The sequence below is a fragment of the Rhea americana genome, unplaced genomic scaffold (genome assembly GCF_003343005.1).
Source record: "Rhea americana isolate MKP2758 unplaced genomic scaffold, rheAme1 scaffold_81, whole genome shotgun sequence".
Lineage (NCBI taxonomy): Eukaryota > Metazoa > Chordata > Aves > Rheiformes > Rheidae > Rhea > Rhea americana.
In genome coordinates, this window is record NW_028186990.1 from 2,837,084 (window position 1) to 2,960,274 (window position 123,191).

Sequence of the window (123,191 nt, forward strand, 5' to 3'; positions counted from 1 at the left end):
TTATCACAAAGATTTTTACCTTTTGTTTTTTAGAAATTAGAAGTATTTCACATAATATAAGAATATGAAGTGTGTTTATCTCAGTGAGTAGTTTGTGTATGATCACTGAGCTATTGTAAAGAATTGAATGCGTATCAAAATTGCTGAAGACTTCAGATTTCTTCTGTCACAAGATCATGTTCATTTTATCTTCTGCCAAACTGAAATCTGTGGCAAGAACAATGCAGAAGATTTTACTGTGGGCTCTGTAGGTGGGGACAGGAGAGCTGTCAGAATATGGTGTACTTGAGAATGAAATCCACTTAGTACTTGCCAGTATAACACGCTCGCCTGCAGTCTATTATAAATGCCATTTCCAAGTTGGGTAGTTGTAGTTTATACAAAATGCTTGTTGCTGTGTATAACTTAAAAATTATATTAATGTAATTTGATTTTATGAATCAAGWATCTTTCAAGCATAAAACATGCTAAATATCAAATAGCAATTAAAAAAGTTGTCTGTGATCATTTACTTCAGTTTAAGGCTCAAGTACTTGTAGCCTAATCAGTAATAGATCTCAAGGGACATTTATATTCAGAAATGGACAGTTTTAGAATCTAAAATACGCTTGAAAATTGATTACAGACACTACTACTAATGCAAACAAATCTTATTTGTGCTATTAGTGATATTAATATGCAGACTGAGTAGAAGAAAATCTTAYGTGAAATTCTTTTCCAAAATGTTTATTAATTATCCTAAAATGTATAATATCACCAAGCTAAATATATTGACTTCAGGGTATTTTTTTCTTTGTTTCTTTTGAGATCAAATTCTGTGCCAGAATACACATCAGGAGATGTTGCAGGCTTGCTGGATTGTAATTATAGGCATAGTGTCTGATGTTGTATAGTTTTTTGTCTTAGTGTTCATATGTAAAAGTTCTATGTCTCTTAATACATGAAGCTTTTTCTGAGATATATCTTGGACTTTGAGTGTAAGTTTGATTAATACCAAATCGTCTGTTGTTGGGTGTTTAATAATAAAGTTCTTAGATATTAAAATGTCAAGTAGTCTCTTTGTAGCAATAAAATACTTTGTTTTCTGTGTAGTATTCAATATTCCTTTGTAGGTTTGATAAAGTATCATGAAAAGGAGAGAAGAGGTTGAGTTAAGAGTTTTAAACTTAAATCGTAGTGCAGCAGTTGTCCTTAGTAACTTGGAAGGTAATCTTTTCACATTAATAAAATCAAGAATTATGATACAGTATCAGTGTTTTGGTAGTGTACAGAGTAATAAAAAACAATAAGGAAATATAATGGAGGGCTTTGATCAAAAGCCTGGAGGTCACACTAATAGGTTTTATTTGCTGATTCACTGTATGTCTTTTGATAAATTGCTTCACTTCACTGTGCCACAATTTCAGTGTTTATAAAAAGAAGGAGGGGCACTGTTGATCTGTGTAGCTAACAAATGTTTTTAAAAATTTTAATTAATGCTTGAGAATTTGAACATCGCTTGATGAAAGTTAATTAAGTACGTATTGTATGGAGTCTTGTTTACTACATGGTATGTGGAGATTTCTGTTTGCTGTATTGAATATTCAAAAATCTTTTGCTAAGGAAAAACAGTGTGTTGAGTCATGAATCACTTTGCAGAGTTGGAAAGAGTAAATCCAGCACAAATAACCTGTGTACAAATGAATTGGACTGGTCACCTTTTCATAAAAATGTGCTTCAGAAGAATGAACTCAACCCTGAAAAATTAAAAATATTGTTAAAATGCTTTTAGAGTGGAAGATGACATGTGCTCTGCATTGGAAACAGATTCTGGCTCTGTTTCAGTTTTAAACTAGGGCATTCCAAATGTCACAGCAAGCTAGCACTGAGGGACTTGGCCTTGGAAAGAGCCAGCTTGACATAAATGAGTGTTCGTTTGACGAACAGGATCTATTACTGCTTTTCAGAATAAGGCCTATCTTTTCATTTCTCATACTGTGATAGTACAGCTTTTATTCAAAGTTTGATTGTATTTCTGTACAGCACAGATGTAYTTTCAAGTTTAGACCTTGTTCATGAAGCTGTACATTTCAGTGGAAAACTGTGGCGTACACTTTTTAAAATACAAGGTTTTAAGTGCTTGAAGCATTAAACTCTTCATGTTTTGTTGCTGTCATCTGTTCTGAAGTAGTATTAACTGAGTCACTTACCAGAGAGATATACGTGTACCTCTGCCAAAATGTCTGCGTAGAAAGCACCTGACTAGCAATTTTTGAACTAAGAATTGAGACTTAAATGATGTCGTAATTGCTCTTGGTGGGGAATATGAGATATATTATGGTATTTGCTTTCGTGTTTGATAGAAGTAGATGAGAATTCTATATATATGTCCAAACACCGAATTTGAATAAATCCCCAGAGAGGAGTGGCAAGGCATAGGTGGGTTTGAAGTTATGTGCTGAGGAACATTTTGAAGAACCACAGAATTCAAATAAGTGGCCTCYGTTTCTCTTTTGCATAGTTTCCATATTTAAATTCACATTATGGATGCCTCAGAGTGGTGCTCCTTTCCTARGAATAGACTGGGAAATAGTTCTAGCATAATACAAATTAAAAATTTTATTGATCATTGTACTGAGAGTGACACTGTATCTTGAGGCTTCAGTAGTGCACAGTGTTCAGTGAAAATAGATAAGTGGAGTGCTAGCTTGATTGCTTTCCAAATTTCAGATATGTAAACAGTTCACAGGAAGGTTGTTTCTGTTGTTTGAACTCTAACTCAATGATTCTTGATCATTGTTGATGTGTTTAGCTTACAAGGTTCAGAGCAAACCTTGAGTATTTTCCATTATCTAGTTAGATGGTCTTTGTTTTGACAGCTTGATTACTTGATCCCTGTCATAAACAGACCTTCTTTTAATATAAGAAATGACATGTTCAAGCATTCTCTCAGCATCTGATTATTCAATTTCTGGTGGCACATAGTTAGGAGGAAAAAGAAACAGTTTAATTTATGGCTCTTAATGGAGCCTGTACAGAGCATTAGTGAAAAAATTTGATAAAAGTCCTGACACTAATCCTGTAAGGAAAAACATAATATATGAGGTTTTGTCAGACCTGGAACTCCCCCGTTGTATTAGTTGGAGTGAAGGCCAAGAGGGCCACCTTCATTCGAACATGGAGGGAACAGGAAGGCATTTGGTTACATGGATGAGAATTAAGGATTTGTCAAGATTCTTTTCACCTTGAAGAGCAGATGAGGTTTTATTTGACTTTTACAAAGTCTAACAATGAGAGTTGTGATGCAATTGGAGGGTATAAAGAGGAACAGTCTCTGAGTATTCTTGTAGCTTTCACATTTTCATCATATTAAACTGACCTAGATACCACCCCCCCCAACTACGTATTTATTGCTGCACTTTTTTATCAAACCAATGAGCTGGTGGAAGTCACTACTGAAATACTGGGAGCCCAGATTTGCTGACTGCTAACTCAGCTTTTGACAGCCACAAATGCAGAGACAATATTTTCTTCAGATCATTCAAGTAGTTCTTTTCTTATTTTAACTTATTCAAATATGAGAAATTAAGATTTAGAAGAAGGCAGAAAACTTTTCTTTTTAATGGAGTTGGTAAGGAAAAAAACATTCAGGATCTACTGGTTCCAGATTTGAATGGTAGGATAAATTAGAAACAATCCATTCAGTTCTCTTTATTATTTTTAGTGCTGTATTTATCAAATAGGAGGGGTTTTGGAAGAAAAGGTTTCAAATGTTTGTCCCCCTTGTCCGTTGTTTACTAAAGGAGGTTTTGTTCATAAGGAAACAGTTGAAGTACTGTGCTTCTGCTTGTATTTAATTCTTACCCAGATTAATATTTATATAAATGGTGATACATGCTAAAGAAGTAATCACATATATAACAAATCACATATAACTAACCACATGACAGCATGTACAAAACTAACAGAAAAGCTTTGTATTTTTTAGTAGTAAAGTGTAAATATGTGAGACATCATACATGTATATCAAGGAAAATGTTTACTGAAATACATATGGCTAGTGTGTTCTGGTTAGCATCAAAAAATCTTAATCCAGCAACAACAAAAAGTCAATTCATGCACTAGTTGTATCAGCAGCTTTCTTTAAGAAAATAAAAATGGCAATGGAAGACATGATTAAAATACATTTACTGCTTCTTGTTTGGTGATTTAAATAATTTGAATTAAAGTCAGTCTAYAGGAGACTGAAAATAACTTGTTTTTTCTGCTTGTTTTTAAGATGCATTAAAGCAATCTCCTTCAGTGCTTCTGTATAGAAGATTCCCAACAAAGGTCTATATGTTTGTCTGCACACATCACCTCACTTCCAGATCTTTTATGTATAGCCCAGTGCACCAGAATTGTCCTCTGCTGTTGAACTTTTTCATTCTGGAACTGAAAATATGATGAGACTGAAACACTTGTTTCAACATGCTAAGTATAGCTTTCTTAATGGAGTAAACCTATTGGAGTCCCATGTTACCGTGTCATGTTTGCATTGTGATAGCACTGTAGAAGGAAACTATACTGGACTGCTATTACGCAAAGTGGTATGCAAGCATTCAGACCTCTTGTATGTGTATCACTGTGATAGTTCCCACTACAGAGCTCACATTTAATTAAGAGCAAGTGTTATTGAAGTCAAGCTGATCTGAAAATAGGAATCATCATTGAAAATGCATGCATCATTTGGAGATTTGGGGGGAAAAGAAAGAGGATTTAACTCAAAAGTGCAATAAGGAAATTAACCATTAAGGACAGAGCTCAAAGCCTGTCCCTCTATGCTGGAAACAGTGGGTATTGGACATTGGTGAAGAAAAAATAGTGAGGAAGGTAAATGTATTCCTGTTTGGTAATATGTGTGTTTTCACTAATAGTGCCTGGTGTGTAAGATTAARTTTATGTAATTTTAACCTCTCTCCAGTGATGGCTCTTCACGGTTAACTGGAATGGTATGGAAATTGTAGCACTTCTGAGACATAGGCTTATTCTACTACTATTTTAATACTACTGTTTAGTAAACTGAGCTGTTCCAGTTACTTCTGGCATTTGCTTTACTTGATACACTTAGAACTGCAGTGACCTGTCTGCAACAAGTTTCTATGACTACGTCATTATTTTTTTATTTAYTGTTAATTTCTGTTCTGGTGTTTACACATAGCTGTAACTAAATTGGGCAACCTGCTTTTTAAGTAATCATTTTTGACATATTAATTGTTTGAGTCACTCCAGAGATCTTTCACTCTTAAATCACAGATTGGCAGTTTCAGTACTGCAGTTCCTAAGCTTGTTTTAAGTTGATCCTAAATCTTTAAAAGATGGGTTTTCTTCAATTGCATTTGAGACATGAGAATTCATGTTTTAAAGATTTTCTCTGCAGTTGTGAGAGCTAGAAACTTTAGTATTAAATGTAAATGAAAGCTAATATTCTCATTAAGCAAAACTACTGAGATCCTGTGATTAAAATGTCAAATACTGAAAAATGACAAAAGAATGTGGTAGGTGCACTGGCTACCTTTTTAGTGTCTCTTCCTCATATGTTTTGTTTCTGTACTACTCTGTTGAATACTCAGTGCACCAGTTGATTTATCTCTAGATATAAAAAGAAATAATAGGCCACAAACAATATAGAGGGAGTATTGGAAACAGCTTTAAATTTACCATGAAATCTGAAGAATGTGGATTTTTTTTTAATTCTAGCTGTGTGTACAGCTATAACAATGAAATATGACAATTTCTTTCCAGGAGTATTGAAAGCTCGTATACTAAATAAGTAAGGGAGCTTTTTTTTTTTTTTTAATTAAACTTGTTTATTAAAGCTGGTGTAGATGTACTTTAAAGCAAGCRTTGTATGACCATTTCACTTGGTCAGTACCTCTTCTCCAAAAAGCTACTTTGCCAAAATAATAATCTTTATCCAATGTGGCACTACAGCTGTGTTAACAAGTATCTGGTTGCAGTCCCTGATCGTACTTTTTACGCCTTTGTGAGTGATTTTGAATTTTAGACGTGACTATTAATAGTTTCAGCAAAAGCTGAGCATCAGAACATACATTTTCATGGCAAGAAAGCTGCATGAGCGTCTAGTGAGGTACTGTTGTACCTGCAGAAGTTTGTAATGCTTCCTGGTTTTTGACAGAAAGTGGCACTGATGGTGTGCCTGCTTCTCAGATGTTTGTTCTGTGCCAGTCTGATTGTAAGGGACTGGGTTGGGTATCCAGTGATCTTTTTCAGTGCTGAGCTAGGTACATGAGACAGACAAAAGATACTAAGAGGAAACAAGTAAAGAGAGGAAATTGCTTCCTCTGATTTGTGCTAGGGTGTCAGAGGCAACTCTGGGCTCTGAAATGGTTTCTTCCTTGTGCTAGACCAAAACAAGTTCTAAAATCTAGGATGTTCAGATGTGGAGAGGGTTAATCTTTCATTGCATTTTTTTCTCCTCACCTCCTTAATTTCCTATAAGGAAGTTGAATCTGAAGTGAATTTAGTAGGTTTGGTATTAGAAAAGAATGCAACCTAACATAGCCTTGCGATCTAATGCTGTTTCCTAGAGTTCTGTTCCGAGTTGTACAAACACAAGGTGAAAAAGATAATGGTCCTTGAGTTTAAACACTTTTATGATTTAAGCAAAAGGATTTGGCTATTAGTGTTTGCCTTCTCTGAAAGTGCTTTTCCTGGTATTATTAGGTTCATTCATACCGGTTTATATAGCATGTGGACACTCTAAATGAAAGTTGAAGCTATTTAAGTACTCGGTTCAGTAGTCACTTTTTTATACATCTTATTTTTTGCTCTTAGTGTATATAGCGTGGTAGTTTTTTTTTAAGTGCAGTTGCACATCAGCTCCCTTAGGCGAAACAAGGACGTAAAATTCATGAGACCTTGGTATTATTTAGTATATGTTTATGGATCTCTCTTTCTTTTTTCTTTTTTTCTCCCTTCTCTTTCTTCTCCTTCTTCTTCTCCTGCTTTTATGTCATCTTTCCAAAAGCTTCCTTTATGTTTTATCATATAAATATGTATCAAGTGGAATGGTACTGGACTTMTGTCTAGTTGCTTTTGTTGCATTTCAAAATGCAAATATTAATAACAAAATTGAAGCTGGTGGCTTCTCTAGGTTAAGTGGAAATGAAGGACTGTAAACAGTACTTGGAAGATCAGTTTCTACTTCTTTGCTGATAGTGTGGGACCATGTTTCACTTTCTGTTTGAATCCAAACACACTTTCTTCCCCTGTACTCCTATGCAAAATGTTATATTCGTGAACTATGTTATACTTGTTGTCTTTAGCTAAGTTGATCAAATAACTCTAGGGTTATTTTCTGCTGTATGGCTATTAGTTTCAGAAGAAATACCAGCTGTGAAATGTTAATTTCATTATTTCTACGGTCTTTTTAAAGGTGGTGGAACAGCTAACAAATGTGATACTTGCCTTAGCATCTGAAAAATTAGGACGCTATATTCTGGTTCTGTATTGTTTAGGTTTTTACCTATTAGTACCTAACATATGCTCTTAAGTGCTGCTTCAGTTTTATCTTTCTGAAAGAGTAAATAATTAATATTCTTCTTTATAGGGAGAAGAGAATTTATCCAAAGATTAAAACTTGAAGCAACCTTGAACGTGCATGATGGCTGTGTAAGTAACCCGTTGCATTTTTGTTCGTTAAAGGATGTGAAATTTGGTTTTGTTGCCACAGTGAGAGTTTCTTTATAAAAATGCAAATACCACATATCAAAACTGAGCTGGAAACTTGTTGAGACCTACATCTGAATCCTGTAGGCATTTGTTTCTTCTTAAGCGGCTGACGCTTTACCTTTGAGAAAAAACAAAGGACTTCATCCATTCCAATACTTTAATACTACGTCCTAATACCAAATGAATTAATCTCTTACATCAGAAAAACACCTACTTATTTTTTCAATTACAACTATTATATTAAGCTTTTAAATTGAATTTTTAGTAGTATTGTGCATGTTTCGTTGACTTAAATCTGTTAGTGCTGAATGATTTGTTACTTATTTAAAGAGACAATAATGACGACAAAAACAAGCCATTCCCTGAAAGTCAATAACATAACTTAAAATATTCATTATTTAACTGCTTAGTTTTTGAAAGTGGTCCAAATATTATAAACTATATTCTTTTAAAGAAAAGATTTTACAGGTTGAAGAGTGTGTGTGTGTACGTTTGTTCTTTATGTCCAGTGCTCCCATTCTATAGCAGRCACACTGTTTTTGATTCATTGATGTTAAAAAAACAAGTTAAAATACAAGCTGGGGGTATTTGTCAGCAGAGGATTACTGGAGTAGTGGATATCTTTAAATCTCTGCTCCGATCTTAAGAGATTACAGCTGTTGTGACAGGACTCTGCTATACTGTCTTTGACAAATAGAGTAGGTGATCATCACGGTTTTTAGAGAGTTCTTTGTCATACAAAATACCAGAAAAGTGATGGAATATTAGATACTTCATAAAAAGTAAAAATACAAAGGTAAATTTTGGATTTTAATACCTTTAATTAAAAAACTGTTCAGATGCAAGCAGCTCAAGATAAAGATCTTTACACTTGTAGTTTTAATTAAGAAATGTTACCAATTTTAACTTAATGGAAGTCATGCTGCTAGTTTTAAAGAGTGTTTGAATAAAATGTCACTTTCTGGCTTGAGATCATAAGTATAATTTTGACTTGGTTGTATTTTTAAGAGTCTCAGATGTCTGAAAAAGGTGAAGTTTAGAACTACAATATCTAMAAAGCAGGCTACTTCTGCTATACTGGCTACAAATACAGTTTCAACATTCAAGTACACATGGTGCTGATTTTCTAAGAATCTGAAGATTCTGTTTTCGTAGCGCTTCATCTTCTCAAGTGTACTTGGGGTGAAAATTTTCAGATTTTTTTTCCTCTGAAATTGTTTTTTATTCTTTTGTTTGCTTTCTTGTAAAAATAGTCGTTCTCATCTATGAAAAAGAGAGATAGGAGAAGASTAATATGTAGCTAGTTGTATAAAATGTATGTATTTAGTTAAGTACCTCTGTATGATGTGACAAAAATTTCAGATTTGGTATTGGCTATTGCTTGAACCTATCTGGTAAGTATGTAGTTGAAAATATGTTTTAAAATGACTGTGATAGTTTTTAAGATGTGGCCCAGCTTCATTGGTTTGTTGTGTGGAAAATATTTTAATGATGGACTTTTAATATGCAGATGTTTAAGAACTTGGGTACAATTTGAAAGCCATCTTGAGAAATCAAATTTGCTCAGAACTACTCATCTTTAAAAGAGTGGGATATTAAGTGTTCTTACTTCATTTACTGTAATTTTTTGCAGGGAATGATCTTCTATGGCTAATAACCATTCAATTAATTCTTTACTCTTTAGTTAAGAAATATGAGAAATGAAGTAAATTAAGTTGTAAATGAAATTGTGATGTATTTGCAGAATAAAATGCTTGTATCAGAAAATGCTAAATGAGCATATTAGGATTTTTTGCACAATTGCTTTATCAGCATGCATTTCTTCTGTGAGGAATGAATGTCATAATTGTCTTAAATTTTTTTGTTTGTTTGTTTAACAGTATTTTCTAAGTAAAGAAGCTGTGTTTTTGGACATAGTAGATAACATACTTAAGCAAGACTTTGTTTTTCCTTAATTGAGGAGAAAAGTAAATTCTAAAGTCAAACTCCCTACCTAGCATTTGATCTATATGTAGCATAAGAGATGCATCTTGTGGGAGATGAGACTGTATGTGTAATCACACTGATAAAATCTTTTTGAACCTGGAGCAGACTGATAGTTCACTGAATTACTTTAACTGTACATATTCTCATAGTATTAATGTTACCATAGCACCTTTCTGTTTGGGATATGAGTATTTTTAACTCATGATTTTGATACCACTGTCTCTGAAGTAGTGCAATATTCCATTTTTCTTGTATCTCTTACCTTTGTTCTATAACTTCATTTAAAGATACAGTTTCTGGCAATAAAACAGAATCACTGAATAAGTCTACCTCATTGATGATGTCTGCTTTATGTAACATTACCCTCCTTCTAGGGCACAGTTTGCCTCTTTCAGCAAGATTCACATTGTCCAATTGAAAATGAGGTGGTATCTAACCTAGTAGAAGTTTTTTTTTTGTTTGTTTTCTCCTATTAACTATAAATGGAGCTTGAGAGGATGAGGAGTTCAGCTGTAGGTGCCTAAAACTAGGTGAGATGCTTTCTGTTTGAAGTGACTATACCCAAAGGAGAAAACACTTTGAAAGAGAATTTATTTGGATGAGCAGTAATGAAATGGGAGAGAAGGAAGAAGAAGGGAAGGAAAAAGCATTTCTAAAACATGTTGAATTGGAATAAAATATCATTTATTTTTTCTTCCAGTTCTGGTGCTATGAAATTTTTTTTGAAGAACTGTAGAATATATAGGTAAATGGAGCCTTTGACATGAGGAAATACTACATTTTAAATTAGAGGAAAGAGGATCACCTGGAGGGATAATTTCTCATTTCTATCTATAGACATTCAGTTCAGTAACAAATCAGTGGCATACCTCTCCCTCAGGATAGTACTTGTGAGCAAGTCATTTTTAGATGTTGTCCTCAAAGCTATGCTTAAATTAGTGTAGAAAGGATGTTTAGCATTTGTTAGAATTTGCATTTTTATCTTTTCTTTCAAAAAAAGAAAAGTAATTCTTTTTTCGTCCTTTTCCTTGCTTGGGACATCTTTCTGATACTCTGATTATCTCAAGTCATTTCTGTTTCCTTTTTTCTTGTATGCTGCTAATCTATCCTGTTCACAAAAAGAGTTAATTCTGCTGTTAGGTTGCGTAGGAGTGATGGGCTTGCGTTTTCAGTCTTTTAAGGATTGGCTGTACTGCTTCCTGCATTTCCTTTTAGGAGAAGACAGATATAGTAAATATGTTTTTAACTATTCAATTAATTCATTAGAAGTGCCTGCTGCTTCCTTTCAAGGCCAGAAGAAGAAGGAAAGAAAAAAGAAGAAGGAAAAAAAAAAAGATACATAAGATAACATATGGAACACTTAATAGAAAAAGCTAATTACAGACCCTTTGACAGTTTTTGTCTTGTTGGTAATCCTCTGTCAGTTCTGTTTAGTGTATCATTTCTTCTGTCTCAAACACCTCTTTCCAAGAATTGCAGACCCTTTTTGTAAACATTGTTACATTATGCTTTTRGCTGAGCATTGTAGTTATTGGCTGTGAAGGTAGGTAGTAGATCTGTGGTTTTTTCTCCATAGAGTGGAAATACAAACCCATTTTCTAGCTGGTCTCTGTTTTAATAATGGATTTGCTATCTGGGAATGGGACATCAGCTTTGAGCTGATGGTCCTTAGTGATTGATATATTCATTTGGGTTGTACACTGCTCATTAAGTTGTACTGAACATTGAGTAATGCACTTTATTAAGTGATCACTTGCTGGAAGATCAATTTTCTCTAGAAAAAAAAATCTAAAATAGCTTATTCCACTGAAAGACTGTGGTACTCTGTTAAAAGAGTAATACTCAGAAGGTGGTCTGGCAAGAAATAGAAAGTGTGTKTAGCTGTAGACTTCTAAAACACATTTGGTGAAGTCATCTTCATTTTTGTTGTGGAACAAATTCAGCCTGTGTAGAGTATGTTATAACTGGTCAACCCTGAGAAAACCAGAATTTGAAAGGAGAATGATATATTGTGTAGGCTTGTTACAGAAAATCATTGTGCTTCCCCTTTGCACCTTTCTATACTTTCTCTCTGCATTCCTGTCRGTCAGTTTTTTGGGGGGACCACTCGCTTTGTTTCATTTTTGTACTASCTCTTCTTCTTCACATTGTTTCTTAATTTTTATAGCTTCCTTGTTTTTTCTGCTGTTTGTTCTTGTTTCTGTTCTTGTATCTTGGTACTAGCATTTTGGTTGCCYTAAGGCAATCATAGAATTTTTCTGCCTGAAAGGAAACATAAGTGAAAATTAACTTTCTTGGTTTTTGTGTTTTCACTAGCTGTAATACTCTGCTGTRTTTGACTACATTTTTAGCTACTGTGGTTGTCAGGTTAATTCAATGTTTGATGGATCTGGGAGCAAGTTGAATGCTCCATTCTTGGTGATTGAGAGCCAGGGTTATAAAATCCTAAGGGCCGCCATACTAGGTCATACCAAGGCTCAGCTGAGCCTGATTGATAACTTGGCTCTGACAGTGGCAAGTACAGATTGTTGAGAAACTAGAGASACAGTGTGTGACATGCCTCTCGAGGGGCGGCTGGCTTTCTTCTGGGTTCTTGGGTCAGTTGTGCTGAGCTCGAGAGAGCATCCTTTGTCAAGTGTGAGAATTTAGTAGAGCTAAGAGGTTATAACAAAGCTAACAATATAGCAAAGTTAGAAATATAACAGCACCAAAAATGTATATACTTAGCAGAGTGCAACAGTTTAATCACAGGTGCACAGTACGACGACTGGTCTTACCCTTTCCTTGAGGGCCAGCYTTCCAAGGTGTTTCAAGCAACAGGTGCACAGTACAGCGACTGCTTTTGCCCTTACAGACCACCCCTCCCGTCTAATTTTCCCCACTTTCTCCTTGCCACCTGGTTGACATCAGGGACACCTCCACTGACAGGTGGGTCCTTGGGTCTGCAGGCCAGCTGACCAGGGGTCTCAGTCCACACCATGTGTATGTGGCTTACTCCCATTTATACCCAGTCAGAACAACAMCAGCCCACAGCCCTACCAAGGCTGCAGGGCTCCAGGCAATACATCAGCAGGTGACCTGGTGCTCAGCCCCGAGCCCTGCTCAGTGGGTCGCAAAGGTGCCCATTACCAGGCCATTCTGAGGGAAATGGCTCCACCTCACCAAGGTGCCTGTGGTATGGGTCTGCTGTGTCACTTCTTTGTCTGGACTCATCAGTCATGTGTGGTGACTCCAGCCATGGTGCACCCAGGGTTGTTGACTCCTGGGGAGCGCCCCAGAGCAAACCCCTTTCCTATGGGGCTGCACTGTCCAGAGTCCTGCGCTCGCATGTGTGGCACCAGCCACTGGGCAAGCATACAATGCTTGATGGATGTGATAGAGAACATACCAGAGTTTAATGGACAGAGAGAGGTGAAAGTTATATTTTTTAGTTTTTTTTTTTGTTTTGTTTTTCTTTGAATACATTTGTTCTCTTCCACTTCTGGTGATGAGGACATGATCTGTCAGTAAATTCTGCAGTTGTGATTAAATGTTGTAGGAAAACCATTTTTTATTTTGGATCTGTCATGATGGTTGCATTGATGGCCTCCAATTGCCTTTATTGTAAAGAATCATGAAAAGTTGTTTCTTTCTTTTTCCATGTTGTTTGTGATTTTTTACAAGATTCTGAAATACCCTCTGTCTTTTATTTTTGAATGGACTGAAAAACCCCAGTACAAATTAATTGCTTCTTTCAGTAAAAAGTGTTAGGTACATATCATCACTCTAGTCATCCTTTTCCATACTTTCTCATTCTGAATGGGCTGTAATAAGGAGAATATGGGAAGGCAATAGGAACCAAAACTGCATGGTGTAGAAGATGTGGATCTGCCACACATGGATTTATGCACTGACAGAATAGTGTTTGCTTTTGTGTTCATTTCTAATGATTCTTTATACTGTTTGAATGCTCATAAGCATTGAGCTCGCTCTGCCATAGGCATGTAACACTAAGATTTCTCTCTCCTTGCCTTCCCTCCCATGCCCTCAGTGTGGTAATACTTGATTCAAAACTCCCCAGTTAGTATGGTCCAGTTGTGGTAATTCCTTCCTCTTGCCCTTGTGATCCATCTGAAACAACTAATCCTGATTTTGCAGCTCTGCCTAATTAAGCACCCCAGGCAACTTATGATTAAAATTATAACTAAAATTGATGCTTTTATTTTAAACAAAACAATGTTTTGGGCTCAGAATGAGACTTTTCAATCAAAAAAGAGAGCACAAGTCTACACTGGTATAACACACTAAGGCAGTTATTCTGCCAACAGAAAATATTAATAGCTTCAGTTCAACAGTTAAAATAATATTAAAGAATACATGAAATAATAATGGTCATGGATAATAATAATAATAATGGTCATCTTTGTGCATGAGTTAATGCTTGTAGGTGTGTTACTGTAAGGATACTTTCTGAGCTTCCCGGACTTAAGTGCTTTTACACTTKTATTTAGTATTGTATTAATAAAATAAAGCTTTGTGAAAAGAAAAATTGAAAGGTAAATGTATTGTGAAGTTCTTCCAATATCATTCTGTACCTCACTTTAGGATTCTTCTTTCCAAGCATACTCACCTTTCTCAGAAAGGGTTCTGGGATGGATTCTACAGTGCTTCTCACAAGTGGGCTTTCACAAGATCCCTGAGAAGGTGTGGTAATTGAAAAGTGTATAGAGCAATGGATGTTCAGAATTTGGATAACCTGAAGATATAATAATGAAAGCACTGTGATGCCTTCCAATTAAAATTCAGAGAACTCTTTGGAGTATATGTGGGACGTTAATGTACTAATTATGTACAATTCTGGGTACTGAAGCCTTTGTTGGAAGGCTTAATTTTCCTGATGGGCTATTTTCACATCATCTTCAGGAGCAAATGGAGCAATTGAGGTGCAAATGGAGGGCCATAGGTGAAGCAGGTGATTACCTTATCAATTTGTTTTAAAAGCACCTTTTTTTTTTTTTTTTTTTTTTTCTATTTTTTTGTGCTAGCTTCTTAGAAATGACTTAATTTCAATTAGTTTAACTCCTATTTCTGTAGTGTTGGATGAGTATATTATATTGATATTTTAATATTCTATATGTTCAGAAGAAATTTTAAATAGTTTAGGTCTAAACTGATTTTTATTAAATAATTCACACAGGTGAACACAATTTGCTGGAATGATACAGGGGAATATATTTTATCTGGTTCGGATGATACCAATCTGGTAATTAGTAATCCTTACAGCAGAAAGGTAAGTTTGTTTCTGGATACTCAGCATGTTTCAAGTAAGACTTGTTATTATTATTTTCCAAGAGCAACTAATTATTATCTGACTAAGATAATATCAGGCACTTTATAGGATTTTTGAGATGGGAATAAAATCTCACAGTGCTTTAAAACCCTAGTATTGTTATCCCTTGTGACATAGGTATTATCCCATTTTATGGTAGGTGGTCTGACACAAAAGCAACAAGGCCTCGCAACAGATTAGTGTCAGAATGAGTAATATGATTCATTAGTTCTTGTGAAAGCTTTTAGTGAGATAGATTGTTCTCTGTTTTGTTTTAGCTTTAAAATATTGTCTAGCTTTTGCTGAGGGTAATATAGAGTTGTTTTTATATGTAAAAATTATTGAAATGATGTGTCAATTTGAATTAAAATACCTTATTACCATTTGAAATTACATTACCTTGTGAGTGCACCTATGTAAGTGGAGAGGAGTTTGTACTAAAATAGGGGAAGCAGGTTTGTGGAGAAAAGTGTTGTAGAGATCTGTGCTTTTCTATTTCTGCACTAAACTGGATTATGTTGCAAAGGACTTCTACTATTGTCAGCTAGCAACTATCCTGTAGTAGGAGGAYTTCCATAGTTTGCTCTTTAAGGAACTGCTGATAGTTTGTTAGAAGATACACTCTGAACTATGTCCTTCAGTTTTGGGGATCTTGTGCACTGATGTTCCAGTGAAGTCCTCTTTCCCGCACCTTCTCGGAGAAGTTGAAGACCAAACCCTGAAGAGGTGCTGAAAAGTTAAATATGGAAGGGGGTTCCAAAATGTGTGTTTGGTATCGTGTAGGAGTTTGGATAGGAAGTGGCAGAGACAGAAATACTTTTGCGTGAAGAGCTGTGCTGGGAAAGTAATAGCAATCTGGAGTGTTGCCTGTGCTGGTAGGTTGTCTCTTTTCTCCGCTCCCTCAAATGAGCTGTAGCTTCTAAATGCCGTGTATTCCTTTCTTTTATTGATGCCAGTCTGACAAAGCTCTGATCAATGTCATCAGGCTGGGGTTTCTGTTGTACTGGGACTTCTTCTGAGGAGGAAGAGGTATCCAAGACAGCTGGGGAGTGGAGGAAGGCAATATTCCAAAGTGAATATATGTGAACATATTTTAATAGATGAAGTAACTTAAATTCATGCTTCTAAGCAAAGAGTTTGGATTTTTTCCCCCTTGTGTACTGTTGTTGCAATTAAGTGAGACTCTAGGGGGATATTTTGTTTTTTAAGTCAGCTGAGTTATTCTTGTTTTCTGCATTTATGTAACAGAAGAGCAGATAAATCTTTTTCAACATGTACAAATGCAATTATAAAACAGCAGGCACTTGACAGAAGACTTAGTAGTATGTCTGTTGTTCATGAAATGTGCAAGAGGTGTGGGTTTTTTTGTCTTTTTAATGCCTGTTATTCAGAATTGTTAGCTTATTTTCTCTGTCTTGAGTAACAGGATTGGGAGCTTTAGAGTTTGTTTTAATAGTCTAATCAATAGTATGTTAGGAAATATAAAGAGTCAGGACAAAGTATATAAAACTGACTGTCATGGTAAAATAAATTATATGCCGTTCTGCCTTGCTATAGATGGATGACATTCATTGTGTTATGTTTATTGTCTTAAAAAAAAAAAAAAAAGACTAATGCAGCTGTTAGTTTACTGCCTTGTAATAATGTGTTTAGATTTATTTTTGACTGCTTTTAAAGCATCCTTTCTTAAAATAAATTCCMTTTAAAGAGAAATGAAATCTACTACAGTATCATCATTACAAACAATTTTTAAAGTTTATACAGTTGGCTTGGATTAGGATGACRTATTTTCCTTGACCCACAGTATTCCTAATCTTCTAAATTTCTCCGATAGACATGTTGGTTCTTGGACTAATGTTTTACTTTGAAAATTTTACTTTGAGAATCCTGATGTGATATGTAACTAACATTATCAAAAATAAAACAAATTCTTTAGACAGCTGCATTCTAGTTCTTTCACTTTGCCAACCACTTTGGGAAAGTACACAAGTAAATGTCTATTGTAGAACCATGTTTTCTCTAGACCAAATTTATTCTAAGAATAGCTTCTTTGTTAATATGAAACTATATATTGCTGGCAGCATGTACATAACTGAAGTTTTATAGTACTGGAGTCATAATTTTCCCGTTCTTTATTTGCTTTGAAAATATTAATCTCATAAAGCCTTTCTTCTTTTCTTTTTAGGTTTTAACAACTATTCGCTCAGGACACAGGGCAAATATTTTTAGTGCAAAATTCTTGCCATGCACCAATGACAAACAGATTGTATCTTGTTCTGGAGATGGAGTAATTTTTTACACTAATGTTGAACAAGATGCGGAGACCAACAGGCAATGCCAGTATACGTGCCACTATGGAACAACCTATGAGGTACCTTACAGAACCATAAGATAATTTTAAGATAGATGTAATACATCTTTCATTGTATTGTTGTTAAGGATTTTAATCAGACAATGGAAGGTTTATTTCTGTGCTTAACAAAGAATTAAAGATTTTTTTTATTCTATTTTTCTTGTCTCATTTTTTTCTCTTAGGGAACTGKCTTTAAAAGAGAATTGTTATCTAAATAGAGGATTTTTCCAAAGATGAATATCTTTGAGACCACTTTCTTTGAAAATAAAATAGCTTGATAAACTTTCACTAAAATAATCCTCTGTAGAAAAAAACTTATTTAAATGTGCTGCAAACTTTTTTTTTCAAATAGGTTATGAGAGGACTATATTTTCCATTTTTTTCCTCAAAACTTAACATTTCAGTAGTTTAATGCCTTTTTTTTTTTTACTGTTTAAATCTTAAAAAGCTATGCCTATATTTCAGCATATGTAAATAATCTGAAAAATATATTTACAATTTTAGAAATTTCTGTATTTTAGTTAAGTGTTTGTGTAAGTTTAGAGCAAGCGTTTTCAATCCTCTTTTCGAAGTTTTGCTCATGCTAATTGGCAGGTGAAGAAGGTGTTACTTAAAGTTGGAATGAATATCTTTCTTTTTTAATGATAGCAAAATTAGTTTTTTGAAAAACTTACTATGCTTAAAATAGAATTGATACATTTTCTTCTTAGGTTGTAGATGTCAAGTTTTTTAAACAACCACACAGTACATACACGCAGAGGAAAAAATATCATATCCATGTTTTTTAATTGCTTAGCTCTTATTTCATGGCATGTTTTTAAATCTCTTTATATGCTAAATGAACAGAAATTTTTAGAATACTTTGTTAAAAATATGAGAGGTTATGTGAGAAAAGATGGCTGAAGCACAGCCAGAATTCATTTCTGATCATACAGTAAAAGTATCTTTAAGGTTGTGATTATACATGTTTAATCAGAAGACTTCTCAAAACCACTTTTTGTCTGCAGGGTAATGCTGTAGGTCACTCAAGCAAACTTTATCTGTTTTCATGGGTTTTTGCTTGAGATGAATTCAAGTAGTCTAGGTATTTGGCTTCCGTTTTGCAAAACAGCATTCTGCATTCCAGGCTTACACTACCAGCTTTTATTTTTGAGATGTGTTTGTTTTGACTGAGAAAACTACTGTTTTCTTTGAATAGCCTCAATCCTTATGGCCTCCAATCACAAGTTTAAACTGCCTCAGTTTTCACTGAAGTTCACTATATATAGAAAGCTCTATATCACTCTGTGCAGATTGACTTGGGAGTTTGCTGTATCTCAGATAATACCAGCCTTTTCATAGGAGCATCTGGTGGCCAAGATGCTGTTTTTTAAAGATGTGGACCTGGGTCTGTCAGTTTGTTGCCTTCTGGCTGCCTAGGGAAATGGGAGCCCCTTTGCTGCTTGGGCTACAGGCTTGGGCAGCCAGTTTAATGCTCAGCTGGTACCTCTGCTGGGCAATTAGCTGTGAATATTACAACTTATAAAAGGTTTTTGAGCTTGAGAACAGGGAAGTGGTTATGGGTACTACGCTGAGGCAACCGTCAGGCAGTGATAGGAGTGTAATTAGAGCAGTGAAGTTTGGAGTCATGGAGTAAGCTACTCTGAGTACCACAGAAGAAAGATAGAGTTTGAGGAGGTGTTGCCCTGAGGAGCCACTTTGGCAATCTGTTAAATTTTCATCTGTCTGAGATTGGGTTGTCCAACTGTTTTTGATGGATTACATGAAGTGACTGACACCAGGTGGTGCTGCAAACCAATGATCAAACTGGAAAAATTCAATAAAAGCAATTGCCAGTTATGCTTGTGGGTCAGGATTAGTAACACTAGGTAGAATATAGCACTTAAGAGGCTTTAATGTGAGGTTTCAGTCTTTTTTTTGGTGGTGGTTGTCATCAATAATGATATGCATATTGCTATCTGCTAGACTAGATGTAAATATAAGTTTATGAGGTAGTACAAATTAAACTTGTCACAAGAGACAATGAAATTGAAGAATATGTTAGAAGAAATATGGGCAGCCACCAACCTAGGAAAGCAAGATGAAATTTTTGTTGTTGTCCTTTATAGGATAGTTTTAATTAAACAGCAACTGTGTGGGATATAGTCATCATCTTCAGTATCATTAACTGAAGACAGTACAACGTTTTAACTACTGGATTACACAGTCAAGGTGGTGATGGAGAAGATTTTATTCAGCAAGTAATATTAACAAGAGGGCAGTGTTTTGTTGTTGTTTTTAATCACAGTAGTATGATACTCCTGTGGTGGTTTATACTGTTTTTGAATACAGTTAATGGAAGACATCTCAAAGTCCACTAAACTACATTCACTATTTTAACCACAGCATCTTTTTTGAAGTTAATTATATTAATCTGTTTTGCCCTGCGGTGAAAAAGGGAGCAGATTTGTATGTGCTATTGTAGCTGACAATAAAGACTAGGGTAAGATGTTTTCAACCAGACTCTCCTTACATGTCTCATGTTTTCATTGAACGTATCCAAATCTTAGTAGTTTGAGCTATCTTCAGAAAGTTGTTGGTAAGATATGTTTGTAAAATGTTTTGGAAAGGAAAGATACTTATAGATTATAAATCCTGTTACTAAGTCTTAAACCTATTTAATATTTTAACATTAAATTAAAAGGCTTCTGGAGTGGGAAAACCTGTTTTAAGTTTGGTGACATTACTGCCCAGCTCTGTGTAACCACAACATTTATATTAAATACAGAACTTTGTCCCACTGGATTTTCTGAATAAGAAAAGCTAATACAACTTGGCCTTGAGATACTAACTCTAAATTTGATGGTGAGTTAGATTTATACTGCCTTTGAAACTTGGAGCTTGTGACAATTTCAGACATTAACAAAACACATCACAACAGAGAATTATGGAAATTTGTGTAGGTTGTTATGAACTGTTGTGAACTATGAGATAATTGTGCAATTAGAGGAGAACACCGAGAATAGAGATGGAGAGAGGTGCTTAGAGAGAATTTGTAGTTTACATGAAGCTATTAAAAGTTTATTTTTACTCACAGTGGCTGTTCTGTTGTCTATTAATTATCTTTTAGAARGAGAACATAGCTTCATGGATAAATCTTACCATCATCTTTTCAATACAGTCAAATTATTGTATAGCTCAATTTTTGAAGTTAAATACAGTAGATAGAAAAGGACTTTTTTATACTGTGTGCTTTTTTTTGAACTTAAATATATTAAACAATAGCTATTACTTATTGGAGACTGTCTCTCCATTACTCTGTTTTTAGCATTTATAAAGTAGTTTGTATATTTTTAAACAGCACATGTATAAATTGGCATACGCAAGTGTAGGTATGTACTGTAACGTTTACATTCATATTGTGAAATAGTATTAGTGTGGACAAAAATAAACCATGGGTCCCTAAAATGTTACACTGTGTTCAACAACATTCTCAGGACAAAATAAATGTTTTTTAATCCTGTGTGAGACTTCCCTAGTATGGGCAAATCTTAGATCAGGGAAATGATGCAATATAATGCTCCCTTTAAAAACAGGGGAAAAATGTATTGAGGAGCAGACTAACATAACTGCGTTGGGGGGGCTCTCTTGAATGCAAAGAAATGATCAATGGGAATAAAAGCCATTTAGTATTTTGATGTGATTCAGACTTCTGAGGGTTTTGGCTGTGATTGTTATTGCCCTATATTACTTCATGGAAAATAAACTGGACTTCTGTTGAATTATAACAGCAAATTGATTACTTATCTGAAAACGGATAGTAGTAAATGCATGTTAGTTCTTACAAGACAATAGAAGTATTTGTAAGATTTGACCTATAATTATTGTTTTCTTGAAAATGAAGAAACATTACAAATTTTTCATTTTTCTTTTTCATTTATTTCAAAAGAAAGACTGATGAGTCATTGCTTCAGTCTTTACATCAAAATACTGATGCTTTATTTCCAAATTAATGGTATTTCTAGAAGTATTAATACTCCTTAGCTCTTTTTTCTTTTTTTTTCTTTTTTTTCCCCCCTTTTTTTTTGCAGATTATGACAGTACCAAATGATCCCTATACTTTCCTCTCTTGTGGTGAAGACGGCACTGTAAGATGGTTTGATACTCGAATCAAAACAAGTTGCACAAAGGAAGATTGTAAAGATGTAAGAGTGAAATCTTTTAATAAAGATGACCTAAATGTAGAGCTGTACATCATACAAACATAGGATTTGAATCCTGGTAAGGCTTTTAGAAATAATAGATTTCAGGGTCCTTGGTGGAGATGACAACATATTTCCCAAGAAACAAAAAAAAAGTTTKGGGATTTTTTTTTTTCTTTAATAAAAGTCTCTGGAGTTTAATAGCTTATCAATTTTGATTTAATGTGTCATACGTAGTAGAAAAGATTCCACCTTGAATCTGAAGTTTAGTTTGGGTTATATTGATTATTATAGAGTGCAGAGTTAGAGGCAAAAATATGATCTTAAATTTGAAAACCAGCAGCAGCCTTGCCCTTTGAGCATCCTTTGTCCCTCCATAATATGACAAGAAAGTACTTGGTAATGAATTATGCTAGATCAGATTAATTACTTGTATTATTTCCTAGAAGGTAAAGTATTAGCTTTGTCCCCTATGTTTGGAATTCAGAAACAATTTTAGTATTGAATTGGAGGAAAACTGACACCAAAATATGAATTATACTTGCATGTTCTTGATTAACTTTGTTCTGCTTTATGCATATTTCCCAGTTCTAGGAGTTTCTTTGGCCTCTAATTACAGTAAATTCAGCTATCTAATTACCTGCCCATAAACCAAATCTATTCTAATTTTTTAAATTAGGTTAGACTTTTCCTGTGTATTTGCTGCTCTACCTACTCAATAGCTATCTATATTTGCATAAGAAAATCCAGTGTGCAAGCCAGTTTATAAACCTCTGCTTGTTATGCTTACCTATCCTCAAATATTTCAATTTTTTTTTTTTTTTTTTTTTTTTTTTTTTTTTTTTTTTTTTTTTTTTTTTTTTTTTTTTTTTTTTTTTTTTTTTTTNGATTTTTTAAGTTGATGTCATACCATGTTTCTTTCTGATAGTTTTCCTTCTGTGCAGTGGCTCTTCTATTTGACATATTTACAGTCTGTCTTCACAGTGCCAGACCTGATTCTCAAAAACTTCACTTCCTTGAATAACAAAGCTGTCCTGGAGCAAAAACAAGTGTGTACCTCAGACGCTCAGAACTGTTACTTAAATGCAGTATTTTTATTTGTTCCAGGACATTTTAATAAACTGTCGGCGTGCTGCCACTTCTGTTGCTATCTGTCCACCAATCCCATATTATCTTGCTGTGGGTTGTTCTGATAGCTCAGTAAGAATATATGATCGGCGAATGCTTGGTACAAGAGCAACAGGTAGGAACCATACCTTACAGTACACTTTTCTAACCACTTGCAGTTCCAGTTCCTGGTTCTTTTTTTCAAAATAAATGGTGAATAACTGAAATGAATGTTTTTATCTGAGATCTATGTTTGTTTAATAATGGGTTCATTTCACTGCAATATTTGCTAATAGAAAAATCTTAAGGTAAGAAAACCTAACCTCTTAATTCATCTTAGAATATATTCAGTGCAGAAAATAATTCTGTAATAGCTCCTCTTTCATCTTGGAATATGAGATTGCAAGGTTCTAAAAGCTAGAGATTGCAGCTTGTAACGGTCCACCTATATTTTAGTTAAGTTTTATTCACCTTCTACTCTGCTATACTGGAATATACTCTTAAAGGAAGACATCTTATGAACTCTTTAATGTTAAATGAAGTATTTAATTTTGCAGTAGTTGTTGCTATATGTAACATCATTTGTAGCTTTTAGGTAGCAATATCTTTAGTTAGAAACCAGAATGCTTCAGATGCTTAGGTAAGGTTTTCATTTAAAAAAAAAAAATTAATATACCTTCTCTTGTATTGTAACAATACTGCAACAAGATAAATTCAGATATGCAGGCTTGTAGGGGAAGAGGAAAGAAAAGAAAAAAATTCAAAAACTGTGTTTTTGTCTGAATATATTTATTATAGTCTTGTTCTCCCTCCCCCCACCCCAAGGATAAGATACTTCATGACTTATCAGTACTGAGCAAGCTACTGATTTTCATTTAGGGCTTTCAGTCCTTACACAGTATGAGATGATAAACTCTGAACTTGTCTGTCTGTCTATGCCATATGAGAAATGGCTATGTGATAAATGAAGGCTTTTTGAAACATCCTGATTTTCTGAGTGTTGAAGTTTTCTAAGATAATTTTAATCTGCACATAAATTTTTAATTCTAGAATTTAAGATTGCTTAATATGTGGAATGGAGGAGAGTTGTCAGGGAAGTGTAAGTCCAATATATAGGTGTAGTTARGCAGTTTAAAAGAGCAACATTTTTTGATCACAAAGGAGAAGGAAAAACTAGTATTTTTGAGATTGTGTAAAACTTTGAAAATTTACAGATATATCTCCCCTCTTCTTTTCCCAAAACAATGTGCTCCATCCTAATTTGTGTGGTGATCTGTAATTGTTATTGTGTAAATGTTGTTAGGTTCCATTTGTGTTCCATTTTATAGGTAGTATCCATGCACCATTGTGTGATGGGTGTATGACATATGAGTGTGTTTGTATATTCATCTATTTAAATAATGTGCGTACAGTGTAACAAAAATAAAATACTAGCTAGAGATGATATGTCACTATTTAGAATCAATTTAACAGACTTCAGAAGCTACAGGATACTTCACTTTTCTCTGGTTGTTTTCCTTTGGTTGTTAAATAACAGTGTATTGGAAGAAGATAGTTGAAAATTTGTGATGGTAAATGTGTTTTTTTGTTTTTGTTTTTGTTTTTTTTGTTTTGTTTTTAATGTAGGGAATTATGCTGGTCGGGGCACTGTTGGAATGGTAGCACGATTTGTTCCTCCTCATCTCAATAACAAATCCTGCAGAGTGACATCTCTGTGTTATAGTGAAGATGGTCAAGAGATCCTTGTTAGCTACTCTTCAGATTACATATATTTGTTTGATCCCAAGGATGACACAGCGCGAGAGCTTAAAGTTCCTTCTGCTGAAGAGAGACGGGAAGAGGCAAGTGGTTAGAATGACCTGTTTTCATGTTTTGGTGGTTTTTTGGTAGTCTCACCAGCTGTACTGCCTTTGACTCTTGAGCTATCATTGCACTCTCAAACATTTTTTTTTTTCAATGTTTATAGAATGTCTACAGTATTGGGGGTGTTTCTTTTTTTCCTTCTTTTTTATTATTTCTTTTGGCCACATGTATTCTTAGAAGAAAACTTGAGGAGAAAACAGGTCTTGGTTGTTCAGATGACTAACAAACAAATACAGTCTGCATTTTACTTCTTCTAGAAGTCCAGTGCAGGCTAATAGTAGAACATGTTACTTTGACTATTCAGTGATACACATAGAACAGGTTGACTTCAGTGTTATGACTACAGTTTGTAGTAGGAAGTACATAATTACCATTATTATCTCCATGATATTCCTAATTTGATATGTTCTACAAATAAGTTAAAGCTACAGAGACTCACACTTAGCCATTGTCTTTCTGTAACTAGGTTCATTCCCACAGGGTGGGAGCTATGTTTGTACTTGAAATTTGTATCTTTTGGATGTTGCATTTTTTGCAGATAGATTCTTGGACTGTTTTGCTTTCTAAGGAAATCCTTGCCTCTTCTCAGGGTTGAGCAGAATTTGGGGTACCTGTATTGAAGTGAGAATCACAGGTCCCTTTTTAGCTTTCTTTCTGTGATAATTTAGACCACTTTGTATTTATGAAACTCACTAATGGCATGAGTCACGGGAAGTTTTGAATTCAGCTTTGCTGTCTCTGACTCCTTGAGACTTTTGGTGGAAGTTAATATCCTAAATCACCTGAGTGTTAAAATACAATATACGTATTTCATGTCTGCCTCTCCAACTAATGTTTTAACTGCACTTTGAGAAAAGCACTGTATCATCTTGGGGAAGCTCAAGTACGAGAGCCATTGCTGAAAGAAGAGTTATGTGATAAAGTCTCTGGCGCCAAGAGCCTTGATCACTTGCATGATTCCTGCAGACTAAAGATGGTCTCAGTGTCCTACACCTGTAATTCAATTATGTAACAAAACACAACTGTATAAAATTGAAGAAATTATTTTTTTGAGACTAGGAAAATTTAGCCAAGATGCTTTAAAACACATTTGATAGCTTTTAAGGGAGAATATTTTCTGAAATGTCAGTGAAATTCTGCAGTGCAATTGTTTGAGGATGTTTTTCTAAAAACAATTTGAAAATTTCCTTTATTTTTATAATTGGGTCTGGACATGTGGAGAAAAGCAGAGAGAAAATTTTAGCTGTAAGTAAAGTGTCGCATTTGCCATATGTATATAAGATGGGGGAAAAAAGTCTTTCCTCACCCTTCAGTAGTAAGTAGAGGCTAAGGGAAAGTTGCTATTCACAGCCTGAGATATGGCAAGTAGATTTGTTTGTGCGACAAAATTTATGTTTACGTACCTAATGTCATGCCTTGTTTTCAACCACTTGGACATAAAGTGACTGGCAAATGGTACAGGTACAGAATTCTGAATAGTTATTTGCTGCCTGCTTTCTAATATGCTGTGAAAACACAGAACTTTTGAACAATGGATTTACAGTGAATAATGCTTTTTCTCATTTTGTATATATTGTAGATGTACATTATTTCAACCAGAATTTTAATTTGCTTACAACTGCCTATCATGCTCTTTTGTTTGGAGGAAAGTGTTCCATTATGGTAGCATTCAGAATGTTTTAATTTTGAAACCTACTGTCCACATGAAAAGCACTGGTAAAAATGTTTTGCTCTGCTGGATTGCATTCTGCAATTTTTTTTACAAATCTAAAATCCTACTCTAGATTTAGAAATAGATGTGTAATAACATAATGCATCTCTAAAGACAAAAATAGCAGCAAGAAAAATACAGTTTTAGGAATCCATTTATCTGTGAAAATAAGTTCATCTGTAGAAAATGTTTCATTTGTTTTTCTGCCTCTCAACCAATTGATTCTTCTTTCGTCTAGTTTGCAAGCTTTGTATCTTCTTGTAAACAATAACATTTCAAACACATGATTGCACAACCTACAAAGTGTGTTACACTCTAGGTATTTTAATCCGATGAAAACTTTTACCCCTAGCAGGTTATACTTGGTCAGCATAACATTAATACTGCAAAGATCTTTCTTCACTGGATATTTAATTGTTAATTAGCATGACCTAACTTTAAGTTAAGGTACACTATGAACTCAAAAATACTGTGATGTATGAAAAGTTTCTTAAGAGTTGTTGCCTTTAGATCCCAATTGAGTACTTCATTTTAGTTAAGAAAAAATTTGAAACTGAGTATATACGCTAACYGTTCAGTTAGCCTATAGTAATTCTTAGCAAGTTATTCTTTACACTGGTATTCTTTACGCTGGTAAAGAAGTCACAATTACAGCAGGTTTTAAAGCACTACTTTTTCTTCATTTTAATTTCTGTTGACTAAATGAAACTCCCAGTTAGAGACACTTTTATTGTTTTCTGAGTTTTTGTGTGTGTGTGTGTGTGTGTGATGCTAACGCTATTTCATGTAGACTTGCCTGAGACTGCCATTCTACACTGTGATTTTTAAAAGAATATTATTACCAGGTCAATAAAAATTAAAGAATAATACACTATGATTTGAGGCCCCTATTGGGAAAGAGAAGGAATGCATGCGCGCACTTTATTTATTTAAACAAGATTCTTAATGTGGAAGTATTTGGTGAAGAGATGGGTACAAATAAATGTATTTTTTTTTATRTGCAAAATTGTTTCACTTTAAGAATATATTTTGTCTTTTCCAAGCTTTTTTTCATTAATGTTCTATAGAACTCATGTAACTTTATATAAATAGCAGCTTATAGATGCAAATTAAATACATGTAGAAGAAAATAATTTCTTTTAATGGCAGTCCTGTGACATGGAGCCCTGTGTGGGTGGCCCAGCCAAACTGAGTGTTTGGATTGAGGTTTCTTTTTTTTTTTTTTTTTTTTTGGCTTGATCTTTGAGTGTCCTTGATGAATTTTAAAATAAGCATATAGAACAGACTACTTGCTTAAGCTACAAGCATGTTGACTTTTCTGTGTGAGACTTCAGGCATTGCAGAGGTACTAATTTAGCTTTTCATTTCCCTTTTCCATCTCATGAAACTGATTACATGCTGCATGTGACTTTTATTTTGAGAATAGCATACCTAAAATATTTTATCATTCTTGGCCAGTTTTCTTCTTCACAAAATAGCTAACTAGGTGTCTATCTGAACATCAGGCTACAGGACCAGCAACATTGGCCGGTCACTCTTAAAAGAGGTGTATTCTCTTGATTATCTTCCATGCCAACAAAAGCATGTTCACTGCTACAGAGCAATATTTTTTTTTTTTTTTAAGTAATACTGCTTGCATCGCAGTCTAAAGAAGCAGCAGAGTTTGGAAGAGCATGTCTGACGAGAGAGATGTTGTCCAGTTACAGAGTGAGAGTTGGATCTTTTACCTCAAGGAGACCTGATGCTCCCAGAATCTTTTTATGGGCCATAAGGAGAACGTGCTTTATATGTGAAGCCAAGAATTTATTGCTTAGCCTAATTTTAAAAGTTTCAGTAGAGTAACCAAAAAATAACAAAGAGTTGTCATTATCATTTAGTTACAATGATGCTGACCCCTCCATTTAAATTTTCTAATTCGTGTCAAACGATTCTCTCAACAATCCCTTTACACACTCACAAACACACAGACAGACTGACCAGCAACTCTTCTCTGTCTGGCGTCATGCTCATCCTTCTCCAAACCCTTCTGTGTCCTGAGCTCACTGGTTGTCGTCTGGAATAGGGGCCTTGAGTTGTCAGCATCCTGCTGTCTTCACTGGGAGGAATGTGATGTCAATGACGGACTATTCTTCCTCCTCTTTGCTGGGAGAAGCATGATTTTGAGGTTTTCTTCCTCCTTTAACTTAGGGCCATTTTGGCTTGAGGGCCATTTTTATGTATTTTCTAACAGGTTTTACCTGTTAGAGCATGCAAATTGCTTTATTGGTCTGCCAATATATGGCATATTTCATCTTTCATATACTTGTTTTTTGTCCTTTCTTGTTACTCCTAAAACTGTTTTTGCTCAGGTCCTACCTTACGAATAGTGCTCCTTTGTGCTGTAGCCTTATTCGGCAGTCACAGATGGTTCCTTCTTACACAGTGTGACTACTTAGTATTCCTGTACATATCAAAACTATTCATAAGAGGTTGTATACCACACATCTATTTAAAGCTAAGCAATGCTAAAGTGAATTAGATGATGATCACCTGGTCATTAGAATTGCTGTTACAGCTAAATAACCTAAAATAAAGCTCCAAGCAAGTGAAGTGCAAACAAAATGTGACAAGTCTGAGGCTTATGTTGTTTAATAGCTTGTGGCCTGTTCCTAGCAATGGCAGTACTGTATTTACTGGGCAACAAGCTACTGTTGTGGTGTAAGTGTTGCTGATTTATACCTGGGTATAGAGTCATAGGACTGAGGAGAAAGTCCAGCTGAGTCATAGTGTTCCTTTATTGAAACAGGAGGAAACAAACAAAACACCCCAACCCAACAACAACAAACCAGAAAAATGATATGGCAAATGAATGGTTCAACACCTTTTGCTCTTTTTTTTTCTGTGTAGTGTCAATCTGGTATGAAGTAATTTTGTGAAGAACTTATTGCCCAGTTAAAAGAGAGAGAGAGAGGATCATGAACAACTCTTAATAACAGATACCTATGTATCCTTCTCTTACATATGCACAGAATATGAATCATAATCTCTCCTTGCCATCTTCATTTCAACCTGATTTTAAGTTGARTAGAAGCAAAGGAATGTAGAGCTGTCTTCTTGGATATGCTGGCTTTACAAAAGCTGGCACTTTAATATGCTTTCACCTCAGAGGGTTTTGCCTTTACTCTCAAATTGTCAGCCCAACTGTTGAACTAACTTTTTACAGATTGAAATACCCAGCCTGTATACTTCATCTCAAATTCCAAATTGCCTTCCTGTTCAAAGCATTAGCTGTTTCTTTCTATGTTAGCAAAAGTAGCACTTTCTATACGGTACTTGTTTTATACTGACTGCTGMAAACCCCTGTGCTATAAAAATAATCAGAGTAAAAAAAAAAAAAAATCTTCCTTTTTTCCCTTTTTTAAGTTGATCTGAACATATTCCATTCTCTGTGACAGATGCAAGAATTGTATAACTTAAACAGTGAAGATATTACGTTTGTATTTAGATTTACAATTCTATGTTGTCCAACACAGCTATCTAATGCCCTTTTTTTCCTTTTTTTTTTTTTTCTCCTAGTTACGGCAACCACCTGTTAAGCGTTTGCGGCTAAGAGGGGATTGGTCAGATACTGGGCCAAGAGCAAGGCCTGAGAGTGAACGAGAAAGAGATGGTAAAATGTTTGCTGTCGTGGGTTTGTTCTCTTTTGTTTTTTAAGTATGCCTCCAATATGTAAGTGCTTCAGATAAAACTGTCCACATTTTTTTTTTTTAAGAATCTGCCAGGTCGTAAGATGGTTTACTAGTAATCTAACAGAGAACTGCTGTTCAACAATGAATTTTAAACACTTTCTAAATTGAAAATGTTCTCACCAGAAAAGTTACATTTCTTCAGTTATGCTTATGTAAATTAAGGGGAGCTTATTTCATTGTTGTTAGCCATGTAGTAACACAAATGCATTATTTTCCTTTTTGTAGTTAAGCTTTTTGAACAACTACAGCTACAAATAAAGCATAATGATTACATTAGGGGACTGGAATCCAAAGCAATGGGATATTGTATCTTTCACTTTTTTATAAGACAGTCGCAATTAAGCTTTATGCTTATATTTACGTATTTGTRATGTATTACTCAATTACTTGAGGTTTCAACAGATGGAGCATTTCCAAAACTACGCTTTAGCATCAGAAAATGTAATATCAAAGCAGAGGAGATTTTTTTTTTTTTTTTTTTTGACAGAATTAAAAATAGGGCACATCCTCTGTGTCCTCTTCTAGTCTCATCAGTGTAGTTTCAGCTACATTATTTTAGCCTTTTTCCTGTAATATTTTGGAGGTTTCTTAATACATGTTAATAATGTATATGTCAATCATTTGTTATTTTTATTGCTTTCCAGATACCATTCTGATGCCCTGTGTTGACTCCAAGTATCAGATCATCTTTATCACTGTTCTTATCTTTCCACTAATTATGCGTTTCTGTTTAACTCTGACAGGCTATGTGGAATAGTTTGCTTTTTCCCTTAAATCTACCTTGATTTCCTGCTTACTACTTCCCTCTTCAGTTTTTCTGTTAGTTTTCTCATCTTTCTGATTCCCAAAGCTGGCATAGAAGTGCCAAGCTGCGCCAGAGCAGTGGTCCATTTAGGTGAGGATTCTGCCTGCTGCACTGGCAGTGGAAGGTGCTGTGAGGGAGAGGACTTGAGCCTGTCCTCTTGCCTCAGTGCATTGCCTTTGTTACTCTGCCAGCATTCACAACTAATGGGTTAGAAACTTTAGAGGATACATTCTGTTTGTTCCTTCAGAGTCTTTTTATGATGCTGCTGCCCATGATTTTTTTCTAAACCTTTCTTGAATCTGTTGGTAGTGTCTCCTATGAAGAAAAAAATTCCAGAAGTCCACTACCCACTGTATAAAAAAGTACTTTCTTTTCTCTCTATTAAACTGCTCTATTGSTTTCATCATTTCTTAAGATCTTGGATTACAAAACTTTTGGAAAAGTTACTTTAAAAAAACTGCATATTGGCTAAGGGGCCAGAAGAAACTCACACTTACTCAGGGGTTTTTCAGTGGAATAGTTTTTTATTGGAAGATGCCAGTGTGTCAAAACATAAACATTTTGGAGACCACAAAAAACACTTCAAGATTCAAATATTCTATTTCAACCCTTTAAAAATGGATTTTTTTTTCCTGTCTTCTTTCTTGGGACAATTCTTATTTCATGTATAATAAAGCTAAAAATAAAATTCAAGGACATGTTTTGAGCTATGTTGAAAAAGAATTTATGCAAGGATTTTGTTGCTTGAGAGTCTTGGCAATCCTGACAGTTGATCCAAAATGTAAAAACAAAGCAAAACATAAAACCCAAAGCCACTTTTTTTCGCATAGCTCTGCAGTTGCATTAAATTGTGTTCGTATGCTAAATCTACCTCATGAAGAAGCCTTTTGGGAAATTTTAAAAATGTCATGTGCTAATTTTATCCTATTCTTTTTATTCTTTAAATGTGTTGTGATTTTACAATAAACTGGAAAAATATATCTGCCTGGATGTGATCCCGTCTAACATGCTGTAGGTGACCCAGCTTGAGCAGGGAGGTTGGACTGGATGATTCCCAGAGGTCCCTTCCGACCTCAGCCATTCTGTGATTGTGATTATAGGAGTTTTCTTCACTCATTTAACCAGCATTTAAAAGTGAATGCTATAGACTTCAGAAAGTCATGTGTACAAAATCTCCAGGTAATTATAAAACAGGAAATAATTGAGAGGCTTAGGAGGAAGGGAATTTTTTTGTTTGTTTTATGTAGTGCTGGGACAATTAGTAATTGTTGCTAAATAGTTGTGCTGAAAAATGGATTTGGTTCAAGGGATTACTAGGTGTCTAATTTACTGTGCTGTTTTCTTATGTAAAACCAAATGAGGGGAAAAAATGAATGCTTTTGTAAACTCCTAGGTAAAACTTTAACATTACTGTTTTTACAGGGGAGCAAAGTCCTAATGTGTCTCTAATGCAGAGGATGTCAGACATGCTATCAAGATGGTTTGAAGAAGCTAGTGAAGTTGCACAAAGCAATCGAGGACGAGGAAGATCACGGTCCAGAGGTGATTTTCTTCTCTTCCGGGGGGGGGAAAAAATAAAAAATAAATAAAAAGAAGAAGAAGACAACAAAAATTGTGTCTATATTGGATATATACTACTTGAATGTCAGCCTTTCTGGGGTGCAGACTAAAAATTTTCTTGTCATTCTAAAGAACTGAGCATGTCTGATGCCATATAAATGATAAAGTAAAGGTATCTTTAGAGACAGAGTGAATTTACCTTTGAGTTCATGTTTTCCTTGCTTTTCAATCAAAGGTGGGACTAATCGGCCAGATGCTCCTGCTAACAATAATGTGGGAGCTAGCACAGAATCAGAAACTGCAATGGAAGTAGATGGTTCGGAACAAGTTCCATCATCTTCATCTTCTACAATGTCAGCCCAAGCTCCRTCAACATCATCTTCAACAGAGAGTCCCCCTTCAACTTCATTATTGTCCTCTCCTGATAATGAACAAAGGCCTTCTTTAGGGGCCTCAGCTCAACCTGTGCTCCATCAGTCTGGTGAGAAGAAACATATCTTGTGTTGTTATTTATAAAAAATGCTTTGAATAAGGAAAGAGTGTATTTTAATATATTTTGGGTAACTGATGTAAATCTAGTTTCTCTCTTGCATATCTGTGATGAGACTAGGCATTTAATACTTACTAAGCAAGCGCAGCTGTGGTTTTCAAAAAAAAAAAAAAAACGAACCTCGACTGTACACAGTTGTATGAAAAAGAAATCTCAAAGGGAATAATCAATCTTGTCTTTTGAAATGAATATACAGAATTATTGCTTGGATTTTTTTCTAAATATATTGTTTTCTTTGTGGATATAAGTAATGTCATGCCTTCTTCAGTTGTGGTTTGGCTGTAGCAACTTCAGTGCACTGAACAGTATAATCATTAACATTATTTTTTGCTCTCAAAAGTATCTGAATACAGAGGGCTTATCTTGCACTGTATTCTCTCGTATCCATGGTAAATTTTACTGTGAATCGATTTTTAAGTTTGTATGTTGTGAAGAAACTTGTCAGTTTTAAATATGACTTTTATTGGGGAAAATAAGAAAATACACTGCATTTTTAATGTCATTAACTTGTTTGGGTAGGAGTAAAAGAGCACTTTATGCTTTGGCCTGCCTTTTTGCATCATTGTGCAGGAAAAGATGCTAGAGCAGTGAGATTCTTATATAACTCTTTTTATTTTAATGAGTTTTTAGGCCTCATAGTTGTGGGAGAAAAAGCTGATGTGATTTGAAAGCACCTAGAGAGTCTAATTTTGTTATTTTAAAATCTCACAATTTTTGTATAAATTTACCCTTTGTGATAGGCTGATTCTGTTGGTGAAAAAATCAACTTTGAAAAGACGACTGATAGCATCTTCAGACCCTAAATGGATGTACTGCAGTAAAGGAGATGGGGATTTCCCAGGAAAAGGGTGTGCTGTTTAGTGTACTGTGGCTCCTACAGCCGAAAGCCTTGGGACAGATGAGAAATTACTAGATATCTGGTATCTGTTCTATTCTGTTCTTCCCACCTTTTCAAACTTTGCAATTACTCCAATTCTTCTTATTTAGAGAAGATGAACAGTGAGGAAAAGTATGATTGTCCATACAGTCATACTATTTCTAGTAAGTGAATACTGGGAAATTTGTTTAGCACTAGAAACGTTTAGTTCCCTAATGTTTCTGTAACTAGCAGTGTCAGCTGCAATTTCAAGTTTTTCACAACACCCAGAAATAAAAATGATTGTTCTACTCTAATGCAGTATAACTCATTTTAGCAGCCACTGTCCTTGGTACAGACGGATGGTTACTAAATACCACACGTACCATTATCAGCCATTCATTTTGATCTGGGTCTTTTTTAAAGTAGATGGTATGTGCGGAAGCTGGTAGTGGACGGAAGAGTACATCCCATATTATAGGTAGTTGCTGCAAGCTACATCACTGAAACTTTGAGGATTGCACAATGGCAAAGTACTGAAGRGCATATCTGGAATTACAATGTTTTTACTATCTCATCTTTTAAGGAACGAATGCTCGCTTTAACCAACTTCTTTTCTCTGAATCTGTCTGAATTTCTAAGTAAAAGTTTATTGTGCTAGCATGAYGCTGAAGCTATTATTTCTCAATCCTGCTCTTTATTAAGAGCAATTCCCCTTTCCCAGTCTTGCTTCAAATTTCAGAGTCTTTCTTAAAATACATTCAGATTTGAAAGGGATACTTAGAGGAATTGAGGGGGGGTTCTTTTTTGTTTGTTCATTTTTACAGACAGTGAATGCTTTATCATTTACTGTATAATGTTTGGTATGTTCTTTGACTTCACCTAAGCAGGGTGTCAGATTGAAAACAAGTGAAAAACAAGTAGCATGGACAAATTCAGAGAGWGTTGAAACAGAGAAGGAGCAGGTGGTGATGGAAGAGCAGTAGCAGTGGAGTTATGGGTCGGTGGACTTGAATGCGAATTTGCATTTGGTTGCATTTAGAGGTGAATAAAACTTACTGCTTTTTTGTTTAGGGAGTAGTGACTTACTGACTCGGTAGCATAACTTAAATTTCTGAAATAGTTGTTTGAACAAAACTGCCTCCCTGCTGGAATTTAAAACCATCTTAAGGAAAGTTAAAATAATGTTTAGACAGTAGATGGTACCTGTTTATAGTTGCGATGTTGTCGTCTTATAAAAGATTTTAGTATCTGCCAAATAACTGAGATATTTTACCTATTATTCAAGTTATCCTTCAGTACTTTGTTTATGTGTCTGAGCTACAGTAGAGAGCAAATTGAAGAAGGTAGATGGTAAGCTTGTTACTGAAGACATAGGAAAGTTTCCTACAGAACAGAATTAGACAGAAGATTTTCAAATAAAGGGGAAAATGTTCTGGAAAAAATGAAGATAAGAGCTTGTTTCTATGCTGAGATTAACACTTGATTTACAGATAAAAGCTGCAGGAATGGAGAGAGAGCTGTTAAGAATGAAAAGCCAGAAATCAGTCAAGAGGAACCACAGGAAATGTAAAGGGGAGAAAAAATAAAATGATAYGTAGGTGGAAATGAGATTATAAATTTGTTGGTTATGAAGGTGAGAAACTGAGGCAAGGATTTAAAGTGAAATGATATAGTTTGGGGGTGATAGGAGGGGGAAAGAGACAGTAGGAGTGGCATTTTAAACAAAATGGTGTTGAGTAGGAAGACCAAATTGAGGTTTATTGTAAAAGATGGGTGTCTATGRAAGCATTTGAAAATGGAAGAAGAAAAGCCAGATGCTTTAGTACATCATTTGGTTTAAAGTGGTGGCAGTTGCTGATTTGAACAGAGTAGCAAAGTGTTAGCAAACGAGGAATCCCTATGTTTTGGGGTAAAGGACTTTTGTAGAATTATGTAGTCTTACATAGAATTGGAGTGTGAATTGGAGCATAAAGAAGAATGGATCAGTCTTGGAAACAGCTTTTCCTAAGTCAATTCTTTGTACTGAATGCAGGCTCTGGCAGGAATCTTCCCCTTGAAAAAAATAATTGCACGTATGCATTATGATTCAAATATATTATTGGTATGGTCTTCCAGAAAATCTGCTGTTTTGGTGAGCTTTTGACCTTCTAGATCTGAATTACTTCATCTTGTAATGTTTTAAAAACATACATGTTCAGAAACCAGCCAGTGCAAAAATGGTTGGGTGCTAGAGCTTGTTGGACAATTTTTTTTCCTTTGAATGTTGCAGATTTTGCAAACATTTGAGTAAGTTGCAAATTATCAACAAGGTCAGTTCAGTGAGACAAATCKCAAGAGCTGGTTCTTGTCAGTATGCTTAAATCAAACTTTTCTATAAGGAAAAAGTATAATGGTTGAATAATGCTTGTCACTAAGGGAAAAAAATGACTATTGTTTCACCTTGCTTATTTCATTCAGTGGAAACCATTTAAATCAGTTTTTACACTACTTTTAAGGTACTGTGGTTTTAACTTGCTAATATACTTAAGATTTTAATACAGCATAGAATTCGAGACACACGTTGGTACTAATYTGGGGGGAGAGGAAGTTGACTAATTAGGACAAAGCTTAGTCTAAATGTGTGTCCTGAATTAAGTTAACCTAACTTTTCAATTTTGAATGGGAAAGTGGCAATAAATTTTTTTTCCCCTTTTTTCATTCCCCCTCCTCCCTATTTTTCTTCTCTCAGTCCATTTGCTGGCAAAATAAACATTTGCTTAGAGGTTCTGCAGCATGTTAAAAGATGTAATTGAACCTATTCAGGATGGTTAGTTATTTCTTTAAAATATGAGGTGTAGTTCTTGTTATGACTTAAATTGTAACTGTCTCTAGAATGAGTAGAACTGAGTCAGTAACACATGCTGAAAACTGCAATTTTTGAATACCATCAAAATGTATTTGAAAGCATTTTCTGGTCTTTCTGGAGATTGARTTTCCATGAATATTCATGGCATATGAAAACTATTCATAGCAAGTCTCTCTTGTGCCAGTTTCATTTTAGGAGGTGATCTTCTCCTTTTTGTTACACTTTTTCAACAGTTAACTGGCACAATATATTTTCCAAAGCTGGTATTAAATTGAAGAGGTAGAACTCAAGACTCTCAGATCTTAATAGATGCCTGCCACTGATTTGTCGAGTGATTAGATTACATCTTTGGGTTTGTTTCTCTTTATGCAACAAAATTTAAAATGTGCTTCCCTCACTGAGTGAATAAGCATTACAGAGTGTTTGTAAAGCTTCTGCTTGGCTATAAGATGAGACCTGAATGTCAGGTTCTCTAGTATTTTAACATTTTATAGTGCTGAGGGTTTTTTTTTTTCATTGCAGATTTCCTCATGCCTACAAAATACTCTGAAGTACTTGATGTAAATACTTTCAGGGTAGGTCTAGGTTAGCAATTTATAGCAAAACTAGCTAGTCTTTGATGTGAATATTTGAGTATGAATCAGCTTCTCTACCATACCATAGTTATAGATGAGAARAGTCCAGCAGTGGTTCAGATCAATGTTGTGCTTCAGCACTGTGAAATAATTAAGACACAGTCTCTGTGTCTTTAAAGAGAAGCACTTGCTATACAGCACTTCTTATAAGTGGAGGAAATCTGCAAAGAGCATGGAAAGAGTGAAAAATTACTTACATTCCGGGTTTTATAGTAGTTTGCAAAAACTACTGTTAATCAGAAAATGAACTAATACATGGAGAAAAATATATAACTCACAAATGAATAAAGAGAAAGTAATGAAAACAGTTAAGTCACTAAAGATGTATCTGAAAGAATAATCTGTTAATAGTCAAACCTTTATGGTCCATTAAATTACTTTCTGCATAGATCCATGTAACAGTGTTTTCAAACTTAGGATCCTCATCCATTTGGGAATGTATGGAATAAAAATTGAGTTAATGGTAAAATGTATTGTTTTTGTTAGATACTATTAGACACAGGTTTCTTTTTGTCAAAGTTGTATTAAAATGGCTTTTCACTCAAAGTTATGAAATGAGAGATTTTGAAAATTTACCTATTTAGACCAAGATTATTGGTGTCAGTGTTACATCACGAGTGTTCTGATTTTTTTCCACATGCTAGTAACTGGTAAATATATATTTATGTTGTTTGTTTTTATTTTAAATCAACTAGGATCTTTTTATCAACCAGGATATTTTTAAATAATATTTTCTTAAATGATTTAAGTGTTGAAGATGGGGAGAGGTGTGCATTGCATGCAATGAATCCTGAACTTTTAACTCCTATGATTCAAGTATTTAGGAAGAGAAWAGCAATTTAAGTATTTTATTTTAATTTTATAATTTCTAGATGCCAGTAATCTGATTTATGAAGTATTTATTGCTTTAATTAGTATCCGTTTCTTCTCTTGTTGGTCACTTTTCTTTCCCCCTACATTCTTTATATTGTATGTTTTATGCCTCTTCCTTTTACAAACTTTTTTTTCTTTTTTTTCTTCTTTTTTTCCCCCATTGTCAGAGTTAATGGGACCTGAGTTAGCTATAATCCGTAGGGGTCTGCAGCGGCTGAGGCTTAAGAAGGCCGAACAACAGAGACAGCGAGAGCTAGCTGAGGGTTCAGCACCACAGTCCTCCACCTCTGATCAGTCTTCCTCTAAGGGCTCCTCACAGGACCCTCAGACATCAGGTTGTCATTTGTCAAGGTTTCTTAAGCAGCTAATGTAGTTATAGTTTGTGCTGCTGTTGTTTGCTGAGATGCTTCTCTTCTGGAACAAGATAGTTAATGCATTTGCTGCTTGTCTTACCTTGCATGTGGTGGTGTTTATCATCACATGGTTAGGGAAAGAGTAATAATTAAATCTTTTGTTTATCTAACATGTTTGAATTATGTAGTTAAATTGATACTATATGGAGAAAGCTTCCTAGGTGCACATTCTCAGGTATGTGCAATATTTATTAAAGCAGTTAAGTAAGAAATTGCTGTGTTTTGAATAGAGCAATGTACTTACACACTTGAAATTGCAGTTTGGTGTTATTTGTGTGTCATAACCACATTTGAGACTCAGCCTTGGTTTAGCCTATGTTTTAAATCAGGGTAACAATTCATTAAAAACAGAATTTTGGCACTCCTACTATGATTTTTACAGTTAGTATAGTGAAAATATTTGTAGTAAACCAAAATCTCTAGATATACAGTCTTTTTTTTTTTTTGTAAACAGAATGATTTTTTTTCCACTTCTTCATCCTTTTTCTCTTGTCTTATCGAGGTTTAAAATTATGATAAGAAAGCCYTGCAGATCTTTATTACAGGAAAGAGGTTTTTGGGAAAGTTGAAAGTTAGGATGGAAGCATGCATATGAATACATGAACAGAGAGGTAAGCCCTAAGGTATTAACTTGAAGTAAACTTTGTCACGGCACCCAAGTAGCAATGAGTGGGCTGCTCATTGAAAGTGAGCAAGCTGCAAGGCTTATGCCAAAAAGCAAATATTCAGAAGGGTGACACATCTAGCTCTGTTTCTTCTATGGATAAATTTTGCCATAATTGTGGTGAGGCTAAATTGCTTTTGAGGATTGTGTCATTCACAGCTTGGTCTGCTATGATTTAATCTCTTCATTTATATAGAACCTTATAAAACAATTTGTGTTTTAAAACACAGTGGCTAGTGCTTCAGTTACAATATCGAGCTACTGACTTTTGAATAATTTTTTACATTAAGACGTTTTTCAAAGATTTTTGCAAAACTTCTAATCCTAATGATGGCCATGACAGGTGCCTATTCACCTGTGGGAACAGAACAAGAAAAACAAATGATAGGAATGTTCTTACAGGTGRGTGCAGGAACTCTTAGCTGTTCCTGCCAGGAAAAGCCTGATAGAAAACTTTTTTAATTTTGTTATTAAAAACCCAACAGTACTTTTTCAGCAAACTGAAAATGATGGCATATTAAGCTCAAAAGATAAGTATTAGAGGCAAAACCCTAGCTAATGCTTACAGTGTTGGTCAATAGGTCTTGATGTTCTTCCATTTTTCTTTTGGATTGACTTTTTTAAAAAATAAGAAGCTGAACTAAATTGTTTCCTCTTGAAACTTTGAATTCAGATTGAAAAAATCTGTAGAATTCTCAGCTGGAAGTATATCTGTAGATATTTTATTATTTCACTGAGGTATGTGTTGGTCTGGGTTTCACTTGGTACTGTCTCACTCATCTATTTTCTTTGTGCCCCTTCAAGGATGCATTATAATTCTTTACTACTAGTTGATTCTTGTCACTGTATCATAGGATCCCCACTAACACAGGTGTGAAGAGGAAGCTTTAATTGTTTTGACTAGGAGTCAGATCCCATCTCTGCCTCTCAGAATTCTTAGTTGCCATATGTTTTGAATTTTAAGAGAATTGAAAGGAAGGTCTGGCTGTTTTGCCCCTCTGTGGGGTCACCGGGGAGCCATAGAACACACAGGTAGCCTTGGGAGAAACTGATCTTCAAATATTTACTTCATGTGATGACAATGAATTTCCAATTTTAACCATTCTACTTAGTAAATAATAGCTTTAAAAGAGGGATTTTCTTAGCACTATGGAAACATTTATTTCTGGGGGTGGGGGATGAAGGGGGAAGGCATCAGTTTTGCTAAGTCACCTCCAATTCGTTAGGCTGTGTATCTTTTTGCTGTGTGGCTTGATTGGTAGAATTTGTTAACTTCAGCATTATAGACAATGGAAGATTTAATTATGTAAATCTGATTCATCATTTGAATGTGTTCAGTCAAATTTAATCTTTATTTTTCTTAAGTAGTGTAAAATGGTAAGGGATAGATCTTAAAAGTGAAGCCTCTCAGAAAGTCAGAGTACCTTGGCACTCATTTGTCCTGTTCTTGTTTCAGAATAATTATGTAAGTCAAGCTCACAGTATTTAATGATAGCTCTCTTTTTTCCCTTCCTTCAGTTTTACTGAGTAATAGATTGTATGCGTATTTATGTGCAGTCTGAAGAAAACTTTCATCCACATGTGAAATAACAGGAAGTTGTATACCCTCCGTGTTATAGGAAAGCTATATGCTGTAATGTTCAGTCATTTATTCCTCAAAGAATTTGATCAGATTCAAAGATTACATGATAGCTGTTCCTTTTACCTGTATGGGTAAATTCAAGAAATTTCTGTTGTGCTTCATTAGCTTCTTTCATTGTATTCCTCCTTCCGCAGTGTGGAGGAAACAAATAAAACCTTTTTTTCTACTTGAGGAGTCCCAAGATATCTTTCCATTGTCTATTTACTTCTCAAGGCTTCTGGGCTCTGGACATACAAGTGGATATATTTTTATATTGTAATCTATTTGCTCTCTTYTTTTGGTATGAATTACATTATTTTGTTCCTTTTTTCTAATCTTGTGAGATTTATTTTTTGAAGATGTGTATGAGTAATCTATTTCCTTGGAAAGCTGGAGCTGCAGATTTCTAGTCTTTCTTGCTTCTAGATAGTCGTTTTGTATCATTGTGGTAAATTGGCATTTCAGAAATGTGGTAGTAGAAAAAAGTATTGGTAGTTTTGTTTTTTTAACAATAAATTCCCATGTAGACACAATTTCTCTACCTTTTTCATGCAAGGTTGCATTTGATGCTCTGCCTTTAGGCAGGTGTGTGATTTTCAGGCATATTAGTATAGTTGTTATTTTCCTAATGAAAATTACACCCTAAAGTAAGTCTGCTGCCATATGAAAAGAAGTTGCAGGTTCTGTTTGGCCCAGGGCTGCAGGTTCTTGATCCCTGCTCTACTAAAACTTGCATAATTTATGTTTGCAATTTTCTTGCAAAGTCAATGTGAGATTAAGGTCATTTCTTCTACCTTCTTAGTCTCTGTCTTTGCAATTAGAGAAGTTCAGTTGTTGTACTTATGGAGGTGGGGCGGGAGGGGAATACTTCACACATTTAAGAAATTACTGGCAGAAAATGTTGTTTACTGRTTTGATAAAGAAGATTGCCATACTGTTAAGTTGTATGGTAGTTATTTTGTCTCATTCTAGCATAAGGACTTGTAATAGTTAAATGAAGAATTGCAAGCTGAGTCTGTAATAATTAACCTTGGCTATTTGGAAAATTGTGGTCAAAACTTTACTCTGCTGTTGAATACCAAAGTGAGTTAACTAAGTAATCATTGATAGTGAACTGATAAAACATTAGGAAAAATATCCTACATCCTCAGATGGCAGAGAGTCTTTGTTTTATCTGGTATCTCTTCTGAAGTGTTGTGTAAATTTGGCAGTATTTCAAAAGCAGAATATGCCATCTGTATGAGGCCTGTCTTATCTTCAGGTCTTCCTTTAGGTATTGAACAGGTTTAGAGTTTTTGGTCCCGTAAGAAAAGTAGCCATATTTTTTACTTACAGGACTGTGGTAAGTTTTTATTGTTTACTTTCTCCAACAAATTCTAGTTATGACTTACATTTTTGGGAGACTTCATAACATTTAGATCCTATGCAGTATTTAAACAACAACCTATATTTACTATATAAAAACTACAAGGAAAGTAAACCTTTATAACTTACTGTTACGGCTATTCTGCCCAGTGATGATACGCCATGTATTTATCACCATAAGCCAGAAATGTGTCATAAACTGAAGCAAGGGTTAGAGATCTGCACTTCTCTTTTTAAGAACTTTAAGTGACTAGAATACCACTTGAGAAGTAACAGAAGCATGAAGCAGTTGATCTTGTAGTTATATATAAAGGAAAAAAAAAGTAAATCTTGGAGTGATAATAGAAAAAGAAACAGGATTTTGACACACAAAAAWGTTAAAGCAGGGTTATAGATTAGTGTGTACCAGGGCTTCCTCTGTAATTATCTGTGTCCATAATGTTACCTGCAAAAATAGGAAGGAATAACTTGAAACCCCCCCCCCTTTTTTTTGAGGGAAAAAGTACTTTGATTTAGGCTGCTTATGCAGTGGAATAAAGATATGTACATGTGTCTACTGACAGATACTGTAGACCCTGTGATGCATGTTAACTTGTCTCTCTTTTTTAACTTAATTTTGTCAAAGGTCTGTAGAGTCTTTAAAGCTGAACTAATTGAATCTTAATTCATTCCAAGTGAGACATGTTCACAGAATTGTAAGAAAACATCAAATTAGTAGTGAGATTTGGGGGGACATTTAAGCCCACGTAAGCTTGGATGCTTACCTGGAAAAATTTTCATTTTCACTTTCTGTGACTGAATGATGCAAATGGTAAAATATACCTGCATTCTTTACTCMCTGTTGTATAACTTGAGGTTTTAATAAAATATAGAAAGGCTGGTAAGTGTACTAAATGTGATTTTTTAATATTTATTTTCAAAATACATTTGTTCAGTCGTATTCCTTCTGTTCATCTTGGCCTGAATTAAAGAGCTGATGAGATTACCTTTTCCAGCCAAATAAAATGTTTGGGCAGCATTCTTAATTATTTGCCTTTTTAAAAGGACATATAAGCATACAGAAGAATTGCACTGTGGAACAGTGCTGGACTGAACAGTCGTCTTGGCTTGCCACACACGACAGCCTGTCCATTTGCTGCTTTTGAACACAAGTTAATCCCAATTATGGGCTCGTAGCTGCGAATCAGTGATCAAAGCCAGCCTGCCCTTGATGGAGAGGGGCACACCAATTCCTGTGCTGAGTAAACTGGAATATAAGTAAGAGGTTTTATGATTTGATGATGWTGTATCTCCACACCAGCTTTTTATCATCTGAATTATGGTCTTGAAAAATGGATTAGCACTCCACTGAAAATATTGTGTATGTAAATATCTCTCTGCTAACTTAGAAACAATGTGTAAAATACACCTCAGTTTTGGAAAGTGAAATATATTAAAGTTTTATTCTTTCATAGTTAAGAGCTAAGTCCCATCTAAATCTAGAAGAAAAATTCCTTGGTCTGGCTTAGGTGCATTTGGTACAAGGCATAGGCAGAGCAAAACAAAAATAAAGATATCCTAAGGCCGACTTTATGTTCTGCAGTTATGGAAATAAACTATACGAGTCCAGTCTCTAAAACAGGCAGACCTCCAGAGCACACTGTGAGTGCCTCAGACTCCTTAAGTCTCTGTTCTTCGCTGCTTCTCCATTCTCCAGAATGCTAGGTATCAGTGTAATGAAGGAAGAATCTGTACATCTTGCTAGGACTGAAATATTTGAGGCTTTATCTTTAAATCAGCTTTGTCAATTTAGCAGACTTTACAGCTGTACTATGAAATAGGTCATTCTGATGACTCTGGCCCAAACTTCAAAATGAATTACCTGTAAGAGAGAGAATGTATTATTCCATTGCTTTCCCTATACCAGATTTAAATTTAYCATATTTGGTTTCTTTTTGCGTGCTGTCATGCTTGCTGACTGTGACTCTGTGTGTAATGCAGGATATTAAACCTCTTCAGCTTAGCGTGAATTTGTTTACAGCAGAAGATTAAGAAATGGAACCAAGAAGTGATAGCCTAGCAAATACTATGTTTAAAATAATTTATGTACGTCAGCTAGTATTAAGATAATATGGAAACAGTACTGATCTTCAGAGATGATAAGGGAAATAGACTTCACGGAAGATACTGAGCATTGCATCTGTAATTTGTGTGCACAGGGAATGCATTGCTGATGATAATTATTAATTAGTAGTGTCCAATGGAATAATGCACTTAACTGCTGTTGTTTTCAATTGTTCTGTGACTAAATGAGAATCTATATAAGACTGACTGGTGTGATACTGTGATAAAGTCATAGAGACACATTCATGGTCATCAGATGCTACAGAGGTATAGCATCTAAGAATGCAGAACTTTTGAACTGCCATATGAGTGGGATGTACTTTGATGTATTAACATTACAACAGCAGTCTGTGTACTGCTATAGCTCATGCTCACTCTCATATTTTACATTTTATGCTCATAGGTATAAATATTGAATATTTTAAGCCAAAACTGAAGATACTSTTATACTTTTGAGTATTTTATGTTGAATATTTTGAAGTTCATGTTTAGTACATTGTTTGAAATACTGTATTGTGTGATAGTTGGACCAAGGGCTTTTTGGGAGTCTTGACTCTTCAGTGTTCTTCCTGACACGTTAGAAATTTGAAGTACATGGTAAAATCCTTTGTAATGGATAGTTATTTWAAATATCAAACGTCAGCATAGTTTCAGTTAAATTCATAATTCAGTTAAATGATTGCCTAAAGGAATACATAATGGTTTGAAACAAATGGCTTTGCATCTATCATGCCTAGAGAATACAGTATGGCTGGCTGCTCAGAAAACAACCAAAGCTTCCTTATGTTGCTGCTTTTTTATTCTTATTTTTTATTTTAAGCTAATATTTGATCGTGACATTGCTGTGCAGTTCTCTGCTGCTTATATTTTAAGTTGAAATCTCATTTTTGTTTCAGATTCTCCTTCTTCTGTGGTTAACAAACAGCTTGGATCCATGTCACTTGATGAGCAACAGGGTGCGTGTGACAGGAAATGCGCTATACCCAGCCATAGTTGATTGCAATGCTTTCTTTAAAAAAATGCTTTTCATGATGATAAACAGTTTAAAATGCTGTTCATCTGCATAAAGCACAATTCCGTAAGCAGATCTGCTGGAAACTCATTAATTATTTAATTCTCAGTAATAGTAACAGAGTAAGGTTAATTATTAATTGTTTTCAAAAGCCATCCTATGCTCAATTCTTAATGCTTTAATGTATATACAATACTCCCTATTGATGTACTCTACAGAAACTTAATGGTGTGCTTTTTTTTCCTTTCTAATTCAAGATGGAATTAATTCTTCAAACATTCTTTTTCTGGAATTTTTTTCCTGGGATCAAAGAGCAAATATAATCATCAAAGTAACTTTTAATCTTACAAAGCCCAAGAATTTTTTTTTTTAGGAAGATATGCAGATTTGTTATACTTGCACAGTCAGAATAACTCAAGTGCACCTATATGCACCTAGGTGCAATAGCTTCATCATCATCCCTCTGTAATCAGTTGTTCTATRCCCTTTTTGCTAAACCAATTCTAGTGTTTCACTTTACCTGCTGTAAGGGCTGGTGATAGAAGAAAAGCTAGTGAGCAGCAGGCTGCCCATTATCCATCGGTCTTCAAATTGTAAGCAGTGAAATGGACCACACATGACCCTATTAAAATTGAATGAATCTCATCTTTAGTGAATATTTATGCCTGAATAATTAATGAATAAGGGAGAGTAATTTTAAAATAGATTTCCATACACTCTGCGTTATGTTGACTTACATATTAAAGTCTCAGCAAGTCTGAAAAAGATCTAGTTGTTCTGTCATGTTTCAGATTCTAAACTAGAATGCTGTTTTGAAATCTCATTTCTCAAAAACATTCCTTTTGGCAACTGATGAGATATGGTTTATTTTAGGATGCCAGRACATTGGTAAAAATCAAGCTGTGTTTTTATATTGACAAAAATGTTTTTTATGTAATTATATTTTGTGATGAAAATAGCCTTAAATCTTGACATGTAAATTTGCTAATTATTCATAATTTAGTAGTCTGTATAATTCCATTATTCAAGCTTAGCTGGAAAATGACTTGCTCATTAATTTGTGGCCAAGCTATGCTTTCTATTATGAACTCCTTGAAGTAAAGCATTATTTGATGAGAGCAGAATAAAGTACAATTAGCATATAAAGTTCATATACTTATTGGAGTTCTTATAACTGCATAATTTTGGATAATTGATAAATAGTTTGTTTGCTGAACTTGTCAATTAAATGCATGTGACAGCAGCAATAAAAGCAGAAGTTGTTGATTCCAGAAATCTTGCTCATTCCTCTTCAGGCAGGCAGGGTCATTTGTCTTGAAAATTGGTTCATATTTTACTACAGTTAAGCACACAGTTCTAGTAGACATTTTGGGAGGGGGGAGATCAGTTTTATTTTTCCTTTTTTTACACTAGGAAATTGATTGAACTAATATGAAGAGGCTTCTTGTAAGAGCACTTTGGATTTGATTACTTTGAATGTGTTAAAGCAGTGTTTTTCTATTGTGATTTTAACAATCACCTGAACAGACAGAGTTTTAAGTTGGTAGAGGAGAAATCTGGAAAAGTAGGTAATTTATTAGATCTGTCTTATCCAAATGATAAGCAGAAAAATTTACTTGCTGTGATGCAGTTTAGATTTTTTTTTTTTTTTGAAGTTAAATTGCTGGTTTTGCTTGCTATTTGAACAGAAAACTCAAAAGAAGTACAAGTAGCTAATAAAAGAAGTTGTATCAGTTATTATATATAAATGCTTTTTCTTTCTTATTCCCTCTCTTAATTCAGTACTGAACCAGCTGGCTTTCTATTGTGCCAGTCTGGCATTTATGTTTTAAGACTGCTTCTGTGCTTAAAGATTTTAAGATACTTATTACACATGTAAATTTATAATTCTGGGATTCTGACACTCCAGCAGTCGTCATCCTCTGTAAAAATGGATTTCCAGTGGGATAAATGATCTACACAGGATACTTTGTTTGACTGTAATTTAATTATGCAGAGAGGCTGTAAGATTTGTTTCAGTGTAAAGGCAGTGTTACGGCTTTAAGATACTGCTGGGATGGTGACGATCAAAGAGGGAACCTGAAGCCRAAGGAGTAACTTGGTAACTTTAAGTTGTAAATGTGTGTTTGCATCCCATATCATCTTAAGGCTTCTTCTTACACACACAGAGGCCACACTGAGCATTAATAGTTTTAGATAGCTGCAAGTTAGTGTGATGGTTCAATAATCCCTCATGGGAATGTCTGTGTCAGGTCATTCAGTGCCACATTATAGATACTTGAGCTAGCTCTGAACAAGATGGTATTTCAACTGTAGAGTCGTGCATATACAAATACCTTAAGTCCTGGAGACTGCCTTGGCATGTGTTGTGTCCCAGCTAATTAGCTTCACCTCCCAGCAAGACTAACTGGCTTGGTCATATAGTGCTTTCCAGATCTATGGTGAGTTCAGCAGATACAAGCTTAAGAATTTCAGAACTGTGCTCCGTGGTATAGCACAGTATGTTCTTTGCTGCCTCCTTCTGTAAAGTGCAGTCCAACCTGTAATTATTATGGGAATCATCTGGACAAAGAAATTACATGCCTTGGACTATGGATTAGGCAGGTCTGAAGATTTATTTGATTTTCAGTCTGCCCTTAGCAGATTTCATTGTGTCCTTTGCTGACTGATATCAATGTAACACTGTTTACTCAGTCAGTGTTTATCACTATATAAAGGAATCTCCACCATTACTCCCTAAGTCAGCTGCTTCTGATGATTTTTCATGTGTTGAGAATTCATGCAGAATTCCTATTTTCTGAAATACACTATTTTTTTTCCTCCTTGTATCTTTTTTTCCCTGCCTTTAGAAGATTACTGTTTTTTTTCCCACCCAGAAATACATCTGCAGAATATACAAAACTGTTTGGGTTGGTTGGTTTTTATGAGGAGATATACTTAATGCTGGATGGAAATTATTTTGGAAGCCTTTTTCAGGAAAAGCCATCCATTCTCTTCACTGTTAACTATCTGTCAACTGATCAGTGACAAGAGCAGCATTTGTGATATGGGAAACTAGCTTCAAGCTCCTTGCAATGCTAGTAAATCCTAACTAAATAATAAAATCTGTAAACATATCTTTGTGCTCTTAAGGCTTCATAGTTAGGAGCCCCACTGTCTGTGAAGTTACACTGGCAGAGGTTCATTTGCTAAGGGAAGAAAGTGCAGGCTTTTTGTTTGTTTTCCCAGTTTCTCCATTTAAAAGATCATGAAAGAAAACTTTTCATCAGGTATAAGGTACCTTCCTCCTGTAAGCACCTCAAGAGTGGACTCTTTCATAGGAATGTGTGTTCTAGAACAAGGTTGCATATAAACTGAGTGTAAGTAATTGATAGTATCCTTGTAATATGGATGGCTGTAAAATCTAGGTAAAGCTCCAAGATATTTTTGAGGAATTTGGAGAAGATTTTAGTAGGATGTTGATCTGTTGCTCTCTTTTTGAGCAGTCATCATCTTGCTCATTAGATCTCATGAGTAGGTTGATAGTTTTGGCCATAGCTCTACATTTAATCACAGAACATGTACAACTTTCTCTCTTCTTCCCTCTAGTGTTATATCAAAGTGAATTAGATTTCACCTGTAGGGACAAACTTAGGAATGAGTGGGACCAGTGCTTTCCTCTGATCCATTCAGCCTTTGGTAATCACATTGTTTTTCCTGAAAATAAGAGTTTATGATTACTGAATTTTACATGGTTTCTCTAAAATGGTATTCAGTTATGTGCTAGGCAAAGCTTTTTAGCTCTTTTTCAGAGGCACTCATTTAGTTTTCATTAGCAGTGTAAGTTTAATATAAACTAGTGAACTACACAAATAATTCTGTGCAACTTATTACCAGATTCTTGTCTCGACTGCCTTTTATAGTTTCCTATTAGTATCAATTTCATAACTTAAAGCTAGATTAAAGAAGAAACTAATGCTATCCAATTGTAGTCCATGTTATGGTAGATTTAAGTAAAAGTTATTATATAACATAGTTGAGTAGCTGTCTCAGAAATCTATAAAAATAATTTCTCACAGTTAGTGCCCTCATGGGATATACTTAAAGCACTTCTTTCAACTTTGTGAGTCTGAATAAATACAAACATCACTTCAACACCAACTGAAGTCAGGTGACAGTTTTTTTTTTTTTTAATATCCTAGTTTAGTTTTGCAATATTGAGATTCTAAGACAGGAAAGCACTGTTACAATAATGTGAGCTGAGCTTTAATAACACAAGCCATGCAGTTAGATTCATTTCAGTGTAKTGATTTCTTAGGTTACTTGGTTGGTCAATAATGCTGACTAGTTTCATGCTAAAGCAAATACTGCATAGCAGTATCAGGTTATAGTATTGTTAGCGCTGTACAAATCATCTTTCTTCACCTGTGTTCACAGAATAGTTGAGGTTATAAGGAACCTTTAAAGATCACCTAGTCTAATACTTTGCTCAAGCAGGGTCATCCAGAGCATGTTGCCCAGGACCACATCCAGACAGCATTTGAATATCTCCAAGGATGGAGCCTCCACAACCTCTCTGGGCAACCTGTTCTGGTGGTCAGTCACCCTCACAGAAAAAAAGTTTTTCCTTGTATTCAGATGGAGCTTCTTGTGTTTTGGTTTGTACCCGTTGCCTCTTGTCCTGTCCCTGGGCACCTCTTTATACCTTCAGATATTTATGCACATTGATAAGATCACCCCTCTGCCTTCTCTTCTTGAGGCTGAACAGTCTCAGCTCTCTTAGCCTTCTCTCATGTGGGTTGCTCCAGTCCCTTAATCATTTTGGTAGTCCTTTGTTGGGCTTGCTCCAGTGGCTCTGTATACACTGGGGAGCCCAGAACTGGACACACTACTCCAGACTGCCTCACCAGTGCTGTGTAGAGGGTAAGGATAATTTACCTCAATTTGCTGGGTACGTTCTTCCTAACACAGGCTAGGATACCATTGGATGCCTTTGCCATAAGGGCATGTTGTTGGCTCATGGTCAACTTGCTGTCCACTAGGACTCCCAGCTTCTCTCTGCRGAGCTGCTTTCCAGCCAGTCAGCCCCCTGCTTGTACTGGTGCATGGGGTTATTCATCTCTAGGTACAAGACCCTTCATTTGGCTTTGTTGATCTTCATGAGGTTCCTCTCCAGCCTGTCAGGGTCACTCTGAATGGTGGCACAACTGTTTGATGTATCAGCCACTCTTCCCAGTTTTGTATTGTCAGCAAAGTTGCTGAGGAGACACTTTGTCCCTTCTTCCAGGTTATTGATGAATAAATAGAACAGGACTAGACCCAGTACTGACCCCTGGGGGACACTGCTGTCTGCAGGCCTCAGTGCATCACTGAGCACAACCCTCTGTTCAGCCCCTTCTTAATCTATCTCCCTGTCTCCTCATCTGGCCCCTACTTCCTCAAATTGCCTATGAGGATGTTACAGGAGATGGTATCAAAAGCCTTACTGTGATCTGGGTAGACAAGGGTTCCTGAAGCAAAGGTAACTCTATCTTATCTGTTCGTATTAGAGGTAAGCTAAAGAATTTTCCAAGAATGTCCTTTTTTAAGTCTCTTTCTCTCAATGTCTGACTCCTTGTAACAGTACTTGGATGTATTCAGTATTTGTACTTGCTTGAAAAGGTACGCTTAGGCTGTGAACGGATTTGTATACTGAGAGAGACTTGCTGGTGAATTGCCTCAGAAGACAGAATGTGTCAGTTTACTTATGAAAGAAGATAGTGTATCTATTCAGAATACCTAGGCACACCATTATAAAATATTTTCTGAAGTTTGTTTCTTTTCTTACTCAGTTAAATTCAGGAAAAGAAAACTTCACATTTGACCAGTTGTATCTTTGCTCCACTATAATAGGAGCATAACTGTAACCTTTCAGAGAAGCTATGAGCTTTTCTGCGGATGCCAGTTGTATAGAATGTCCGTTGCTTGTGCATCCTCAGGATGATGGTTGTAATTCTCTTTCACAGAATATTTTTTTTCCCCCTCTTACAACTTTTTTAAACGTATAAGTAAAGTTCTTCAGAACAGCTGGTTTCTGCCTTGATACTATGAGTTGGTTTCTGTCCATCAGCAGTTTACAAATATGACCAACCATGGTTAGGTTAAGCGCTGCTGTGCGGATTTGTAGTTCCCACAAATTAATGCTGTTTTATAAATAATAATTCCTGTGGGGATATTTTAGCCATTATTGTTTTAATAATAAGCTTTTATGTGGGGAAGTATGTGTATTTACTTGAATTGAATGTTCCATTTGGTGTTCCTGCAGAGAAATTCTGAAGTTTTTACTTTATTGCATAATAGAGTCAGTATTTAGCCAATGGTGTAATAACTGTTGTAGTTATGGTCAAGTTTCTGTACTCAATAAACCAATGAGAATCTGATATGCTTTTGTCCAAATAGTCATGAAATGAAAAGCCCAGCATTTATGCAAAGCAACACAAGGTCATACGGATCACTTGAGTGGTACCCAAAATTAAAGCAACTCTCTTCCATCTGAATTCTGAGGAAGTGGCACCTCCAAAGTGAGGCTTAATATGATGGTACTTTTCATGAGGTATTGTCCATTGTCACTTGAGCATTAATGGCAATTCTGGCTATGCCAGCTAGATACCATGAATTCTCCTCAAGGGTTGTGAGTAGATGGATTGATGTTACTGAGCAGTTATGTTTTGAAAGAGCCCAATGAACAGTCCTTTAAGCTACTTAGCAGAAGTTCAGCAGAGTTGCTGTGGTTTTCAGTTTGTTTCACTTCTGTTGGTTTCAGTTGTCATACAGTATTGCATTTTGCAAGTAGAAGCATAGAATCAGTAAGGTTGGAAGGAAGATCATCTAGTCCAACCTCCTTGCTCAGCAGGGTCACCTAGAGCATGTTAGACAGGGTTGCATCCAGGCGGGCCTTGAACATCTCCAGAGAAGGAGACTCCATAGCCTCTCTGGGTAACCTGTGCCAGTGCTCCGTCACTCTCACAGGGAAGAAATCCCCTCTCACGGTCAGGCGGAACTTCCTGTGCTTCAGTTTCTGCCCATTGCCTCTTGTCCTGTCACACGGGACAACTGAAAAGAGTTTGTCCCCATCCCCTTGACACCCCCACTTCAGGTACTTATATACATTGGTAAGATCCCCCCTTCAGTYTTCTCTTCCCCAGGCTAAACAGGCCCAGCTCTTGCAGCTGTTCCTCAGAGGGCAGATGCTCCAGCCCTCGAATCATTTTCGTAGCCCTACGTTGGACTCTCTCCAGTAGCTCCATGTCTCTCTTGTCTTGGGGAGCCCAGAACTGGGCACAGCACTCCAGATGAGGCCTCCCCAGGGCTGAGTAGAGGGGCAGGATCACCTCCCTCGACCTGCTGGCAACACTCTTTCCAATGCACAGTACTCCACAACCATCCAACATTTTTATGATATGAAGGATTTTTAACCCTGAATTCTCAGAGCATGAATTTACAGTGATTTTATAACACCTTCTTGACAATTTAAGTCTAAGGGCATTTGTAATTAAGTGGGTTATAAGTAGAAAAAAGAAATAAAGGGGATGATTTTTCTAGATCACTGATTGTGATCTTGTCATCTTTATTGCATGTATTTACTGAGGCAAAAAAGACAGAACACCACTTCTAAAAACACCTTCTATTCTTTATTGATAGTATATTTGCCATGAAAGGAACCTATTCATAATGGATAATACTGTGGGTGCACCTATTTATCTGGCAGTTTTATTTATCTGCTTGTCAAAGGCAGCATATTCCTTCTTTTCTGTTGTAAATGTAAAAAATTTTAGGCCAGCTCTAAAGCACTGCAATGTGTACMTTTGGTGTGTTTATGCTGAAACTTAACTTTTTGCTTGGGCTGTCAATAATGTTAAATAAACATAGTTGTGGTTGTTACTACCATATTTGTTTTTTGTTAGGGCAATTAGAAATATCTTCAGATACGTAACAGTTTTATTTGCATTGTTGATGCCTATTCAAACTTTATCAACTCCATATTTGCAGAGAGTGATAAGCCACGAGCAGGAACGGGTGAACCAGTTTTAAGTCTGCACTACAGCACAGAAGGAACAACTACAAGCACAATAAAACTGGATTTCACTGATGAGTGGTAAGAAGTTACTTTTGTTTTTGAATGGTTATTGATAAGCACTTTTCACTAACACTGGTTTAGCATAGATGCAGATAAATTATTTTCCAAATAGTATATGCCTAGTATACTAGGCATAGTATACTAGTATACTAGTATAGGTATATTTACAATTTAAAGTGACTGTGATCCTTAATGCATTCAGAATAGTCATGCTTTAACATGAAACTTATGCAGGAGTTTCTTATTTGTGGTAGCTATCCTAAATCTTATTTATGCTAACATTAGCAGTATGAAACTTGATGTCATTATCAAATACTTGTGTCACATTAGTATTCACTAATCTTATCTTTATTAAAGCAGAGTACTGTAATGATGGAAAGTTGGCCCAGGTGTTGGAACTTAAATTTTAATTCTCTGCTCCACTGGACTTCCCATACATTACTTAGCAAGTTAGTCTTTCTGTGGTACAGTTCCCCAGTTGTAAAATAGTGAAATTACTATTTCTATGTCTGAGGAGTGTTGATGAATGCATATTTTTAAGATACTGGCTTTGTGGAGTGCTTAGGTATTACAGCAATGACATCCCTTTCAGATAATAAAGAAACACATACTGTCTAACTGGCCTGACTTGTCTTTTATATGGATGTCTATCACTAGAGCATAGTGGGCTCTCCCAAAAAAACCACAGTCCTCACTTTACTTCCTCTGTTTCCTTTGCTTATGTTTTTAAAATTACTGTAAAAGAGAGCAAGTGGTAATGGTTACTGGCATTTGTTTCTGACATGAAAAAATGAATATGTTTAGCTGCTCTTACGTACTGCAGTTGTGGTAATGAAATGCACATTTTGTCCATAACAGTTTGGAAAATGATCTGTGCATTTACATTGACTTTGCCTATATGGATTTGAAATATTGTGACAGTTATGTTAGAGCAATCCCTCTGATTGTATTTTTATTTAGAATCCAAATCTGGCAAGCTTTGAAGAAATCACTTTTGCTGTAAGACTTTTAATTAATTCTGCATTTATTTTTGAGGTAATTTTTGTTTAATGTTTTAGGATAGGTAAATTTCACAAGAGGCACACAACATTAGCAGGTGTCCATTTATTCTTGATGGTATTCTTAATATAGTAAAATATTAGCTGCATGTATCAGAAGACAAATTTTAATCAACAACATTAAAAATTAAAAAAATGAAAAAAGTGAAAAATACCTTCTGAACTTCAAATGTAGTTATTGGTATAAGTGATTCTGAAAATTGAAGATTTGATTGAGTAAATACCTCAAAAACATTATCAAGATTAAGCAGAGTGTATAAGGAATGGAGAGGAGAAATGGATACCCTAATTAAAAAAAGTGTAATTAGGGAAGTGAAAACTATTAAAACTTCTCTAAGACTTTTCAAAGGATATGAAAAGAAATAGAAGAAAGCTCTTCAGTGGTTTAATGAACTGCTGTTTCATCCTGACTACAGTATAAGGAACACATAGAGGAGCCAAAAATTAAATGAATACTTWGCATTAGTTGCCAATCAAGTGGAGGATGTTGATCAAAAGGTCATAGGTACTGAATGCAACTCACTGAAAACAAAACTTGGAAGTTAACTCATGAAAATGAATTAGAGATAATATGCATCTCAATTTTGGATAAAACTGGCATATGGATTTCTGTCTGTATTCTGCAAGTATTTTATTAAATCTCCTAGGCCAAGTGTAGCACCATGTCAATGACAATCAAGTATAACGCCAAAGAAGAATGAAAGATTAAGTTCTGCCATCTTGTAAGAGTCATGGTAGCTATGTCGAAGGCCTTAGGACAGTTCTGAAAGAAGGACATATTACCACGTATAACATAAGCATTTATGTGAGAAATAAAGCCATGTTAAACTTTATGTTATGAAAACTAGAATGTGCATGATTCTGTATGTTTTTTTTTTTCCCAGTGGAATAGTGAGTTCTAGAAACGTGCATGATGTACTAGAGAGAACCTGTCTGGATTTCCAGAAGGTTTTTAATGTTTGGCCACACAGTTTATATATATGTGTGTGTGTGTGTGTRTRTATATATATATATAYAYATATATATATRTGTGTGTGTGTGTATATATATATTTTATATATACATATATATAAAAATGCCCCTTCCTCTCAACATCAACTCTCAAATACAACAATCTCCACTAAGTTAACTTACCTGGTGGTACAAAGTTGCAGAGCATTGTCATTTCAGGGCTAACTAAAACATTGTGCAGAAGCATGGAATTATAGAAGTGGGGTGAATTCAGTTTAACAAAATGCAAGAGCATGCAGTTGAGGACCAGTAACAAAAAGCTCATCTGAACATTGGGATTGTTGTGAAAATAAAATATTTTATATAGCCAAAGACTTTTTTTCTACCAGTCATTTCATTCTCAATATAATGAGCTACTAGGCAAGTACAATCTTAGATTTCACCAGTTGAGAGGCTTCCAGCCAAGGACAAGAATTCCTGGTGCTGCTACTTAACTCTATTTTGCTTTGTGACTTTGAATCCAGTGTACAATTCTAACCTTGTGTTCAAGAAAACTCACTCATAATGGTAGGAGGTTCAGAGAAGGGTTATGTGGAGGACTGAGGAAACAGCAAACCTGTTATGGAACCAGAAAGTAGGATTTAGTTTATATAATCTAGGAAATGAAAGCACAAAGTGTTACTTTGCTCTCTTACAAATGTCCATGTCTGTAACTACTGGAGTGAAAACAAATATTGAACTAAAAATTAATAAATGTGATTGTGTACTAGCTTTGAGCATTTAGCTAGAAATTAGAATATTCCTAAGAGTGAGTCTGAAAAGATCTTACTGTTTTTAAAGTGGAGCAGGATTAAGTTCATAAAAGGGATTACATGATCTGAGGCATGAAATAGTGTGAAACAAGCAAACAAACAAACAAAAGATTTGGTGTCCTAGCAGTCCCTTTTTGTGTATCTGTTCAGAAACAATGCTGAAAATTTTTGATTTAGAAGAAATACTGGAGGGGCTAGCAAAATTTTTGCACATGCTCCATATCCAGCACACGAAGTACTTCATAAGATTTGATTACTGTTCATCAAGATGAGTAAAAGCTCTCATACTCAATGTAGACTAGGAATACAGAAGTTCTGATTAGATTCTCAACAATCTAGACTAAGCATGATTTGTGCTGCTTCTAGCAACATAACATAAATAATTTACAAATAACAAACGTGTAAGAAGATAACTGTAATAACACACTAGATTCTTGAGAATCATGTTTATAATTCTCTTAATTGATATTTGTTTCAGCTTTTGTGTAGTGACCTGGAGATCATATAGAATTTAACAGGTCACAACAAAGACAGACAGGGAGAGATTAGAGACCTCAAGGACAAGGCTTTGTGGTTCGTAAAATGAGATCATTTTCAGAGTCCAAAAACATTAGTTTTAATGACATTCAGAAAGAGAATGTTTTATGTTTCCTGAGGAATCATTTCCCTTATTGTAAAATAAAGTTGGTGTTCCAAATAATTATCTAATCCAACCATGAAGAAGGAGTAATTCTCAAGTACAAATCTTGATAAATAACAAAATTTTGAGGCCTGAAAATCAAAATCAGAAGTCCATGTCTCAAGAGAGAGATGTATGATAAGTAAGGGAATCTGGAAAATGTTACCTAAACTTGTTTTTCAATTGGATGGATTAAAAATACTGTGTAATTAGTGCTCAGTTGACAAGTTGTAATTCATGTAATGAAATCTCTATCACTTATGTATACCGAAATTTGGAAATAAGAGAGAGCAGAATCATACTGAGTCTTCACAAAATATTTTGGAACGCAATGAAGAAATCCTTTAAAGCTTCTAGTAAGAGATAATAGAGGAGAGAACAATAGGGCTCTGWGATGAAGAGGAATGGTGGGATGCAAAACATAGATGAGTGGTAGATGGACATAATAAAAGAGATTGTTGAAATTGCTGTGAATTTTGTTTGCAGCTCCAGCTACTAAATTGTGAGATTGCAGTTGGAAAGATGATGATGCCCAGGCTGTCCTGTCACAAATATCTTCTTACCTGTTTACATTATTTCTAAATTATTTTATACATGTTACATTGGTAGGAGCAGCACGAATTCAAGCTCTAGGGGGAGTGGAAGTCATTGCAAATCTGAAGGCCAAGAAGACTCTGTAAAAACAAAAGCCTCAGAAGAGTCAGCACCTGAAGATGAAGAAACAAGTAAGATACAGCATTATTTCTGTAATGGTAAGGTCAACATTCTACTCTCATGTGTTCATGACTGCCATTGAATACAATGGCAGTCTCATAGACATGCTTATGAGGGCAGAATATAAACTATAATAAAACTGGTTGGCTTTTTTGTTTGTTTGTTTTGGGGGATTTTGTTTTTTAGGAGAGAGAAAGATATCCACTTGAGATAGTTGCACATACATAGAAAGAAAATACAAAGAAAATTTCCTGGTGTTGTTTCTAAAACCCTTGTTCTTCTGTTTTAAGGACATATTTTGTCCCTCACTTGTATTGGAAAAATAGTACAACCAAAATTTGCAGTCATAAGTGAGTGCTAGGTACATTTGTTACATTTGTTTCAAGTTTTCACTGTGTTTATGTGTAATTGTCTTGCTGGATTCATTGCCAAAATGCAGTCTAGTTAAATGACTGGTTAGTTCCGTAGAAACGCCTGATTTTTTTTTTTTAAAAAAACAAAACAAAACCACCCCCTTACACCTTTTAATGGAGAGCTAACTTAAATTCGTTTTTGAGAAGCATYAACTTTCTGTTAATGATCTTCTGTTTCAAGAGTATTAATGCTGTTTTTTGCAAGTAGAATTCTCATATAGAATATTGACATATATTAAGGAACAAGAAAGAAATACTTTTTTGTTGTCATTATGTTGACCTGAGCAACTAGATAGATTTATGCATTTTGACTTCTAAGAAGTTTTGGATACCGATCAGATATGTTCTTCTGACATGAAGAATGTGGAGGGCACTGATTTGGTTGGTTTGATCTGGAACTGCTAGTATTACATAGATTTGGTTATATTATAGATGCTCATTGGGCTGAAATCATGTGATTTAACACTACGTTTAATTCAGGAGTTCCTGATGAATCTCATAAGGAAGACTCGAGTGCTGAAGGATTGAAAAGCACRGATGAAACTGCAGAGACAACAGAAGCAGGTGTGTGCCTGTCCTTTTTCAAATATGTTTACAAGAGGTAGAGAACAAAAAAATCTTCCAAAGCAAACTCAGTATGTGTAATTTAATTTCTGTAACTTTATAATTTTGTCTAAAAAATTATCAATGCTGTGACCTACTTTCACCAGTATTTTCTATTAGCTGTATCAGATGCACCTGTTTCTGAGCATCCTGGAATCCAGGCAGAAGAAGAAAGTGGCCCCAGTGCTGATACTGCCTCCAGAAACGCAGAAGAAGGATCCTCATGTGAAAAAAACACAAATCAAGAAATGTCAAGTCAGCCAAGTACTGAATCTACTGCCAACTCACATGCTGCAAACGATGAACCTCAGCCACACCCAGAATCCTCAGGGCTTGCAACTCAAGAAGAGTCTTCTACCAGGACCTCTGCTCTCCAAGAAACTGATGACAGTGATGATGACCCTGTTCTGATCCCTGGGGCAAGATATCGAGGAGGACCAGGACACAGGTTAGGGGAATATTTATCTTCCCAGTTATTGGGCAAAATGTATTTTTGAAGGGAGTAACTAGAAATTGATGCCTTGTATCTCTAAATAAAATCTAAGTTCTTCTTTAACAACTAGCCAAGAGTTTGGTGGCTGAGTCTAATTTGCCTATATGTAAGATTCATATAACTACGTTTTCCCTCCTGAGGGGCAAGCTCCACAGATCTAATACTTGCCTGTGCTTATATCTTGCCTGCTGTATATGCCAGTGCTAAATACTTCCCTTGATATTTCAGTATTCGCACTTCAGTCATGTTTATAAATTGGCATTTAGGACACAGGACTACATTTTCTCTTTTGCCCTTATTTTATTTAGACTTTTCCTTGTGTTGGTTATTGAGTACCAGTGTGTATGTATAATAGTCAGAGAAGTTAGGTAGATTACTAAAGATTGGTTCTGTGAAAAGGTGCACTTACTGTTAAAATTTGTATATTTTCTTGTAAAATGCGAACAGCTGTAACACTTGTTTGATCGTAGGTGAGCATAGCCCCCAGTCCAGTATTGCTTTATTAATATAATTTGTTCATTAACTTCAGTTCTCGGATTTTTTAAATGCTGTTGTAATTATTTAAATAACTCTCTACTATTAGATTTAAGAATCTTTTTTTTAAAAAAAAAAACATTTTCAATTGTATTATAATCTAGTGTGTCAGATGTTTAAGAAGGCTTTATGCCTATCCTGTACAAAGGTAGTGCTATTAATTTCTTACTCTAGAAATGCAAATTCTTCCCAGGAAACATTACACTATATATATTCACCAGTAAATTAGAAGGAATGTAATAGTTGTGTATAGAAAAGTTTTGAATAATTAGCAGTTAAAAGAAAAAGTTATAAGCCACCACATTGTAAGAAGTAACAAAAAGAACTGATAGTGGCTGCATATTACAAAGCACTAGTGATTCTGTCTACTAAATGACAGATTTTTTTAATGAAAAGGCCATCGTATAAAGATTCTGTCATAATCTATTAACTTCATGTGCAATATTAACTAAACTTTAATTGTAGATAAAGATCCARCAGCAGGAATATTTTCAACTGCAATGCTAATATTCTGAATGAGCTGGTAATTCAAAGAGTAATATGTTAAAAGCTCCACAATTCAAATAATATTTCTGTTTTTGAGCAGGATTCTTAAGCTCTCTTCCTGCATTGTATCTCTATTATGTAATAGTGTTTGTAGTAATGTAATGAGAATGAAACTTTGAGGTATCAGACAYATATTAGTTCCCACTAGTGGGTATATTGTAAATGAAGTTCCACTTCATCTTGCGTGTTTTTTCCACTTGTTTGTATGCAGCCAGATTTCTTCCTGTAGTAGTTTAAATTTATCACATAGGAGAGAGCATTCAGTTAAATTAATGATACAGTTAAAATTCCTTATACAGCCTCTTGCTCCCTTATTCTTCTTCCTCCTAAAATCTGACAAAAGTTAGGTAGTCAATACTTGCTTGGGATTGCATCCAGGCTTTCAAGTAATCAGGTTTAGTGCCTAAACACTTCAGTTTGTTCTGCTTCTGTGTATGCACAAGCTGCAAAGTTTTCTAGTTTAACTTCTAATCGTTCAGATATACGTTTAGATGCAATTCCATCAGGTTTTTCTGGTTTCAGGAGTTTCTAAATGCCCTCAAAGCTACTGAAGTGAGGCAAGCTTTCTGTGTTCAAAAGACTTGGATTTCTAGAGAGAAAGCAGGCACTGGTGATCTTAAAGGCTAACTGTAAGCCCTCTTAGTATGTATAATTCGTATGAAAAAGAATCAAAGGAAACCAGAGGCCTCTGCACTGCTGCTCCTACAAATATTATGGCATATAATCCCTTTCATCAACTGATCAAATTTACGTGACGTCTGCCTCGCCCTTCACCGGGTGGGAAACTGTTTGAAAACATCACTTCTGTGATCAGTTAAAGTTGACTATAATTAATCAATTGTTACTGTGCTGACATAGCATATTAGTTTAAATGGGTTTTTTGCATTTGAGGGATGTTTATCCTGTCCATCGTCAGCTGTAGCCTCACTAGACTAAGCGTGCCAAGCTTGTTTGCACTTTTCTCAATAAAAATTTCAGTGTTCTCCCTGTCAAGCTCTCTGTGCTCTCTCTAGTTCCACTTCTTTCTCAAACATGGGAGACCAGTGTGTGCTGTTTGGCTTTTTTCTAGGAATAACGGTCTGAATACTACCCTTTGTCTACGGGAGATTCTCTAAAACACCAGAGAGCTGCAGTTACCTCCTTTCCCTCCAGGATCAGTTAGTATGCTGAAGTCTTTTCCTAATTTGTCATTTCCAACTGATGTGTTCCCATTTTGTCCTGGAAGGAGGTTCAGAAGTATACAACTGTCAGTTTTATACTGTTGAATTTTTTCCCTCTTCCCCCCTCCAGGTCCTCCTATTTGCTCTAAATTCACAAGTTCAGCCAGCCTCATGTCCCCAACACACTGCATGAGTGCTTTCCTACTTTGTGCTCAAAGATTATTAATGATATGTTAAACAAAAGTGCTTGCAAGGCTGGTGCTTAAGGAGCTCCACCAGTATGCTTCCTATAGGCTTATGTTTACACTTTTCTCACTTAGCAAATTGTGTTACCTAACAATTCCTTTACTAAACTTCATCTTCTCCAGTTTACCTAATAATTTAGTTTTCCATATGTCATCCTATGAGATAATTAATGACATTAATGTAGAAGTAATACATAAATTAAATAGATTTTACCTCTCTAGAATGTCTAGAGGGAGTTATTTGGTTTCTTTCTTTACAGAAAAGGTTAAAAAACTAGGCTTCAATAAACTACCTCTCGTAAACCTATTTTACACAATAGCATAAAATGTTTGCTTTTAATTTTTATTTGGGACAAAAAAGGCTGTGGCTTTCTGGAATAGAGTWCTAAAAGTTGTTTGACTAATTAGCCTTTTCTAGTATATAACATTACATAGCTTTTAACTACAGAGAATTTTATGATTTTTATGATTTTTTTACGTACTTAATAAACAGTTATTGTTTATATAGAGGAGAAACTCTGCAGTTGGGAAAGTGAAGGTAAAGGAAACTCTGTCTTAGAATCAGCTTCCTGCTGTAAAGTACAACTTTCTCCACTGAGGGGGCATTGGAAGGTTAGGCTTCTGATTTTGTACTCTGAAATCATCATTTGAAAATTCTCGAGGAAAAGCAATAGCAGAAGTACCCCTTTGAAATCTCTTTTGGCAGTTCCTGCGGTTAAATCAAAAGAGAGGTTCTTGCTGCATGAACTTTGCAGACTTCATTCAGATTCATGTGGATTTCAGATTTATGAAAAGAATTTGGTCCATTTTGCATATCTAATGTTTAGAGAGCTTCAATTTTTTTGAATTATGTCTGGGTGTAAATCCAATTCTTGATGTTTTCAAACTGAGGATTTGTTCCCCCACCTTTTCCCCCTTCCTTTCCTCCCTCCTTTGTACAAAATCTTTAGTGGGTGCTTAAAAATCTCAAAATACAACGAGGACAGATACTTTCCTGCCAACTTGCCTGAAATTGAACTCTCAGGAAATACTGTGCAACAGATAGAGAAACAAAAAGTCTGAATTTAATTTAGTATTTTTGAAAAGGATTTAAAACAGTAGCAGCAAGAAAATTTCCCACAACATATATAGAAATACCATGATCCTTTGTGGACTGAGAAATTGGTTAAGTGAATTGAATCGTAAGTATTGAGACAGGAAAAAGCATTTGGTCTGTCATCTTTTGGAGCCAGCATCAACTTGGAATAGTTTTGACGTAAAGGCATGTCTTTCAAAAGAACAACTGAGAATGTGACATCTTTCTCTCCAGTAGTGCTTCTGCATTCACTAAGCATTACCAAAGGAATGGTGAACACCAGCAACAGAAAAAAAAATTTAAATAGTTATTTTAGCCTTACTATTACTGGGCTATGCAATACATGCTGTTTTTAATGTAACTCTATGAGGAACTACCCAGAGTATTTTTAAATTTTAAAAATGAAACCTGTTTCATACAGCAGAGCAGTTTAGCTAGATACTTAACAGAGAAATTAACCCTCTGGACGTCTTAGGGAATCCATGGGAAAAGATCCCTTCTCTTCGAAATGTGAGGACCTATGAACACATTTGAAATCTTAAAACCTGTATAGCATATCTTCTTTAAAACTACAAAGTCTATTAAATTTATTTCCAACAAGCATAGATAATGTCCTGCCTTAGTACTATACTTTCTGGAAAAAATAGATGCAAAATGTATTTCTTGCACAGCTAGTGCAGCTTTTAACTGGATTCAACTTCATTTTCACAGATGTAGTGAAAACAGCCCTCAAAGAGCTGTTATGATACTTAAATGATGGAATTAATTTTGGCTGGATTTTGGTACAAGCTGATCTGTGAGTCAAGGCTAAGCCTGGAAAATGTTGAACTACTAAGTTAAAATTTCAAACACATGCAAATGTAAAAATGAAAATAATTGTGCAGCTGTTGCCATTTCTGCTATGATACTATGAAGAATTACTGCATTTCAGAAAATCAACTTTGTGTACTAATCTGTAATCTGAATATTATGTTGAAATCAAAATATTCTCATATACTAACATATTGAGGAGATGGAATCTTCTTATTTGGGATAAGTAGAGCACATTTTATAATAGATGCTAACCTCTAAAAAACATGATACCCAGAATTTTTGAATGACTTCAGTTGTTGTTCCCTTTACTAGATATAATATCAGAGGAACAGCGATAGGTGATAGAATAATGAGGTAATTCATTATCTTCTTCCTCCCTCCTCCTTTTCATTTCCGTATAATGAATTTATCAGGTTCTTGTTTTTTGTATCTAACCAGCATTTTTAAAAATTGCTAAAGTTTAAATGCTATGAATGACAGCATATTGCTTGAGTTATATTTAGCTGCATGTATTGCATGGAAATTGAAAAGAAATTGCAGTGTTTACATTTAACAACCTATTAACATTTCTTTTGCGTGCCATAGAAATAAATGTAATACGAAAAGTATATAGTTTGTAAAAAGCAAATGCCTTTCTTACTCAGTTGCTGAGGAACGCATTGTATTTGCCTGTGTCACCATTGATCTAGTTTGTCTGGTAGTAGAGAACACCCAGTTCTGAATAAATATATAAAAATGTAAAAATACAGATATTAAAGGCCATTTATATTTTTTGCCTGAACAAGATTGTGGAACTGAGTGTAATTGTTAAAGCCATATTTGACAATATAATCATTTGGCAAGAGAAGTGCTAAATCTGGTGGAGTATTTCTTTTAATGAAATGAATGGAAAAGTCACTTCATCTCATATTCTGTGTTGAAGTACTTCGGTGAATTAACAGTGAGAATGTATAAAACTATTACGGACACCTATGTTTAGCAGAATGTCATAAGTGGGAGAAACTGTCTTCTGTGATTTAATGCCAAAGGCTTTTATATAGGTGAAATGGAGAAAACAAATGGGGAAAAACAATCATGATGATGAAAACTTCTAGCCACACAAAGTAATGTTGTTAATGAATAGTCTCAGGAAGTAGTTGCATAGAAAACACTGAAGTCTTATGTTTTCAATGCCTACAGGAAAATGGCACAGATGTGTATTTCTTTGTCTTATATTCTAATCTTAGTTGGAATTGGAATATATGGTTTTGACTTGGCTGCTTTTGTAAAGTTTCAGGAGTCTGTGTGYGTCTTGCTGTACTGGATCTAAATTTCATAAGCGTGTTTTCCCTATGTTAAACATGCTTAGCTCTGTAGTTCATCAGTGCAGCCCATGGGAAAATTTGCTTCATATTGCTGTAAATGTAAGATAGAAATGAATGGTGCATTCATTATAGAATTTTTTTATTGATGTTTTTTCTCTGATTTTCATTGTCATTCTTCTGCAGCATATAGAGTGAAAAATTTTAAAAATGCTCTGCAACTGAGAATATTTGAAGATAGATTGTGTTGGAAGGCCAGGGAAATGACTCAGGATTGTTCAGGCAGTGCATTATGATAAACATTTCTTTTGATATGATCAGCAGTGAAATAACTGATTAATAAAAAATGTTAACTTTGTTTTTAGGGTCAAATCAATGTGTTAGTAATATGATGGTTTTGCCCTTGTTTTTGAACTGTCTTAATACTTGAAATTTGTCATCAATAGAAAGCCTCTTTCATAGCCATAAAGACTTCTAAAGGAAGATGGGTATTTGGTAATTAGAAAAGCAATCAAATCTTGATATTTAGGAAATTGATCCATTTTAATATGGCTCAGTAGCTGGTCACCTTCCTGTGCTGGGTTTGATTTGTGTGATGATAGCCTAGCTGTTAAGACATGTGGTTGGAATTTGTGGTCAGCAATGTAGTAGCTGGCTGGTGGGTTCTTAAAGCAGCGATGTTGTCTCGCTTATTCTGTTYCATCCTAGTTGTCAAGACTAAGGTCAATGAAAAAATAACCTCAAGATATTGAAGAAATAACCCCTAAGTTAATGGTAATGAGCCTTAACTGCCTTGCAGCTGTTTTGGATAGAGGAAAAAATAGTTAAAATACTTGTATAGGTGGTGGATAGTTAAAATGAGAAGATGACTACAAGAAAAGAGGTTTTAGTCTGAAAGAGCAGAAAGGAAGAAAGTAGAGTTTCTAGTACGGAGCAAAAAGAGACTGTGCTTGGCTGTATGTGCATAAGTAAATTTGCAAAGTTAAAAAGTGGGAAAAATCTTTAGTATTGGAGGAATRAGTAATCTTTTAGTCATATAATCAGAACTGAGGTAAAGGGGATGCAAAACGGAAGCAAGTACCCCAACTCTGAGGCCAGCCACTGCAGCCTAGCTCAAGAGATGATCAGTCTGTGCTAATGATGTTTGGAAGAAACAGGCTTATCCAGAGTACCCAAATAATTTTATTACAAGCATGAGTGAAACAATGTTTGTTATGCACAGTAGCAGAGTGCCTGGGGATTATTTACAGATCCAGTTGATGCATAGTTGTGATATTTGTTGTTTTTCCTTTTTTCTCTCTTTTGAAGCATGTCTGTTAATTTTGACCATGTCTAAATAGATGAACTTTTTAAAGTATGTACAAAGCTAGCTAGCCAAAAACTGTTGAGTGATGTGGATTGAGAGTAATGACTGAACTGAAGTCTGCAACTGAAAAGAATTTTTAAGAGGAATATGTGAAATATTGTTCTTTATTAAACACACTGATTATTTAATTATGCAAATTGCTATCTTTTTTTTTTTTCCTTTTTGAAAAAACCTTCCTTTGGAGACTTCAGAACTTACGAACTTACGAAAATGTCATATATGAGAAAAACATTTCTCATTAGTATCTTTTYTAGTGCCTTAGCTTGTAGTTTCATATGTTTTCCATTTGTTTTGGCTAATTATAATGCATAGCTAGGGATCAGTCTACATCCTCATGATTTTTTTTTCTCCTCTTGGATCTATGTTTAGCTGCAAGAGTATAATGGCTCCACTGATAAATACCTSTACCAGTCATCTAGGGTCTCATTGAAACTGGCTTTTGATTGCTAATGTTTAATTGACGTTGAAGACTTAAAATCTGACTGATTCTAAGGGAGAAAAATTGTATTCTGGTCCAGGTCTATATGTCTATTTTTAGAAATAATATTTTAAGATTTTTATTATTTTCCACAAGATGCACACTAGTGAGATGATGAACGGTACTTTCATCATCATCTTGGGCTCAGTCTCATGAAGACTGCATGCACCAACATTATTGTAAGATACTGTGCAAAAGTAACACAAAATTTGACCGAATGTGTTTTAGCTTTATACCTTAGGACAAGACAGTAGTACTGGAWTATTCTGAAGTCAGAGCCCTACCTACAGTATGAAGGTATAACTAAAACACAGTCCGGTTTCATTGGCTTTATGAGCTGTAATCATCATTCTATAATTATTTGCAGCATAACATTTTCTGTACCGTAAACTCTTTCTAAAATATTAATAACGTTAATCCGTATCCAGCATTCCTCAAACATTTCCATTGCTTGCTACCTGAATTTAAATAAACCCCATCAATTGATACAATTAGGAATGATTTTCCTGAGAAATGCTGACGCAACACGCATAGCTTGTGTTACCTGGCGCCTTTGCATTTGGCAGGCTGAGCGGCTTGGAAGGGCAGYGACAGCAGCAGCTCCCGTTCTGGCTTAGCTTAGGCCAAACTTTGGAAGAGCGGGAGCTGCACAGCCTGTTACTGCATCTGCTGATGTGCCAGCTGATTAGCCTACAATCTAAGTTTGTTTATGTTGGCACTGACAGGAATTGCTTATCACAAATCGTATCACAAGTGAAAGTAAAAGTCATGTGAAAAAGGCTGATTTTTTTTTTTTTTTAATGTGTGACTTATAAAATCTGTCCTCAGGGGAGAAGTAATACTTCCCTGAAATAATCCTTTCCATTATATGTTCTGTTCTTTGTTCTGAAATGTTCTTACATTGGGCTCACATTTATCTTTTCTGGCAGAGGCTTGGCTCTGCCAGGTTCCTGTTCTCAGTAGCATCTTGCTAGAACGCCTGATAACAGTCTCTCAGTTTCAGTCATACGTGCTTGGCTGCCGTCTCCCTGCTGAAGATAGTCATTGCCTTTACAAGATAAGTAAATACCAGCCCATTCATGCCTCTTAAAATAAGATCCTAAATTAGAATTTTAAATTCAGAGCTGAGTCTAGCTGAAAGACAGTGGAGTTGTTACCAAAAAATTGGTTTTGTCCTTTCTGCTTTCATTAAAAAAAAAAAAAAAAAAAAAAAAAAAATCTGATTCTGATTGCTGAATAGTCTTGAGCATTATTGCAGTGTGTGTATTCAACCTTGGGGGAATTTAGAGGAGTAGATTAATCTTCATAGAGATGCTAAAATGAAAAATTCTGTGAGAAACTGCCTTGGGATACCATTTAGTTGCTTTAATACCATCTTTGAGTCCCAAGACTTTTACTAGCTATTACCTAGCAAGTGACCTTTTTGGAAGAGCTAGACARTTCTACTGCTAAATGAAGTTTAACTTATTCTTTCATTGCACACTTTTTTACTAGATAATTTGTGAAATCTCTGTAGGCATTTTATACCACCCTATTTTTTCCTTTATGTAGAAGTAAATATGAGGAAAATAATTCTGTGATTTGTAGGCTTTTTTTCCTCTATTTTATAAAGTTCTTGTGAAAAACTGTGTTTTTAAATCTACTGAAAAGGAAAGTTGAGAGTTAAACCTACATTTATTGTAAGAACTAAATAACAAAGTGTATTTATTCAGTGTAGTATAAGAAGGAGGAACTAGAAAATTGCCCCAAAATGAGATTTTGGGGATATAAAAAAAAGTCTCCCAAAGGAAATGGATAATTTTTGTTGTGGGACTCTTTGATAGACACACTTGCAGGAAATGTATTATAATAAATAGCCCACTGTTAAATGGATCTATTGGCTAGTACTTACAAGTCTTTTCTAATTTCTACAAAAATGAATATTAAAATATCTTTTTAAAAAAACTTAGCTCTATTAGATGTGTCTTAGTATGACAGTTTGTTTTAGAGTGTTTTCTGTACTAATGACTCATTACTTGCATTCATTTTCCATCTTTGTCTAGCTGAAGGACAAGACTTGCTTCATCTTAAGTTTCGTTTCCAAATTTCTCCTATGAAAAAACAGAAAACAAAATCTACCAGATCTCTGGCAAAGAGAATTAGCTATGTGATAGATCTATTTTTGTTTTGCAGGAAGGAGGACTTAGAGCAAGAGTCTCTCTAGAATTAGAGATTGTGCCTAAAACATCCCRTCATCATTTCTGGCCTGCTTGAAGTTACTAGCCTTCTGGTTGCAGCTCACTGAGTTGCAACTCTATTCACTTTCGGTTCTGTTCACTCTCCAGGAATCCTTAAATCCCTGTTACCACCAGTTGGATTCCTTGCACTGTGCCAAAATCTCTTCCTGCTCCCTCTGACGGGATGTGACCTTCTGACTCTGATGTTCAGGCCCTCAAGGCTTATAACWACCCTGATGTGGCCCAAAAGAGGAGGAGGAGTTAGGGGCAGATGCTGGGGTATTGGAATTACGAGAATCTGCAAACTTGAAGCTAAACAGGAAAAACTTGGCACCTGGGACTTTTCACAGATCAAAAAGCAGCTTCCTGGAACCGAACAGCCACAAAAATTAATTGATCTCAATTCATCTCTTGCCTTAGTAGAAGCATTTTTAAAGTTGTCTTAATCTTCAGTCTTGTCATATGGAAGTAGTGAAGAGAAGTGGATTTAATGAAATTTAAGAAAGAAAATACTGTAAGGCACGTTATATCTTTAATCATTTTTATTTTTATTTTAAAAGCTGCTGTTTCTGTATAGTTTTCTACTTTAGAACTTGCTACCTCAGTATGGTTGGAGGRTTTCTCCAGCACTAAAGAATAATACAGCACGTGAATTTTGCCAACATCCGAAGCTTGTACTTCAGAGAGAAAATAAAATATTGCATCACTTGACATTCCACTGTCTTGCATGCTGTTCTTGTTCTAAGTCAGAATGGAAAAATTTTAAGTTTGTACTTTTACACTGGAGATAATGCTGATGTCTGCTCCAAACGTAGGGAGAGTGTGTTTGAGTGCCCAATTACTATTTTGTAGTCCTTTTTGATTGCCCATTTCATTATTTAGAGATGATCTTTCAGTAGTATTTTCTTTGTGTGCAATTTATAGACGATCTGCTGTTGCCCGCATTCAGGAACTCTTCAGAAGGAGGAAAGAAAGAAAAGAAATGGAAGAACTGGAAACTCTGAATATTAGACGTCCTTTAATAAAGATGGTTTATAAAGGTCATCGGAACTCCCGGACAATGGTACAAAATCTTTGTCAGTTTTTGGAATGGTAGAGTTTGTTTTATGGACTGTAGTGTAGTGCTACATGGATATGCTTGCCAAAAAGACTATAGTAATATATTTTAAGCACTTTTCTTTGCATTTTGGACGTTGGAAGACATATAATTTGCTCTAACTGAAAATTAAAATGAATGTGACTCGTGTGTCATCATGTTAGGTATTCAGGTTTTTTTTTAGCATTTAAGACTCTTTCCTTAACCTCCTTTGGAATCATAGGTATTTGTTCTAACTTGCTTTTCATCTCGTCTGTCAACTTAAGTGGTATAAAATGTGCCTACCTTCAAAATTGTTATTTAACCCTCATTTTCCCTTCAAAGCTCTTCAAAATTATTATTTAATTTTTACTTTCCCTTTTAAGAGCTTTGAAGGGAAAGTGAGGGTTAAATAATAATTTTGAAGAGCTTTGACATCTCTGAATTGAAAAAGGAAATGGTGCTTGTTATTAATTTGTGGTCTAACTGCAAGATTCGCTGCCTTTTCCATATAATATACTAGATTTTAAGAAAATTATGATCACTGTGTTTCTAAAGCAGTGGTGCATGAAACTTTTTTTWAAAAAAAATCTATTTCTTTTTTCTCTTAATTTTTATAGTAGTTTGAGGATGTGAAGTTCTGAGTATTAGGTAGTATTTTGCAGAAGTAGCAGATATATTATTTTGCAGATAATTTGAGGAGTAGTCTGTCTTCCCCCAAAAGTACTTTCTAGAGGTTATGTGAATGGCTTTGATTGCACTAGGGAAAATGCATATTTCAGGCTACATGAGCAATGATACCTAGAATGAAATTTTATTAATGACGAGTTTTATGCACTGTATTTCAAAAATAAATTATTCAGAAATCCCCATGACTTTAAAGGTCAAAGCATTAAGCACTTTGTAGTTAGGAGATGTCARAGTTAACCTTGCCTAAGTGACCTTAATTCAGTCTCAATCTGCATATCTAATACCAACTTTTTATGGATTTTGTTGTTTGTGGTTTTGGAATGTGGGTTGGTATTTTTTTGTTTTTGTTTTACTTGAGCACCTATATCAAGGAATGCACAAAAAGGAAGATGATATAATTTCCCCTGTTGCTTTCCATGGTGGCTACTACTAAACAGTTGCACTTCATTTAAATTAAATTTTTTTTGATGGACAATCTTCCTCCTGTAAGGAGAGTGATGATGGATAGTATTTCCATTTTAAATTTGTGAGGGAGACAGATTAGAGAGAGGTCTTGTTTCCTACATGCCTGAGCAACTCAGGCATAAAACTTTCAATGACGTGAGCATAGACTATTTTAATGCATATATATATATATATATATATATGTGTGTATATATATATATATGTGTGTGTATAATATATAAAAGGAAAATGGATTAAGGTTATGTGGACAAACTTAATTATTCTGGTGCTTCCTTTTGAGAGCTTAATTTTGCAGTCTAACAATTTTCTTTTTAAATAAGGATATCTTGAGTGTAATCTTTGTATTTATCAGAAAGCAAAGATTAAGTTGCATTAAACTAGTACTTGCTTGTAGCATTGGCAGAATTGGAATTCTTTAGATTCAGCACACAGATCTCTTCCACGTAACTATTGGAACAATGTCATTAGAGTAATAAGGAAATCTTTTTTTCTGCGGAACAGACCTCAAAGAACTATGGCAGCAGCATTTGAGAGAGCAGTGGAATGGTTTGGGATTTGGTGTTTCTTTCTAGCTCTTGGAGGAAAGAATCCTCTAATGAGCCAAAACTGCCCTTCTTTATCCTCAAAATCTGTCTTTTGCTGTGAGCCAGTAGCTCTTTGTCTATCCTGTCTCTTTCTTACTCTTCTTTCCCTCCTGTCCTAGTCTTCTCTTCCTTCGTGTATCTCCTTGTTCCTCTCATTCCATTTGCTCTGAATCCAATGTTCCCCTTCTAAAATGTTGATGTTAGAGGGACTCCTTCCTTCAACAAAGTATGTGTATCCAATTAGTAAATTTGTGTAAATGAGCTTGAAACACAAAATATTTTAAATATGAATTTGTGTTGACTTAGATGATGCTAAAATTGAGTTTTATGAGAATTAGAATTTAAAATAAACAATCTTAAAAAAACAAAGCAAGCAGTAAGAAATCACAACTGAGAAATAAAATGTAAAGTTATTTAGTATTGGAATTAATTTGAATGCACTTCTAATAGAAAATAATAAAAAATATTAAATGGAGCTAAAAGACAAAAGCTGCAAAAAGATGAAAATACTGGAGACATGCCTTGCACTGAAGAATCTAAAAATGCAGTTTCCCAGACTTATTTTTAAAGGTAAGGTGACTTTATTACAGTGACTTTATCCTTGGTACACGTTCTATAGACAGATCTAGCAAGGTTCCAGCCATGAAGTTTAAAGCTGGGCAAAGTCATACTGGAAATACAGTACATATTTTTAACAGCAGTAGTGGTTTGGCTTACTAGCATGATTGCTTATCACAGCAATTTTTAAATTAAAATAGCTGGCAAAAGACACAGAGCAATCTAGTATGTTTTCTGAGAAAACTATGCAAAAACAAAGGTGAGGTGCAGGCACCTCCCTCTTAAAGCTTTATTGTGATCTGCTGCTTGGAAAACTATTCCATCATAGAATTCTGTGTAAATGGTCTTTTGCCCTCTCTCAAACTCAAATTTCTATCCCTAATGCCTGAGACATTTTTAAATATAGATTTTCATGCTAAATTTAAGCATCAGACGTTATCTATGTCACCCTAAAAGCTGCTATATCTGAAGATGGTTTTGGAACAGGAAACTTACGTTTGCATAGGTATCTCCTTTTTTGCTAGCATGTCGTTTTAAAAAGATTAAAAGCCCTTTCATTGTAGTAGGAGGTACTGATAATTGTTGAAAGTGTAATCATGTGTGTAGGATTACATTTTCAACTTCCAGGCTCTTTTCTCCAGCCCAAGCATCAGACTATTGTGGAGCTTTCAGCTCACGTCTTRTGATTATGTTTGATGTTTATAAAGCAATGTCCCTGCTCCTTCTGCCATCCCATTTAACCCTGTAGAAGATGTAGAATAGAGTGTTCCAGGTTGGGAAAGATACTGCTSCCAGTGTGTTCTTATTTCAAATAGTTTTACAATGATTATTTTGATATCCTACTTCAAGTAAAATCAGAAGTAATTTCTGAGGGAGAAAGAGAACTTTGAAATCCGTTACTAAACAACAACAAAAAAATCACTAAGCTATTATCATTAGTGATGGAAGTGACCTATTCTTGTTTGCTCAATTGCTTGGCATCATATCCTTTACCTCTGTTCMGGAAAGGAAGGTAAGACAGGGATGTGGAAAGATTATTCCACATTTAACAAACCTAATGGTTGCTTCTTAAAAAGTATTCTGGATTTCTTTTTTCGTTCAGAAATTAAATAAGCCATATTCTTTTAGGCTGTAAGGTTTTCATGAACATAACTTGTGCATCATAATACAAACATATTTAAAAGAAATGGATATTTGATACTACTACCTTTTTTTTTTTTTTTTCTGGACTACAATTTCTCTGTTGTTTACTTGATTGCTTGCATTATTACACTGTGTTGTTTCCTAGGTCATACTGCTTCAGTTCAGTTCAGTCCCAGAACTCATAAGAATGCAGTTCTGTGAAATACTCAGTCTCAGTTTTCCCCCTGAATTAATAAATAAATAAGATATTATTTACTACCCAAGTAATTATTTATAAACAAATAATAGATAAGAAATAAATAGTATTAGGCTAATACAGATAAAAATAGGCATGCATCAATATAAAAATAATTAATGTTTAATAAACAATACTTATAGCTAGGTAGTAAATTACTCATAATCCTGTCACAATACTCTGTTTTGAAAAAAAATTTTAAATTCATCTTCTCCTTATTTCCCAAAGGGACATCTAATACAGGGAAAGTTACGTATCTTGTAGTTGTCTGCACCTGCTATTTATTTTAATCCTCAAAATCGAGATCAAGACAGTCTAGCTATTTTTGAGGGGGAGACAGTAACTGCATTAAAAAATATTCACAGCTTTTTTAGTAAATGCATATCAAGAACACTGCTGATGAGACTACAAATATTTATGGAGGTTTAAGGCATTCAAATGCCTACTGAATCATAGCACATCGTGCAAGAAGGGGAAACAGAAGATGTAATAAATCTTTATACAGTATACTAGCCTAAAGCATGGACACATTGCCCTTAAAGCCTCCATTTTCCTGTTACCCAGAGGATGTTCTWGCTCCTGTCTTCATGAGGTGGCGAGTAGGAGCAGAGACTGCAYGTTGATGGCAAGAAAATAAAGGCAGAATGAAACAGGAAGCCTTTGCCATCCCTACTGAGGCGATATGCTAGTCCAAAGAAACCTTCCGCCCGCTTCCCCTAACACTCTCAGATCTTCCTCGCAAAGTTCCCGCAGCAACAGCACCATAGTTTGTTGCTGCAACGGACTGCACAGTTGCAACAGAAAGCGTTAGCTTTTCTAGAAGCCTTCTCAGGAGCCTGGATCTTTCTGCATCGCCCTGCAGCTGATGGCGCGTCCAACCAACTTAGATTCACTCACCAACGGATGTGGGTGCTTTAGGTCCCAATGCTATGTTTGTGAATTTTCGCCGTGCTTTTCTGGGTTTATGAAAAATTCTTGAGAAATATGYGCAGCTTTTGAGTAAAATAATCGCTGTCTTATTTTAAGAGATGTAGAACTTCTTCCTTCAAATCTGTCTCCAACAAACACCAAAGAAGTCTTCCTTGAATATTTTAATTACAGGCARTTATAATCCAGAGCCAAACTACCTTGTTATCAGTAGACTTGCAGAGGAAGGCTGTAGGCCCAGTTCAAAGATCATCCCCTTATAATTGTTGATGAGTACTTAGTGGTTTAAAAATTAATACAATTTGTATGGTGTTAGTCCTGTCAGGACAAAGTAAAATGGCATAATGAGTCCAACATGCTGGAATGACCTTCTGTGTGAACCATGTGCTCTCACAGAACTTGCCATCTTCTGCATGGTGAATATTGCCTTGCACTCTCAACGTTTATATGCAGCCACATGTGTATTAAAAAATAAAATAATTCATTTTGGCACTTTATTATACTACTCTTTACTGGTAACATGGGAAAACTACTGATAAGTGAAAATGTTAAGTCCTATCACTTGAAACATTTCTGTAAGGTGCTTGGGTACTGTAAGAAAATAATGATACGAGCAACCATATGGAATACAATGCATCACCACTGTGTCAAAAATCTGTGATATTATTGGTGCCACTTGCAACACAACATTGGAGCAACACAACTAGTTTCCTCTGCTAAGTATTGTTRTAATAACTGAAGCTGATGGGTCACTTCCACCCTAATGCTTACTTTCTTCAGTGGCTTACAAATTTAATTTTGGCTATGGACTTGAGAAGTCTTAGTTCTTATTTGATCAATTACAGCAAATTAAAAAAAAAATCAACCTCTAAAGTTTGATGCCATGACCCCTTTTTATCTGTCAGTCCCAGCTGATTCCTCCCCTCCCTTCTTCATAAGTTTCAGTCTTTTCTTCCTCTGCTCTGTAAATAGAAAATCATCAGCAGCAATTAGGCTGTTGCATAGTTTAATTTACCGTACTCAGTTTCATACGCTCCTGTCTCCAATATCATTCTCCTCACTCTGGAAAGCAACAAATCTGCTATCATTCTCTGTAATCCTTCAGCTATGTTACAGTTTCTTTTATTTATTTCCAAACTAAATGGTCCTTTTTAATTTCTTCTCTTTTTTTTGTGTTAGCAGCCACTTTGCTCCAGAGATCTTTAACCTTCTGAATTTTCTTTTTCTTTCTTTCTTTCTTTTTTTTTTCTCTCTTGCGTTCCTTTAAATACCTATGTTTTTTCTTCATTTGTAGTGCTCTTAATTTAGAGGCACTGCTATTGCAGAAATAGGCATATACTATTTGAAATGCTTTTCAAGTGGTCTTACAAAGTAATTTTTCTTTTTATCATAGATAAAGGAAGCCAATTTTTGGGGCTCTAACTTTGTCATGAGTGGTTCAGATTGTGGCCATATTTTTATATGGGATCGACATACTGCCGAACATCTCATGCTGCTCGAAGCTGATAATCATGTGGTGAACTGTCTTCAGCCTCATCCATTTGACCCAAGTAAGACAAGCACTTTTCACAGCGTGCATGTTCGTATTATCTCTTTCAAAGCTCAATCTTCAATTCTTTGCCTGAGACCTTTGTAATAAATTTTTGTCAAACTGTTGTTCATGTTTCCCTTAGATAATACTTCTTTTAATTTCGGCTTTTACTAATGACCCTTGGCCCTTAAAAGCCCACATAGGTAATAACTTCTTGGAATAAAAAGCATTACTGACATAGTATTCCCTGAAAGTTAAGATGTAGTAAGAAGAACAGCCCATCTCTTGTTCCCCCTAGTTCACGAAATGGTTTCCATGATGCTAATGAGGGAAATACGGGGTCACTGAAATGCCAGCCACACTTTTGGAATTAATATTGGAATTGGGTCTCTACTTGTTCTGCTTATATATTGAGGAAAGTGTCTCAGATGCACTGGCTTTGCAGGATTAGAAGAGTGGAAGAAATTCATGGAAATTCTATCAATTTGTATTTAGTGGAARAAAATACTCTAGAAGAGACAGACTGTAGTAGTCTGGAAAGAATCRCATGTCATCTGACTTGTGGATGAGAAATCTGAACCATTCTGAAGTTTCTGACACAGTCAAAGACAGTAATCATTATTTTTTGCTTCGTAGCCTGGATGGCTGTGGAATAGAAGTCAACTGTAAAAACAAAAATGAAATTAGAATAGTACTAGAAAAGTTTGAGGGTTTTTTGCACCATTTTAGCTTTACTGATTCTAGAAGGATGGTCAGGGTACGTTTTTCTTATGAGGTCCCTGACAGTTTGCAGAAACGTAGAATATTGCCTTACATTGGATAAGCCTTGAAGTTTTAAATGTCTAACTGYGATAGTGGTGTGAGACATGTTTGTTGTGTGACTACTTGGGATGCTTCAGGGGACAATTCCTGTTGGAAGCTCTTTTTGAAACACCCCATAGCTTTACTGATTTATTGATGGAACGTGGCTATCTTCCCTCACATGCTGAAAATTTAATGAGCAGGTCATCCTCCTTGTAGGAACAGTTAATCTTGCACAGTTTCCACATTACAGACACCTTTCTATGGAACTGTTATTCCTATAGTGTTTCTGTGCAATACTCTAGAGAATGTTCGGGAGTTTTGATTTTGTTTTGCATACTGTAATAAGGGTGTGTAAGCGCATCCATTGCTTTTGTATGTTTGAATGTCAAAGAAGTGTACATGAAATACRTCTTTGAAATGAGCTTACATTTGTCTTTGTATGTGGATCTGCAAGTCCYGAGGCTTTATTATTACCACATATACTTCCCAGGTCGTCAGCAGCAGTGTGTTCACAGTAGCTGGGATTGTTCTTRTTTCCTGCTGCTGCTGCTATGCATGTTCTGCGTGGGTTTTGTTCTCTTTACGAGACCCTTGACGTTTGCATACATTTTCTTTGTATATACTCAAAACAATATGTTCTATAGCTCAGATCTCAGTGGGGAAGCGTTAGTAATTATGTAGTTGTGTGTTCAGAAGGGGAGCTGRCATTTGCCAGTAAATGTTTCTTGCAGAGGAGGTGGTGTTGTGGTGTACAGTGAAGTATTTTCCTTCAACTCCAGTTAAGAGCAGAAAATACAGGTAAAGAAATCAGACATTTCATTTATAATTACTGTTTCTTTTAGTTCTGGCCTCTTCGGGTATTGATTATGATATAAAAATCTGGTCGCCATTGGAAGAATCCAGGATTTTTAACAGAAAACTTGCAGATGAGGTAAGAACCTTTCCTCCTTTTTCACAGTAATGTTGCCTCATCCAGTTCCAATTCTAGAAAAGCCTTTTGTGAAAGTTATTTATATCAAATRGGTGAGTTAATGTTAAACAAATGAGCTACAAATAAAAAAACTGTCCTTTTTAGCAGCTAACTTTTGTATCATTGGCAGCACACCCTTTGTATTTTTTAAGACTTATTTTCCTAGAAATAAGCAATAGGAAATCCATGAACAGGAAAGAAGTTAGAGAAAGTAGGAGCAGTCAGGTGTAGAAGGAAAACTGGCAGTCATTAGAAATGAGGGCAGTGGTCATCTTTAAATTAAAAAAAAAAAAATAAGTATGAGCAGATGAACAATAGACGAACAAGGAGTGTGAAATTTCAGTGCTATTAAATATTCTGTAGCATCATATGGACATAAGGTCAAGATTGCAAACTGGGAATTTCAGGGAGAAAAGCAAACTTTACAGGCCTGAGAAATTCAATCAGTTACATTAACCAGAAAGTCCATGTGTAAAGTTAYACAATAGTGTTTTCATATCCTCTGAAATAATAACAATGTCTTCAGCAACTGTTTTTGATGGTCATATAGTTAGAACTGCTGAATAGTCATATTTTTAATGACTTAGGTAACCCAATTTATTAAAAATGTTAGATGTTTTCTGTTTTTCTGTAAGTAACATATCAGGGCAAATTTGGTATTTTATGTTTTGCTTTTTTAGAAAAATCTCGTGGACAGAGGAAAATAGTAGCCTGTTTTTTTTCCTTTGTATTATTACAATATATATATAAACCCACACATCCTTTAGTTCTCCCCAGAACAACATCGAAGTGTGAGTTTTGAACCTATCCCATTATTTTAGCAGAAATAACACTTCTTTATATTTTGTATTACATGTTTAATCTGTGAAGTATCTTGGAGCACTTCAGGGTTTAGAAGTATTACTAAACATAAGTGTTTCTTAAATTATTTTACTGATACTTTTGTCAATAAAAATTTTTAATAATATCAAATTAAAAATTATTTAGAGATTTAAGTATTTTGTAGTTAATAAAAAGGAGCTGAATATATGAAGAGGATACCAAAGTTTTATTATTGATGATGCACTGGAGAAGTAGGAGGTGAAATAGAAAAGGACAGACTCCTGTCTTCACTAGYTGGTTCCTTTTTGGAAAGCAATCAGCTATGCAAAGCGCCTCGTAAACAGATGATGACAACAGAAAGGAGGCCCTGTGATTTGGCTTGGAGTAGGCCACTGCTGGGACTTGCAAAAACATTTTCTTCAGAAGAGGCACAGGCTTACGAAGGAGTCTTAGAGAGACTTTACTGCCTTAAAGAAGCTGATCAGATGGTCTGAATGATGGTCAAAACTTGTCTCCACCTAATGAAAGGTTTATGCTCAGTGACAGCAAGAGAATGTAGTCTGAAAGCTGAGGGATTTGAATTTACCAGCAAATGAAGAAAGAATCACAGGGAGTTACCATGAGGAAGGAAGGAGGCAAAAGAGCTAAAAGTATTTGTTAGTGATTTTTTTTTCCCTCAAAACTAAGACAGTGGGAGCTGATTATTTAAAGTCGTTTAGAGGCAAGCTGTAGATCTGTTTAGACAGAATTATAGAGCTGAAGAATGTTCCTGAACAGGGATAGAGTAATTGCCTACRTTCCTTGGATTTTCTCCAAAAAGTTGCAAGCAGCATGAATGTAGGAGTTTAGGCTAACCTCATCTCTCTTCCTTCCCACATTCTTGGCCAGTGCTGCTCATGCTAGAGCTTCATTCTCTGCAACAGTTGCCAGCTGTAATAGCACTTCCTCTCATCAGTCCTCCTTATTTCCTTTCGGATCTCATTTCYAATGATGACAAGAATGATCACCATACTGGAAAACTACTTAGACAAATAGTTATCTGTAGGCAGAGTCCACTGTCTGACTTTTCTTACTATATTCAAAAGCTGTAACTGTATCTGTTAATAATTAAAATATTGCTTATTACTGTAATTTTGGACTCGATGCATTTTGCCTAGAAACTTTATACCTACAAACCAGTCTTGATGCAATACAATTTTGTATTTGTTATGAATGCTCTTTTTCCCCTCTCCGGCCTTCAGGTTATAACACGTAATGAATTAATGCTGGAAGAGACAAGAAACACAATTACTGTCCCAGCTTCTTTTATGTTACGAATGTTGGCATCGTTGAATCATATCAGAGCAGGTGAGAAACTTTTTAAAAACTTGGTCACTGAATTTATCTATAAAATAGTAGGTGAATTGAGCAACCATGTTAAATAACCAAAATTATGATCTTCAGCTTTATGTGGCTACCCTTGGAGTTGGTGCAAAAGCTGAAGAGTTGTTAGTGGTCTCTTGACTGAAGAACTTAGGACTTGCTTCTCTGGTGAGAGACCTGGAATATTTTTGCAGCTGGCTTGTTACTTTTACCTAAAAACAAGGGCAAGGAAAGAGTAAAATACATTTTTAGATGTTGCCAGCCTACCCATTCTGACATAGTTTATTAGTAATGTATTACTTAATATATGYTGGAAAATATTTTCTGTAGTCAGGAATGGCCTTGGAGGTGAACTGTGTGATGATACACTGGAGCCCTTGGAGGGCTGTGTGATGGAAAAGTTACTGAGAATGGCTGGAACAAATCATAAGATAAACTGACTGTCACTGTGGGCTTGGAATTGTTTGRGGACAAAGAAGGGTATGGAGATAGGCTACTGCAGGAGATACTGAGGTCGCTGGCAACTGTTGCTGGGGCTGCAGGTACTGGGCTGTCCCTGCAGTTAATGAGCTGTTTGCTAGGGGCTGAAATCAGTGATGGGAGGGATTGTATGGACAATAGTCATCAGTAACTAGTTTACTTGGATGTTAGTGCCAAAGGAGTTAAGAGCAGAGGATGGATACTGAAAATGAAGGACAGTGGGGAGGCAGCACGCAGCAGGAGAAGCAGTGTGAGGATGTTCTGGGAAGCTAGTATGACACAGGGGGTGAAAAGCTTGCRGAACTGGAGTTGGGCACTGGCTGAGCAGAGCAGTGGGTATCTTTTGGGTTGATGATGATGAGGTAGGAGGGAAGCTTTGCCTGGCAGCAGCTACTGCTGCTCTTTTACCTGCCCACTGATTTGTGAGGTGGAAGGAGCCTGGAAGGGAGGAGGAAGCCACTGCATCCAGCCYAGTAGTATGCCTGACCACTGCTGTAAATTAGTATTTTAGTTGTTGCTTCATTTATGTTATGGGGTTTTTTAAAGTGGAGAAACAACTGTCCAACACTTTAGTTAAAATAGTTTTGGCACAAAACTGTGCTGCTGCTGGAYGAAATTTATCTTAACCTAGCAATATGTGTTGTCTGAGTGACATATCTTGTGCTGGGTGTGCTCCCTCACATATCTCTGTATTTGCTTTCTTCTAAAAGTTTACATCAAAAGGCACTTTTCCAGATTTATACAGTGACAGGTGGCAATTCCCCAGTTTTCTGGAGTCTACAAATTTCTAATTGCGGCTATTCTAGTTCTAGCTCTCCAAAACAGTCTTTTCAATCCCATGGATTCAGCATCTGTTTTCAATTTTATGCTTGCATCCATCTTTTCTGTGCTGGCAGCCAGTCAGCAGCTASAAGCTTTCTCCATAAAGCTCATTTCTATACCTGGAAGTCCTTTAGAGCTTTTGATGTCACTGTCGTCTTTTGCTGTTGTAAAATTCCTACCCAATCTCTGCTGTCAGTCCATCTTCACTTTTCTTATGGATCTGTTACTATATTACCACAGGCACTCTGCATTGTATAATAATAACCCAGGAAGATGCTAATTTATAAATATTTACTCCAAATATTAGAAGTTATCTGTACTGAATCTTCTCTGTGCGTTACAGACCGACTGGAAGGTGACAGATCAGAAGGATCTGGTCAGGAGAACGAAAACGAAGATGAAGAGTAACTGGCAGTTTGTGCAAGCACCTAGACGTTACGGAATTTGTATAAGACATTAATTATATTTTTCCTTACAGAGCTTTAGTGCAATTCTAAGGTATTGCTTTTGGATAACCTAACATTTTGTTTTTGAATGACTGTGTGCATGACTTTGGGAGAGCGTGCAAGTACAATAAGCAAAAATGTTTTTAAAACGTTTTGCCATGTATGAGGGGTGCTAGAAGATGCAAAGTGCAATATTTTCCTTAACCTGCAGATGTGGGAGCTTGGATCAATGTTTAAAAGTAACTTTCATTATAGTAAAAACGTTGGTTCAAATAAATTTCTATACCTGCTGTTTGCATGTTTGTTGCTTTCTAATTAAAAGATTTGGTTGTTTTAAGTAGTCTTGTGTTTTCTTTGTGCAACCATTAATTTATCACCTTATAACTATGTCCTCATTACAGTACTGATTTGCATTTTTCCTTAGAATGTTTGTCAAGTGACAAAATACAATTATTTCTGACTGTGAGCACTGGAACTCACTGGTGAATGAGACACCATGCTGCTTGGTCCTTACAGTTCCATAGACATAACTCACATATGTATGCAAATCTGTCTCTCCATCAGTCTTAAAATAGTGCTACTTTGCATTCTCCACGTTTGAATTTGTAGTGCTGGTGAGATAATTCTGCCTCAGCAGCAGATCCATGAGTATTCATTCTTTGCAGGGATAGTGGATATATCTTTATTTCCCTTGGATTTAGAATAGAGAAAATGCAGTGCAAGTTAACTRAGAGAGCATGTTTTTGAAAATTCCCATGCTTGACTTCCTGGAAGTAACAATGTAGGAAGAAAGGCAGTTCAGTCCCAAAGTTTAACAGGCTCTGCCTTTCCTCCATATACTTTTGGATAGCAATGGAGAGAGGGGAAGGAAAACAGGGCAGGGAAAAGGGTGGTTGTGCCCTGTGGCCACTCTTCTCCTTGCCAAAGGTGGTAGATGCAKAGAGGCTCCATGAGTTAGTAGAGAATGACAAGAATAATTCCAGTTCAGATGGAGGATGGTACCAGTGTCCTCCACTGATTCTTGATGTAGTTGCCATGATGCAGGGACTCTAAAAGGACTTGGAGAAGAGAGATAAGTCACAGAAATGGAAGGGGAAAGAAAAACTAAGGAGATCTGAGGAGGTGAAGAGAGAGATTTGGGAGGGAAGAGAAGTGGGAATCCTATGGAACTAACTGGTTGTAAAAGTCAAGGTACTTGGATAGGGAAGAAAATCTTGAGGRGGGGAGGAAAAGAGTAAGGAGGTGGACAGTGGGTTTTTGGAAGCTTTTCTTTGCTGAGAAGAAGCAGTCTCAGAACACCGGAGAGTCATGAAGAATGGGGAACTTCACACCCAGAGGGAGCTGGTGCAACAGAGGATGGAAATCTGAGAAATATTTTGAGAACACCTTTAAGATTATTCTGAACAAGAAAGTCAAGGTAAGTTGTTTCTTAAGTGAAAGTAGCCTCTGATATGGGTATTTCTCTTATCTGGTGGCAGAAAGGAGAAAGAGTATGTAAGTGGCTGTGGTGCTGGGAAAGAGAGAAAAACAGTTGTTCCTCATTATATGTATTTTGGACAGATTATTTTAGGTCAATGAAAAATGAAAGAATATTTTGTGATTTCATGCTATGTCTTTTTTTCTTTTTGTGATACTGGAGAAACACAGTGGTCTAGAACTGTTCAAATCTTGCTTGTAGCACTGTACTTAACATTTTTTTTCCTATGAAATGTAAACTAGCTTAGAATTTTTCTAACAGAGTACTMCTTTCATTAGATTTAAATAACTATACAGTAAATACATACTAGTGTACTTAGAGCAGACAGCTCTACTTACATATATACACTRTTTTAGCTGCTAGCTGCAAGAGGGGTTGGGCTGCCTTTCTGAGTTATGTTGGTGTCTGTCACAGTGGTGGGACCTGTTCCATGGCCAGGGGTCCTGAGCATTCCTGTGAAAGGAATCCAGTAAAACAGTGAGGTAGTTGTTARGTCGTCTTTAGATGAACCTGCATAGATAGTGTGTACTTTGGAGGTGTATTTGCTTCTGGAAACACTGGCCCTAGTGCTTCCACATGATAAGCCTGGAGTTCTTCTTAGAAATTATTAACCTTTTGAAACAAACTAATGCAAAAATTGAAAACAGTAGATCCTAGCTTTTAAAGAATAAAATTTTAGAGCCTTATCTTCACTTTGCTGTGTTTGCTTTCCTCCTTTCCTACAGATTAAAATCTTTGTAGGGCTTTTTTTAAAAAAAAGTCCGTGTCTTTCCTCACAGAGATTTTTTTGTGGCCTTTCTCTGTCCACTGTCTTGTAGAAAGTGTATTTTTAAAATCTGTAGGTTAACTAGTTAATTGTGTATCAAGAGTAAAACCATCTCTCTGAGAGACGTGTAAATTTATATCATTCTTTWTTTYCCCTTTCTTTCTCAAGCATATGGAGAGAATAGCCCTTGTCTTTGCTAGACAGGTATTTATAACTGTGGATATCTTTAATTGTTCGTCTTTCATGTTTGTTGTTCATGTTTAATTGTCCATCACTGTGGATGTCTTTAACTGTGTCCAAAAATAAAAAAGCTGCTTCTGCCAGTGTTGCTCTTTGCTGGCAATTGCTATSACTAAAGCATCTTTTTTTTTTCTTTTTTTTTTTCTTTTTTCCTCCAGAGCTGCCAAAAAAACACTGTATTGCCACAAGGCTTGTTATTTATTCAGAGGCCAAATATTCATTTTGATTTCTGGATACTTAAATGTGGATTTAATGATTCAGAGGAGGATTGAACTTCAATATGGGCAGAAGTTTAAATATTTGAGATATTTATATGAAAGTTATTCAAACTKTATTGAAGCCTCCCAAGCAGTTTTTCTAAAACCTTAAGATTTCTGTCTTTTTTTCCAGAAGTCTTCTGTGACTGGTTAGGTCTTGATTCTTAGAATCATGCAGTAGCATGAAACTGTTAGTGGGAGTGGGAAGGATGCTGATATATTTGTAGGGTTTGTAACAGCAAAGAAAAAAATTGAAAGTGTTATTCAAATGTACATAAAAGTAAAAAAAAAAAAAAAAACTTCACAATTTTAAAAGCAAATCTTATGATTTGGATCTGATTTGGGATTGGGGGAGTTGAGATCAGTGATGTTGTAGGAGCTCCCTCTAGTGCTAACATCATGCTTTATTTGTACAACTCAGATCTGATGACTGTAAGATTAATATGCTGTTCTAAAGCATTGTTTCTGTATCTTAAGAGAAAAGAAGCATCCTGGTAGTCTAAAAAGGATTCATCTTGTAGGTAAAGATGATCATCTATGGATATGTACATTATACCAGACTGGTCACTACCACAGAGTACCTGAGACCATCATTCTTCCTTTCAGCTAAGCCAATGAGAAGAAAAGATCACCAAGCAACAGAACATAACACAGGTGTTAGGCATCAAATGGCCAGTTTGTTTATTTAGTTGGACACTAAAAGATGTTTATCAGAAACTTTGAGTTTCTAGAGTAGTAACATACCAAACTTGGTGGGATGGTGAGTGAGAATTTGGGGGAACTGAAGCTGGAGACAGGGAGCACCTTGTTTCCYCTGCTATGTGAATCAAAAGGTCAAGCTGCACCTCTCTGATTCTGCTGTCTTTTTGTCCTGCAACAGCTTGCTGTAAATGTTTACCTTCTAGCAAGAAAACAGATTAAAGAGGCAAGCAATTATGTAAAGCAAAGGTTCAGATGTCATGGAAATCACCTGTGTGAAAGATATTTATTAAGACTATTGTAAAGATCAGAAGTGAATTCCTTGATGTGTTGCCATGATTCCAGCTAAATAACTTGGTGTGTTGAAGCTTGGGCAGATGGTCACTGCCATCTCTTGTTCTCTTGTCAAAGATTTTTGAGCCTCTTCAAGCTGTTACCTGCCTAAATTCCGTTTCTTTATGCCCTGCCCTGATGGAGGTAGGTCAAGGTTCATTAAGGACATCCTGCATCTCCTTTATCAYGGAATTTTCATGCTTAAACAGCAGATGAATGTAGGCTTCTTGAGTAAAATGTTGTGGTTAACTATGGTGTATACCTTCAGCATTTTCAGAACATCTCAGAGGATAATTTTGAGGGAAAAAAAAATCCACAGAGAAATGTTTGCTGCAATTTTCAGTGTCCTTACTTGAGCAAAATAGCTATTACTGAAGATATATGTGCTTGTGTATTTGGTTGGGAGAATATACTAAGAGATGCTGCCTTGGAAGGCTGTGTGGACATGTACGTAAAGCCATTTTTGTATGAAAAAATAAATTTTTGAGCCAGGTTCAGTGTCTGAGGTTAGGGCCTAATACAAACACCATAAAAAGTCCTTGGGAACCCTCCATWCTTCACTAGTTTGTGGGCCAGACCTGACAGCACTGTTGAAAAATGAGGTGTCACATAGCTGCTACTACAGCTGACCTGTGTCTCCCCTGTGATCTTGCAGTTCCTGGATGCTCCTGGCGGTGGGTCAGAGCCCGTAGAGTCCCTCCACGCAGTCACATTGCTACGGGAGGCCAACTCTTAACAGCCTCAGCTGAAGCAGAAGAAATAACATGGAAGGCAGGTGTGAGGTAATCTGCCCTGCCTAAATAGGGAGTGATTTAGTCCTTTAAACGTGGATTTAAATCAATTTTAGACTATTTTTATGAATAATAACATCTCTGACCACCTTTATCTGTGTAAGCATCCAATTTATCCTCTCAGTGACATCCCCTRGTGTTGAGCCTGAGTTATTTTTTGAGGGTAAGAGGTTTATTTTCCTCAGTTTCTAATGTTGTTTTTATTTTATGATTTGCAATTGCAAAATTCTCTTTTGATGAGAAGGCACCATCTACCTTTTCTCTGCTTTTTTAACTACTTTCTATCAATGCTCCTTTCTTGATTAATTTACTTTTGCTGATGGAGGAAACTGAAGTCCAAAACCTGCTATTAATGGGCTCAGTGGATGTTTTGATTGGAAAGCACATGCTACTGTTAAGCTGTTTTTTCTCTGATCATGACTCCACATACTTGCAAGCTCCTCTTTTTTTTTGGGGGGGGAGAGGCATTTATATAATCCATGGAATTTGTCATATTAACTATCCAAGTTGCAACTGATGGGCACTAATTTGGGAAATTCTTRTTTAAATTAAATGCCCTCCAACTACAGTGTGTTAATTGGCTTGTTACTAATTAGGAAACAAATCTCGGAGGTGGGACCGTCCTTTCTAACGCAGTGGTTCTCCAGCAGTACTGCAGACCTGCTTCCTCTCTGATATGACTCAATGATCAGACTCCGTTTCTAATATTTTCTCCTCCGTAACTTGCCTTTATCGGATGCAATMCAGCCCACAGCTGCCTTTTTTTCCTCCCCTGGTGAGTAGGGAGGAGAACTGGGAGAGGGAAGGAAAGTGACTGTAGGGACCAGGAACCAGGGTCTTTCTGTTAGCTGGGCACTGCCTTTGCCCAGCCATCGAGGCAAACCCCCAAAATCTTTCATGATCCTTTCTCTCTAGTAGACTTGGATGCCTCCTCTCAGTTCCCTAGACAGGGAAAAAAAACCCACGGTATTTGCATACCCTCGCAACATCTGAAATGGGTGGTGAAATTCRTTCCAAATGATAAAGTGCTGCAGCTGTAAATCCTTAACAGCACCCAAATCCTTAACACCCAGCAGCCTCACACTCCATTCCTTCCTGGGACACTCTCATGGTGATGACAAGTATCACAAGTGACACTCTGATTCTGTAGCTGTTGGGCAAATTCCTGCATGCGTTTCAGGTGCGCTCATCTCCTTGCTCTACCATGGTCCTATCYCATGTGACACTGATGTCACCACCGAGACCAGCATGATTCGTTGATATCTTTTCCTTCATGTATGTTGACTGTATGCCTTTACTAAACTGGTGCAGCTGTGGCATGCCAGGCTGCTGCATGGACTGTGCCTTCAGTGAGAGGGRTCTGCACCCACGCTCCCCTGCACCTCCAAAATCAGCTGTTCTCAGAGTCACAGAATGGTTGAGGTTGGAAGGGACCTCTGGAGATCMTCTAGTCCAACCCCCCTGCTCAAGCAGGGTCACCTAGAGCATGTTAGACAGGATCACGTCCAGGCGGATTTTGAATATCTCCAGAGAAGGAGACTCCACAACCTCTCTGGGCAGCCTGTTCTAGTGCTCTGTTGCTCTCACAGAGAAGAAATTTCTCCTCATATTCAGGTGGAACTTCCTGTGGTTCAGTTTGTGTCCATGGCCTCTTGTCCTGTCGCTGGGCACCACTGAAAAGAGTTTGGCCCCGTCCCCTTGACACCCTCCCTTCAGGTACTTGTACACATTGATAAGATCCCCTCCTCAGTCTTCTCTTCCCCATCTAAACAGGCCCAGCTCTCACAGCCRTTCCTCACAGGGCAGATGCTCCAGCCCTCTGATCATCCTCGTAGCCCTATGCTGGACTCTTTCCAACAGCTCCATGTCTCTCTYGTCCTGGGGAGCCCAGAACTGGACACAGTACTCTAAATGAGGCCTCCCCAGGGCKGAGTRGAGGGGCAGGATCACCTCCCTTCACCTGCTGGCAACACTCTTCCTAATGCACCCCAGGATACCMTTGGCCTTCYTGGCCACAAGGGCACATTGCTGGCTCAKRGTCAAYTTGTCATCCACCAGCACTCCCAGGTCCTTTTCTGCAGAGCTGCTCTCCAGCAGGTCAGTGCCCAGCCTGTACTGGTGAATGGGGTTATTCCTCCCTGTGTGCTGGAGTCAAGTGCTGCCCTTGTTGAACTTCATCAGGTTTCTGGACAGGCTGGAGAGTTGGGTGGAGAAATCTCTCCAAATGGCAGTGCAGCCCTCTGATGCCACCAGACTTGCTGAGGAGGCACTCYGTTCCCTCATCCAAGTCATTGATGAATATGTTGAGCAAGACTGGCCCCAGTACTGAGCCCTGGGGAGCTCCACTAGCCACAGGCCTCCAACTGGACTCTGCAACACTGATGACAACCCTCTGAGCTCTGCCATTCAGCCAGTTCYCAATCCACCTCACTGCCCACTCATCTAACCTGCACTTCCTGAGCTTATCTAGGAGGATGTTATGGGAGACAGTGTCAAAAGCCTTGCTGAAGTCAAGGCAGACAACATTTTCTGCTCTCYCCTCATCTATCCAGCCAGCCATTCCATTATAGAAGGCTATCAGATTGGTTAAACATGATTTCCCCTTGGTGAATCCATGCTGRCTACTCCTGATCACCTTCTTTTCCTCCATATGTCTGGAGATGACATCCCGAATGAGCTGTTCCATCACCTTWCCAGGGATGGAGGTGAGGCCTATAGTTGCCTGGGTCCTCCTCCTTGCCCTTTCTGAAGACTGGACTGGTATTATTACTGGCTTTCTTCCAGTCCTCAGGCACCTCTCCAGTTCTCCACGACCTTTCAAAGTCGGCAGAGAGCGGCCTACGAACAATATCCACCAGCTCCCTCAGCACTCATGGATGCATCCCATCAGGGCCCATGGATTTGTGGATGCCAAGTTTACCCAGAAGATCTTTAATCCCATCCTCCTTGGCCAAGGGAAAGTCTTTTTTTTCTCCAGACTTTCTCTCTCATCTCCAGATTCTGGGATTCCTGAGAGCTGCCCTTAGCAGTGAAGACTGAAGCAAAGAAGGCATTCAGTAATTCTGCCTTCTCYGTATCCCTTGTCACCAGGGCCCCCGCCCCATTCAGCAGCRGGCCCACATTTTCCCTAGTCCTCCTCTTGCTGCTGACATATTTGAAGAAGCCCTTCCTGTTGTCCTTRACATCCCTTGCCAGACTCAATTCCAGCTGGGCCTTAGCCTTCYTYGCMGCATCTCTACATASTCTGGCTGCATTCCTACAATTCTCCCAAGTAGCCCRTCCCCTCTTCCACAGTCTGTGTACTTCTTCCGTCCAAGTTTGGCCAGGAGCTCCTTGCTCACCCATGCAGGTCTCCTGCCCCCTTTGCTGGACTTTCTCCTTGGGATGCACCGCTCTTGAGCTTGGAGGAAGTGACACTTGAATAATAACCAGCTCTCCTGGACCCCCCTTCCTTGTAGATAACCATGGGATTCCTTCAAGTAGGTCTCTGACCTGTTGTAGACCCACCTATTCTCATAYGTATGTAGTTATTTGTTTCTAACTGTGTACAGCAGCTGCTGCATGTTCTATAACTAGTATATTATTTTTAAAGCGTTTTTTTTYYTTYYKGKTTTYYYYYTTTTTTTTCTTTTTTYTTCAGAGATAAGATACCTCTGTGAGCAAAATTCATCAGTACYGTGAGTCTGATGTTCCATATCTATCTTCTATATAGTATTTCTTGCCCGTGTAGTCCTCATTTTTCTACTGGGTTCCCATATATAACTAAAAAAAAAAAAGTGATTAAAAACAAACAGAAAAAAAATCAACCTGTAATGACTGCTAAATCACCTGAAGGAACAATAGTTTCTACAAGGTATTTTTATGGTAACTTGAATATCACATCTTTGAAGTTGCCAGACTAGATCTGTACTCATCTAAGTATGATGATCATTCATTAGTAGGTACAAATGAATTGGTGCTTTCACTTCAGTTCTTGCTGCCTGGATCAATGGTGTCATGGTTGCCAGGAGTTAGCTCTGAGAGCAAAAGACACCTGTTCAGCACTTCTATATGTTTTTAAAAAAAGAAGTATCCACGTTTGTTGATCTGTTTTTAAGAGAAAATACTTTGCCCTAGAATAATTTGTGTTTATTTTCCCTTGGGATTATAAAGAGCAAGGAAGGTTTATCTTTAAATGCRTATGACTTTTTAAATAAACCCTGTATAGTTTAGGCACTGTAACAGAAACCATTTGGCTTGGATGTTGATTTTACTAAAGGCTCAAGGACTCAAAATGTAACACTTGCTTCAAAATTCCAATATTTCTCAAGTGGGTTATTTTTTTCTTTAAGCAATGACCTACATTGTGTAGCTGCTATCACTGCACATAAGGGCTCCACTGTGCACCTCACTCCAGCTCGATCGCTCTTGAASAGTGTGACCGTCCCTGTAGCAGGAGCTATTRCTCAGCCCCGGCACGGGGAGACTCTCWCACACACCCTGGCTTCCCGGGTTACAGCTGGCACCTCCATCAACACCTCCCCGCTCTGGCTGGAGCAGCTCCACCGGCCTTTCTCACGCACACCACGTGTACAAGCTCCGAYAGCTCCCTGGGTCTGTGCGCGTCACCAGTGGTGGCAGCTGGGCCCTTTCTCACACCACACTGAAAATCCATCAGCTTTTTCATTCGTAACACATGAATTTYGCATCACTGCTTTGAATGGATTTGGTTGCAGTCTGGAAGCTCTAAATTTGTTTTGTTGCATACCCATAGAGAGGGGAGCTGGTTAAAAAACGCAGAAACAAGAAATAGCATTATCTTGGTTATTTCACTAGAAAAAAAAATCTCTCTTCCTTCACCCTTTTCATCATCTTTTTCCCCTTAGTTCTCTGGCTGTATATCAAGGAGTTCAGTGTAGGGACTAAGAAAGTATATGCCACTGATTTCAAGATCCACTGGGTAGCTGGACCTTGGCCCTTTGGGCTTTTTGTGGCAGTAAGACTCGGATAGAGAAAGATGTGAGATGCAAGAGAAGAAAGTTTTCCGCTTCCACTCTCCAGGGTTCATTTCCAGGAAAGTAGGCTGAGGGCAGCTGTAAGACAACAAGATGAGAATAAATAAAAATCTGAATTGGACTTGAGGAAGGATAAAGTATTCATGATTCAATTCAGCAATGATTATCCATCAGAAAGAGCAGGTCAATAATATAGAAAACACCTATAGAAAAGATCAGCTTTGGGCATAGTGGAGCTGCAGGAAATTAATCTAATACTAACTGCATGCAGTATAGAGAGGGTATCCAGCAATGCAAACTGACTGTCAGATTAATACAGTCTCCTGTGTGGCTGTGTAATGGRCATCTGACATCACTGCTGTAAGAAAGCACTTTGGATTTGCAGAGCCATGCAGGTAAATAAAAGGTGCTGCATATCTAGAAGAGAGAGGCTTTTCTCCCTTCGATTAGAAGGTAAACAGCTTCTCAGTGGGAAAAGCAGGTTGCAGAACAAGGAACAGCTACGGGAATATATTATTGAGGAAAGAGCAGGTTAGAAAAGTGAAGGTGGGAATCTATTCAATCCGGCACCACCAACCCTAGATTTGTGCCCGCCAGCGGTGGGAGGTGAATCGCTACGTTTGCCACCGACCAGARACCGTGCAGCCGGGGCCCAGCGCAGCTGCTCACGCACCACGCCGGCTTTAGTCAAACGTTGCCATTCTGTGCTGCCAGTGCCCCGATACCACCTTAAGCAATGAGGTAAGCGGTGACGATATTCATATCTAACTTTCACACAGCTTTGCTTTAAAACAGTTAGATCTGTTTTATTAAGGAGGCCAACATCAGAATCTCTTTTTAACAAATGGGGAAATTAGGGCAGGAAGGAGGAAATGAATTACCTATCAGCCCCTAACAGCCTAGTAATAAAACCCAGATCCTTTAACACTTCTGAGCCTAGTCCCCCTCTACCAGCCCGTATTATGGCTTTAAAAAATAGCAGGCAATACAAAATCTTAAACCATGCTCCTTTGCTCTGGCAATTTAAAATCCTCTCTTGAGGCAATGGGGTGAGCATATTTCTTGGTAAAAGACTAGTGGTATCGTTGTTGCACAGATTCACCTGTTGGCCATCTATACGGTGACACAAATGAATGCTCTTAAGGGTTCTTTCTCAGTATATGTAAAAAGATTAATATAAATATTTAATTATTTGTGACTGATATGGAAATAGCAGGTCTGAATAAGGTTGTTCTGTGCAGATGAAAACCTTGAATCAAATATCTTCTGATTATAGAAATTAGTCCATTAGTGACTGAGCTGTAGCCTGACAGAAGTGGAGCTGCAACTAGGGTTGGTGTGTGGCAGGCTGACTGGGAGTTGCCATGGTAACTGCCTAGGATGTGGTGTTGTCAAAAAAAAAAAAAATTCACCACCTCTGGGCTAAATTCAGGCCTGGAGAACAGCAGATGGGTGAAACTCAGAGGGTGGAAGACTGTAGGCTTCGTGGGTTTTCAGATACTCAGTGAGCAAGCTGTAGAGATGATGTATAGACTTGAAGGTTCAGGGAGGCAGAGTTGGCACGTTGGAGGTCCCGAAAATACAGCAGCAGCGATGAGATCTAGTCTGAGAAGCAAAATTTAATTTAAGACGTTAATTTGTTCCAGTTTGCCTGCTGGGCCTGATGAAACGTGTTGGGTTTGATGAACTTCTGTGTAATCGGTGCCCCTACAGTCCTTTCTTTGGAGCAGCCAGCTAAGACAGGGAGGGCTTTCCATTTCACTGGGAAGCTAAACTCTTTGGCAACCTTAGATCCATCYGGAGCCAAGGAGCTGGGATCCCAGGCAGCTGCTAATTGAAACGGATGTTGTCAGTGTCACTGAACCCCTCTCAGAGCACAGGCAATAGATTTCATTACAGATATGCTGTGTGCCCGTATTTCTGAAATGAAATTTCCTTAGAATTTTCTATTTGCAAACACAATTTAAAAATAATAATAATAAAAAAAATGTTCCAACATGGCTCATGACTAAATTTTAACAAGAACATTTCGAGGGAGAGCTCCTGCTTTGCCAGCCACCTGTATCAAGTATACAAAACCTGAGTGCATGGAAAGCTGACATATCTATGGGCAGAATTCAGGGAAAAAAAAGTCTCAAACCATGGGCAGGTCCTGGGTTTAGAGTTTTTTTACTTTGTTACTGTTAAGTATGTATATTTTTCTTTGGAATTATTTTTGGAGATACAGGTGAAAGGGTATTGGTAAGTACAGGCAGCCTGACTTCAAAACCCGCTGAATAAGATAAGACTACAAGAGAAATCAGAAAGTACTGGATTTAGATAGGTGTTAGGCAAACAGAACAAAGTTACAACGTGCACCATAGGGGTATAACAAGCCAACCACGTTGTCCATGGTCAAAAATCTGTGGCGCACAGAAGCTGTATATTATTAGAAGACTTTACCACTTGCAAGAGTCATCCTTGATAGAGGTGCACAAACCGACGTGCGTGCAAGTGCTCTTCCACCATACGTCTATACACACGAGTATCTGTAAGGTGTCTGCTACCGGCCTCATACTCTGGAGAGGAAACACGGCAGCCAAGCAGGCTACAGTCGTAGCATCCTCAGTTGCCCTTGTTGCCACAAGGSCCACCAACAAGTTTTGCTCATTTAGAGCCATGTGGGCTTTTGCTCTGCCTGTGCTTCCATCTCCAGTTCAAAAACCGTGTGACCGCACTGGTATGACACCAAGCCTGAGCTAAAATATCCTGCCTGTGAGTTGGGGCTGGGCAYCCTGGACAGAGAGCGCAGTAAGTGGGCAGAACTCACTTGGGTCTCCTCTCGCTGCCTCGGTTAGATGTCCCCTGAGCCTGTCCGGAGCGCTTTGATGTGCACGTTCCTGGGTTCCGCTTCAGCTCACCCAAAAGCAGACACTGGAAATGGGCCAAAGGAATTGTGCCATGGTATTGAGCTTTTCCTTTCTGTTGACTGTGAGGCGACCCTGGGCGACTAGGTCCCACTGGTGGGATGAGTCCCACAACCCTCAATCCCTCATCCCCCATCTGCACCCTGGGTAGAAAGGATATGTCACAGGTATCAACACTGAGGACTGTCAGGGATTTGCTTATAGCAGAGCTTACARACTGCACATAAATTACCAAAAACCAGTAGGCTGGTTTTCAACTTCTTTTGATGGGGAAGGTGAGTTTAAAAGTGACCTGTCCAAGCTGCAGCCTACTTAGCAGACTTCAAATTTTTTCTACTAAGTATTTCAATTTAAGCTACTTTATTTCAAARCTTACTCTTTGTCAATTACTGTTTTTTGCGTCTTTTTCAGACCACATTTATTGTGGATTCTCTATACAGGTGCAGCATTAAGTACAYTATAATGAATGTATGTTGGAATATTAAATTCATTTTCTTTTTAGAAATATGATATGCTTTGGTATCTGCAATGCCACTTCATGTGACTATTTTTTCTGTACAGCTCAGCTGTATTGTAGCTTTCCACTTCCAGCATTTTCTTTTTAATTTTTACTATTTCAGCATTAGCTTAGGTAATTTGGTGTGCACTGAAGTGCCATTTCTAATAACAGTTCTATCATCATTCAAGGGTAAATAATTCATACATATTTATTTAATATACTTAAACATATAAACTTCCTATAAACTAAATTGTGAAGCTTTTCTTCTCCCCAGGCCTATATTTTTCTTTAAGAAATTTGGTATTCCTAATCATGGTACAACAGAGGGAAATAAAATTCTCTTTCAAGACAAGATTCCTCACGTAAATAGTGCCTGGGCACTTCTGTCTAATCTCATCCCATTTGAGCTCTCAGACTGGCACAATAGATAACTCTTCCCATAACCTCTGTTTTGTTGKTTTTTTTTTTCCTGTTGCAAGTAATTGTCAGTTCTAGCATTGGCACGCATGTCAACTGAAAGATTTCATAAATGACAAAGAGAGAAGAGAGTCTTGTTTTAGTGAGAGATAATTTTAGCCTCTGTCTTCCAACAAAAATTGTATGGGCTAAATTTGGACATCATTTGCTTGCTGAGCTAATATTGTTTTATCTTTTGTTTTGTTTTCATTTCTTCATTTGTTCAAAAGGCCTAATTTCAATCTTTGAAAAAGCATCTATTTAAAAAAGATCATCAGCATGTATTATTTTTAGCCAAAGCATCTAAGTATTCTGCTACAGAATATGATCAATATTAGCAATTTCTAATGCACTTGCCTGTTTTTTACAAGAACATATTAAAAGATTCCAGCTTCACTTGCTGAAAAATGCAGACTATACAGAAGTGAGTAGGTTCTTTGGGAAAAACAAAACATCTTTTTTGTTTACTCAGAAAAACAGAGTAGAGAGCTTCGCTCTCCCAATTTTCTGGTTGTACTTAGTTCTCAGTGAATTCACCTCTTTCAGAAACTCTGCACTCATTTCATTCTTTTGGTTGAACTAAGTTGCATCTACTGGCTTTCTTGGCTTTTGGTCCTAATCCCAAGAGGCATGCTAGACTCTGCGGTCAACCACCCACCCAGAGGCAATTTAAAATGTGTTTCTTGTCTACTAATTTTAATGTTTTCCCAGCTACAGGCTGCACCAATAAAATCTGTGTTGCTTTTCCCTTCTCAGTTTCAGGTGAGCTAGATTTTATGAATCTGATAAATGGAAGTGTAGCCCAACAAGGTRCTCCTATGAATGCAAAACATCAGAAGAATACATCAAAAATCTATACCATTAAATAAGTCATATAAAAATGACATGTCAATATTAAAATTCTGCTGGATGCTGAAGAGATCCTAAAATTAGCTTATATAATATTTTGTTATTATCATCATCAAATATCAGCTTGAGGATCAGGTTGAGCTTTTCAGATGGAAAAGGCAAGCCACAGTTCCCAAACTGGAAATGGTGCTGTGCTGTGATGTGATTTAGGATATCTTAAAAGTCTCTTTAGAAACCACCTTTCAGTTCACTTCTCTTCTTTGTTTTCCATATGCAGGAAATGAATGAACATCTGCTTCTACTCCTCTTGCATCCTATAAGCAGCTTCCATGCATGCCTCTGGATTTATCAAGTTGCCCGAAATTTCTAGTCTGTGAATTGTGTTTATAAGAAAGATGGGCCTAATATGGCAGTACTGGCAAGGTCCATTTGCTAACGGACTAAGGAGAAATAGCACTCGCGAGCAGGAAAGGGAAGAGTTAAGAACAGAGTGTGTGTGGCTGCTGGGAGAGCTGTGGTAAGGCAGGTGCTTGCAGGAATTGCCTCTTGTCACAGGGTCCAGACGTGCTGGCGGAGATCAAGTCCGCGGAGTCTGAGGAGGCCCATTTAAAGGCTATTTTTGACTACCTGTTTCTCTCTGCTGCCTCTATTCTTTCCGTAAATCCATTTATGACTTCCGTATCATTGTGCTTGCAGGTACTCGAAGCAGGAGTTGCTCTAGGAGAGCACCTGTTAAATCATGCAGGGCTAAGGATGGTTTCACCTTTGCTTTCTTTTTTATTTTTATTTTTTTTGACAGCAAGATGACTGTTGTAACCACTCTGCAAAGACTCCACTCAGGCTTTCAGTGCCACTATAAACGTCTTGAATCAGAAACCCCACACGGCTCAAATCTGACATGTGTCCCTCTTCTCCTCTCTTCTTGTCAGAGGCCGTTATCAGCAGATGGACGCGCTGTTTTTAAAGTCCCTGGCTTTATGCTGCAAGGGACAGGGCTTTCAGAAGGTGTTGGCTTGTTCTGGGCTTCGTTTCATCTGTGTGTGCGATGCAACCTCAGAAGTCCAGGACAAACGTTTCTGTCTCATTCATTTGTCTTTGGCCTTGCTTGAGAGATGAGTTCAGGGATTTGGGGGAGCTGAATCTGTAAATGAATTAATCTGTGTTGAATTTGTAGTGGTTGAATTCTAGGTCTGCTTTTATGGATCAATGTTCAATCCTGTAACCAAGCTGTGTATGGAGGGGGAAGGGGGGACACTCTAAAATTAATCAGTGGTCGAAAGAAGGAAACAGGATTTCCCAATGTCAAGCTGTACTTTGGTGCGTTATGAAATGCAAAGAACGCACCTGATTTCTAATTATGTAACAGGGAAAAAGTGCTGTTTGAGGGAGATAAGGATTTTTGCTCAGTTTCACTTGAGAAAGCAGCAGCAGTATTTTTCTAGCCAGCGGGAAATTATGCAGTTTGACATTTTTGCTAAACTGCCGGATTTAAAGACACAGAACCGAAATCTTTTCTTTACTCCAAAAAATTTTGGATCAAAACGTAGAATCACCTTTTACATATTTTTCATGTGTGTATATATATATATATATATATATATATATATATAAAGTTGTTCAGTTCTTTGGACTGCAAAAGAGGCCATGCTGTTCTCTTACAAAAATGACCACTTGGCCATATCCTCAGGGTATTCCACTGAGAGTAAAAGCTAATCAGGTATTTTTAAAATTATACATAACTTTGTATCAATTCCACATCCGTTAGTTAACCTTCAGTTGTGTCTCTAACTTCTGTACTGTTTTTACACTGTGGCTACACCTGATGGATCATTATGGTTGTGTGAKCTGACCTGGGCAGTATGATTTCACTAAATCACTGAGATCTGAAGGATTGCATCTGATTTGTTTTCTGGTAAACAACATTTTTGTAATTTCTATTTTATATGCAATGATTTGCGTATAGACAGTAATCTATTTCAAGTAACATAAATTCTTAGCTAGCATTTTCTCACATGCATCTACATTTATGGAACTACTTCTACCATGTATCCACTGAGCAGCACTGACTTAAATTTTAGTCTAAGGAGATTATACTGATCAGTTCATACTTTTACTTGTGAAGATGATTAATTACACGCCTTGTCTGCTAGGACTTATGTAATAATTGAAATCAGGATTTTTTCTTTCTCTATCATGAGAAAAACGTTGGTTCTTTCTATCATGAAATGCGTGCATATAATATTTCATGCATAGGTGTTCTTACTGGTCTATTAAATATTATCAACACAAACTTCACTGTACTACTGATCTGCATCACAGACTGCACATACCTYTTCTCAACATGGATACGTGGATGTCAGGTGTATTCCCAGGGAATTTTGGCTGTTCTACTCTTTCTGTTGTACCATCAACTTGGGCCACTGAGGCAGTGGCAGTGATGAGTGGTGGGCTTGACTCCAAGCTTATTCTGCTAATGATTTCCTTCTGCAGAAAAACGTGGAGAAGAAACAGTGGAAATTTACAGACTGTCTCTTTGCTATGCTCATTTACCTTGTTTAACAGCAGCATTTCTTGTTGCTTTTTCTCTTGCTGTCCTGAACTTGAGTCCCTTTCCAGGTCTGTCCTTTGATCTGAACCTCTAGACCAACCCTACTACTGCAATTTGAAATTGTTATTGTGGTATGACAGACGATCAATGGAGCAACAAAAAGTTACTTATGCATAACCGCTTGTGATCTACTTTTTTCTCTCATTCTAGTTTCCTGTCTTTTGGAGGGAATTCTGGAAAATATCTTTTTGTTTTTCTAAATGGTGTATCAGTTCAAGAGATTTTAAGGCTTGAACTTACCAGGATGATCAGCTTGTCTGATCCTCCTGCCTAGACTGTGGATTTTTTTTTCATTAGTTTTTAGCCAAGAGATCTTGCTTGAATTTTTCTATTAGATAAAGAATGATAAAGAATGAGAAGTCATCCCTTGGGTTGAATATACTCATAGCAATTTTGACATGTTCTTGTTCTTCCAACATGTTACAAGATAGAAAAGTCAATACTCTGAAGTTAGATTTAATATTACAGCAATGATCCTCATGAAGTGGCATACGAATACAATTACCTCCCTATTTCCAAGGACTAAAGGATCAACTCTAGACTTTTATAGATAATTAGCTTTTAGAATTACCATTTGATTAATAGGAGTGTATAATGCATGTTTTCTTGGGACAGCGGTAATAAGATTTCAAAAGAAAATAGAATAAGACAATGCAATTAGTATCCATGATTACTTCTTTTGTTTTTCTCTTAGTCCTTTTTGGGAGGGAAGGGTGGTGGGTTTTTTTAGTGTTTCATAAATAATTTCCTGTTGTCATGTTTTTAAAGGTGTATTTCATTTTGCAGATCAAAGTGGTAGAAACACCAGCAAAAAATGATAATTGTATTTGTAAAATGGTGGATCAAACACAAAGGACATCAACTAAAATGAATTGTAATGTGACAGCTAAGGAAATGCATACATTAACAATAAAGTTGATAATTATGTTCTGAACTGCGTAGGCAAACATCAACTTTACAGCAGAAGAAAAGTGGGATTAAGTACATATGTTTGGTTTATACAAAGGCATGATATACAAGTATCTACATTATACACGATGCTCTCATGAGAGTCATCAGCGTTTGCAGCACTTGACTGAAATTATCAGAAATTCTATTTTGACATCCACAGCTTTACGAACACTGCCAGAACATGCAAAATGGAAACAGTCTGTGGTCGCTGCTGGCCAGCAAAGAAAAGGTTCCAGATCACACCATGGTTTTTCAAGCCAGCATGCTAATGCCAAGAGCAGCAACATAAGGATGGGATTTTTTAATCCTTTCCAAATTCTCTGAGCCAGCTGGTCACCTCCTCATCTTTGCTTTCATCAAAATGGGTCCCCAGAGTCAACACACAGCTCTTACCATGCTCCTAATGTTCTCTCTAGAAAAACATGCTCATTCTTAAAAATTCCCAGTGGACTTTTTGATAATTTACGGAAACATTTTAGTGTAAAATTTGTGTAATTGCTGGTCTCAAAACACTGAACATCCAATGATATCACTTGTGTGGCACTGTAATTACTAATAACTACCAGTTACTGGAGTCGTAAGTGCCACAGTCATTTTTCTCCAGATGATTAAGCTAGTAAGAGCTCATAAACCAGAGTAAAGGGGGCTTGGAGAACATTTAACAATCAGATTATCTACTTCAAGAACTGCTGGTGCAAAAAAATCTTTTTTTATTTTGTTAGAAGTTTGGGAAGATACTAAAGGCTTTGTATGAATCAGTAGACAACTGTGAGCTAGCTGTGTAGTAGCAGAAATTGCTCTAGGTCAAAAAAAACACGTCCACTTAAAATTATCAGAAACTATTAATTTCTGAGAAGACAAAAGTACTGCAAGAAAAATACATTTTCTTCAACAAATGCATAAGACAGTAATTCCAAATGATGCTATTTTTTTTCACAAACAAACATTGTCAAAAAATATATATACATATATTATGTATATATATATATAAATTTAAATGAAGGAATTGATTCCTAGGTTCTTTTCACAGGAGGTGTGGATCATGAAGAAATTTCATGGTGGACAAGACTATCTTTTTTTCTACTCACTTTTTTTTAACAGCCATGAAACTACAAGCAAATATAAACTAGTACAGAGATGTCTACCTGAACCTTCAAAAAGCAGTATCACTTCAGAAGAACAAACTGCCTCATTTGCCAAAATGAAGGTCCTGTGACCTCTCCCATTCTGTGGCCATGTCGCTTAGCATTGGCCTAATTTGTCAGGGAATCTGATGCATCCAGGCCCCTAACATTTGATTTCYGTACCTGTTGCCTGCTTGTTACCCTTCAGTGCTCCAGCTTGTCTCACAGCTGGGCTCAGTCCTGGGTAGGTTCTTCCCTGGCTGATGAGCCTGGATTTGGCTGTGGGTGCCCTGTACCTCTGTCTGGCTAAACCAAGATGTTCYCTCTGGGTCTTCAGGGATGCTCCTGGGATGGAGCTCCCCCCAAGGGAGAACCTCCCTCCCCCCCTTTCTAATAGGGATCTTTGCACACATTGAGACAAAGATGCAGATATTCCATAGACAGTTGTATCTTATCTATCCTTTGTTTCCAGATTTGATGTTCCTGGTGTATATTTGTTGTYTGTGTATTCTTTGGCATCGATGAAGAAGGAACAACTGGTTTCTCTGCCTCATTTTGACACCTATCTTAGGTGGAATATAGGAGAAAGCAAAGTGGTCCTGACTGCAGGAGGCACTAGACTAAGTATCTGGCCTTTAGACAAGTAAACACAGAYGAGATAAAGCCCACACTCTGTGATTCTTGCTATGGAATTGGTGCATCTCAGGGCTGGTGATAAACTTGAGAATGAAAGCAAGTGACATATCAACTTTGCAAAAGAATTTCTAATTTAATCAATATGTTGCTCCAKACATAAATGATATTTAGGTCTATGGGGAAAAAATACATGTAAGCAACTCCTTCTTCCAGGGTTTCTCACCACTTTCAAAGTGTTTTGCATGTGTCCCCCTCTTTGTCTTGGGCCTTTTCTATTCTGCCCTTCTTCTGAGCCATCAAAGATCTATTTTCCCACGCTGGCTTTAYCTGAAAAACACTCTCAAGAAAGATGCAGTTGGTTTGCCCTTTGCTAACACAATTCGCAGAACTATTTCAAAATGAAAGTCAAGGGAAGTTAAAATCAAAAATGTAATTTACATTGGAAATCAGAAAATAAACTAAGCCTCTATGTTTCATATAGATGTGTACAGACACATAACTATTGAAAGGAAAGAGCACTAAGCTATTCGGAGACCAGTCTTTAGAAAGGAAACCTCCTGCATATTGGTAAAATCAAAATACCATCTTACTAACATACTACAACAAACACAGAAATGTGTTTCTTCTCCGTATCGTGTTTGTGACTCATGTTATTGAGGAATCTGCTACTACCGATCACATGAAAACGAATTCCATCCATTAGTGATGCTGCTGACAAATTCACMGCGAACTGCAGGGGACTAGGAATGCAGGTTTAAATAAGGTGAGAAATTGGTGCATCGCAAGACTAGTTAGTGGCCAATAGTAGCGGGACATCTTTTTACATTTTCCTGATCAATAGGAGGAGATATCTGCAAGACTTTCCCGTTGTGCTCTGTCCACGGACCTATCAAGCTTTTTTGTATCTATTAAGTCCCAAACAGGTGTTAAATGAAATTTTTGTTCCTAGAAACAGTTTTCTGTTTCTGGAAACTATAATTGGCATTAAATGAAGTTTGATCCTTTGTTCTATGGAGTTTTGATGTTGGTAAGGCTTGTGACAGGTCACAGGACTGCTATTTTGATGGCTTCTGGGACACAGACTTGAAAAAGAAAAAATAGTTGAAGGAGTTGTATGAACTGTGCAGGGTTCACTCGCGTTCTTGCTCTTCCTCTTCTATGAATGCTGCTCTGCTACAGCCCTTTGAATCCTACACAGTTTTTGACATAAGGTTTTCTCAGCATGTTATTCTTGACAGAAGTGCAGCTTTCTACCCTGTTAGGGGAGTCAATCAGGGAGAAGACAGAATCATAGTTGGCACCATTTTCTCTACTGGTGCTGAGGCTTTTTGCTGTGCCACTGTTGCAGAGACTGACAAATCTTTTGGAAAAAAAGGTCACAGATGAACTTCAGAAGGGTATGAAAGCAACTGAGCAAATGCTGAGGTGCCTTTGAGGCAGGGAACCTGCTGGTGCTGCTGTGGGGCCTGAAGATATATTATGCTACAGCCAGGCTGGCTACCTTTAACCTTGGTGTAAGTCCAAGCCTCCTGCTTTGGGGGGGCTTGGTGTGAAGCTGAGTTGTGAGGGCACCCTGTCAGTAGGGCTATCTGCCTGTCCCCTGTGCTCGACTGAGGATGCTGGGGGCAACCCAGCATGGATGTAGGTGGGTGGTTCACATCCACCATTCCCAGAGGACTGGTGCCAGCACTGCCTGGTGCTTCACTGCCCAAGCTCCGGCAAAGCATCTTCAAAGTCTCCGGCGTAGGGATGACCGCTCAGCAGTGGCTGTTTGCAAGTTGGGCCAAGGGTTCCCCTGCTTAGGGAGACTTTAGGGAGTTGGGATGAGGTGCTCATGGTTTGGAAAACACACCACTGAACTGTAGTTTGGCACCAAGTGTCTCTGCTCTTTTAGTTGCTTTTCATTTTACATTTCTAACAAGTACAAGTGTTTTGTGAGCATAATGCTTGGTACAGTCCTGTTTTGGAGGATTGTATTTGGCACCATCATCACCTTGTTTTTACCRTTTAGCTTTAGTGCATTAGCACTTGTGTAGTGTGCTTTGTCACATGCCGTAGTTAGGTTTTGTATCATAAACTTTATGATTTGTGATATAGTTCCTCTCCAACTGTGTGCTATGACTACTCTCTTTCTAGTTATGTCCAAGTCTGCCCTTCTTATCCTTTCTGCTACTGCACCCAGCTGGCTGGGACTGAGGACATGTAAGCAAGAATGATGTGTCTCTTCCATCAGTTTTCCCAGCTGAGTCATCCGCAGTGTCCCACACTACAGTTAGTTTCACCCTCTCTTCCTCAGCTTCAGCCAAGTCTGAAGTTTCTGTCACTTCTTTTCTATAGAAGATGTGAGATTATGTTAGGATGGAGAAAAAGCAGACTGATCATTAAAACTTCTCCTGGTTTCTTTTCAAGATGTTAACTTTTACCTGGTTACTAACTACCAGATAACAGATAAAATGTTTACATTTGCACTGTACAGTAATCGGAAGACAACACTTCTAAATTTCCTCTACAAAATACATATTCTGCAGCTCTGTTCCTTAGGAATGGGACATTTGTAAATAAGGAGAGGTTGGCATTTATCAGAACCAGACCTCCAGGCCCTCTGCAGGCTTCAGGTAAAAATGCCCAGGGGTTGAGGTTTTGGGGTGGTTAAGCAAGTCCTAAATCTGTGTTTCTTTCGGCATCCAAAAGGATAAGGAAACAAGTGGACCACCAGTACAGGTAATGCTGATGACCTGCTGCTTCTGTACATAATCTTCCCCCAGTGAGAACAGCGATCACTCAATAAAATGTCATGTCAAACTGCAAGGTATGCATTTAGCAACTTGTAAACCCAATTCTGCTTTAACTCATGTCAACAGAATCACATTGCCCATTTTATTTAACTTTACACCAACCATTGGAGTGTTTTTGCTGTTGGGATAGTAGGTCTTTTGTTCGTAAGTAAGTGGAAACTCAGAAGTTTGTTAACAGTGTTACTTTGTAGGAAGAGTGATTTATTCTGTGATGGCTTATCCTCGAGGTGCAATATGGAAAGAAGGAAACCAGTGAAGTGTGATTTGATGAAAACGGGATGCTTTTTTTAGGTTCAGCATAGAGAGCAAGATTGAGTTTGCTTGTGCAATGCAATGGGAGTGGTGTAAAAAGTTAAGGTGAGGTGGGTATCTGAAAGGGACCCTGGGGACTCCAGGCCTAGCTGGCTACTTCAGCTCCTTCTCTCCTGCCTCACTGGGTTGAGGAGGGCTATGCCTTACTGAAGTGCTCCCCAGCACTGGTGACAAATTCTATTTATTAGTGAGCTGTTAGGACAGTGAGACTGAGAACACTCTCAGTATTCTCAGAGTACCAGAGTAAATGTTGGTAAAAGTGACACTGTGATTAACTGGAGAACAAGCAACATTTACTTCATAGAAAACATTTACTTTGTATGTTACTTGAATGCAATCAAATCTTGTTCTCAAAGAATCTGGAACTTGTCTTACTTAAATGAGAAGAAATGCAAAACAACTGTCAACTTTAGCGCAAATGAAAAAAAAACCACCCTGTCATGACCTTGGAATATTTTAATGTAATGTCTTACTTACTAAGGCTTTTTTTATAATGCAGCCTTTAAGAAAATCTGTCCTATCTTTGCCTAAATATGAAGAAATCAAATAAGTTTTGGAGGTTTTTTGGTGTTAAATCTGAATTACTTTCACCTGGAGGAAAGATGGGGCTTGAAACTGAGACCTGAGAAATAGGCATACAGGGTTGCATATTGTTTAGTAGAAGTCACGGGTAGAGCCCAGACAAAGGGGAAAGGAATGCACACGGGTTGTGCCTTTGGGAGAGGGGAGCTGTGTGGTTAAGTATAACGCAAGAGGAATGTGAATGTATTTTTAGCAGAAATTAGAGCCACCTTTCTAAGTCTAGGGCCAAATTATCCAGGCTCCTCTTACACAATTCAACAACTATCCTGGAGCCTTAGCCTCATGAGAAATGTACCCATAGTTAAAAATCACCATGGTGCACTGTTGAATTCGAGCATTGTATATGCAGGAGTTTCTCTTTTTTTTACTAGCTAATAGATCCAGATGTCTTACATTGCAAAAATCTATCATGGGAGAAATAAACAATAAAATAACATGTTATTTCTAGATTTCCAAAATTGAGGCACTGTGCAGGAGTACTCAGATTGGAATGTCAGCTCGGAGCAGGGTGGCTGCACAAACATGAGGCACAGGGGCTATTTAGGGCACTAAGAAGCTGATAGCTGCACAGTTTGTAGAAAGGAATTTCTGGCATGGTTGCAGATGGAAGTTACACTGTGTTGAGCACGCAGAACAGTGCTTAGCTGTTTACAAATAGAAAATTTGAGTAAGCTGCAATYCGTTCAGAGGAGTGGATACACTGGTACCTGAAGCGACGCACTGAACTGGGTTAGAGCATCAGTGCAGATCTGCTAATGGTCACTTCTCTGCTTGGTGAAGGCATCTCTGGTTTCCTAGAGCTAACCTGTCTCCTCAGATTTTGTTCCTCTTATTTGACAAGTGCTTCTCGGTGTTCTCAAAAGACATTTAGAACAGAAATACCCTCTCCAGGATTTGGGAGAAAGGGTATGACTGTTCTCTGTCTGGGAAGGGGAATGATAGCTGTATGGTCTTGGTGCAGCTGTCWTGAATCACAGAGTTCCCCAGCAAAGATAAAAGCCCAGTCTGCCACACAAAAATCATTAAAGTGGGAGGGAGATGTTTGTTTTTCTTCTGTGGAATTAAAGCACAGTTTCTGGGCAAACAGAAGCATCCTAAGGAGACACATTGCTCAACACGGAAAGAGGTGACAGACCCTTGCTAGTCATGGCTCCTTTTCTAACTCCAGATCAAAAGTGTTAGAGGTCTCCCAAGCCAAATGATTTGAAAGTATATCCCACCTATATGCTGCTACTGAACAAAGCTAAAGCTAATTATCATGTACACTGGCAGTCTGCTTACTTTAATTTTTCTATTCTCCTATGTCAAACTGTCCAGATAGTAGTAGTAGTAATAATAATAATAATGATTTTTAAAGCCTTCTAAAAGTGATTGGTTTTGCTGGATAGCTGAACATTACGAATGGCTGYTCTTACACTCTTGCTTCAGGTTTGCAGACAGACACCCACCTGCTGGGAGGATAGTCTGTAGTTTTACATGATGTTGGGATATACAAGGAATAATCTCTCTCGATTGGTTTACTTAGAAAAAAAAAAGCAGTAATAAGTCCACAGCACTCAGCTATATAATCTGTTGTAGGACTCAGCTGAACAGCTTAAAGTGAGGGGAAGCTGTGTAAAAGGGGAACAGAGATTGTCTTTGCTTGGAAGATAATACTTCTGCCCTCCCAGTGAGGCAAAGTAAGCATGAATAGGGAAATAAAGGCAAGGAGTATCTATCTGAGGCAACGAGACATGGAGGGCAGTGGAGCTGCTGTGGGCAGGCAATGTAGAAGACATAAAAAAGTAAAGATCTTTCAGCCCAGTTTGAGGGAGAAATAGCTGAGACGTGCAACAGATGTTTAACAAAAGGCTTGAAATACAAAACTGTTCAGAGCTCTGGAGACAGGCTAAAGAGAGATGGATTTGGCAGCATACAGCTGCTAGCTGAAGCTACAGGGGGAGAAGGCTCCAGTTAGCAAATTTAACAAGTAAAAATAGGGGGAAACCCTAATGGTGGCTGCAAAAAGAAGTAGAAAGGAGCAAAATTGAGATGCATCAAGTCAGAGCAATCTGTAAAGCAGATAGGATAAAAATGGAGCAGTCGCTGACAGTTAGGGAAGGAAATATTCCTGGAAGTGGCAGAACAATCAGGCAGAAGAGCAACAGAAATGTCTCCTTTACCTTAGCAGAGAGACAGTCGTTGGTGAAATGTACTGGAGGAAAAACAGAAAGAAGAGAGCTGTCAGAGAAGATGAGGGCCCAGCAGCAGGCAGCTTGCCTGAGACATGCAGACAGCTTGAGATGTTCTGTTGTCATGGAGGCATCAGCTAATTTATTAAAAGTCAGAAAGGTAGAGTGGGAGGAAGGAAAATCTTACCAAGATTAGAGAAGTACAGCACTTGTAAGCACAGTAGACAAGGCAGATGAAATAATGGAGAGAAGAAAAGCACATAAAAAATGGAAATAAAGGGACAGATTAAAAGACAGCAAAATGRGTTACTTTCTCCTGAGATGCTGCACAGATCAAGCCCTTAGCACAGTTGTCATCTAAAGCAGAAAAAGACATCCCCTGAAAGCTGTGGGAAACATCTAGTAAATCAGAAATTGTTAGAAAAGAACTGCTTTACTRGATTTCAAGGATAACTAGCAATACATAACATATGGATGCTGGGATGGCCATAATATCAGAGGAATCTAGTCTCTCCTACCTCCAACRAGGTACTCCAGCCTCCATCTGCTCTTCACTGCATTAAACAAAAGCAGAAACCTGTGGTCTTCCTTGGGAGGAGTAGAAACTACAGTGGAATGAAGATTTTTCTCTGCCTCCTTTTCAGAACAATGATGGCAGGTAGAATCAGTCTCTGACTAAGGAAGAGCTATCTAGAATAGTTTCAGGAATTAAGCATGCCTGCACAGAAACCATTACATCAGAGTTGGTGCCAAGGGTACGCCCCAAAGGGAACACCTCATTTTGTGGTGTTCTAATCTTTATGCTACAGCTCTACCTTTCATATAGCTTTTATCTGAAGATCGCTTCTCTTCCTCTTCTGCTAATGGCAGAGGATTTGTTTTGAGATCTTCAGAGCCATCAAAACTTGCTAGTAACTAACATGGACATTAAAAGCACATTTGTATAAGATCTTTACTCTTTAAAGAAAGGAAGATAAAGAGAAAACTGAACCAATACCTTTAAGCTTCACTTGTCTCAATGTGGCCAAGGCAGTGGTATTAAGAGGATAGAAATCGTAATTACAGAGAGTTAAAATTTCAAAGATATTCCAAAAGGGGGAGGGGGAGTAGCAGAGATCTCGGACTTCTGGTTTCACTGTTCTCCTTTCCTTAACAGCTTTTCATTCTCACTGGGGAGCACATTTCTCTCTGTAGAGTGATTGGCCCTTTTGTAATTACTGAGGGGTCACTTCAACTTCCCCTTGGTGCGTCAGGGTGCTGCTCCAAAACCCACGCTTGCCTGGGCCTATGCATCTTGTTCYTTTTCCCTGCCTCTTTACGAGCTGCCTCGTCCTTGACTACAGTACAGGTTGTGACAGCACGAATGTGGTAGGAGTGCAGGATGGCAATACCTCCTATGGCTTTGCAAAAGCTCAGAACGATTTGTCACTCGTGCAAATAAACATCTGACAGAAACATATGGCAAGGAATGAGCAATAACCCCCTACGCTCATTCACACAGGGGTTGGCAGGGCTGCTTGATTTAAGGTATTGAAGAAAGAGGGAGGGAGAAACATATTTCTTTAAAACTAGGGTATTAAAATGTTCTCAGAGGTGAGCTGTGCAAAATAGCCAGCAATTCCAACTGCTTGCTTACAGTCTCTCCCTCTCTCTCAAATTCTCTTTTCCTCTCCTAGTCCCACAGCCTAACCATTGCACGAACCAACTAGCCATGCACTCAAATTCTCCACCGCACCGTATTTTGCCTTTCAGCTGGTAATTCTTGTCCCCCTGTCCTGCTGGGTTACATTGTCACTTCTGACTCTGCCTGCCATCAGATGTAGAGTACAGCCATCATCCTCTTTCTACGACTTTTGCACAAATACCTGGAACTTTCTGAGCTTTGCTCTGTCAATTATAGTCTTTTTTTGTACTAGTCTTCAGTGGGACTAGGATAGTGACCTGTACAGAGATTTGAGCAATAGATGTATGACAGCTTTATCCTGTAAAGTCTTTTCACAGGATTGTCACAGAGACTCCTCAGGGAATTTGAGGAGGGGAGGTTATCGCTGGAACAAGTGGTCTTGGGTAGCCACAACTGGCAGGAAAAGACAAGAGGATCCAGGTAATTTCCAGCACCAAAACTCCACTCCACTTTCTTGAATCCATGGCTCCTCTTTTCCCCCTGCTGTTTATCTCAGGTGGTAATGGCCAATTTTTAGGCTAGTTTTCCTAAAAATGCAGAAAGTGCTCAGGGCCATCTGAACTGACATCTAAAGGACTCAGAAAAGATGTCAGCAGGGAGTAATGGGAAAAGTCACAGAGCTGGAGGCTGAATGAGCCTCATTTACGGCAGCTACTCTGAGTGGTCCTTCAGAGCAGTGGAAGTACCCCACTGAGTTTCTGGATCTCTACACGTGCATTGGTGAAGGGAGRGAGGGAAGCTCTGAAACTAGGTGCTTTGATCTGTTCTCCAGAGTGGCACCTCTCTCTGCCAGTGCCCTCCCTGTACATTGCTGAGAGTTAATTAAGATCTCATGTGAAAGTACAGGGGAGAACCATAAAATTCCTTTAGAACAGGATGGTTAGGGTGTAGCATCTTCTTCTTCCCACTAGGAGTTACATAGTCAAAGTTGTTATTTAAAAAAAAAACAAACAAAAAAAMCAGTATTTTGGGAATTTCACACAACCTCAGCTTCTGGGACAACCACATTTAAAGCAATTGCCTTAGATGACTCTCTTTTCCTCTCCAGCTGAGTCCAACAGTACTCCAGCACTGTGCACATCTGTTATCAGATTGAGTCAGCATCACAGTCTGAGGACTGACCATTTCAACATACAGAGAACTGGATTTTGAAGTCTTAATTAAGTGCATTCAGGGATTCAAGGCCTGAATCATAAAGTCTGTAAATATAGAGTCAATCTAAAGAGCTATACTGTGCTCTTACCTTATTTTGGACTGCATTATTGTTTATTTTGCTTTCTTGTTATATTACATTCTTTCTTTATGTTCTATACCTGTTTTCTATGGTCTGTTCTTGGTTTATGTTCTCTATTGATTCTTCATAATGAAGATACCTGCCTACTTATTGTATCTCATATTTTCAAGTTTGGGATGTCAAGTTTCTCTTTGCTTCCTAAGTAGAAAGCAAGACCACTCTCTCCTTATCTTTTATCTGCCAAGGTGGATACAAGTCTCTCTCTCAGACAGTTTTTTCATACCTTTCTCATTTCAAAACAGACAGTTGCATAATGCAACAGTTTGATTTCTGAAAGCGAGTACAAAAGGGTGACGCTCTTGTACTACCAAGCCCTTCTCCAGGGCCACACAGAAAATCTGTACTTTTTAACAAGTTTCTTGCTGAACTCTTGATGAGTCTAACCCTTGATAAAAGAAGAGGAAGTTTCTCTCTGTAAATCTCTGTAATCTTGCTGGAGCTATAGAAAGAGATATAAGCAGAAATTTAATTAATTTTGCTCCAACAAAGCTAAATGGAGGTAAATAGTCATGTTTTCAGAGTGCTGACTTGGACTGTGAAGCAAAGTTTAATATAYAAGGCACATCCATTTGATGATGGCCTCTTCTTCCCCTTTTCCCCCCACTCCTGTTTGGTTCACCACTGTCCTCCAGACTGGGGACATGCACGTAATCCCTGCAGTTACAATTGCACAGTTTCCCTTTCCATGGGTGCTGAGGACGGATGGCTGAAATCCCTTTCCTGCCTGTGGCATGCCTCCCTCAGAAAGAGACGAGGAGGAACTGCATAAGCCATGCTCTGACAAAGTCTTCTCTCTGAAGATGATAAAGGATGTAGTAGGAAGACAGAAATCAGTTCCCGCTTTCCAGGCTACTCTAATGAACAGACAGCAATATATGTGGCAACTACACTGTGGTCCCTTCCACGGGATGCTAAAGCTGGCCCAGGAGTGGCAGTAGTGAGGTCATGGCAACTGCTCAACTGCAGCAGTGAGATCTCAGTGGCAGCTCCTTCCCGCTGCCTCCCTGCGCTGGGCTCGCTGCAAGGGCCAGTGCGCTCCAGCAGGCCTGCAGCTCCCATATTGCTACATTACTGGGTCTGCAGGGCCAAAGCACCCTAGGCTGTCAGTATGTAATCCACCCAGAGATACATAATGAACACCGACCCATGGGCAACGACACTGAGGCAATACGTGCTGCAAGCAGTATCATGCTTAGCTCTGCTTGTCAGCTTCAATTTTAGCTCTTTAATTTCCTGTGGCTGCAAATGACAATGCTGAGCYGTATCGTGATTTAAAGACTCTGCCTTATACTACACGCTTTTTCAAACTCAGACTGTCTCTCTGTTATATCCATGTTTAGCAGCTTGCTCTGCTGCTGCTTGATTAGAGTCTTTAGAAACTTTCTAATATTAAAAATAAGAATTTTTATTAAATATTTTTATATTCAAGGGGCTGTGATGATCTAAAAAAAATCACTTGGCTTTTTCTGACCCAATAAATGTTGGAAGCTACTGTGTTTTCTCTCTAAAATTCATTACTAAAGGAAAGAAACAGGAATTGGCTTAAGCCTGCCACATTTGATTGTACTTGGTACACTGTACTTGGCAGATGTTTAGATGAGGTGTGTTTACATTTGTTCTAATTGTTAATCAATCCACTGAGTTATATAAAATGGAGAAAGTCAAATACCCATCTTACCTCTGCTGTTAAATGAAAGCCAGTGGCAAAAATAAYGGATGATGCTTTTGGAGATTTTTAAAGTCTTCCCTCATCACCAGAAAGGATAAAATGGATTTTTGAGGATCCCTACGGGAATTTTTACATGAGCAGAGATGACTCCATCTTCATTTCAAAAAAGGGATGTTTTGACATTGTATAAGCCATACTGGAGATGATTCATGAGCTTTTACTTCACTCTTAACTACTGTTGCATCCTAATCTATACTTCCTATTCGAATTTAAATTGTTAGCTGTGTCATAGTAGAAGCTATTGCTTTGTCTTATATATGACTTTAGAGACAGAAGGACATTTTAGTGTAATGAAAATATATAATTTTCTGTGATGACAAAGTCAGTAATAACACCCTTACCTAGTGCTCCTATATACTTGGGAGGGTTTGCTGATAGTTGTAGACTTCACCTGACTTTACCTGTTCTGGGCAGAAGACAGAAGTCAGAAAATGAGGGAGAAAATAAGCTCTTTTCTGGTTCTTCAAAAAGTACAGAATAGCTTTCTATTTTGCTAACACACATTTCACAAATTATCATTTTAGAGCCCTGAGTTTCTGTCCTGTTGTTCAGCTCTCTCTTGATGCAGYGAGATGAGATTCATACGATGCAAGCAGGGAAGGCATCACAAGAATTTTCAGCATGATGGTTTAAAAAAAAATTATGAAAAACATCCCCTACAATCATCATTGGTGGGAGGCCCCTTATATATTCAATAAGCCACTGGAGCATGTACACATGGAGTGTTTGTAAAAGGCTGATGGGGCCTGGGAGCTGCTCTGGCCAGAGAGGGGAGGTGTTGATGGAGGTGCTCGTTGTAACTTGGGAAGCCAGGGTGTGTGAGAGAGTTTCCCTGTGCTGGGGCTGAGCAATAGCTCCTGCTACAGGGACGGTCACACTGTTCAAGAGCGATYGAGCTGGAGTGAGGTGCACAGTGGACCCCTTAAGTTCAATGATAACAGCTGCATATTGTTGACCATGTGCTGGGTGTAGYTCACTTGTTAAAGGAAGAAAAAAATACTGGAGAAAGAAATATTGGGGAAATTTCTCAAGCGAGTTCTCGAGCTTGTGAAACTAAATGCTTTGCTACAAGTTTTAATCAACGCAGACTTTACTCACAAAGAGGTATGAACCCAATGTCCTAAAATTAATCTAATTCTTGACTAGACTCAGCTCACAYTTCTGGAAATTGCTCAGGGTTTGCATATATCCCCCATCCACATAGTACTAATCACACTTCTCTCTCAGGGTGTCAGAACAGCTCTGCAGCCCCCAAGTAAGTATTAAAAATGTTTTTTTCTCTTCCTGTTCTGCCWGTCCACACACCGTGGACTGACTCTCACAGCTATACCTAGCAAGTTTATCAGATTCCTTTCTATGGTATTTTCCTGAACACTGTAATACTTGGCAGGCCCACATTCCCTGTAAAACAAAATGATGTTTCTTACTTGTTACTGGAAAAGCTTTTAAATATGACCACTCMAGACTAACAAAGCAGAATATAAGCAAAACAGAATCCCATCTCTGTTATTAAAAATCAGCTATCTTAACGCCATGCTGAATTTCTCTGCCTAAAACTGTGAAGTCTAGGGGCAAATGCCTGCTACACTGGCCCCCAAATTATTTCCACATCAACTGGCAAGTTCAAGTATGAAGAGATAATTATTCACATGCTGGGTGACGGAGCTGTGGAGCTCCCTGCTGCAGGGTGTTACAGGTGCTGACAATTTAGGCAGGGTCTCTGCAGACAGGAACCTCAGTAGGACAAACATCAGAAGCCCTCTTTTAGMATCTATCACATAAAATGTTCTGAATCAGCTAAAGGTAATTAGAATATTACTAATGCTAAATTATTCTATTCTAGCCTTCTGGCTTTTTTCCAGAGAGCTCTGCTTATTTCTTACTTAGGTATTTCTTCACCTTTCACTTTTTCTAGCGATCTTATTTCCTATTAGCCTGACTAAAGCTGAACTGTTCATGTAGAGCCTTAATTTTTGGTCATCCTTTACCAAACTGCTACCTGAATTTCAGTATTTTTTTTTTTTTTTTGAATGGTCTCTTGCACTGCATAATATTAAGGTCTCTGAAAGGAATTAAGATTAAATTATAGTCCCAAGGGCCAGAGCCTGTCTTTTTCTTGTGTTAACAGCCTGGGAATCATTGCTTGTTGGGGTGGTTCTGGAAGAAATGTCAGGGAAGCTGCTCTGGACAATCTGGGACAATATGGTTTGCTGAAAAGAAGCTTTTGGATGCCATAACATGGAGCTGTGAACTGGGATCCTCCTAGTCAAACCAGGACATCTGATCAGCCTATCACTTTTTTCCTGCTGCTGCCCCGTTTATAATCTTCTCATCCCTCTTGCAGATTCCCAGCAACAGTTGCCTGCTAGCGTTGATGGCACTTCTGTCCTGCTGCTCCCTCTAGATGAGGGCCCCTCTCCCTTGGGCGTGCTGAACCACCCCCTGCCTCTTCAGCAGCCTATTCTCTGTACTCGCTAAAGCCTCTCCTGTACTTATGAACCGCTTTGTTTTCATTTTTCGTTCATCTGTTTCATTCCTTCCTCCCTCTCTCGCCTTTTTAAGCACTCTACCTGGTAATCGGTGTGAAAGGAAGGGGGAGTAGCTCTGCTGTAAGGGGACTGGCTAAAAGGGGGCCAAGCCGAGCTCCCACCGGCGGAGGCCATTTTCTCWGCCCCTCGCAGCTTCTCCCCTCCCCGCACAGCCTTTCCCAAACGGGCGGCGGGAAGGGAAGGGAGGCTGTGCAGCCGCCCTGCCGTCCCCCCCCTTCCCCATGTCCCCGGAGCACCCGGGCTTCCCGTGGCCGTTACCGGCTGGGGGGGAGGGGGGTGTCTGAAGGGAGGGGTGGCTCAACCCGCGCGCGCCCCCCGCTCCCCTGCGGCGGCGGGAGGCGGGAAGCCGCGCGCGCGGCTCGCGCTGCCACCTCGTGGCCATTCGCGGAGAGCGGCCGTTACGCCGCAACGGCCGTCTCCCGTCGGCTGTCTCCCCTCCCCACACACACACAACGGTCCCCGCGCTCCTCCGGTGCCACGGCGGGCATGCGGTGCATCACCGGCCATTCAGTTGGTTGCCTCGAAAGAGAAAGCAGTGCTTGAGGGACACTCCGGGGTGGGGAAGGAGGGCTGTAGCCAAGATATTTCCAGAGCAAGGAAAGTCTTAATGAAATAGTGAGCAAGTCTTGTTTTTTCCTCTTAAAAAAAATGAAAAAAAGGGGATGCTCATTCATCTTGGGTGCCACAWAAGTATGCAATGGTCAGAGCTGTTTGTGTGGGGAAGGTATTATCTCTCATCTCTTTTCACTAGAGATTTCTCTGCCTGCCTTTTTGCCTGTCAGTCTCTGTTTGTCTRGGCTCTCATTTCTTTTTTTGTGCCTTTGTCTGTTTTTGTATGTATGCAGCTGTGATTTACTGCTGTTTATCCTTAAGTCAACCTTTGTGCATATCAGTATTTGTGATAGGATTACATGCAAATAATCATCTACATCTACAGCCTGTACAAACGTTTATCAAGCCCGGGACATCCTTACCCAGGGTGTGAAGAGGTATGTCCATGTGACTGTTCCAGCTTAAAAGAGCTTATTCCCCACTTTCTGTGGGGTTTGTCTTTCCCTTTGTGAGAGGGCAGTCGCTCAGTGCTCTTAGGGAAACCACGTACACATGTTCCAGCATCCCCCACAGCTTTTCCTGTGCTCCATGGCAATCACTGGGTTAACATTTCTGCAATGAAGGCAACACAGTGGGGGTGATCTTGCAGTGCAGGTGCTTGCTCCATTTTGCTTGCGATCTCAGCTGTACATAAAAGATGGAACATGGCACAGAGAGGATTATACCGGAGTTGTAGCTCACAGCTCAAATGTTTGTATGAAATTACATTTAACAGTGAAATAAKGTGTAGGAGATCCAGAGTTTGGACTAGGTAGAGTTTGGTTTAATACACATTCTTGTTGGCTTCACCTGCCAGTCACGGAAGGGTGACAGACCTACTGAATCCCTGCTTTGCCCTGTCTTTCAGTACATGCTGTGGGACATGTGCAGAGGCAAGATGGACTCACTCTTTTTCAGTGCTAACAKTGGTATTGATACTCCTGTGATCTGTTGTTGGACAGACTGGCTCCAGAGTCTGGTAAGTGGTGTGGTGACTTGCCAGCACATGGAAGCTTTTAGCAGGAGGAGTAAAGCTGGATAAACCTAGTGGAGCCAAGAGGAGCATATTGGTAAYAACAAGGAGCAGTGATGAAAGAAGCAAAATGCTAGTGGTGAGGGATTCAGACTGGAAGAAGAGGGAGGAAAAGCACTGAGTATAGCTACAGTCAAAGCCTGGTTGCTCCAGGAAGAAGAGGCTCTYGCGAGCTTTATGGAGGGCTTGAACACAGACCATTTACATCCCTGACCTTTCTGAAGGTAATGGCTGTCTGCGTGTACAAGAGCCACAGCACAGCCTGCATGTCTGCTGTGTTTTTGTTCTAGCCTACTCTCAGTGCACACTCAGGCCCTCAAATAGGCCTTCATACCTGCAGCTGAGCTTCTGGGTGAAGGAAGGAGAGGGGAACTAGACKGGGGTTTAGAGTCTTTTGCTTCTTCCAGTGCTTTGGTTGAACCTTTTGCTGCTAATGATGTAAAATTTGCCATTTGCTAACTATATGCTGCCCCCTGGGAATGACTGTGGTGGCCTCAGTTTCCCATAAAGCTTACTGCRCCAAGAACTTGGATTTTTCCGAGGCAGGTTTGATGTGACTGCTATGAAGGAATGTGGAGAAGCTTAAACAGTCACCCTTAGATAAACAGGACCTGTTGCTTTCTCAGGCCTCTTCTCTTAGCACCATCCTGAGTGAGAACACGCACACACAGAATTCTGCATGTTAGAAATCAGTTAATGACATTTAGTTACAGCACTTCTCCCCTCCTGCCTGTCTTTCAAACCTCACACTTTCTAATTTAGTTAACAAATGTTTAGTTCCCCTTGCCTTCCCTCAGGGGGAATTTGTAAACTTAATGTAGTTTGGTTCCAGGATGCTAAACAAAAGCTACCCTCTGTTTTAGAGTTAGCTTGACTTTGGTGTACTTTGACTTTGGTGTGTCTAGAGTAGAGCTCAGCCTGGAAGGCAAATCACAGTTTGCCTTCCTGTTATACTTGTGGTAGTGTAGATTTTAGCCACTTTTTATCACAATTTTGCTTGGAGCTCCCTCACATTTAAACTTCGGCATCTCCTTGCCCTGCTGTCCAGCCCTGGTCAGGGCCCAGAACACGTCCCCCCTCTAGGAGTTTAGCTGGCTRAGTTAAGTTAAGGTGTCTGAGTCCCATGTCAGCTCCTTTGCTGATACAAGCTGTTGTGAAGACAGCTAAAAGCAAAAACTTCCTACTCCTTTTGCTTGGGAACTGCTTTTAAGCTGAGGCTTTACTGCTGGTGACCACCTATGCTACATCCCAGCTGTGCAGCAGCTGTGTCTCTGCCTGGTTTTGTTCCTCCATGGTTCTGACTCTGACCTGCTGGCTGTGACATTCTGCTAGAGGGGTATCTGGGATTTTTTCTGATTTCAAGATTAGCTGCATTAAACTCAAGATACCATCATTTGTCAAGTATGAGAATTTATTAGAAATTAGACATTGTAACAAAGCTAAAGGTATAGTAAAGCTGGAAATACAACAGAATTGAAAACAGTTAAATGATGGGTACATAATACAGTGACCAGTTTCACCCATTATGGGACACCCCTCCAGTATACTTTTCCCCAGTTTCTCCTCAACATGCTGTATGGCTCTAGACAATATCAGTGCGCATATCAATAGAAAACCTAGTGTTCAGCCTGTCACACTGCACAATTGATAGCATTAACAGGTCACTCTGTGGGGAATTCCACTCCAGGGCACCAAGATGTCCATGGTATGAGTCTGTGGTGTCACTTCTCATTTGTCTAGACTTGCCTGTCATGGGGTTGGTAGCGGATGTGCCCCTGGGCTACACCAGCTGCACAGCGTGGTGGTTCTGGGCCATGGTGCACCTGGGGTTCATTAACTCTTGGGAAGCACGCTGGAGCAAACCGCTCTTCTGTAGGCTGCACCATCCAGAGTCCTGTGCTTACCTGTGTGGTGCCTGCCATTAGCTTAGCTTCCTGGCTTGACCTTGGACCTGCTCCATCACTGTGGACCTACTGAGTGATCACTGGGACTGTGCCTGACCCTGAACACCATCTCTGGCCCTGATTCTGACCTAGAGTTGCCACGGTGCATCCTGGTTCCTTGTTGGGGTAGTCACTGCTCGTGCCTGCCCCATTATGTTCTCTGCTCCCACTCACCTTCCCTTGTGGAGCAGCTGGCCCTTGCTACTCCCTGACACCTCCCTTCCATCCTGATTATTCCTCTCTGGATTTGGAGAACTTCAACAGAAATCGTGAGAAGGAACAGTTCTTACTTGGAACAAATGTTTTTGTGCATCAAGCAAATTTCAGACTATCCTTCACTGCTACTGTCCATCACTTGTATTCTGACCCTTCAGGATTTTGTTAATTCCCATGTGTAAAAAGAAGAGAGAGAAATGGAAGAAATTGAAAAAGTAGCACTGTCTGTAAAATTTCCAGGGAAATATTCTTTTACTCTTAGATGCTTACTCCTGGAACTCTTGTTTCTGAAACATGAACATAAATTTCTTGTCTTTTTACGGTTGCTTTATTTCAAATGTTGCTCATTCCTTCTGTTTCCATATATGTCTGTTTCAGTCCTTTGCCTTCCTACTTGCAAGGAATCTGAGGCAGGTGATTTTTCGCATAGTTGTACATTCTGGTGTATGCAGCACTGGCCAGCTATGTGAATAATATAATTTCTTTTCTTTGCCTCTTTCTGCTAATCTATCAATTGCAGCCAAGAATAGGGGATGGAAGTAAGATAGATAGCAAAAGAAACAGGCCAAAAAAAAATCCATCAAGGAGTCCTTCTGAGAGAAGGAAGGRCAAAAATATTGAAGGATGTTGGAAAACCCAGTAGACCTGTAATAGCATCTTGGTGGAGTGCAGTGTATTCCGGTGTACTCCAGATGTTCACATTGATATCTCACAACAGGAGAAATGTCATGAATACATTGGTGTTCAACTGCAACAAATGGGCTGCCTCATATAGTCAGTAGACAAGAAAGAAAAATATACTTAGGAACAGTCAGGTAGCTCTGTTTAGCACTCTGAGCTAAATCCTTTCTGCTCTGAGTAAATATACCTGAGGGATGGGAATGACTTTGTCATTCATAAAAACATCAAACTGCCATAAAAAAAAACATTTATTTCCCTGCCCAAGTAAATAGAAAATGGATCTAAAATGTGGGGACACAAACCAGGCCAAAATCTTCTGTTTTACTTCCAGAACGTCATTTATTTCTGAGAAAGTAGTTGGCACCAGCTTGTGGCATTTTATAGTGCCTTGTACCTGTGTGTGGAGTATGTTCAGTATATTCATACTTAACATAACCTGTTGTAAAGAATAACATATAGTGGCCTGAAAAACAATAAGGCTGCACTCTATTTTAACAGGGAGATTTGCACCAACACTTACTGGTATCAGCACTTCTGTCTCAACACTTACACTAGTCATTGTTGGGATGTAAAGTAAAAAATAAAGAGATGACATGACTCCCCTCTCACTCATGCAGAAAATAATCACTCCAAAACAGCAGCTGAGTAACACTGAGGGAGATGAATATATGAGAAACAGGAGAGCTAGCACCCTGGTGAAAATGTGAATGGGATCTTTTTGCCTTTTTGATTATATTCTACATTGCTAAGAAGGCATTAGCATTCATTTTTGCATTGTGCCTTCATAGATATAGTATTATGTACAGGGGAAAAAATTAAACAAGCTGCAAAGTCAAGTATTCAACTGCAAAAAAACTGCTAGAATAAGGTTGCCTATGCAGAAGCCAGTCTTGTTTCTCATTTTAAAAGTCAGAAGAACCTGTGCAAAAGCTGAATATTTTTGCAAAACCCTCTGACATTACTTCATTATTCTTCAACACTAAGGAGCTACAGCCGGTGCTCAGGACCAGTTCCTCCATTTGCACAATGTCTTTTTTTGTTTTTTATGCTCTTCTAGACTTCAGCTGAAATGGACTTTTGTGATCAAAGTGCAGACCACACAGATTCACAACACATATGATGCACACAATATCTAAGCAAATAATAATATCTGTTCAACAATTTGCTAGACTTGAATTTATTCCTGCAAAGTAAACATAGTTGTGGTGTTGTTAAAGGTAACGTGAGCTGTTTTGCATGGACGATTTTTTTTTTGAATTTTTATTGTACTTTGATTAGATCAATGGACTAATTTCAAGTCTTTAGTATCTTAACTCAGTGGCTAATTTCAGACTGTTCCTTCATGTTGTGTCTATACAAGAGAACAACATAGCTTCCCTTGTTCTGACTATTTTTTTTCCTGGATTTAAATGCCCTCAAGAGGACCTCTCATAGTTTGCCTGTATTGAATAAATGCAGCTATTTTGTCTCAAAATTTGTTTCTAACTCACATCTTCACAGTTTCCAAAACGTTGCATATATGAAGATCAGAAAAAATATTTTAAAATTTGATCTTCGTAGAGGGCCTGTGAAGAAAAGAAAAGGAAAGAAAAGAAAGGAAAAAACCTTCTCCAATCCCCCCCCCCCCACACACACACACCTTAATATGAAAAGTTAAAAGTTTTTCATGCAATTTTGAATGATTATTTTTCAGAATATGAATACCAGCAGAGAAGCACAGGAATTACTGTACCTGAGCAGGCCAATGAGATGAGCTGCATGCTAAATTTTTCAGGATAAAGTGTGAAAACCTTCATAAAGAACAAGTGGGCAATAAGGTAAGCAACAGCAGATTTACATGGAAGTGTAAGAAGCATTTGTGTAATGTAAATTGTTGTCCTAAACCAAACTGTTAAAGATTTTATTTACATTTTTAAAGATGTTTACAGCTAAGCTATCCTGCTAAGCTTTGACTTCAGTGATGACATGTTTCTAAAGTGAATGCTAAGATTAAGTACTTATGTAGAAAAACATTTTTCATTCATTGACAGGAAATGTGTATTGTTGAAATGTTTATTGATTTAGAAGTACTTTCTTTTGGCAGCAACTAGTAAAATGGAGGTTGCCAAATCTTAAAATACCAAAATATTGGTATCTCCTACTAAGTGTTGTAAAGTAAATACGCATTTGCTTACTTAAGACTACAGTTTGGGCAGTTAAAATTGGCTTCCCTGTTTGAAATGAGCACCTGCAGTATGATGTTAACGTGTATTTCTCTGGAAGTTATTGATGGGAAGGAAAAGACTGGCAGTCACAATGCATTATGCCTGATAAGCCATCAGGCTTCCAAAGCTGTCTTAYGACCAATAGAGATCAGACTTTAATCAACAAATCTGTCTCTATTTTGACTGTAAAATGAAAAAAGTTTGCAATGCTAGAGTTGAAAGCCGCATATTTCCTCTATTCAACATTATTTTTTCTCCTCATATTCATAGGTGACAGAAAAAAATTTAGCAGAGATAGAATTCATTTAATAAATTAATTCTCATCTGAGATACTATTAACTTCTGGTCAACAAATTGGACATGTTTTGATATCCCTTTTGCAGAAAATGCTTAATAAACATCAGGGAGGTGGAAAGAAGAGGGGTAAGCAATTGCTGAGTTGTTTTGCTTCAGTCTGTGGAGGAAAATAAGCCAAAAGAACTTCAGATAGTAGTTAGTATCTAACTAGTAAGCACTGCTGAGAGATGGTGATATTTACCCAGCTGCAAAATAGCGTATTTAAATAATAATAATAAAAAAAATCTGATGCAGAGTGCATTGTTTTTTATATTGAAGTATTGTGTTCTGGTTGTACAGATTGTGGACTAGCTTACTTCTTGGAGATACATCATGCTGTTGCAAACCTTTATGTTCCGTTGCTCAGGATTATGGGTCATCCCTTTGATCTTCCTTCATTTAATTCTTGTCAAAGGTATTGAAAGATTGTTAAAGAAATATTTCCCAGGGACATAAAGAAACAACCTTGGGAAACTTTCCTAGGAGAAGATGGACAGAAATGCAGAAGTATGGTGGCAATGGTGAGTGCCTGTTATCAACAAGGGTGGTGGAAAGGCAAAATGTTTATGCTAATGCCTTGTTTTCTGCCACTGAAGCCAGTGAGTTTATAAAAAATGTAAATCAAAGAAGAGTGTGTTCGCTTGTTTTTCTAGATATCACCCTCAAGGCACAGTTCCTTAACTGGAGGCAGTAAAACTGATTATTTTACTTTCAGAAATGCTCATGTAGAAGCTAAGTAAAGGGATTTAGAGATCAAATTAATTCAGTGATTGATCTGGCCAGGGCAGAATGATGAAGGGAAAAAAATCTCTGATTTAGAGACTGTGGGTATAGGGAACACAAAGAATCAGAGAWGTGTGTATGAGTGGGTTTTTTATTATTGCTATCATTTTTTTCAAACCAAGTAGCTGATTATACAAAGGTATGCAGCCACTATAGTTCTAGAGCAATCAGAAGTCTGAATGTATATTGAAAGAAAAGCAGAAAAGAGCCCATATGCCATACAGGGTCATCTTTTCAAATCTGGTATTAAGAGGCTGTTCTGTGTGGCAAAATAGGTGAACTGTGGTCTTGTCAGGATCTGCCATGACAGTTTTAAAATATTCCTTTGGATGAGTAGGGAATGGGTAAAGACTATAAGAAATTGCATAAGCTTCAGGGATGGGATTCAATGCCAGAACGTAGATACGTTATGCCATTTTAGTGCAAATCACCCTGGCCTACTACTACTGCTCCAGAAACATGCAAACCTCCTATAGGTCCGATGCCGTATTTGTGAATCCTGTATGGATGTCTCGGTTACGCAAATAGGCCTCACATAGCACAACAGTTACGTTTAGGCTACTATTAAATTGCCCTTATTTTTTAAATGAACTGAAATTTTTAGTGAGACATAACAATTGAATGTTCACTAGTGAGAAGAAAACAAAGAGAATTGAAGTTTACATTTGATTCCTAGGACTTTGATCTCCCATCAGCATTTCTTGCTGACTTGGCTGTCTACAGTTTTCAGAGTACTGATTTTCAGATGTGTCCACAACTCAGATGCCAATGAAAATAACTAGAGTATTTTATGTTTGTGATACTGGCTTCTGAATTAATGTTATTCCCTGATTGCAGTTTTAGGAGAGATTTGAGATTTAGCTCCATAACACTAATGTGAATGTTTAGGGAGATTGAAATAGCAGAATAGTGGAATTACTTCAGATTCATGGCTTAGATGAGTTGTCAGAACAGTGAAAGGYCTTATGAAAACAAACTCAA

General features: G+C 37.4%; 1 protein-coding gene across 1 annotated transcript; it reads left to right on the top strand.

Moving 5' to 3' along the window:
- Positions 1–7,587: 7,587 nt before the first annotated feature.
- Positions 7,588–82,058, top strand: DCAF6 (DDB1 and CUL4 associated factor 6; the record flags this gene model as incomplete). The annotated part of the gene is made up of 21 exons (XM_085323053.1): positions 7,588–7,653; positions 14,876–14,968; positions 17,193–17,378; positions 21,431–21,544; positions 22,649–22,784; positions 24,275–24,489; positions 29,778–29,871; positions 32,178–32,297; positions 32,551–32,796; positions 38,245–38,412; positions 45,140–45,199; positions 53,263–53,368; positions 57,460–57,575; positions 58,458–58,541; positions 58,701–59,028; positions 63,759–63,800; positions 69,732–69,870; positions 75,878–76,034; positions 77,662–77,750; positions 79,853–79,958; positions 81,619–82,058. Coding segments are annotated over 21 exons (2,730 nt in total), but the record flags the coding sequence as incomplete, so codon positions are not given.
- Positions 82,059–123,191: the final 41,133 nt, after the last annotated feature.